This window comes from Atractosteus spatula, chromosome 5 (genome assembly GCF_055471065.1).
Source record: "Atractosteus spatula isolate fAtrSpa1 chromosome 5, fAtrSpa1.hap1, whole genome shotgun sequence".
NCBI lineage: Eukaryota > Metazoa > Chordata > Actinopteri > Semionotiformes > Lepisosteidae > Atractosteus > Atractosteus spatula.
In genome coordinates this window covers 12,137,039-12,271,136 of record NC_142710.1, presented here as the reverse complement: position 1 = coordinate 12,271,136, position 134,098 = coordinate 12,137,039, and the positions used below count along the sequence as shown (strand labels likewise).

Below are 134,098 nucleotides of genomic sequence, written 5' to 3'. Positions count from 1 at the left end.
ACTACTGCTCTACTGTTACACACACGGCTCCCACTGCACGTTCAGATACAGCTGCTCCACTACTGCTCTACTGTTACACACACGGCTCCCACTGCACGTTCAGATACAGCTGCTCCACTACTGCTCTACTGTTACACACACGGCTCCCACTGCACGTTCAGATACAGCTGCTCCACTACTGCTCTACTGTTACACACGCGGCTCCCACTGCACGTTCAGATACAGCTGCTCCAGCTGCTCCACTACTGCTCTACTGTTACACACACGGCTCCCACTGCACGTTCAGATACAGCTGCTCCACTACTGCTCTACTGTTACACACGCGGCTCCCACTGCGCGTTCAGATACAGCTGCTCAACTACTGCTCTACTGTTACACACGCGGCTCCCACTGCGCGTCCAGATACAGCTGCTCCACTACTGCTCTACTGTTACACACACGGCTCCCACTGCGCGTTCAGATACAGCTGCTCCACTACTGCTCTACTGTTACACACACGGCTCCCACTGCGCGTTCAGATACAGCTGCTCCACTACTGCTCTACTGTTACACACACGGCTCCCACTGCACGTTCAGATACAGCTGCTCCACTACTGCTCTACTGTTACACACGCGGCTCCCACTGCACGTTCAGATACAGCTGCTCCAGCTGCTCCACTACTGCTCTACTGTTACACACACGGCTCCCACTGCGCGTTCAGATACAGCTGCTCCACTACTGCTCTACTGTTACACACACGGCTCCCACTGCGCGTTCAGATACAGCTGCTCCACTACTGCTCTACTGTTACACACACGGCTCCCACTGCGCGTTCAGATACAGCTGCTCCAGCTGCTCCACTACTGCTCTACTGTTACACACACGGCTCCCACTGCGCGTTCAGATACAGCTGCTCCAGCTGCTCCACTACTGCTCTACTGTTACACACGGGGCTCCCACTGCACGTTCAGATACAGCTGCTCCACTACTGCTCTACTGTTACACACACGGCTCCCACTGCGCGTTCAGATACAGCTGCTCCACTACTGCTCTACTGTTACACACACGGCTCCCACTGCGCGTTCAGATACAGCTGCTCCAGCTGCTCCACTACTGCTCTACTGTTACACACACGGCTCCCACTGCGCGTTCAGATACAGCTGCTCCAGCTGCTCCACTACTGCTCTACTGTTACACACACGGCTCCCACTGCGCGTTCAGATACAGCTGCTCCAGCTGCTCCACTACTGCTCTACTGTTACACACGGGGCTCCCACTGCACGTTCAGATACAGCTGCTCCAGCTGCTCCACTACTGCTCTACTGTTACACACACGGCTCCCACTGCGCGTTCAGATACAGCTGCTCCACTACTGCTCTACTGTTACACACACGGCTCCCACTGCACGTTCAGATACAGCTGCTCCAGCTACTCCACTACTGCTCTACTGTTACACACACGGCTCCCACTGCACGTTCAGATACAGCTGCTCCACTACTGCTCTACTGTTACACACCCGGCTCCCACTGCACGTTCAGATACAGCTGCTCCAGCTACTCCACTACTGCTCTACTGTTACACACACGGCTCCCACTGCGCGTTCAGATACAGCTGCTCCACTACTGCTCTACTGTTACACACACGGCTCCCACTGCGCGTTCAGATACAGCTGCTCCACTACTGCTCTACTGTTACACACACGGCTCCCACTGCGCCTTCAGATACAGCTGCTCCACTACTGCTCTACTGTTACACACACGGCTCCCACTGCGCGTTCAGATACAGCTGCTCCAGCTGCTCCACTACTGCTCTACTGTTACACACACGGCTCCCACTGCGCGTTCAGATACAGCTGCTCCACTACTGCTCTACTGTTACACACGGGGCTCCCACTGCACGTTCAGATACAGCTGCTCCAGCTGCTCAACTACTGCTCTACTGTTACACACACGGCTCCCACTGCACGTTCAGATACAGCTGCTCCACTACTGCTCTACTGTTACACACGCGGCTCCCACTGCACGTTCAGATACAGCTGCTCCACTACTGCTCTACTGTTACACACGGGGCTCCCACTGCACGTTCAGATACAGCTGCTCCAGCTGCTCCACTACTGCTCTACTGTTACACACACGGCTCCCACTGCACGTTCAGATACAGCTGCTCCAGCTGCTCCACTACTGCTCTACTGTTACACACACGGCTCCCACTGCACGTTCAGATACAGCTGCTCCAGCTGCTCCACTACTGCTCTACTGTTACACACACGGCTCCCACTGCGCGTTCAGATACAGCTGCTCCACTACTGCTCTACTGTTACACACGGGGCTCCCACTGCACGTTCAGATACAGCTGCTCCAGCTGCTCCACTACTGCTCTACTGTTACACACACGGCTCCCACTGCGCGTTCAGATACAGCTGCTCCACTACTGCTCTACTGTTACACACACGGCTCCCACTGCGCGTTCAGATACAGCTGCTCCACTACTGCTCTACTGTTACACACACGGCTCCCACTGCGCGTTCAGATACAGCTGCTCCAGCTGCTCCACTACTGCTCTACTGTTACACACACGGCTCCCACTGCGCGTTCAGATACAGCTGCTCCAGCTGCTCCACTACTGCTCTACTGTTACACACGGGGCTCCCACTGCGCGTTCAGATACAGCTGCTCCACTACTGCTCTACTGTTACACACGCGGCTCCCACTGCGCGTCCAGATACAGCTGCTCCACTACTGCTCTACTGTTACACACGCGGCTCCCACTGCGCGTTCAGATACAGCTGCTCCACTACTGCTCTACTGTTACACACGCGGCTCCCACTGCGCGTTCAGATACAGCTGCTCCACTACTGCTCTACTGTTACACACGCGGCTCCCACTGCGCGTTCAGATACAGCTGCTCCACTACTGCTCTACTGTTACACACGCGGCTCCCACTGCACGTTCAGATACAGCTGCTCCACTACTGCTCTACTGTTACACACACGGCTCCCACTGCGCGTTCAGATACAGCTGCTCCACTACTGCTCTACTGTTACACACGGGGCTCCCACTGCGCGTTCAGATACAGCTGCTCCACTACTGCTCTACTGTTACACACACGGCTCCCACTGCACGTTCAGATACAGCTGCTCCACTACTGCTCTACTGTTACACACGCGGCTCCCACTGCGCGTTCAGATACAGCTGCTCCACTACTGCTCTACTGTTACACACACGGCTCCCACTGCGCGTTCAGATACAGCTGCTCCACTACTGCTCTACTGTTACACACACGGCTCCCACTGCGCGTTCAGATACAGCTGCTCCACTACTGCTCTACTGTTACACACGGGGCTCCCACTGCACGTTCAGATACAGCTGCTCAACTACTGCTCTACTGTTACACACGGGGCTCCCACTGCACGTTCAGATACAGCTGCTCCACTACTGCTCTACTGTTACACACACGGCTCCCACTGCACGTTCAGATACAGCTGCTCCACTACTGCTCTACTGTTACACACACGGCTCCCACTGCACGTTCAGATACAGCTGCTCCACTACTGCTCTACTGTTACACACGGGGCTCCCACTGCGCGTTCAGTAGGAATCAAATCTCTGAGCTACAACTACTGCTCCTGCTGCAGCTCTCACAGCTACCCCTAGAGGAGTTAATAGCACGGCTACTTCTGTTGACACTCCTGTTCCTGTTACTGCACGCACAACTACTGCAACCCCTGTTACCGCCAGCACTGCTTCTGCAGCTACTGCGCCGATCACCACTGCTGTTACTCATAGTGCAGTTACTGCTGTTACCACTGCATCTCCTAATACTACAGCTACATCAACTACAGCAGCCACTCCTATATCTGCTACACCTACATCTCATACAACTACTATTAGCACTACCGCTGTTAATAATGTTAGCACTACATCCACTACTACAACCTCATCTGTTACAGCTACATCCACTAGTACAGCCTCCTCTAGTACAACTTCATCAGCTACAACTACTACTACAACCACTTCAACTACTACTACTACAAATACAACTACTACTACAACAACTACTACATCCATTACTACAACCTCATCTGTTACAACTACATCCACTACTACAACCTCATCTGTTACAACTACATCCACTAGTACAACCTCCTCTACTACAACTACATCAGCTACAAGTACTACTACAACCACTTCAACTACAAATACAACTACTACAACAACTACCGCCACTACAACCACCACAACTACAACTACAGCCACCACTACTACAACTACAACTACCAATACTACAACCACAACTACAACTACCAATACTACAGCCACCACTACTACAACTACAATCACCACTACTACAACTACAGCCACTACTACTGCAACTTCAACCGCTACTACCACCGCTACTACAACTACAAGGCCAAGTACTGCTGTCCAAGTCTGTCCTCCAGCTGCCCCTGCGGTGGTTTGGCCCGGGAAGCCCGATCCGGACATCACCGCCAGGGCGGGAAGGACACTCCGGAGCACGGGCCGACCGCCGATCCTGAAAGACGGGCCCGGCCGACCCGGCAGACTTCTTCAGAGTCGGCCGCAGGGCAGGACCCGGGGGGCACAGGCGGAAAAGCAGCGGAAATGCTTCTAGAACTGCGAGCGAGAGGCAGGTCTTTACGCAGAGGGCTGTGGGGGCGTGGAGCAAGTTAGTGAGCCACGCTGCTCGTGTAATTAAAGGAAGCGTCAGGCATGAAACTGCAGGAAGTGTGTGTGTGTTTTGTAAAAGAGCTTTGTTTTCCCAGGGTGTCAGGACACACACAGACACACACAGACACGCACTCTCACACACACTGGACAGGACACACACAGACATGCACTCTCACACACCCTGGACAGGACATACAGACACGCACTCTCACACACACTGGACAGGACACACACAGACACGCACTCTCACACACCCTGGACAGGACACACAGACACGCACTCTCACACACACACTGGACAGGACACACAGACACGCACTCTCACACACACACTGGACAGGACACACAGACACGCACTCTCACACACACACTGGACAGGACACACACAGACACGCACTCTCACACACACTGGACAGGACACACACAGACACTCACACACACACACCCTGGACAGGGTGAGAATCGGAAGAAGCATTTGGAGTTCACAGACTACAGAGCCCAGACAGCGGTGGCCTGGGGTTCGACACAGCTGAACCCAATGTGGGCAACCGGCTATTCCCCGACTCTCACAAAGTATCCACCACCAGGGGGCGCTCATCGTGAGAGGACATCTCCCTGCTGACAGGTGACCGATGAGGCTCTGTAGTCTGAAGGGGGTGTCCCACACTGACAGGCTGGAGGAACCGAGTCTCTTTAGTCTGAAGGGGGTGTCCCACACTGACAGGCTGGAGAAACTGAGTCTCTTTAGTCTGAAGGGAGTGTCCCACACTGACAGGCTGGAGGAACTGAGTCTCTTTAGTCTGAAGGGAGTGTCCCACACTAACAGGTTGGAGGAACTGAGTCTCTTTAGTCTGAAGGGAGTGTCCCACACTGACAGGGTGGAGGAACACAGTCTCTTTAGTCTGAAGGGGGTGCCCCATACTGACAGGCTGAAGGAACTGAGTCTCTATAGTCTTGAAAACTGAAGACAACTTGAGCAGCCAGAGTTGGTATTTGATGAATTTAACTCAGATTATGCTGTGGCAGCAGCCAGGGACATGCTGACAAGAGTTCAAAGGTCACCCTCCGTCACCAGCTCGTAGCTGACTCGTTCATCCGAGCGTTAATCAGTGTTGATCAACGCTCCTCGGACCTGAAGTTCAGATTCGAGCGAGGATCAGAGTTCAGATAAACAGCCCCACGAACACGCAGCCTGGCACCGACCCGCGCGTGCGTGACCGGCGCCAGCTCTTCCTCTCTAGTCCTGGGGTCTCTCTCTCTCGGGGTTTGGTCTCTGTGCGTGAACGGTGAGTGGGGGATTGGGGTGTCTCTCTCTCGGGGTTCAGTCTGTGTGTGTGAAGGGTGACGGGGTGATTGGGGTGTCTCTCTCTCTCGGGGTTCGGTCTGTGTGTATGAAGGGTGATGGGGGGATTGGGGTGTCTCTCTCTCTCTCGGGGTTCGGTCTGTGTGTGTGAAGGGGGTTGGGGAGTTGGGGTGTCACTCTCTCTCTCTCGGGGTTCAGTCTGTGTGTGTGAAGGGGGTTGGGGAGTTGGGGTGTCACTCTCTCTCTCTCGGGGTTCAGTCTGTGTGTGTGAAGGGGGTTGGGGAGTTGGGGTGTCTCTCTCTCTCGGGGTTCAGTCTGTGTGTGTGAAGGGTTATGGGGCAATTGGGGTGTCACTCTCTCTCTCTCGGGGTTCAGTCTGTGTGTGTGAACAGTCTGGAGACATGACCCATCAGTGACATGGTGTCCTGGGGTCGTCTGTGTTGTCGATATGTGTGTTGTAGTGTTGTTTTTGTGTATTTTGGATATGTGTGTTATAGTGCTACCGTATGTGTTGTTGTGTGTGTTTGGCATATGTGTGTTAAAGTGTGTGTTGTTGTATGTGGTAAATGTGTGTTTTAGTGATACAGTGTGTGTTGTTTGTGCTGATCTAAGCTCTGTAGCAATCTCAGGGCTGAAGTCTAACTGGAGCTATCAGCCTGTTTACCTCTTGTGAAACTTACAGGAGTCGGACCAGCTCAGTGTGGCCACTCACTCTCACTGGAAGAGAGAGTATGTGTGTCAGTGTGAGTGTATCAGTGTGTGCATTAGTGTGATTATGTCACTATGTGTGTATCGTGTGTATGTGCCAGTGTGTGTGTCAGTATGTGTGCATTAGTGTGTGTGTCAGTGTGTATGTCGGTATGTGTGCATTAGTGTGTGTGTCAGTTTGTGTCAGTATGTGGGTATCGGTGTGTATGTCAGTATGTGTGCATTAGTGTGTGTCAGTGTTTATCAGTGTTTATGTGTCAGTATGTGTGCATTAGTGTGTGTGTCAGTGTGTATCAGTGAGTACGTCAGTATGTGTGCATTAGTGTGTGTGTCAGTGTTTATCAGTATGTATGTACCAGTATGTGTGTATCAGTGTATATCAGTGTGTATGTCAGTATGTGTGTATCAGTCTGTGTCACTATGTGTGTATCAATGTGTGTCAGTATGTACACAGTGCCCTAGAAAACACATCCTGGGACAAGAGATCCAATAAGCCCTTTGTAGCTGTAGGCTCAGGAAATCTGGATTTCAAATCACAAGATGAACATGAGACACAAACAGAAAGTATCCTCTTTCACCTGTGGGTATTGTTATGCATAAATGTTTTACCATAATACAACAACAGCACTCTTCTGGTTCGACCGCAAGTACTGGGACAAACGAGTCCACGGGTGTTTCTGATTAACCAGGAGTTCCACATCGCCTACATTTCACACCCATAGAAGAGCTGGGAAGGTGGAGGCATGGACCTGCTCCTGAAGTCTTTCCCTTGCACTAGTCTGCAAAATCCAGGATGGAGACAAGAGAAGAGAGAGAGAGATCTCTTTATTGGCCCTATACAATGTCTTGTATTAGGAATTTGTCTTTTCACAGACCCCAGCTTGCTCTCCATGAGACACACAGACAGGGAGAGCAGCTGGGGGTCAGAGCGCAGGGTCAGCCATTTATACAGCACCCCTGGAGCAGCTGGGGTGAAGGGCCTTGCTCAGGGGCCCAACGGAGTAGGATTCCAGCTGCAGGATTCGAACCGGCAACCTTCCAGCCACAGGTGCAGATCCTGAGCCACAGCCCCCCGTCGCCAAAAGTGGAGCTTTGGGGTCTCCTGTACTAACTGGACTGGTGCTCTGCAGGACTTACTGGATTCGGGCTCTCAAGATCATTTGCCCAAGATTCCTGATCAATTATTTACTATTGATCGATAAAAAGAGAGGAGTGAATGATCTCCTCAACCTTTGGAGCCGTTCCCTACCGAGCGACTGTAAAGCCATGCTTGATAAAACCCCCAGTTCGGTGAGAGGACAATGAGATCTCTGAGCTATTGAGCAACAGCTGTGAGTGAGTGGAGCCCGGGACTGCGTCAGCCCAGAGACTGAGCGGATAAGGTTACATTCTGCTTGCAGAGTCGTGACAGACTGTAGTGAATTCTCTCACTAGAGGGACTAAAGAGAATCCTGTTCACTAAAGGGACTGAAGTAAATCCTTTTCACTAGATAGTGTAGTTAATCCTCTCCAGTAGCCGACATGGAAAAGGCGTGTTGGTGCCAAAGAGTGGAGAGTCTGTTAACTGGGGTCATTTAAAACGAATATTTTAGTTGATCATTTCAGGTGATAAACTGAGCAAAGCCAAAATCAGAATAATAAGTTCAAATAATAGAAGCAGAAATTCTTTATTTTGTGAAAGACAATTATCTGATTCTGCAGTCTTGACCTAATTCAGCATCAGTTGCAACGTGTTATCTCCAGATCACTCCGCTTCAGCCACGTCCGGTCGCTCGGTGTCCCGGAACGACGAGGCCGGGTGACGCCTCTGCCACCTGGTGGCCAACCCGGCGAACTACAGCTCGGTCCCGGAGCGCACCGCAGCCTGTGAAGACGTGACGCGCGGCACGGAGCGCGCCCTGCCGCTCTGCGGTTGAGACACGGCGTCGCGGGCCACCGGCTTCTCTTCCAGCTGTGGCCGTGTGCTCGGTGTGCAGCGGCCGCCGCAGGTGCTAGGGTCCGAAACAGGGTCACTCACAAGGTCAGGGGTTCCAGTTCTGGTCTTGGGGAGCCCCAGTCCCCAGTCTTGTAGGTCAGGGGTTCCAGTCCTGGTCCTGGGGAGATAATTACAAATCTGGGGTGAGTTTCCCCGAAAACGATGAATCTTAGAGACTAGCGAGCAACATTACGATGTACGTGCTACTTTTTCGCGCGTTTCCCAAAACCCCTCTTAATCGGTCATTTTACGAGCGAGTATAAAGTCCTTCTTTGCTCACCCCGCCCCTGAAGTCGCTTAGCAAAATTGCTGAAAAACAATCGATTGACAATACTTTCATTATATGGTGTCGGTTTTGGTCCTTCAGTGGGATGAAATAAAGTTGTGAAAAGGAATATGAAGTAAACACGATATTAATTATTAATTTAACAACCATTTCAGCAAAAGCGTATCGATAGGCACAAAATGGGACACTTATTGTTTCTAAGAGAAAAGAAAATAAATGACTGGCGTACCGTAAAAGAAAACCAGGTTTAACTGCGTGGACAGTGACGCGTCCTGCACGGCGTCTTTGATTTAAAGCAAGATTTTCTGTCACGCTGCCGTCGTTAAGAATCACAGTGTTTCATGAGAAAATACTGTTGTTATTTAAGGTTGTTGGGTGTGTTGGAACTCCATTTTAATCGGTCTTATTAACACGACATCTGGAAAAATGAACTACCAAGCTTGGCACGTGTCACTCAACAAATACAGGACCTATAATCAAATTTGAAAAGAAGCAGGTCTAAGCTTTACCGTCATCGATCACGACAGAACTGGAACTTTAAATATGGCATCGACCGCGGGTTTCTTTACGGAATGGAGCAGGCGTGGGACTCAGGGAATGGGGTTGAACAACACATTTAATAACCAGAACCGGAGAAAGGTACACACGCAGGGACAGGGGTCACAGCGCTGCACCTGCACTGACACACACACGCACGAAGGGAAGAGAGTGTCTCTCAGCCTCCGCCCCGCTGTACACAGCCCCGCAGTCCCGCCCCCAGGCGCTGTTCTCAGCCCGCCCTGCGTGCGCCTGCTAACGCGCCCTGCGTGGCGCTGCAGTACAGATACGTGTGAGGCCCAATGATTTAACTTAAATAAGGCATTACTGCATTTCATCATGGAAATCATATCATCTAGTCAAGTATAAAACTTAGCCTTTTTTATTTTTTAATTAAGTGTATTGTAACGGATTGGGGTTCTCTGGGCATGTGCCCTCGCCGCTCCCGAACAAACACAGGTAGAGGAGAAATACAGATGACAGCCAGACAACATAAGCAGAACAAAAACACAATTAAGTGCCAGCGGGAATGAGGTGAATATTTATGTAACCAAGCTATATGTTTACAAATATCAAATGTTTTCCTTGCTTTAGCATTTTTCACGTTCTTTATGGAATTTAAATGCAGTTTAAACTCCACCTCAAAGATACTAAAAGAGGGAGTATTATTGGACCATTTGACTTATGAATATGAAATTTACCCAAGATGACTAATAAATTCATCACTGTATAAATAAATGTTCTTTTTCCAAATTTTCTCTTACATGGTACAGCAAAATATCAAAATCCTTCATATAAACTCTTAGTATCCTCTATTTCCAGAGAATTCCCATGACGTGAATTGACTGTCCTCTGTCTGGCGATCTCTGTCGCTAAGGTTGGCGCAAGAGGTAGCCAGTTTAAGAAGCACATAATGATGAACGAGTGGGTCGGGGAGCACGTAGAGTACGAAGGATTTAACGTGCTACTTTAGTTACGATGGATTTTGGGAAACACTCGTCAATTAACGATCGATCTTAAGAGCGAGTTTACGATGTTCTTAGCGTCTTTATAGTGTATGGTTTAAGCAATATCTCATCTCCAGCGTGCAAGCGTTAGAAGCGGGGAGTAGCATCGGAGCCGTTTTTTATTATTTTTTTTTATTAAACATATAAAGAATTTACAAATACAACTACAACCAGAGGATCAGAAACATACAGGTACGAGAGGAAAAAAACACAAACAGAAAAAAACATTTTACCGCCAGAGGTAGTGAAGTAAATGATGTGATCAAATTGTATTTTTATATATATCATGTGTTTTCCTTGCTTTATTATTTCTCAGATTTATTATAGAATTTTAAAAAGTGTTTCAGCTCCACCTCAAAAGCACTAAAAAGGGGAGTACTATTAGACCATTTTGATTTATGAACGTGAAATTTACCCAGAATGACTAATAAATTTACTTTAAATAAATGTTTTTTCCCCCAAATTTTCTATTCAACAGTACAATAAGTGTCGGAGCCGTCCGAGCTGCGCTTGTGGGGACAGGGACGTCACAAGGTGCCTAGGTCGCCGTGACGTCACGACAGCAGCGAGCCGCCGAGACGCTCTCGGGTACCGGAGCGAGTTCAGAGAATCTCCCCCCCGCACGTAACACGAAAAGTGATGATTCAGCCTCTTATAAAAAAATAGTGCTCCTGAATCAATGCGGGTTGGCATAACATCACAAAAGACTATTACTGAAGAAATAAATACCTGTATAATATGCACATGATTTAGAAAGTTAAAGATACGGACGAAGCTAGGCATGGGAGTTGTAGTTCCTTTGCGCTGCTTTCGACGCTTCAGTGCACCGGTGCGGCCGGGGCTAGAAGACTACAAGTCCCTTCGTGCCTTGCGCGAAGAGGGCGATGCTCAGAGTCGAAGTCGGAAATCCCCATGAGTGAAGTTGAGTTTTTTGTTCTGTTAGTTCGTTTGTTCGGGTTTCTCCATAACTTTCGGTTTCACTTCGACAGTGCTGACTAACCGTGTCTGTCGAGGCCTGCAGCAGCGCACATCTTCAGATAACAGTCGCCTTCGACGGGGGTACAATCGCACGGTAAATTGCACGATAGCCAATTGTAACGCAGGTGAACTTGCTGTCGTGATAATAGCGATAGTCGTGACAGTAATCGGTGTTTCCAGCAGCAAAGCCCGGACGAGACCTTACTCAAGTACCGCACCGCGATGAATTCGCTGGAAATGAAGCCAGAGACGAAGAAACAGGTTAATATTATTATTATTATTATTATTATTATTATTATTATTATTGCGAGATGAGGGGGCAGTAGTCTAGGAGAGAGAGACGGGCAGATCTCGGAGTGTGCGAGTGTAATCCGACTCTCTGTGTTTGCACCTCCTGACCTACACCTGTCAAAACACTGACTCCCAGACAGGGAGAGAGGAGAGAGAGAGGGGTCTGGAGAAGAGAGAGAGAGTGATTGGAGAGAGAGAGGGGTCTGGAGAGGAGAGAGGGAGAGGGGTCTGGAGAGGAGAGAGAGGGGTCTGGAGAGAGAGAGGAGGAGAGAGGGGTCTGGAGAGGAGAGAGAGAGGGGTGGAGAGAGAGAGGAGGAGAGAGGGGTCTGGAGAGGGGTGAAGAGAGGGGTCTGGAGAGGAGAGAGAGGGGTGAAGGGAGGGGTCTGGAGAGGAGAGAGAGAGGGGTGGAGAGAGAGAGGAGGAGAGAGGGGTCTGGAGAGGAGAGAGAGAGTGATTGGAGAGAGGGGTCTGGAGAGGAGGAGGGGGTTGTGAGGGGTCTGAAGAGAGAGAGGGGTGGAGAGGAGGAGAGATGGGGTTGTGAGGGGTCTGGAGAGGAGAGAGGGGTGGAGAGGGGGTTGTGACGGGGTGTGGAGAGGAGAGAGAGGGGTGGGGAGGAGGAGAGAGGGGTCTGGAGACCCTCTGAAGAGGGATTAGAGAGGAGAGGGGAGAGACTGGGGATAGAGGAGAGGGGAGAGGAGAGAGACTGGGGAGAGGAGAGAGGAGAGAGACTGGGGAGAGGGGAGAGGGATTGGAGAGGAGAGAGTGAACTATCTCTTGCCGCCTGTGGACGATGATGTGTCTCGCTGTGTTTTGCAGGTCGATGGATTCTGTGCACAGCTGTCCAAAGAGGTGAGCCCACCCAGACCACATGGCAGGTCACAGGTCACAGGAGTCCCTGCTTTCTGCTCTGCTGCTGTGTATCAGCTGTGTGTCGCGTGTTAAATATGTGTGCTGTGTGCATTTACGCTGTGTTGTGTTAACTGTGTGTCACGTGGACTTGTGCAGTAGCTGTGTGCAGTGTTCGTGGTGTGTTAATTGTGTGTTGTGTGTTGTCTCTGTCTTGTGTTAACTGTGTATCACTTGTAGACTTGTGCATTAGCTGTCTCCAGGCGTCGGGGGCCGTCGTGTGGTCGAGCTCCTGCGGTTCAGAGAGGGGCAGCGTGGGGCCGTCGTGTGGTCGAGCTCCTGCGGTTCAGAGAGGGGCAGCGTGGGGCCGTCGTGTGGTCGAGCTCCTGCGGTTCAGAGAGGGGCAGCGTGGGGCCGTCGTGTGGTCGAACTCCTGCGGTTCAGAGAGGGGCAGCGTGGGGCCGTCGTGTGGTCGAGCTCCTGCGGTTCAGAGAGGGGCAGCGTGGGGCCGTCGTGTGGTCGAGCTCCTGCGGTTCAGAGAGGGGCAGCGTGGGGCCGTCGTGTGGTCGAGCTCCTGCGGTTCAGAGAGGGGCGGCGTGGGGCCGTCGTGTGGTCGAGCTCCTGCGGTTCAGAGAGGGGCGGCGTGGGGCCGTCGTGTGGTCGAGCTCCTGCGGTTCAGAGAGGGGCGGCGTGGGGCCGTCGTGTGGTCGAGCTCCTGCGGTTCAGAGAGGGGCGGCGTGGGGCCGTCGTGTGGTCGAGCTCCTGCGGTTCAGAGAGGGGCGGCGTGGGGCCGTCGTGTGGTCGAGCTCCTGCGGTTCAGAGAGGGGCGGCGTGGGGCCGTCGTGTGGTCGAGCTCCTGCGGTTCAGAGAGGGGCGGCGTGGGGCCGTCGTGTGGTCGAGCTCCTGCGGTTCAGAGAGGGGCGGCGTGGGGCCGTCGTGTGGTCGAGCTCCTGCGGTTCAGAGAGGGGCGGCGTGGGGCCGTCGTGTGGTCGAGCTCCTGCGGTTCAGAGAGGGGCGGCGTGGGGCCGTCGTGTGGTCGAGCTCCTGCGGTTCAGAGAGGGGCGGCGTGGGGCCGTCGTGTGGTCGAGCTCCTGCGGTTCAGAGAGGGGCGGCGTGACGCTGTCGTGTGGTCGAGCTCCTGCGGTTCAGAGAGGGGCGGCGTGGGGCCGTCGTGTGGTCGAGCTCCTGCGGTTCAGAGAGGGGCGGCGTGGGGCCGTCGTGTGGTCGAGCTCCTGCGGTTCAGAGAGGGGCGGCGTGGGGCCGTCGTGTGGTCGAGCTCCTGCGGTTCAGAGAGGGGCAGCGTGGGGCTGTCGTGTGGTCGAGCTCCTGCGGTTCAGAGAGGGGCAGCGTGGGGCTGTCGTGTGGTCGAGCTCCTGCGGTTCAGAGAGGGGCAGCGTGGGTCTGTTGTGTGGTCAAGCTCTCCGGTGGTGTGGTCACGCTCTCCGGTGGTGTGATCACGCTCTCCGGTGGTGTGGTCAAGCTCTCCGGTGGTGTGGTCAGGCTCTCTGGTGGTGTGGTCAAGCTCTCCGGTGGTGTGGTCAGGCTCTCCGGTGGTGTGGTCAAGCTCTCCGGTGGTGTGGTCAAGCTCTCCGGTGGTGTGGTTAGGCTCTCTGGTGGTGTGGTCAAGCTCTCCGGTGGTGTGGTTAGGCTCTCTGGTGGTGTGATCACACTCTCCGGTGGTGTGGTCAGGCTCTCCGGTGGTGTGGTCACGCTCTCCGGTGGTGTGATCACACTCTCCGGTGGTGTGGTCAAGCTCTCCGGTGGTGTGGTCAGGCTCTCTGGTGGTGTGGTCAGGCTCTCCGGTGGTGTGGTCAGGCTCTCCGGTGGTGTGGTCAAGCTCTCCGGTGGTGTGGTCAGGCTCTCCGGTGGTGTGGTCAAGCTCTCCGGTGGTGTGGTTAGGCTCTCCGGTGGTGTGGTCAGGCTCTCCGGTGGTGTGGTCAAGCTCTCCGGTGGTGTGGTCAGGCTCTCCGGTGGTGTGGTCAAGCTCTCCGGTGGTGTGGTCAGGCTCTCTGGTGGTGTGGTCAAGCTCTCCGGTGGTGTGGTCAAGCTCTCCGGTGGTGTGGTCAGGCTCTCCGGTGGTGTGGTCAGGCTCTCCGGTGGTGTGGTCAGGCTCTCCGGTGGTGTGGTTAGGCTCTCTGGTGGTGTGGTTAGGCTCTCTGGTGGTGTGGTTAGGCTCTCCGGTGGTGTGGTTAGGCTCTCTGGTGGTGTGGTCAAGCTCTCCGGTGGTGTGGTTAGGCTCTCCGGTGGTGTGGTCAGGCTCTCCGGTGGTGTGGTTAGGCTCTCCGGTGGTGTGGTCAAGCTCTCCGGTGGTGTGGTCAGGCTCTCCGGTGGTGTGGTCACGCTCTCCGGTGGTGTGGTCAGGCTCTCTGGTGGTGTGGTCAAGCTCTCCGGTGGTGTGGTTAGGCTCTCCGGTGGTGTGGTCAGGCTCTCCGGTGGTGTGGTTAGGCTCTCCGGTGGTGTGGTCAGGCTCTCTGGTGGTGTGGTCAAGCTCTCCGGTGGTGTGGTTAGGCTCTCCGGTGGTGTGGTCAAGCTCTCCGGTGGTGTGGTCAGGCTCTCTGGTGGTGTGGTCAAGCTCTCCGGTGGTGTGGTTAGGCTCTCCGGTGGTGTGGTCAAGCTCTCCGGTGGTGTGGTTAGGCTCTCTGGTGGTGTGGTCAAGCTCTCCGGTGGTGTGGTCAGGCTCTCCGGTGGTGTGGTCACGCTCTCTGGGAAGGGAAGCCAGGCTGTGGTGCAGTCAGGCTACTCATGACAGGGTGTCCCGGGGGAGGAAGAGCCAGGGCTTGGGGGCGCCCTGGAGCTGGAGCACCGAGCGCATGTGACTGGCCTGGGGTCCGAGCAGGCCCCTCCGTGACCGGCCGGTCGGGTGACGCGCTGCTGTACGGGATCTGCCTGCAGGAGCGTGCTCACGGCCTGCCCTGACGTGTGTTTCCTCACAGGCAGAGAATCTGGTCACCTCCTTCTTCCCCCAGAAGATCGCGGAGATGGAGGCCCTGCTGCTGGTACGGACTGTGTGACTGTGTGACTGTGCGACTGTGCGACTGTGTGTCTGTGTGACTGTGTGTCTGTGTGACTGTGCGTCTGTGCGACTGTGCGTCTGTGCGACTGTGCGTCTGTGCGTCTGTGCGTCTGTGTGTCTGTGTGTCTGTGTGACTGTGTGTCTGTGTGTCTGTGTGTCTGTGTGACTGTGTGTCTGTGTGTCTGTGTGACTGTGTGACTGTGTGTCTGTGTGACTGTGTGACTGTGTGTCTGTGTGTCTGTGTGACTGTGTGTCTGTGTGTCTGTGTGACTGTGTGTCTGTGTGACTGTGACTGTGTGACTGTGTGTCTGTGTGTCTGTGTGACTGTGTGTCTGTGTGACTGTGTGTCTGTGTGACTGTGTGACTGTGTGTCTGTGTGACTGTGTGACTGTGTGTCTGTGTGTCTGTGTGACTGTGTGACTGTGTGTCTGTGTGACTGTGTCTGTGTGACTGTGTGTCTGTGTGTCTGTGTGACTGTGTGTCTGTGTGTCTGTGTGTCTGTGTGACTGTGTGTCTGTGTGTCTGTGTGACTGTGTCTGTGTGTCTGTGTGACTGTGTGTCTGTGTGTCTGTGTGACTGTGTGTCTGTGTGTCTGTGTGACTGTGTGACTGTGTGACTGTGTGTCTGTGTGACTGTGTGTCTGTGTGTCTGTGTGACTGTGACTGTGTGACTGTGTGTCTGTGTGACTGTGTGTCTGTGTGTCTGTGTGTCTGTGTGTCTGTGTGACTGTGTGTCTGTGTGTCTGTGTGACTGTGTGACTGTGTGTCTGTGTGACTGTGTGTCTGTGTGTCTGTGTGACTGTGTGTCTGTGTGACTGTGTGACTGTGTGCTGTATCTGTCTGTGTGTCTGTGTGTCTGTGTGACTGTGTGTCTGTGTGACTGTGTGTCTGTGTGTCTGTGTGTCTGTGTGACTGTGTGACTGTGTGTCTGTGTGTCTGTGTGACTGTGTGTCTGTGTGTCTGTGTGACTGTGTGTCTGTGTGACTGTGTGACTGTGTGACTGTGTCTGTGTGACTGTGTGTCTGTGTGTCTGTGTGTCTGTGTGTCTGTGTGACTGTGTGTCTGTGTGACTGTGTGACTGTGTGTCTGTGTGACTGTGACTGTGTGACTGTGTGTCTGTGACTGTGTGTCTGTGTGACTGTGTGACTGTGTGACTGTGTGTCTGTGTGACTGTGTGTCTGTGTGTCTGTGTGTCTGTGTGACTGTGTGTCTGTGTGTCTGTGTGTCTGTGTGTCTGTGTGACTGTGTGACTGTGTGTCTGTGTGTCTGTGTGTCTGTGTGTCTGTGTGACTGTGTGTCTGTGTGTCTGTGTGTCTGTGTGACTGTGTGTCTGTGTGTCTGTGTGACTGTGTGACTGTGTGTCTGTGTGTCTGTGTGACTGTGTGACTGTGTGTCTGTGTGACTGTGTGACTGTGTGTCTGTGTGTCTGTGTGACTGTGTGTCTGTGTGTCTGTGTGACTGTGTGTCTGTGTGACTGTGACTGTGTGTCTGTGTGACTGTGTGTCTGTGTGACTGTGTGTCTGTGTGACTGTGTGACTGTGTGTCTGTGTGACTGTGTGACTGTGTGTCTGTGTGTCTGTGTGACTGTGTGACTGTGTGTCTGTGTGACTGTGTCTGTGTGACTGTGTGTCTGTGTGTCTGTGTGACTGTGTGTCTGTGTGTCTGTGTGACTGTGTCTGTGTGTCTGTGTGACTGTGTGTCTGTGTGTCTGTGTGACTGTGTGTCTGTGTGTCTGTGTGACTGTGTGACTGTGTGACTGTGTGTCTGTGTGACTGTGTGTCTGTGTGTCTGTGTGACTGTGACTGTGTGACTGTGTGTCTGTGTGACTGTGTGTCTGTGTGTCTGTGTGTCTGTGTGTCTGTGTGACTGTGTGTCTGTGTGTCTGTGTGACTGTGTGACTGTGTGTCTGTGTGACTGTGTGTCTGTGTGTCTGTGTGACTGTGTGTCTGTGTGACTGTGTGCTGTATCTGTCTGTGTGACTGTGTGTCTGTGTGACTGTGTGTCTGTGTGACTGTGTGTCTGTGTGTCTGTGTGTCTGTGTGACTGTGTGACTGTGTGTCTGTGTGTCTGTGTGACTGTGTGTCTGTGTGTCTGTGTGACTGTGTGTCTGTGTGACTGTGTGACTGTGTGACTGTGTCTGTGTGACTGTGTGTCTGTGTGTCTGTGTGTCTGTGTGTCTGTGTGACTGTGTGTCTGTGTGACTGTGTGACTGTGTGTCTGTGTGACTGTGACTGTGTGACTGTGTGTCTGTGACTGTGTGTCTGTGTGACTGTGTGACTGTGTGACTGTGTGTCTGTGTGACTGTGTGTCTGTGTGTCTGTGTGTCTGTGTGACTGTGTGTCTGTGTGACTGTGTGTCTGTGTGTCTGTGTGACTGTGACTGTGTGTCTGTGTGACTGTGTGTCTGTGTGACTGTGTGTCTGTGTGTCTGTGTGTCTGTGTGACTGTGTGTCTGTGTGACTGTGACTGTGTGTCTGTGTGACTGTGTGACTGTGTGTCTGTGTGACTGTGTGACTGTGTGTCTGTGTGTCTGTGTGACTGTGTGTCTGTGTGACTGTGTGACTGTGTGTCTGTGTGACTGTGTGTCTGTGTGTCTGTGTGTCCTAGTGCAGTTCAGTGTGTGGTACAGCGAGTGGATTTCCCTGCCCACTGTCAGTATGCAGCACAGTGTAGTGCGTTATACTGCAGTACAGTGTGTACAGTGCACTGTAGTGTAGTATACTGCAGTTCAGTGTGTGGTATAGCGCAATGGATTTCCCTGCCCACTGCTGTGCTCTGTGCGGCTGCACAGTATAGTGTGTTATACTGCAGTACAGTACAGTGTAGTACAGTGCAGTTTAGTGTAGTATACTACAGTGTAGTGTAGTAAGATGCAGTACAGTATAGTGTGTTATACTGCAGTACAGTGTGTAGTGTCATACTGCAGTACAGTGTGTACAGTGCAGTGTAGTGTGTTATACTACAGTACAATGTGTACAGTACAGTGTGTACAGTGAGGTGTGCAGTGTAGTATATTGAAGTACAGTGTACAGTAAAGTATATACAGTACAGTGTAGTGTGTTATACTCCAGTGCAGTGTGTACAGTACAGTGTGTACAGTGAGGTGTGCAGTGTAGTATATTGAATTACAGTATACAGTACAGTATATACAGTGCAGTGTAGTGTATTGTAGTACAGTGTACAGTACAGTGAGGTGTGCAGTGTAGTGTATTGCAGTACAATGTGTACAGTGAGGTGTGTACAGTACAGTGAGGTGTGCAGTGTAGTGTATTGTAGTACAGTGTACAGTACAGTGAGGTGTGCAGTGTAGTGTATTGCAGTACAATGTGTACAGTGAGGTGTGTACAGTACAGTGAGGTGTGCAGTGTAGTATATTGCAGTACAGTGTAGTGTATTGCAGTACAGTGTACAGTAGTGAGGTGTGCAGTGTAGTGTATTGCAGTACAGTGAGGTGTGTACAGTACAGTGAGGTGTGCAGTGTAGTATATTGCAGTACAGTGTAGTGTATTGCAGTACAGTGTACAGTACAGTGTGGTGTGCAGTGTAGAGTATTGCAGTACAGTGAGGTGTGTACAGTACAGTGAGGTGTGCAGTGTAGTGTATTGCAGTACAGTGTACAGTACAGTGAGGTGTGCAGTGTAGTGTATTGCAGTACAATGTGTACAGTGAGGTGTGTACAGTACAGTGAGGTGTGCAGTGTAGTATATTGCAGTACAGTGAGGTGTGTACAGTACAGTGAGGTGTGCAGTGTAGTATATTGCAGTACAGTGTAGTGTATTGCAGTACAGTGTACAGTACAGTGAGGTGTGCAGTGTAGTGTATTGCAGTACAGTGAGGTGTGTACAGTACAGTGAGGTGTGCAGTGTAGTGTATTGCAGTACAGTGTACAGTACAGTGAGGTGTGCAGTGTAGTGTATTGCAGTACAGTGAGGTGTGTACAGTACAGTGAGGTGTGCAGTGTAGTGTATTGCAGTACAGTGTGTACAGTGAGGTGTGTACAGTACAGTGAGGTGTGCAGTGTAGTGTATTGCAGTACAGTGTGTACAGTACAGTGAGGTGTGTGCAGTACAGTGAGGTGTGCAGTGTGTTATACCGCCCCGATCAGCTGGGCTCTGTGCTCTGTGCACCAGGAGGCGGTGCTCAATGTAGCAGACCTGTCCACCCTGAGGGCCGAGCTAGACATCCCCATCCCTGACCCGGCCAAGGAGGAGCTGAAGAAGAAGAAGAAGGAGGAGGTGGGCCAGCCTGTTTCTCCTGTCCCTTTCCTCTCTCCTCCATCTTCTCTCCTGTCCCTCTCTCCCCTCTCTCCCCTCTCTCCTCTTTCCTCTCTCTGTCTCCCCTCTTTCCTCTCTCCTCCCTGTCTCCTCTTTCCTCTCTCTGTCTCCTCTCTCCCCCCTCCCTCTCTCTCCTCTCTCTCCTCTCCCTCTTCCCTCTCTCCTCTCCCCCCTCTCTCTCCTCTCTCTCTCTCCTCTCTCCTCTCTCTCTGTCCTCCCTGTCCTCCCTGTGATGTCTAGCTCTATGTCCTCACAGAAAGCAGAGAAGGAGGGGAAGGACGGCAAGAAGGACAAGGACAAGGACAAGGATGAGGAAGACGAAGGTGAGGGATGAAGCTGTGCAGTGGCTTTTACACTGGGGCCTGTCTGCAGTGTTACTGTACTGTAACAAACTCCACCCGCCTTTCCTGTACAGTACTGGAGATACTGGACTGGAGTGCACTGCACTGAACTAGCTGTGAGGTGGTGCTGTGCTCTTACTGCACTGCCCTGTGCTGTAGTATAGCCCACTGGCCTGTGTTGTAGTATAGCCCACTGCCCTGTGCTGTAGTATAGCCCACTGCCCTGTGCTGTAGTATAGCCCACTGTCCTGTGCTGTAGTATAGCCCTCTGGCCAGTGCTGTAGTATAGCCCACTGGCCTGTGCTGTAGTATAGTCCTCTGGCCTGTGCTGTAGTATAGCCCTCTGGCCTGTGCTGTAGTATAGCCCACTGGCCTGTGCTGTAGTATAGCCCACTGCCCTCTGCCCTGTGCTGTAGTAGAGGCCACTGCCCTGTGCTGTAGTATAGCCCACTGCCCTGTGCTGTAGTATAGCCCACTGTCCTGTGCTGTAGTATAGCCCTCTGGCCAGTGCTGTAGTATAGCCCTCTGCCCTGTGCTGTAGTATAGCCCTCTGGCCTGTGCTGTAGTATAGCCCACTGGCCTGTGCTGTAGTATAGCCCTCTGCCCTGTGCTGTAGTATAGCCCTCTGGCCTGTGCTGTAGTATAGCCCTCTGGCCTGTGCTGTAGTATAGCCCACTGCCCTGTGCTGTAGTATAGCCCACTGGCCCGTGCTGTAGTATAGCCCACTGGCCCGTGCTGTAGTATAGCCCACTGGCCTGTGCTGTAGTATAGCCCTTTGCCCTCTGCTGTTGTATAGCTCTCTGGCCTGTGCTGTAGTATAGCTCACTGGCCTGTGCTGTAGTATAGCCCACTGGCCTGTGCTGTAGTATAGCCCTCTGCCCTGTGCTGTAGTATAGCCCACTGGCCTGTGCAGCGCAGGTCATACAGTACACTGTACTGAAGTTGTATTGTTCTCTCAGCAGCGCCCCCTTGTGGTCCTGTCAGCTCTAACGAGAAAGTGGAGTCTCTGCTGAAACGAGTCAAACCTGAGATCCAGACACTGAAGGAGAAACTGAACGTGGTTTGTCTAATCTACACCTTTTACAGCATACGTGTTACTAACCCTCTCTCAGTGCAGTGTTAATGTACTGGAGTGTCCAGTCAGTCAGTGTGTCTGTATGAACCCCTCTCTCTCAGTGCAGTGTTAATGTACTGGAGTGTCTAGTCAGTCAGTGTGTCTGTATGAACCCCTCTCTCTCAGTGCAGTGTTAATGTACTGGGGTGTCCAGTCAGTCAGTGTGTCTGTATGAACCCCTCTCTCTCAGTGCAGTGTTAATGTACTGGAGTGTCCAGTCAGTCAGTGTGTCTGTATGAACCCCTCTCTCTCAGTGCAGTGTTAATGTACTGGAGTGTCCAGTCAGTCAGTGTGTCTGTATTAACCCCTCTCTCTCAGTGCAGTGTTAATGTACTGGAGTGTCCAGTCAGTGTGTCTGTATGAACCCCTCTCTCTCAGTGCAGTGTTAATGTACTGGAGTGTCCAGTCAGTCAGTGTGTCTGTATTAACCCCTCTCTCTCAGTGCAGTAATAATGTACTGGAGTGTCCAGTCAGTCAGTGTGTCTGTATGAACCCCCCTCTCTCAGTGCAGTGTTAATGTACTGGAGTGTCCAGTCAGTGTGTCTGTATGAACCCCTCTCTCTCAGTGCAGTGTTAATGTACTGGAGTGTCCAGTCAGTGTGTCTGTATGAACCCCTCTCTCTCAGTGCAGTGTTAATGTACTGGAGTGTCCAGTCAGTGTGTCTGTATTAACCCCTCTCTCTATCCAGGTATCCATGTGGGTTCAGCTTCAGGTTCCGAAGATTGAGGATGGGAACAATTTTGGAGTGGCAGTGCAGGTCAGCACAGAACCGGTCTCAGCAGTGTGTTTGGATGGACAGGTTTGGTCTGCTGATACTTTTTGTGTGCTGACACTGTGTTGTTGTGTTGCAGGAGAAGGTGTTTGAACTGATGACCAACATGCGCACTAAAATAGAGGGATTCCAGACCCAGATCTCAAAGTAAAATTACATTTATGATATTCCCAGTGTGCTGCTGTGTCAGTACAGGTGCTCAGTGTGGAGTGTGTGCTGTGTGTTGTGTGTTCCAGTTGTGTCAGGTGATTGTTATTATGATATTCCCAGTGTGCTGCTGTGTCAGTACAGGTGCTCAGTGCGGAGTGTGTGCTGTGTGTTGTGTGTTCCAGGTGTGAGGTGATTATTATGATATTCCCAGTGTGCTGCTGTGTCAGTACAGGTGCTCAGTGTGGAGTGTGTGCTGTGTGTTGTGTGTTCCAGGTGTGTCAGGTGATTATTATGATATTCCCAGTGTGCTGCTGTGTCAGTACAGGTGCTCAGTGTGGAGTGTGTGCTGTGTGTTGTGTGTTCCAGGTGTGAGGTGATTATTATGATATTCCCAGTGTGCTGCTGTGTCAGTACAGGTGCTCAGTGTGGAGTGTGTGCTGTGTGTTGTGTGTTCCAGGTGTGTCAGGTGATTATTATGATATTCCCAGTGTGCTGCTGTGTCAGTACAGGTGCTCAGTGTGGAGTGTGTGCTGTGTGTTGTGTGTTCCAGGTGTGTCAGGTGATTATTATGATATTCCCAGTGTGCTGCTGTGTCAGTACAGGTGCTCAGTGTGGAGTGTGTGCTGTGTGTTGTGTGTTCCAGGTGTGAGGTGATTATTATGATATTCCCAGTGTGCTGCTGTGTCAGTACAGGTGCTCAGTGTGGAGTGTGTGCTGTGTGTTGTGTGTTCCAGGTGTGTCAGGTGATTATTATGATATTCCCAGTGTGCTGCTGTGTCAGTACAGGTGCTCAGTGTGGAGTGTGTGCTGTGTGTTGTGTGTTCCAGGTGTGTCAGGTGATTATTATGATATTCCCAGTGTGCTGCTGTGTCAGTACAGGTGCTCAGTGTGGAGTGTGTGCTGTGTGTTGTGTGTTCCAGGTGTGAGGTGATTATTATGATATTCCCAGTGTGCTGCTGTGTCAGTACAGGTGCTCAGTGTGGAGTGTGTGCTGTGTGTTGTGTGTTCCAGGTGTGTGAGGTGATTATTATGATATTCCCAGTGTGCTGCTGTGTCAGTACAGGTGCTCAGTGTGGAGTGTGTGCTGTGTGTTGTGTGTTCCAGGTGTGTCAGGTGATTATTATGATATTCCCAGTGTGCTGCTGTGTCAGTACAGGTGCTCAGTGTGGAGTGTGTGCTGTGTGTTGCAGGTATTTCAGTGAGAGGGGAGATGCTGTAGCTAAGGCCTCAAAACAGCCGCATGTGGTAAGTTGTGTGTCGTCTTGTTAACCTGCTATGTGCCACTCTCAGTTTTCTGTTAAGTCTGTGTTGTTGTTTCGCTTAGTGTTGTGTTGAGTTTGGATTGAGGCAACAGTCCCATGTTGTGTTAACTCTGTTTTTGTACTGTGCTCAGTGTTTTTAACTCTGTGCTGTGTGCTGCGCTCAGTGTTGTGTTAATTGTGTTGTGTGCTATGCTCAGTGTCGTATTAACTCTTTGTTGTGTGCAGTGCTCAGTGTTGTGTTAACTCTGTGTTGTGTGCAGTGCTCAGTGTTGTGTTAACTCTGTGTTGTGTGCTGGGCTCAGTGTTGTGTTAATTGTGTTGTGTGCTGGGCTCAGTGTTGTTAACTCTGTTTGTGTTACAGGGGGATTACAGACAGCTGGTGCACGAGCTGGATCAGAACCAGTACTGTGAGATCCGGATCATGGTCCTGGAGGTTCGGAACACCTATGTGAGTGTGACTCTCATTCAGAAGTTCTTGTCTGATTTCTAGATGAATCCATCAGCCTCTTGGAGATCTGCAGTTTGACTTCTTTTCCTGGGAGCTGCATTTTTCCCCCTGAGCCACTGTGGGGCGCTGTGCCTCAGTGACTCACTGTAATGACGATTAGTGCCAGGACTGTCGGCTCTGACCCTGGGTCCTGTCTGCATCTGATGCAGTACTTGGTTGCCATTAACATCAGCAGTCCTATCACAGGGGAAATGGTCAAAACAAAACATGAACTCTGGAAAATATCTATTACAGCGTCTGTAAGTATTCCTGCTGTTCTACTGAGGACTGATCACACAGTTACTGGAGATACACAGGCTACTGAACACAGCTCTGATACAGCGTTCGGTAACTACACACCCACACCTACTGAAACCAGAGACTGCACACAGTCTGAGACGAATTAACAGATCTCATGAAGAATAACGTCGTATTTCGGTGATGTGGCGGCTGTGGTGATGTAATAGTGATGCCACGATGTCCCTCTTGCCTCACTCCCTGCAGGCAGTGCTCTATGACATCATCAGCAAGAACTTCGACAAGATCAAGAAGCCCAGAGGAGACGGAAAGGCCCTCATATACTGAGACCCAGCCGAAACACACAACCCCACTCTCGCCGACTCGCACTGACGCTTGAGAAGGAGCCCACTGTCCATGCAGTTCCAGAATAAAGCAGAAACCTTTGATTAAACCCCTGCCTGTGTCTGTGTTTGTGACCGTCTGTGTGTATGTGTGTGTGACTGTGTGTAACCATGTGTGTGTGTGACCTTCTGTCTGTCTGTGTGTATGTGTGTGTGTGACCTTCTGTCTGTCTGTGTGTGTGACCTTCTGTCTGTCTGTGTGTCTGTGACTGTGTGTAACCATGTGTGTGTGACCTTCTGTCTGTCTGTGTGTATGTGTGTGTGTGACCTTCTGTCTGTCTATATGTGTGTGTGTGACCTTCTGTCTGTCTGTGTGTATGTGTGTGTGTGACCTTCTGTCTGTCTGTCTGTCTGTCTGTGTGTGTGACCTTCTGTCTGTCTGTGTGTCTGTGACTGTGTGTAACCATGTGTGTGTGACCTTCTGTCTGTCTGTGTGTATGTGTGTGTGTGACCTTCTGTCTGTCTATATGTGTGTGTGTGACCTTCTGTCTGTCTGTGTGTATGTGTGTGTGACTGTGTGTAACCATGTGTGTGTGTCACCTTCTGTCTGTCTGTGTACAGTATGTGTGTGTGTGACCTTCTGTCTGTCTGTGTGTCTGTGACTGTGTGTAACCATGTGTGTGTGACCTTCTGTCTGTCTGTGTGTATGTGTGTGTGTGACTTTCTGTCTGTCTGTGTGTATGTGTGTGTGACCTTCTGTCTGTCTGTTTGTATGTGTGTGTGTGACCTTCTGTCTGTCTGTGTATATGTGTGTGTGTGACCTTCTGTCTCTCTGTGTGTATGTGTGTGTGACTGTGTGTAACCATGTATGTGTGTGACCTTCTGTCTGTCTGTGTGTATGTGTGTGTGACTGTGTGTGTGTGTGTGTGACCTTCTGTCTGTCTGTGTATGTGTTTGTGTATCTGTGTGTATGTATTTCTCTCCGTGCACATATACACGTGTGTGTGATAGTGTGCTGTGTGCGGGTCACGCACTGTGTCTGTAAGCGTCAGGCTCTCAGGAAGCTGATCAGTCCATCACACTCATGAGGTGCCTCATGGGGAATCTCAGCACCACATGTGGATCTTGAGGGATCAAGTTTCCCAGTGTGTGCGGATGAGCCTCCACACTTTGTGTCTGCTTTCCCAGTGTGTGTGGATGAGCCTCCACACTTTGTGTCTGCTTTCACAGTGTGTGTGTGTGGATGAGCCTCCACACTTTGTGTCGTAAGTGCCTGTGGACCTCCGTCTGTCCTCACTTCAGGAAGAGCTTATCTCCTGAGTCTGAGGAGGATGATTCTTGTCTTATTTTGAGGGGGTGAATCTCTCATTGCTCGCTGGTCATTTCTCTTCCTCAGATGAAGCTTGGGTCAGCATGGCTGATAATATTGATCAGTCTGATCTCTCATTCTGACTGATCACGCTGTGGAAAAATAAAGCTTGCAGACCGCATTGCTGTATTAGATCCTCTTTAATTCAATCATTGTCATCATTGCACATTATTCTGTTTGGTATTGGGGGGACCTCATTTTCCATAACAGTCATACAAGACACGGGACAGTCAGTAATGCCCTCCGAGTGGGTCTGCCAGTCTGAGTCACTGACGGGTCGGATATCACAGCTATGCACTCTCACAGTGTTGTCTGAGCCCTGATTGGACCATATTCACTCCTCCCTGAAGTGAGCTCAGGTCTCACAGCTCTGTCTGAGTCCTATACTGACAGTTCCAATTCAGCACAGATTCACTCTTCTCTCAGCCCTGTACTGTACTCAGCACTGTCTGATCCCTAGTTCTGCACTAATTCACTCCTCACACCCTTGAACTGAACTCATCACAATCTGATCCCAAATTCAGCACAGATTCACTCCTCTCTCAGCCCTGAACTGAACTCAGCACTGTCTGATCTCCAGTTCTGCACTGATTCACTCCTCACAGCCCTGAACTGAACTCAGCACGGTCTGATCCCCAGTTCTGCACTGATTCACTCCTCACAACCCTGAACTGAACTCAGCACTGTCTGATCTCCCAGTTCTGCACTGATTCACTTGTCTCTCAACCCTGAACTGAACTCAGCACTGTCTGATTTCCAGTTCTGCACTGATTCACTTGTCTCTCAACCCTGAACTGAACTCAGCACTGTCTGATCCCCCAGTTCTGCACTGATTCACTTGTATCTCAACCCTGAACTGAACTCAGCACTGTCTGATCTCCAGTTCTCCACTGATTCACTTGTCTCTCAACCCTGAACTGAACTCAGCACTGTCTGATCTCCAGTTCTGCACGTATTCACTCCTCACAGCCCTGAACTGTACTCAGCACTGTCTGATCTCCAGTTCTGCACGTATTCACTCCTCACAGCCCTGAACTGAACTCAGCACTGTCTGATCCCCAGGTCTGCACTGATTCACTCTGAATTGATATTAGTTTTCACGCAGTGTCAAGGAATTATTCAGTTGTCAGTAGCGCCGATCAGGGGGATGAGCCTCCCTGCTCGCTCTATATATATATATCTAGTGAGAGGGCAATGCAGTGGCCCAGTTCTGGACAGCTGCGGTCTGGAGGATCAGCTCCCAGGAAAGGGCACCGGAGTCAGTGTTTGTCCGCATCACCTTCGAGTCCCTGTCTCCCAAGTCCAGCGTGACCCGTTAGGATCAGAAGTGCTGGGGGGGGGGGGGGCAGTTGTGGGAGGGGAGGGGGAGGTCTGCTGTGAACCTGTGTTTGCCCTGTCCCCCCCACCCCTCCTGCCCCTCCACGCTCAGTCCGCGGTGAAGAGCCCCACGCCGGGCCGGCCCGGGCACAGCCAGCCTGGCGGCCAGCGGTACCAGCCCTGGTACAGCACCCTCCAGCCCAGGCAGCCTAGAGCGCCCCCTAGCAGCTGGGTGGGGAAGCGCGGGAAGTGTGCCAGGAGGCAGAGGAGGAGGAAGAGCCAGAGGCCGAGCAGAGCCACGCAGAAGAGGAAGAGCAGGCGCAGGGGGGCCCCTCCGGAGCCGCCCAGGGCCAGGTAGGGCCCGAACACGGCGGTCTCCTCGGCGATCAGCAGTGCGCACAGGCAGAGCAGGAAGGCGTCCTCGGAGACCTCGTATCCGCGCCACACCAGCCCCGCCACCTGGCAGCTGGCCTTGTTCTCCCCCTCCCGGAGCAGCAGCAGGGGCAGCTCCGGGTCGCTGGGGGCGCCGCCCGAGCCGAGCCCCAGGGTGGCGCCGGCGGACAGGGGCTCATAGCAACTGCCCGTGGCATTCTCCAACGCTGCCATCCCCCGCCGGAAACCGGCCCACATGGCCGCGGCCACCGCCAGGCGGGACAGGTGGCGCAGCGTGACCGACAGGCTGCCCCGACTGCAGTAGGACAGCAGGAACACAAAGGAGCCGCAGAAAACACAGGTCCAGCCCCACCCTGAGCGCAGGAACGCACTGAGACGGAGAGAGAGAGAGAGAGAGAGAGAGAGAGAGAGAGAGAGAGAGAGAGAGAGAGAGATTGATTGATTGATTGATTGATTGATTGATTGATTGATTGATTGATTGATTGATTGATTGATACAGACACACTGACTGACTGGACACTCCAGTACATTAACACTGCACTGAGAGAGAGGGGTTCATACAGACACACTGACTGACTGGACACTCCAGTACATTAACACTGCACTGAGAGAGAGGGGTTCATACAGACACACTGACTGACTGGACACTCCAGTACATTAACACTGCACTGAGAGAGGGGGGTTCATACAGACACACTGACTGACTGGATACTCCAGTACATTAACACTGCACTGAGAGAGAGGGGTTCATACAGACACACTGACTGGACACTCCTGTACATTAACTCTGAAAGTGCCAATAGCAGGGATTAATGGATAAATACATCAGTTAAATAAGTCAACTTTAGCAATGCGAAAGAGCTAGAGTGCATGTTCTCACCGATAGAGGTACTGCCCCCTGTTGGCAAAGATGCTGTATTGCGAGACCCAGAGACTGAGTGCCGGGCCAAACAGAACCAGTCCTGACAGGAGCAGATGGAAGTGGCGCCGGAATGAGGCGTTGCTGAGGATACGAGCAGCGCAGTTCGTCACCAGCACCAGCAGCGTGTACAGGAACATAACTGGACCTCCACAGCACCGGGCCACGGTGTAGTCTTCCCTACTGGACTGTGGTTCCGTTCGAGGCCCTGTTCAGTGCGGTTCTGAATTGGAGTACTACTGGACTGCGTGGTGTTCCAGACCCAAACGGGCCTCTGTGTAGGTGGGCAGTAATCCAGTGATGGTAATCCAGGGACAGAGACTCTAGCCAGTCATGACACGGTGATCCAGTGAGCCTCAGTAATCCTGCAGCAGTCTCTGTGATCCCGGAGAAACCCTGTGAGGCAGGAACACACAGTGAGATCAGGATGGAACAATGTGGATTTGTCTTCGTGATCCAGTGACAGTGATCTTGTGGGTCACAGTGGCCCAGATTCTGTGATCAGGTAAATGCGATCCAGTCAGTGTCACCGAGCTACTCCCAGTGATCCGGTGAGTGTTGGTGATCTAGTCTCAGAGGTCCAGACTCAGTGCTTCTGTGACGAAGTGGAGTCTCAGGGATCCAAACTCAGTGATCTGCTCTAAGTAGTCCAGGGACAGTAATCCAGTCAGTGTTGGTGATCCAGTCTCAGAGGTCCAGACTCAGTGCCTCTGTGATGAAGTGGAGTCTCAGGGATCCAGTCTCAGTGATCTGCTCTAAGTAGTCCAGGGACAGTAATCCAGTCAGTGTTGGTGATCCAGTCTTAGCGGTCCAGACTCAGTGCCTCTGTGATGGAGTCTCAGGGATCCAATCTCAGTGATCTGCTCTAAGTAGTCCAGGGACAGTAATCCAGTGAGTGTTGGTGATCCAGTCTCAGAGTCTCTGTGATTAAGTGGAGTCTCAGGGATCCAGTCTCAGTGATCTGCGCTATGTAGTCCAGGGACAGTGTCCGTGTGAGCCTGGAGCAGTGATCTGTTAATCTAACTTGTTTCTTTTGCCGACACAGTTCTGAAACGGCGTCTCTGGCGATGATGAAGATAGTCCCTCGCAGTCTGTCTCCCTCCTCCTCTTCTGCTCTGTCTTCTCCTTCTCTGTGGAAGTTAGAAAGAGGACTCTCTGTCCTCCCCCTGTCCCTCTCTCTCCCCTCTCTGCCTCTCTCTCTCAGGGGAAGTACAAAAAAAGACACATGCCCTCTCCTCTCTCTCCACCCATCTGTCTTTCAGCGCAGAGGTCACAGCTGACTGGTGTGTGTGTGTGTGACCACAGTCTCAGACGAGGGAGACTGTACTGCACTGTAGCACTCCACAGTGCCTGTACAGAGTCCCACAATACTGCGTTCAACATGTACACTGTATAGTACTGTAATGATACTGAGAGATACTGAGATAATACTGTATTGTGCTGTGTGCGCTGTCGTGCACTGTACTGTACTGTGTTTGCTGTAGTGCACTGTATTGTACTATAGTACACTGTCAGTAATGATGCTGTAGTACACTGTCACTGATGATACTGTGTGTGTTGTAGTGCACTGTATTGTACTATAGTACACTGTCAGTAATGATGCTGTAGTGCACTGTATTTTACTGTAGTACACTGTCACTGATGATGCTGTGTGCTGTAGTGCACTGTCACTAATTATGCTGTGTGCTGTAGTGCACTGTACTGTAGTACACTGTCAGTAATGATGCTGTAGTGCACTGTATTGTACTGTAGTACACTGTCACTGATGATGCTGTGTGCTGTAGTGCACTGTACTGTACTATAGTACACTGTAACTGATGATGCTGTAGTGCACTGTACTGTACTGTAGTACACTGTCACTGATGATGCTGTGTGCTGTAGTGCACTGTACTGTAGTACACTGTCACTGATGATGCTGTGTGCTGTAGTGCACTGTACTGTACTGTAGTACACTGTCACTGATGATGCTGTAGTGCACTGTACTGTAGTACACTGTCACTGATGATGCTGTGTGCTGTAGTGCACTGTACTGTACTGTAGTACACTGTCACTGATGATGCTGTGTGCTGTAGTGCACTGTACTGTAGTACACTGTCACTGATGATGCTGTGTGCTGTAGTGCACTGTACTGTACTGTAGTACACTGTCACTGATGATGCTGTGTGCTGTAGTGCACTGTACTGTAGTACACTGTCACTGATGATGCTGTGTGCTGTAGTGCACTGTACTGTACTGTAGTACACTGTCACTGATGATGCTGTAGTGCACTGTACTGTACTGTAGTACACTGTCACTGATGATGCTGTGTGCTGTAGTGCACTGTACTGTACTGTAGTACACTGTCACTGATGATGCTGTGTGCTGTAGTGCACTGTACTGTACTGTAGTACACTGTCACTGATGATGCTGTAGTGCACTGTACTGTACTGTAGTACACTGTCACTGATGATGCTGTGTGCTGTAGTGCACTGTACTGTACTGTAGTACACTGTCACTGATGATGGTGTGTGCTGTAGTGCACTGTACTGTACTATAGTACACTGTAACTGATGATGCTGTAGTGCACTGTACTGTACTGTAGTACACTGTCACTGATGATGCTGTGTGCTGTAGTGCACTGTACTGTACTACACTCTGCTGTAATTGGTGCTGGCTTTATTGCACTTGAAAGCATTTTGCTGCCCTTCACATGGCCCTGCTCTGCGCTGTGCTGTAGCTCAGTGTGTGTTTTGTAAAACACTCAACACGGCTGCATTGCAATGCGAGCGCGGTACCCCACCTGCCCCCATCTCCATTCCCGGGCACAGAGCTCTCCATGTGTCCTGGACGTCTGTCTCCGTCAATCACCCCCCCCCCCCCCTGACACGAGCAGCTGGAGATGTCTGCCGCCCTCCCCCCCCCCCCCAAACCATTCATTCCCTCACTCCCACGTCCCACAACCCCAAACCGTCGCTGTATTTTTAGTCTAGAACCTGCTGTCCTCCCATTCCAACACTCTCTCCGTGTGGGAGCTCGCTGTTGTGCTTCTGTGTCTCTGCTGCGTTTCAGATTTCACCAGCTCCTTCTTCTGGGAGATTGTAACATCCACAGCCTCCCAGCTCAGCGAAGGACTTGAACGGCGCTTGTTCTCAATCCAGCTCACCGAAAAAAAAAGACAGCCCTTGGACTCAGTCATTGTCAACAACTCCTTTGTTTCCCCACTTCCGTGACTTCTGAGCTCTTGGCCGTTCTCTTTGATGTAGGATTTCCTGCCTCAGGGGATCAGCTGTCCAATAATCATCATCATCATCATCATCATATTTTATTTACAAAGTGCCTTTCCAAGCCCAATGATACTGTACATAATCAAAAGTAAAAAATAAAAAACACAACAAGAGTATCCAGGTTTATATAGATTGAACGGAGGATGGTCAGACACTGACCCTGGTTAAAAGGTGCGTTTCGGGTTTGGATTTGGACAGAGTCCAAGGCTTTGTGTCTCCCGTGGGGTCCGAGGAAGGGTCATTCCACTGCACACTGCAGCGGCGACAGAAAAAGGCTCGGTCTCTGAAAGTCCGAGAGCTGGTCCTGGGGACAGCGAGCAGAGCACCCGCCTGCGCTGAGCGGAGCCTACAGATAAGAGAAGATCAGATCTCTTTATTGGCCCTATACAATCTCTTGCATTAGGAATGTGTCTTTTCCCAGACCCCAGCTTGCTCTCCATGAGACACACAGACAGGGAGAGAAGCTGGGGGTCAGAGCGCAGGGTCAGCCATTTATACAGCACCCCTGGAGCAGCTGGGGTTAAGGGCCTCGCTCAGGGGCCCAACGGGGTAGGATTCCTCTGCCAGCTGTGGGATTTGAACCGGCAACCTTCCAGCCACAGGCGCAGATCCCGAGCCACAGTGCCGCTGCTACGTCCCATAAAGGGAGGGTGGAAGGGAGGGTAGACACGGAGGAGCTCAGAGATGAATGATTTAGACTAGAGCTATTAAATAAGATCTGTGGAAAAGATCAGATCTGACGTCTCTCTGTTAACTACAGAGATACTCGATACTTTGGCTGCTCTGAAATCTCAAGCCATCTCTTCTGATGTCAGAAGGTCACTGGGCCCTTGTTTAATCATTTCCAGTTAAACCCATCAGAACGCAGATACCGACTCCCCAGCCCCCAAACCAGCAGACTCAAGTCCTCATTCGTACCTGTAGCCATATCCTTACTTGACACTTGACCTTCTGTGGAAATACGTGTGTCTATTGCAAAGGAACAAGTAATAGACTTATTCCATTACTGAAAAAAGGCAGAAAGAAAACACAACGTTTCGGCTTCTTCAGGTGTGAGCAGGCTCCACGGCCGAAACGTTGTTTTCCTTCTTCTCTTCTCAGCAGGAATAAACCTATTACTTGTCCCTTTGCAGCCTATGCATGCTGACGCAGCTCCCCACCTGATGTGTGTATATTGTTGTTCCTGTCGTTTTTCTTCTTCTGTCCATCTGTACACCAACACTGCTGCTGTAAAACAACCCCCCCCCCCCAGGGATGATCAAGACTCTCTCTCTGTCTCTCTCTCGGCTTCGCTCGTCCTGCCGCAGGTACACTGACCAGCCGTGCTTGGTCTGTCGCACACCAGAACTTAGTCCTTCTGGCTGCAACGCACACCTACAATCCTGCCAGGAGCTCTTGACTGAATACAAGAGAGGCAGCAGAGTCTTCCAGATCCTGCTACTGTACTTCTCCCACATCATCGAGGACAACCTTAACAACCCCAGACAGGTCTTCTCCACCATCACCAGACTGCCCCACCTGCATTTCAGCACCTGGCTCACCCCAGCGTTCTTGCAGGGTTTCACAAGCCGGATCGCCCTCGAGCAGGGTCACGCGTGTCACTCCCACACCTCCTCCTGTTGTCTGTCTTCACGGGCTCTCTGCGTTCCTTCCAACGTCTCTCTGCTCGACACCACGTGCCTCAGGAAACCGCTGTCACGTATGAAAATCCACCAGCCGTCTGCTAGATCATGTTCCTACGGTCTGATTTCAGTCCTGTCTTCCTGCTCTCTGCCCTCTTGCACTGGGCATGATCACTGCGTCCTTAAGCACTGTTGTGGTACAGAAGGCCTTAATAATGGCTTCAGTTACAAACACGAGTTAACAAACACGGCTCTGGACAACCTCCACAATTCTCTTCCTATATCTAATGTGCCCCCTTTTTTTTTACAAACATTTAATAACGTGCTGTTGCAATTAAATTGAACAATCATTTTATTGCAAATAACCTCTCCTATCTGGTTTCTGGCAATCACACAGCACTGCCTCTGCCCTCGTTTAAGCTACCAACACTCTTCCTGTGGCTTCTGGGTCTGTCCTTCTTCCTCACCTCTGGGTTTCCTGGCTGGTGAGGATGTGGGCCTCTGGGACGACCTGATAGTACGCTCGCACTGTAAATAGTGTAGCGTGTGTGCGCTGGATGTTCACGCTGTGTGCAGTGTAGTGTGTTAGTACGCTCGCACTGTAAATAGTGTAGCCTGTGTGCGCTGGATGTTCACGCTGTGTGCAGTGTAGTGTGTTAGTACGCTTGCACTGTAAATAGTGTAGCGTGTGTGCGCTGGATGTTCACTCTGTGTGCAGTGTAGTGTGTTAGTACGTTCACACTGTAAATAGTGTAGTGTGTGCGCAGGATGTTCACGCTGTGTGCAGTGTAGTGTGTTAGTACGTTCGCACTGTAAATAGTGTAGCGTGTGTGCGCCGGATGTTCACGCTGTGTGCAGTGTAGTGTGTTAGTACGTTTGCACTGTAAATAGTGTAGCGTGTGTGCGCTGGATGTTCACGCTGTGTGCAGTGTAGTGTGTTAGTACGTTTGCACTGTAAATAGTGTAGCGTGTGTGCGCTGGATGTTCACGCTGTGTGCAGTGTAGTGTGTTAGTACGTTTGCACTGTAAATAGTGTAGCGTGTGTGCGCTGGATGTTCACGCTGTGTGCAGTGTAGTGTGTTAGTACGTTTGCACTGTAAATAGTGTAGCGTGTGTGCGCCGGATGTTCACGCTGTGTGCAGTGTAGTGTGTTAGTACGTTTGCACTGTAAATAGTGTAGCGTGTGTGCGCCGGATGTTCACGCTGTGTGCAGTGTAGTGTGTTAGTACGTTCACACTGTAAATAGTGTAGCGTGTGCGCAGGATGTTCACGCTGTGTGCAGTGTAGTGTGTTAGTACGTTCGCACTGTAAATAGTGTAGCGTGTGTGCGCCGGATGTTCACGCTGTGTGCAGTGTAGTGTGTTAGTACGTTTGCACTGTAAATAGTGTAGCGTGTGTGCGCTGGATGTTCACGCTGTGTGCAGTGTAGTGTGTTAGTACGTTTGCACTGTAAATAGTGTAGCGTGTGTGCGCTGGATGTTCACGCTGTGTGCAGTGTAGTGTGTTAGTACGTTTGCACTGTAAATAGTGTAGCGTGTGTGCGCTGGATGTTCACGCTGTGTGCAGTGTAGTGTGTTAGTACGTTCGCACTGTACATAGTGTAGCATGTGTGTGCTGGATGTTCACGTTGTGTGCAGTGTAGTGTGCGTCACCGTCACTGTTGATAAATGTCGGTTTTTAACAAAGTCTGCCTGAACGATTATTCTTTGCAGCAAAGCTGGGCCACAGGACAAATAATTCACGTGCCCACTGACTCTGCCAACCGCTCGGAAACATTCCTGGCAAAATCCTTGCAGGCTGGAGATTCCGATTATTTCATGGACTGATTGATGAGGCCGGCTGCTCGGTCAGTTTCTCGTACTCGCCGTTTTCGGGAACCCCTCCCCCCATCTGTAACGATACGAATGTGCGCGCGAATGGGATTGTCCAGTTTCTTCAGCCTCTGTTCTGTTTCAGAAATACCTCCATGACACCACACTGGTTTCCAACCCCACCCCTCCTTCTGCAGCTGGGGGCAGCTGGTCACAGCTCGGCTCCCCAGCTCCAGGGCAGACCCAGGCACGGGCTCCACGCCACTGACCGCTCGCACACCCCCCTCTCCCAGTGCCAGGGCAGACCAGGGCACGGGCTCCACGCCACTGACCGCTCGCACACCCCCTTCTCCCAGTGCCAGGGTACACCAGGGCACGGGCTCCACGCCACTGACCGCTCACACACCCCCCTCTCCCAGCGCCAGGGCAGGCCAGGGCACGGGCTCCACGCCACTGACCGCTCGCACACCCCCCTCTCCCAGCGCCAGGGCAGACCAGGGCACGGGCTCCACGCCACTGACCACATGCACACCCCCCTCTCCCAGTGCCAGGGTACACCAGGGCACGGGCTCCACGCCACTGACCGCTCGCACACCCCCCTTGGCCTTGGAAGAGTAGAGCGAACGTTTCTAGACCAGACCCACCACAGAGCAGCGCGGACAGCTGGGAGTCCTGGGCCGAACCAGATAGCAGAGGCGTGCCTCAAGGGACAGGCCTGGGGATCACAGTGCAGGACGCTGCACTGATCCACACACCTCCAGTGCCTGCCGCGTCTTTCTCACCACACAGACAACAGGGGATACGGGAAATATCTTGTGAATTTTATTATTAATGTACATTTTAAAGGTGAAACCCACACACACTGAAACCTGGTACCTCTTGCAGTGAAAATACACTGACACGCTGACACACACACACACACTGATCCACACAAATAGACCCACATTCACTCGCACAAACACAAACGCGGGTGTACTCTAACACTACACACAACCCGACAGAAACACTCAGATGCGCTCTCTACACACTCACAATGATTGATAGCATACAAACCTGCACACTCGCGCGCACCAACACATGGTCAAACACACTGGCACGGTCAAACGCACACCGATCAATAAGCTCAAACACACGCACTCACTCACACTGACCCTCGGTCAAACACACTGACCCACACTTTCACACAGACCTGAGCTCAAATACACTGACAAACACACTGACCCTCAATTACACACACTAACCCACACTTACACAGGCCTGTGCTCAAACACTGACCCACGCTTACACACACTGACCCACTTTCACACACACCTGTGCTCAAACACAATTACACTGACCTGTGCTCAAACACACTGACCCACACTTATACACAGACCTGTGCTCAAACACACTGACCCACACACTCACCCACACCTACACACAGACCTGTGCTCAAACACACTGACCCACACCTACACACAGACCTGTGCTCAAACACACTGACCCACACACTCACCCACACCTACACACAGACCTGTGCTCAAACACACTCACCCACAGACCTGTGCTCAAACACATTGACCCACACTGACCCACACCTACACACAGACCTGTGCTCAAACACACTGACCCACACCTACACACAGACCTGTGCTCAAACACATTGACCCACACCTACACACAGACCTGTGCTCAAACAGACTGACCCACAGACCTGTGCTCAAACACACTCACCCACACCTACACACAGACCTGTGCTCAAACACACTCACCCACACCTACACACAGACCTGTGCTCAAACACACTCACCCACAGACCTGTGCTCAAACACATTGACCCACACTGACCCACACCTACACACAGACCTGTGCTCAAACACACTGACCCACACCTACACACAGACCTGTGCTCAAACACATTGACCCACACCTACACACAGACCTGTGCTCAAACAGACTGACCCACAGACCTGTGCTCAAACACACTCACCCACACCTACACACAGACCTGTGCTCAAACACACTCACCCACACCTACACACAGACCTGTGTTCAAACACACTGACCCACACACACTATTGCCCACGTTTGCTGCCATCTATAGGCAGGAGAATTTTACAATAGTTTACAAAATATTGTGTTCAGCCCTGCAAATATTTTCTTTATAATAAAACACTGAACATGAAACCCATACATAAAAGATCAGAAGAGCATCTCTCCAGCTGCTCGTTAACTCCCCCTCCGTTCTCCGTCCTGCAGTTCTGTGTTCAGGGGTAGCGGTCCTGCACACCCCACGCTCACTCCGTCTCCCCCTCCTCCTCCTCCTCCATGTCAGGCGCTCTCTCCCTCTCCCGCTCCTCGTCAAACAGGTGGCTCTGCCTGTGCTCCCAGAGACGCACCCCCCCGTCCCACTGCGGGAGAGACAGACAGGGAGGCAGAGAGGTCAGGCGTGAAAACAGGCCACAACACCGGAACACACGGACAACAACAGGGCACACATACAGTCAGGCACACAGCCAGACATGCACACAGCCAGACATGCACACAGCCAGAAACACAATCAGGCATGCATACAGTCAGAAATGCTTACAGCCAGACACACAATCAGGCACGCATACAGCCAGACACACAATCAGGCACGCATATAGCCAGAAACACAATCAGGCACGCATACAGTCAGACATGCTTACAGCCAGACACAGTCAGACACACAATCAGGCATGCATACAGTCAGATGTACAATCGGGCAAGCATACAGACATGCAGGCATACAGTCAGAAACGCAATCAGGCACGCACACATTCGGACACGCATACAGCCAGACACACAAGCAGGCACTGATACAGCCAGACATGCATATAGTCGAATGCACAATCGGACAAGCATACAGTCAGACACACAATCGAGCAGGCATAAAGTCAGAAGCACACAGCCACACAATCAGGCATGCATACAGTCAGACACTTGCACAATCACACACACCTACGGTTAGACATGCACAACCAGACATGCATACATTTAGATACACACACAACCAGACACACTATTGGGCATGCGCAAGGACAGATTTACAATCGGACATGCACAGAGTCAGACACACACAGTCAGATGTGCTGTCAGGCACACAGGCGGAAAGGCATGAGGGCATGAGGAGAGAGAAGATATGAACAGTCAAACACATGATCAGCCACACACAGAACTCACAGAACTGCTTATGATGTTTGCCTCATAGGGGTGCCAGCTGACATCTCGAACACAGGCATCATGATCGGAGAGCCGGGATACTACGCAGCCAGTCAGCACATCGTAGACTGAGATTGAGAGAGGGGGGTTAATACAGACACACTGACTGAACACTCCAGTACATTAACACTGCACTGAGAGAGAGGGGTTAATACAGACACACTGACTGAACACTACAGTACATTAACACTGGACTGAGAGAGAGGGGTTAATACAGACACACTGACTGGACACTCCAGTACATTAACACTGCACTGAGAGAGAGGGGTTCATACAGACACACTGACTGGACACTCCAGTACATTAACACTGCACTGAGAGAGAGGGGTTCATACAGACACACTGACTGGACACTCCAGTACATGAACACTGCACTGAGAGAGAGGGGTTATACAGACACACTGACTGGACACTCCAGTGCATTAACACTGCACTGAGAGAGAGGGGTTCATACAGACACACTGACTGGACACTCCAGTACATTAACACTGCACTGAGAGAGAGGGGTTCATACAGACACACTGACTGACTGGACACTCCAGTACATTAACACTGCACTGAGAGAGAGGGGTTCATACAGACACACTGACTGACTGGACACTCCAGTACATTAACACTGCACTGAGAGAGAGGGGTTCATACAGACACACTGACTGACTGGACACTCCAGTACATTAACACTGCACTGAGAGAGAGGGGTTAATACAGACACACTGACTGGACACTCCAGTACATTAACACTGCACTGAGAGAGAGGGGTTCATACAGACACACTGACTGACTGGACACTCCAGTACATTAACACTGCACTGAGAGAGAGGGGTTCATACAGACACACTGACTGACTGGACACTCCAGTACATTAACACTGCACTGAGAGAGAGGGGTTAATACAGACACACTGACTGGACATTACAGAACACCTTTAGGACCTGAGACAGACAACAGAGAGACGGGGAGAGACGGGGAGAGACGGGGAGAGACGGGGAGAGACAGACTCACTGACGACTCTGCCAGTCGAGCAGCCTGTGTAGATGAAGCGCTGTCCAGTGCTGAACTCCGGAGAGAATCGGCAGCGAATGAGTGTGTGCAGGACCCCGTGACCCCGGTAGGTCATGACCGAGGTGTCACCCGTCAGCTTGTGTCTCTTCAGGGCTGAGGGAGGAGAGAGACAGGGCATGAGGAGAGAGGTCCTGCCTCTCGCGCCCACAGGCGGTCGCGCGGTCCTGCCTCTCGCGCCCACAGGCGGTCAGTAGGTCCTGCTGCTCGCGCCCACAGGCGGTCTCGCGGTCCTGCCTCTCGCGCCCACAGGCGGTCTCGCGGTCCTGCCTCTCGCGCCCACAGGCGGTCAGAAGGTCCTGCCTCTCGCGCCCACAGGCGGTCAGAAGGTCCTGCCTCTCGCGCCCACAGGCGGTTGTGCGGTCCTGCCGCTCGCACCTACAGGCGGTCAGAAGGTCCTGCTGCTCGCGCCCACAGGCGGTCAGAAGGTCCTGCCGCTCGCACCCACAGGCGGTCAGAAGGTCCTGCCTCTCGCGCCCACAGGCGGTCACAAGGTCCTGCTGCTCGCGCCTACAGGCGGTCAGAAGGTCCTGCCGCTCGCGCCTACAGGCGGTCAGAAGGTCCTGCCGCTCGTGCCTACAGGCGGTCAGAAGGTCCTGCTGCTCGCATCCACAGGCGGTCAGAAGGTCCTGCCGCTCGCGCCCACAGGCGGTCAGAAGGTCCTGCCGCTCGCGCCCACAGGCGGTCAGAAGGTCCTGCCTCTCGCGCCCACAGGCGGTCACAAGGTCCTGCTGCTCGCGCCTACAGGCGGTCAGAAGGTCCTGCCTCTCGCGCCCACAGGCGGTCAGAAGGTCCTGCCGCTCGCGCCTACAGGCGGTCAGAAGGTCCTGCCTCTCGCGCCCACAGGCGGTCAGAAGGTCCTGCCGCTCGCGCCTACAGGCGGTCAGAAGGTCCTGCCGCTCGCGCCTACAGGCGGTCAGAAGGTCCTGCCGCTCGCGCCTACAGGCGGTCAGAAGGTCCTGCCGCTCGCGCCCACAGGCGGTCAGAAGGTCCTGCTGCTCGCGCCTACAGGCGGTCAGAAGGTCCTGCCTCTCGCGCCTACAGGCGGTCAGAAGGTCCTGCTGCTCGCGCCCACAGGCGGTCAGAAGGTCCTGCCGCTCGCGCCCACAGGCGGTCAGAAGGTCCTGCCGCTCGCGCCCACAGGCGGTCAGAAGGTCCTGCCGCTCGCGCCCACAGGCGGTCAGAAGGTCCTGCCGCTCGCGCCTACAGGCGGTCAGAAGGTCCTGCCTCTCACGCCTACAGGCGGTCAGAAGGTCCTGCCTCTCGCGCCCACAGGCGGTCACAAGGTCCTGCCTCTCGCGCCCACAGGCGGTCAGAAGGTCCTGCCGCTCGCGCCTACAGGCGGTCAGAAGGTCCTGCTGCTCGCGCCCACAGGCGGTCAGAAGGTCCTGCCGCTCGCGCCTACAGGCGGTCAGAAGGTCCTGCCGCTCGCGCCCACAGGCGGTCACAAGGTCCTGCTGCTCGCGCCTACAGGCGGTCAGAAGGTCCTGCCGCTCGCGCCTACAGGCGGTCAGAAGGTCCTGCCGCTCGCGCCTACAGGCGGTCAGAAGGTCCTGCCTCTCGCGCCCACAGGCGGTCACAAGGTCCTGCTGCTCGCGCCCACAGGCGGTCAGAAGGTCCTGCCGCTCGCGCCTACAGGCGGTCAGAAGGTCCTGCTGCTCGCACCCACAGGCGGTCAGAAGGTCCTGCCTCTCGCGCCTACAGGCGGTCAGAAGGTCCTGCTGCTCGCGCCTACAGGCGGTTGTGCGGTCCTGCCGCTCGCGCCTACAGGCGGTCAGAAGGTCCTGCTGCTCGCGCCTACAGGCGGTCAGAAGGTCCTGCTGCTCGCACCCACAGGCGGTCAGAAGGTCCTGCCGCTCGCGCCTACAGGCGGTCAGAAGGTCCTGCCGCTCGCGCCTACAGGCGGTCAGAAGGTCCTGCCGCTCGCGCCTACAGGCAGTCAGAAGGTCCTGCCTCTCACGCCTACAGGCGGTCAGAAGGTCCTGCTGCTCGCGCCTACAGGCGGTCAGAAGGTCCTGCCTCTCGCGCCCACAGGCGGTCAGAAGGTCCTGCCTCTCGCGCCCACAGGCGGTTGTGCGGTCCTGCCGCTCGCACCTACAGGCGGTCAGAAGGTCCTGCTGCTCACGCCCACAGGCGGTCACAAGGTCCTGCTGCTCGCGCCTACAGGTGGTCAGAAGGTCCTGCTGCTCACGCCTACAGGCGGTTGTGCGGTCCTGCCGCTCGCACCTACAGGCGGTCACAAGGTCCTGCCGCTCGCGCCTACAGGCGGTCAGAAGGTCCTGCCGCTCGCGCCCACAGGCGGTCAGAAGGTCCTGCCGCTCGCGCCCACAGGCGGTCAGAAGGTCCTGCCGCTCGCGCCTACAGGCGGTCAGAAGGTCCTGCCGCTCGCGCCCACAGGCGGTCAGAAGGTCCTGCCGCTCGCGCCTACAGGCGGTCAGAAGGTCCTGCCTCTCGCGCCCACAGGCGGTCAGAAGGTCCTGCCGCTCGCGCCTACAGGCGGTCAGAAGGTCCTGCCGCTCGCGCCTACAGGCGGTCACAAGGTCCTGCCGCTCGCGCCTACAGGCGGTCAGAAGGTCCTGCCGCTCGCACCCACAGGCGGTCACAAGGTCCTGCCGCTCGCGCCTACAGGCGGTCAGAAGGTCCTGCCGCTCGCGCCTACAGGCGGTCAGAAGGTCCTGCCGCTCGCGCCTACAGGCGGTCAGAAGGTCCTGCCGCTCGCGCCTACAGGCGGTCAGAAGGTCCTGCCTCTCGCGCCCACAGGCGGTCAGAAGGTCCTGCCGCTCGCGCCTACAGGCGGTCAGAAGGTCCTGCTGCTCGCGCCCACAGGCGGTCAGAAGGTCCTGCCTCTCGCGCCTACAGGCGGTCACAAGGTCCTGCCGCTCGCGCCTACAGGCGGTCACAAGGTCCTGCCGCTCGCGCCTACAGGCGGTCAGAAGGTCCTGCCGCTCGCGCCCACAGGCGGTCAGAAGGTCCTGCCGCTCTCGCCTACAGGCGGTCAGAAGGTCCTGCTGCTCGCGCCTACAGGCGGTCAGAAGGTCCTGCCGCTCGCGCCTACAGGCGGTCACAAGGTCCTGCTGCTCGCGCCTACAGGCGGTCAGAAGGTCCTGCCGCTCGTGCCTACAGGCGGTCAGAAGGTCCTGCCGCTCGCGCCTACAGGCGGTCAGAAGGTCCTGCCGCTCGCGCCTACAGGCGGTCAGAAGGTCCTGCCGCTCGCGCCCACAGGCGGTCAGAAGGTCCTGCTGCTCGCGCCTACAGGCGGTCAGAAGGTCCTGCTGCTCGCGCCTACAGGCGGTCACAAGGTCCTGCCGCTCGCGCCTACAGGCGGTCAGAAGGTCCTGCCGCTCGCGCCTACAGGCGGTCACAAGGTCCTGCCTCTCGCGCCTACAGGCGGTCAGAAGGTCCTGCTGTTCGCGCCTACAGGCAGTCGCAGTGTCCTCTATGACCCAGAGCAGCACAACAACTGTACAAATCACGGCGATCTGACAAAATCACCCCCAGTCTGAGGGACACAGAGGTGCCGGTCTGTGAGAGGGTGCAAATCGGAGGAGAGACAGAGCACACACTGGCAGCCTGGTGTAGGACCGGCCCAGAGCCCTGCCGAACCCCAGCCCCCCGTCGCCCCCTCGGCCTACCTCTCTGGGGGACCTGCTGCCAGCGGTAGTCCCAGTTCTGCTGCGTGACGGCCAGGCGCGAGGCAGCCAGGCCCTCCTTGGGAGAGAAGCGCCGCACGTCCCACAGCTTGATGGACTGATCCTTAGAGTTACTGATCAGGTAGCGACCATCACCCTGACAGAGAGAGAGGGGTTCATACAGACACACTGACTGGACACTCCAGTACATTAACACTGCACTGAGAGAGAGGGGTTAATACAGACACACTGGACACTCCAGTACATTAACACTGCACTGAGAGAGAGGGGTTCATACAGACACACTGACTGGACACTCCAGTACATTAACACTGCACTGAGAGAGAGGGGTTCATACAGACACACTGACTGACTGGACACTCCAGTACATTAACACTGCACTGAGAGAGAGGGGTTCATACAGACACACTGACTGGACACTCCAGTACATTAACACTGCACTGAGAGAGAGGGGTTCATACAGACACACTGACTGACTGGACACTCCAGTACATTAACACTGCACTGAGAGAGAGGGGTTAATACAGACACACTGACTGACTGGACACTCCAGTACATTAACACTGCACTGAGAGAGAGGGGTTAATACAGACACACTGACTGGACACTCCAGTACATTAACACTGCACTGAGAGAGAGGGGTTCATACAGACACACTGACTGGACACTCCAGTACATTAACACTGCACTGAGAGAGAGGGGTTCATACAGACACACTGACTGACTGGACACTCCAGTACATTAACACTGCACTGAGAGAGAGGGGTTCATACAGACACACTGACTGACTGGACACTCCAGTACATTAACACTGCACTGAGAGAGAGGGGTTAATACAGACACACTGACTGACTGGACACTCCAGTACATGAACACTGCACTGAGAGAGAGGGGTCAATACAGACACACTGACTGACTGGACACTCCAGTACATGAACACTGCACTGAGAGAGAGGGGTCAATACAGACACACTGACTGGACACTCCAGTACATTAACACTGCACTGAGAGAGAGGGGTTCATACAGACACACTGACTGACTGGACACTCCAGTACATTAACACTGCACTGAGAGAGAGGGGTTCATACAGACACACTGACTGGACACTTCAGTACATTAACACTGCACTGAGAGAGAGGGGTTCATACAGACACACTGACTGGACACTCCAGTACATTAACACTGCACTGAGAGAGAGGGGTTCATACAGACACACTGACTGACTGGACACTCCAGTACATCAACACTGCACTGAGAGAGAGGGGTTCATACAGACACACTGACTGACTGGACACTCCAGTACATTAACACTGCACTGAGAGAGAGGGGTTCATACAGACACACTGACTGACTGGACACTCCAGTACATTAACACTGCACTGAGAGAGAGGGGTTCATACAGACACACTGACTGGACACTCCAGTACATTAACACTGCACTGAGAGAGAGGGGTTCATACAGACACACTGACTGGACACTCCAGTACATTAACACTGCACTGAGAGAGAGGGGTTAATACAGACACACTGACTGACTGGACACTCCAGTACATTAACACTGCACTGAGAGAGAGGGGTTCATACAGACACACTGACTGGACACTCCAGTACATTAACACTGCACTGAGAGAGAGGGGTTCATACAGACACACTGACTGGACACTCCAGTTCATTAACACTGCGCTGAGAGAGAGGGGTTAATACAGACACACTGACTGACTGGACACTCCAGTACATTAACACTGCACTGAGAGAGAGGGGTTCATACAGACACACTGACTGGACACTCCAGTACATTAACACTGCACTGAGAGAGAGGGGTTAATACAGACACACTGACTGGACACTCCTTATATATTAGTATATTAACCCCACCCTGGAGAGTACCTTGCTGTGTATGAAGGTGATACCATCACGGTGTCCGGCCAGCTGGCCCACAGGCTGTGGCCTGTCCTCTCTGAGTGTCCGCCTGTCCCAGACCTTGCACAGCGCGTCATCGCTGCCCGACAGCACGATCTGCGAGGAGCCGTCGGCGAACGCCACGGCGTTCACATCGTCCTCATGGGCGTCGATCTGGGGCGCAGAGAGGGAGAGCGGTCAGCGCCACGGCCACCCACAGCACCACTCACACTGATCACACTGACCCCAGGGACACTGCTGGACGTCACGGGCACCTTCAGTGTTCTCCTGTTCTGCTCCCGGTCATAGACGTACAGGCAGCCATCGTTGGCCCTGAAAGAGAGAGACAGGCGTCTGTCAGACTGCTCCAAGAGAGAGAGACAGGCGTCTGTCTGACTGCTCCGAGAGACAGAGACAGGCGTCTGTCTGACTGCTCCGAGAGACAGAGACAGGAATCCATCTGACTGCTCAGAGAGAGAGAGACAGGCGTCTGTCAGACTGCTCCAAGAGAGAGAGACAGGCATCCATCTGACTGCTCAGAGAGACAGAGACAGGCATCTGTCTGACTGCTCTGAGAGAGACAGGTGAATGTTAGACTTCTCTGAGAGAGAGAGACAGGCAGCTATCTGACTGCTCTGAGAGAGAGAGAGAGAGACAGGAATCCATCTGACTGCTCAGAGAGAGAGAGACAGGCGTCTGTCTGACTGCTCCGAGAGACAGAGACAGGCAGCTGACTGAGAGCCCTGAGAGAGAGACAGGTGAATGTTAGACTTCTCTGAGAGAGAGAGACAGGCAGCTATCTGACTGCTCTGAGAGAGAGAGACAGGTGAATGTTACACTGCTCTGAGAGAGAGACAGGCTGTCATCTGACTGCTCTGAGACAGAGACAGGCAGCTGTCTGAGTACCCTGAGAGAGAAAGACAAGCGACTGCTAGACTGCTCTGAGAGAGAGACAGGCAGTTATCTGACTGCTCTGAGAGAGAGAGACAGGTGAATGTTACACTGCTCTGAGAGAGAGACAGGCTGTCATCTGACTGCTCTGAGACAGAGACAGGCAGCTGTCTGAGTACCCTGAGAGAGAAAGACAAGCGACTGCTAGACTGCTCTGAGAGAGAGACAGGCAGTTATCTGACTGCTCTGAGAGAGAGACAGGCAGTTATCTGACTGCTCTGAGAGTGAGAGACAGGTGAATGTTACACTGCTCTGAGAGTGAGAGACAGGCAGTTATCTGACTGCTCTGAGAGAGAGAGACAGGTGAATGTTACACTGCTCTGAGAGAGAGACAGGCTGTTATCTGACTGCTCTGAGAGAGAGAGGCGGGCAGCTGTCTGAGTGCCCTGAGAGAGAGAGACAGGCAGACAGACAATAGAGGATAGACCAAAGGACTGTGAAAGCTGCCCAGCACACACAACACAGAGACAGTGACACTTGCACACACAAAAAACAGAAAGTGACACGCAAACGCCTACAACACAGAGACAGTGACACGCACATGCACAACACAAACGCAGATAGGAACACACACAACACATTCATGAGATTGTGAAAAGACACACACAACACACAAGCTCTGAGAAAATGACACACACAGTAACAGCAAGACAACACACAACACATACAAACAGAGATAGTGACACTCAAAGACAGAGTCAGTGATGTTCAAGACACACACAGCACAGAGACACAGTAACACAGACAGACACTGACAAACACAGAGAATTCACATAATGGCAGGAGAGCACACAAACACACACCCTTAGATAAGAGCTAGGCAAAGAGAAAGACATTCACAGAGACACAACAGACGCAGAGAGACAAGAACACACAGACCTACCCTCCCAGAATCTCTTTTCCATCCGACGACACGGTCAGAGAAAAAACGCAGAATCTTCTCTCATCGGGACTGAGACACAGAGAGACACAACTCCTTCAGCAGCAGCACACAACACCACACAACACCCCACAACTCCTTCAGCAGCAGCACACAACACCCCACAACTCCTTCAGCAGCAGCGTGCACAACACCACACAACACCCCACAACTCCTTCAGCAGCAGCAGACACCACCACACAACACCCCACAACTCCTTCAGCAGCAGCGCACACCACCACACAACACACCCCACAACTCCTTCAGCAGCAGCGCACACCACCACACAACACACCCCACAACTCCTTCAGCAGCAGCGCACACCACCACACAACACACCCCACAACTCCTTCAGCAGCAGCACACAACACCACACAACACCCCACAACTCCTTCAGCAGCAGCGCACAACACCACACAACACCCCACAACTCCTTCAGCAGCAGCGCACACCACCACACAACACAACTCCTTCAGCAGCAGCGCACAACACCACACAACACACCCCACAACTCCTTCAGCAGCAGCGCACACCACCACACAACACAACTCCTTCAGCAGCAGCGTGCACAACACCACACAACACCCCACAACTCCTTCAGCAGCAGCGCACACCACCACACAACACACCCCACAACTCCTTCAGCAGCAGCGCACAACACCACACAACACCCCACAACTCCTTCAGCAGCAGCGCACACCACCACACAACACCCCACAACTCCTTCAGCAGCAGCGCACAACACCACACAACACACCCCACAACTCCTTCAGCAGCAGCGCACAACACCACACAACACACCCCACAACTCCTTCAGCAGCAGCGCACAACACCACACAACACCCCACAACTCCTTCAGCAGCAGCGCACACCACCACACAACACACCCCACAACTCCTTCAGCAGCAGCGCACACCACCACACAACACACCCCACAACTCCTTCAGCAGCAGCGCACACCACCACACAACACCCCACAACTCCTTCAGCAGCAGCGCACAACACCACACAACACACCCCACAACTCCTTCAGCAGCAGCGCACACCACCACACAACACAACTCCTTCAGCAGCAGCGCACAACACCATGCAACACACCCCACAACTCCTTCAGCAGCAGCGCACAACACCACACAACACCCCACAACTCCTTCAGCAGCAGCGCACACCACCACACAACACAACTCCTTCAGCAGCAGCGCACAACACCACACAACACACCCCACAACTCCTTCAGCAGCAGCGCACACCACCACACAACACAACTCCTTCAGCAGCAGCGTGCACAACACCACACAACACCCCACAACTCCTTCAGCAGCAGCGTGCACAACACCACACAACACCCCACAACTCCATCAGCAGCAGCGCACAACACCACACAACACACCCCACAACTCCTTCAGCAGCAGCGCACACCACCACACAACACCCCACAACTCCTTCAGCAGCAGCGCACAACACCACACAACACCCCACAACTCCTTCAGCAGCAGCGCACACCACCACACAACACACCCCACAACTCCTTCAGCAGCAGCCCACACCACCACACAACACACCCCACAACTCCTTCAGCAGCAGCGCACACCACCACACAACACCCCACAACTCCTTCAGCAGCAGCGCACACCACCACACAACACAACTCCTTCAGCAGCAGCGCACAACACCACACAACACCCCACAACTCCTTCAGCAGCAGCGCACAACACCACACAACACCCCACAACTCCTTCAGCAGCAGCACACACCACCACACAACACACCCCACAACTCCTTCAGCAGCAGCGCACAACACCACACAACACCCCACAACTCCTTCAGCAGCAGCGCACAACACCACACAACACCCCACAACTCCTTCAGCAGCAGCGCAAAACACCACACAACACAACTCCTTCAGCAGCAGCGCACAACACCACACAACACAACTCCTTCAGCAGCAGCGCAAAACACCATGCAACACCCCACAACTCCTTCAGCAGCAGCGCACAACACCATGCAACACACCCCACAACTCCTTCAGCAGCAGCGTGCACAACACCACACAACACAACTCCTTCAGCAGCAGCGCACAACACCATGCAACACACCCCACAACTCCTTCAGCAGCAGCGTGCACAACACCACACACCACAACTCCATCAGCACCAGCGCACATCACCACACAACACAACTCCTTCAGCACCAGCACACACATCAGCACACAACACTTTCTTCAGCACCAGCACACACATCAGCACACAACACAACTCCTTCAGCACCAGCGCGCACATCACAACAAAACCCAACACATCACAACATACCACTACACAAAACAAGTACTTCAGCACATCACAAAACAACACACCACAACTTCTTCAGTACAGCACATCACAACACAACTACTTCAATACCAGCGTGGATGACCTCCATCACAACAGAACACAACTTCTTCAGTAAAAACATGCACACCAACCATCACAACACAACAGATCACAACGTAACTACTTCAGTACCAATGCACACAACCACCGAGTGTCAACACAAAACACCATACCACAGTCAGCACAGGACTACCACATAACACAACACACCCAGTAAAGGATTATTAATACAACACACAAAACCTAACAACACAACAGGCCATCGATCACTCACACAATACAGCTGACTCAGGATCACTCAGACAACAAAACTAGCCCAGGATGATTCTGCTGTAAGCAAATCACTCTTCCACACACAACACAACACACACTCCTGTTGTTCAACATGACACTGTACTCACTTGAGATCCAGCGCTGTGTGAGTCTCATTGTCACCATCCAGGCTGCACACATGAACTGCAATCAGAGACACAAAATCACCCAATGGGCTTCCTCCATTCCCAACCTGCACCTGCGATTCCAACCAATATCCCAACCTGGATCCGCGATTCCACAGACATCCCAACCTGTACCCGCGATTCCACAGACATCCCAACCTGGACCTGCGATTCCACAGACATCCCAACCTGTACCCGCGATTCCAACCGACATCCCAACCTGCACCTGCGATTCCAACCGACATCCCAACCTGTACCCGTGATTCCAACCGACATCCCAACCTGCACCTGCGATTCCAACCGACATCCCAACCTGCACCCGTGATTCCAACCGACATCCCAACCTGCACCTGCGATTCCAACCGACATCCCAACCTGGACCTGCGATTCCACAGACATCCCAACCTGCACCTGCGATTCCACAGACATCCCAACCTGGACCCGCACCAACCGAAACCCAAAGCTGGACCTGTAAATCCAACCTGGACACCCGATTCCAACCGAAAACCCAACCTGCACCTGCGATTCCACAGACATCCCAACCTGCACCTGCGATTCCAACCGAAATCCCAACCTGGATCTGCAATTCCAACCGACATCCCAACCTGGACCCGCGATTCCACAGATATCCCAACCTGGACCCGCGATTCCACAGACATCCCAACCTGGACCCGCGATTCCACAGACATCCCAACCTGGACCCGCGATTCCACAGACATCTCAACCTGCACCTGCGATTCCACAGACATCCCAACCTGGACCTGCGATTCCAACTGAAATCCCAACCTGGACCCACGAACCTACCCAGAATCCCAACCTGAACCCACGATTCCAACTCAAACTGTCCTTCGAAGCAGACTAAAACTTTATTAAATACCATGAACAAGGGGCTCTTATTTACAAAAGGGCCGTTCCAGACTCGATATTCGGGGATTCCACAAGGACAGGCTGATGGATCGCTATTGCTAACCCAACATGCTGGCGGTAATTGGGAGCCGAGCCCCCTCCCCCTCTCCCCATCGCAACTCACTGTAGTCAGACCAGCTGGAGTACAACAGGTTGTGTCCGTCTGGGGTGAAGGCTACATCCAGCACACTCCAGCCAACATCACGGGCCTTCACTGTACGGATCACTCGGAACCGGCCGGAGCTGGTGTCATACAGCCGCACGTTCTGATCTGAGAGAGACAGGAGGGTAAGACGAGAGGGGTTCATACAGACACACTGACTGACTGGACACTCCAGTCCATTAACACTGCACTGAGAGAGAGGGGTTAATACAGACACACTGACTGACTGGACACTCCAGTACATTAACACTGCACTGAGAGAGAGGGGTTCATACAGACACACTGACTGACTGGACACTCCAGTACATTAACACTGCACTGAGAGAGAGGGGTTCATACAGACACACTGACTGACTGGACACTCCAGTACATTAACACTGCACTGAGAGAGAGGGGTTCATACAGACACACTGACTGACTGGACACTCCAGTACATTAACACTGCACTGAGAGAGAGGGGTTCATACAGACACACTGACTGGACACTCCAGTACATTAACACTGCACTGAGAGAGAGGGGTTCATACAGACACACTGACTGACTGGACACTCCAGTACATTAACACTGCACTGAGAGAGAGGGGTTCATACAGACACACTGACTGACTGGACACTCCAGTACATTCACACTGCACTGAGAGAGAGGGGTTCATACAGACACACTGACTGACTGGACACTCCAGTACATTAACACTGCACTGAGAGAGAGGGGTTCATACAGACACACTGACTGGACACTCCAGTACATTAACACTGCACTGAGAGAGAGGGGTTCATACAGACACACTGACTGACTGGACACTCCAGTACATTAACACTGCACTGAGAGAGAGGGGTTCATACAGACACACTGACTGACTGGACACTCCAGTACATTAACACTGCACTGAGAGAGAGGGGTTAATACAGACACACTGACTGACTGGACACTCCAGTACATTAACACTGCACTGAGAGAGAGGGGTTAATACACACACTGACTGACTGGACACTCCAGTACATTAATACTGCACTGAGAGAGAGGGGTTCATACAGACACACTGACTGGACACTCCAGTACATTAACACTGCACTGAGAGAGAGGGGTTCATACAGACACACTGACTGACTGGACACTCCAGTACATTAACACTGCACTGAGAGAGAGGGGTTCATACAGACACACTGACTGACTGGACACTCCAGTACATTAACACTGCACTGAGAGAGAGGGGTTCATACAGACACACTGACTGACTGGACACTCCAGTACATTAACACTGCACTGAGAGAGAGGGGTTCATACAGACACACATTCAGAAGGAGAGAGACACTGACCCTGGCAGGCCGAGAGGAACAGTCTGCCATCCTCAGAGTAAACTCCACAGAACACCTTCTGCTGATAGATGTCCTTGTACGTCACATAGTTGGGCAGGAAACTGGAAGAAGAGCAGATGAGCAGACGTGACTCCTGGCCGCTCGCTGTGGGATCGGGTCACTGTGGGAGCGCAGGGGCAGGTCACAGGAGCGACACCAAGAGGACGAGCTCTACGGCCCAGGGCAACAGCAAACAGCGCCCCCTGCACCCAGGAGCTTCCTGCGCAGGCTTGTCAGGCAGTGTGCGCTGTACAGTGCTGTGTGCTGCGCAGAGATGTGTAGCAGTGTGTGTTGTGTAGCAGTGCTGTGTAGCAGTGTGTGTTGTGTATCAGTGTGCATTGTGCAGTGTTCTGTGCTGTGCAGAGCTGTGTATCAGTGTGTGTTGTGTATCAGTGTGCGCTGTGCAGTGTTGTGTGCTGTGCAGAGCTGTGTATCAGTGTGTGTTGTGTATCAGTGTGCGCTGTGCAGTGTTGTGTGCTGTGCAGAGCTGTGTATCAGTGTGCGCTGTGCAGTGTTGTGTGCTGTGCAGAGCTGTGTATTACTGTGTGTTGTGTATCAGTGTGTGTTGTACAGTGTTGTGTGCTGTGTAGAGCTGTGTATCAGTGTGTGTTGTGTATCAGTGTGTGTTGTAGTGTTGTGTGCTGTGCAGAGCTGTGTATCAGTGTGTGTTGTGTATCAGTGTGTGCTGTACAGTGTTGTGTGCTGTGCAGAGCTGTGTAGCAGTGTGTGTTGTGTATCAGTATGCGCTGTACAGTGTTGTGTGCTGTGCAGAACTGTGTAGCAGTGTGTGTTGTACAGCAATGCTGTGTAGCAGTGTGTGTTGTGTAGCAGTGTGCGCTGTACAGTGTTGTGTGCTGGGCATCAGTGTGTGTTGTGTATCAGTGCTGTGTATCAGTGTGTGTTGTGTATCAGTGTGCGCTGTAAAGTGTTGTATGCTGTGCAGAGCTGTGTATCAGTGTGTGCTGTGCATCAGTGTGTGTTGTGTATTAATGCTGTGTAGCAGTGTGTGTTGTGTATCAGTTTGTGCTGTACAGTGTTGTGTGCTGTGCAGAGCTGTGTATCAGTGTGTGTTGTGTTTCAGTGCTGTGTAACAGTGTGTGTTGTGTATCAGTGTGTGCTGTACAGTGTTGTGTGCTGTGCAGAGCTGTGTAGCAGTCTGTGTTGTACTGTATAACAGTGTGTGTTGTACAGTGTTGTGTGCTGTGCAGAGTTGTGTACCAGTCTGTGTTGTATTGTATATCAGTGTGTGCTGTACAGTGTTGTGTGCTGTGCAGAGCTGTGTAGTAGGGTGTGTTGTACTGTATATCAGTGTGTGCTGTGCAGTGCTGTGCAGCAGCATGTGTAGTGCAGGGCTGTGTAGCAGTGTGTGCTGTACAGCAGTGTGTGCTGTGCAGTGTTGTGTGCGTACTGTGTAGCAGCATGTGTTGTGTATGCTGTGCAGGTTGTGTACTCACTGTGAGCGGATGTGGCTGCACTCTCCGTGAGAGAAACTGGAGCCCAGGCAGCGACCCTGCTCCCTCTGAAACAACAACACAACGGTCACACAACACAACCATCACACAGAGAGGTCACTGAGCCACAGCACAACAAATAACCGCACAACTGAAGGAAAACAACCACCACACAACGCTGCCCTGAAACTGCCGGCACACACAAACACACAATTACACCAGTACCCCCCCCGTCCCCGAGCTCTCACCTCTCTGAGCATCTGAGTGAAGCTGCGGGGACTCCGGGACCCTGAGGAGGCCGTGGCCAAGAGGATCCGGGTCCTGATCTCACTGCAGTCCACCTCCTGAGTGTCAGGGTGAGCGTCCACTGACACAGACAGAGGGGTCAATACACACCGCACTGACAGAGGGCTTCATACACACACCCTGACTGACTGGACACTCCAGTACATTAACACTGCACTGAGAGAGAGGGGTTAATACAGACACACTGACTGACTGGACACTCCAGTACATTAACACTGCACTGAGAGAGAGGGGTTAATACAGACACACTGACTGACTGGACACTCCAGTACATTAACACTGCACTGAGAGAGAGGGGTTAATACAGACACACTGACTGACTGGACACTCCAGTACATTAACACTGCACTGAGAGAGAGGGGTTCATACAGACACACTGACTGACTGGACACTCCAGTACATTAACACTGCACTGAGAGAGAGGGGTTCATACAGACACACTGACTGACTGGACACTCCAGTTCATTAACACTGCACTGAGAGAGAGGGGTTCATACAGACACACTGACTGACTGGACACTCCAGTACATTAACACTGCACTGAGAGAGAGGGGTTCATACAGACACACTGACTGGACACTCCAGTACATTAACACTGCACTGAGAGAGAGGGGTTCATACAGACACACTGACTGGACACTCCAGTACATTAACACTGCACTGAGAGAGAGGGGTTAATACAGACACACTGACTGGACACTCCAGTACATTAACACTGCACTGAGAGAGAGGGGTTCATACAGACACACTGACTGACTGGACACTCCAGTACATTAACACTGCACTGAGAGAGAGGGGTTCATACAGACACACTGACTGACTGGACACTCCAGTACATTAACACTGCACTGAGAGAGAGGGGTTCATACAGACACACTGACTGACTGGACACTCCAGTACATTAACCCTGCACTGAGAGAGAGGGGTTCATACAGACACACTGACTGGACACTCCAGTACATTAACACTGCACTGAGAGAGAGGGGTTCATACAGACACACTGACTGACAGGACACTCCAGTACATTAACACTGCACTGAGAGAGAGGGGTTCATACAGACACACTGACTGGACACTCCAGTACATTAACACTGCACTGAGAGAGAGGGGTTCATACAGACACACTGACTGACAGGACACTCCAGTACATTAACACTGCACTGAGAGAGAGGGGTTCATACAGACACACTGACTGGACACTCCAGTACATTAACACTGCACTGAGAGAGAGGGGTTCATACAGACACACTGACTGACTGGACACTCCAGTTCATTAACACTGCACTGAGAGAGAGGGGTTCATACAGACACACTGACTGACTGGACACTCCAGTACATTAACACTGCACTGAGAGAGAGGGGTTCATACAGACACACTGACTGACTGGACACTCCAGTACATTAACACTGCACTGAGAGAGAGGGGTTCATACAGACACACTGACTGACTGGACACTCCAGTACATTAACACTGCACTGAGAGAGAGGGGTTCATACAGACACACTGACTGGACACTCCAGTACATTAACACTGCACTGAGAGAGAGGGGTTAATACAGACACACTGACTGGACACTCCAGTACATTAACACTGCACTGAGAGAGAGGGGTTCATACAGACACACTGACTGGACACTCCAGTACATTAACACTGCACTGAGAGAGAGGGGTTCATACAGACACACTGACTGACTGGACACTCCAGTTCATTAACACTGCACTGAGAGAGAGGGGTTCATACAGACACACTGACTGACAGGACACTCCAGTACATTAACACTGCACTGAGAGAGAGGGGTTCATACAGACACACTGACTGGACACTCCAGTACATTAACACTGCACTGAGAGAGAGGGGTTCATACAGACACACTGACTGACTGGACACTCCAGTTCATTAACACTGCACTGAGAGAGAGGGGTTCATACAGACACACTGACTGACTGGACACTCCAGTACATTAACACTGCACTGAGAGAGAGGGGTTCATACAGACACACTGACTGACTGGACACTCCAGTACATTAACACTGCACTGAGAGAGAGGGGTTCATACAGACACACTGACTGACTGGACACTCCAGTACATTAACACTGCACTGAGAGAGAGGGGTTCATACAGACACACTGACTGGACACTCCAGTACATTAACACTGCACTGAGAGAGAGGGGTTAATACAGACACACTGACTGACTGGACACTCCAGTACATTAACACTGCACTGAGAGAGAGGGGTTCATACAGACACACTGAATGACTGGACACTCCAGTACATTAACACTACACTGAGGGAGAGGGGTTCATACAGACACACTGACTGACTGGACACTCCAGTACATTAACACTACACTGAGGGAGAGGGGTTCATACAGACACACTGACTGACTGGACACTCCAGTACATTAACACTGCACTGAGAGAGAGGGGTTCATACAGACACACTGACTGGACACTCCAGTACATTAACACTGCACTGAGAGAGAGGGGTTCATACAGACACACTGACTGACTGGACACTCCAGTACATTAACACTGCACTGAGAGAGAGGGGTTCATACAGACACACTGACTGGACACTCCAGTACATTAACACTGCACTGAGAGAGAGGGGTTCATACAGACACACTGACTGGACACTCCAGTACATTAACACTGCACTGAGAGAGAGGGGTTCATACAGACACACTGACTGACTGGACACTCCAGTACATTAACACTGCACTGAGAGAGAGGGGTTCATACAGACACACTAACTGACTGGACACTCCAGTACATTAACACTGCACTGAGAGAGGGGGGTTAATACAGACGCAGTACATGAGCACTGTGTGTGTCAGTATCATTTTACAAGGCACTTAAGGTCAGAGGTGAAAGGACACAGCAGTGTGAGCGCAATCACAGCACAGAAGGAATACCTGAGCTCTGTGCGGTATAGGTCAGAGGTGAAAGGTCACAGCAGTGCCAGCACAGTCTAAACACACGAGTCGTGAAGCACGTGAGGGGGCAGGGCAGAGGGAAAACAGCGCTCTGCTCTACTGGACAGAGGAACCAGAGGCAGCGGTGGGAACGGCCTGTGGACAGGAGCACGCTGCCGTACTGCGTCTGTGTGCGCGCGCGGGTGTGAGATCAGGTCGCGGTCGGCGAGCTACCGGGCGGGTTGTAGCGGTCTCCGAGGCGGCCCTCCCACGCCCCCTCGCTGTCATCGTCGGAGTCGGAGTACGATTGGACGAGCTGCAGCCCCGTGGCCCCGCTCCCATGGACCAGCCGCACCTGTCCCCTCCAATCAGGAAGAGGGGCGGAGACAGAGGGAGCAAGGGAAGACACCCACTAAACACCACGGAGACAACCGGGTGTCAGGGTGCCAGTGTGTCTGGACAGTGTGTCAGTGTGTTCTCCTAGACTCGGTGTCTGCACAGTGTGACAGTGTGTCAGTACAGTGTGTCAGTGTGTTCTCCTAGACTGCGTGTCAGTACAGTGTGTCTGTACAGTGTGTCACTGTGTCAGTACAGTGTGTCTGGACAGTGTATCACTGTGTCAGTGTGTCTGGACAGTGTGGCAGTGTGTTCTCCTAGACTCAGTGTCTGTACAGTGTGTCAGTGTGTCAGTACAGTGTGTCTGGACAGTGTGTCAGTGTGTCTGTACAGTGTGGCAGTACAGTGTGGCAGTGTGTTCTCCTAGACTCAGTGTCTGGACAATGTGTCAGTGTGTCTGCACAGTGTGTCAGTGTGTCAGTACAGTGTGTCTGGACAGTGTCAGTGTGTCTGCACAGTGTGGCAGGACAGTGTGTCAGTGTGTTCTCCTAGACTCAGTGTCTGTACATTTTGTCAGTACAGTGTGTCAGTGTGTTCTCCTAGACTCAGTGTCTGGACAATGTGTCAGTGTGTCTGCACAGTGTGTCAGTGTGTTCTCCTAGACTCTACAGTACAGTGTGTCAGTGTCTCTGTACAGTGTGTCAGTGTGTCAGCATGTCTGGACAGTGTGTCAGCATGTTCTCCTAGACTCTGTGTCTGTACAGTGTGTCAGTTTGTCTGTACAGTGTGTCAGTGTGTCAGCATGTCTGGACAGTGTGTCAGCATGTTCTCCTTGACTCTGTGTCTTTACAGTGTGTCAGTGTGTCAGCATGTCTGCACAGTGTGTCAGCATGTTCTCCTTGACTCTGTGTCTGTACAGTGTGTCAGTGTGTCTGTACAGTGTGTCAGTGTGTCAGCATGTCTGGACAGTGTGTCAGCATGTTCTCCTAGACTCTGTGTCTGTACAGTGTGTCAGTGTGTCAGCATGTCTGCACAGTGTGTCAGCATGTTCTCCTAGACTCTGTGTCTGTACAGTGTGTCAGTGTGTCAGCATGTCTGCACAGTGTGTCAGTGTGTTCTCCTAGACTCTGTGTCTGTACAGTGCGTCAGTGTGTCTGGACAGTGTGTCAGTGTGTCAGTGTGTTCTCCTAGACTCAGTGTCCCTGCAGGAAGCCCGTGAGAGAGACAGTGCTGCACTCTTACCTCCTCAGTAGGTACGCCAGCACTTGCGCTAAGTCGACGTCCTCCTCTGCTGCGGACCCTCTGTCGCTCTGCTCCTCTGCCCCTCTGTCCAACTGTCTCCTCGCCTGTCTGCGGCTTTGCTGGCCCCGGTTCTGGCTGCGTTCTGGCTCTGTCTCGTCTGGGTCACCACTGGAGGCCCGACCGGACATCCCAGAACTGGACTGAGAGCCCATAGACCGACACTTTGAGAAAGGTAAAGACAGGAATTAACACAGACACACTGACTGACTGGACACTCCAGTACATTAACACTGCACTGAGAGAGAGGGGTTCATACAGACACACTGACTGACTGGACACTCCAGTACATTAACACTGCACTGAGAGAGAGGGGTTCATACAGACACACTGACTGACTGGACACTCCAGTACATTAACACTGCACTGAGAGAGAGGGGTTCATACAGACACACTGACTGGACACTCCAGTACATTAACACTGCACTGAGAGAGGGGGGTTCATACAGACACACTGACTGTACATTCCAGTACATTAACACTGCACTGAGAGAGAGGGGTTAATACAGACACACTGACTGGACACTCCAGTACATTAACACTGCACTGAGAGAGAGGGGTCAATACAGACACACTGACTGACTGGACACTCCAGTACATTAACACTGCACTGAGAGAGAGGGGTTCATACAGACACACTGACTGACTGGACACTCCAGTACATTAACACTGGACTGAGAGAGAGGGGTTCATACAGACACACTAACTGACTGGACACTCCAGTACATTAACACTGCACTGAGAGAGAGGGGTTAATACAGACACACTGACTGGACACTCCAGTACATTAACACTGCACTGAGAGAGAGGGGTTCATACAGACACACTGACTGACTGGACACTCCAGTACATTAACACTGCACTGAGAGAGAGGGGTTCATACAGACACACTGACTGACTGGACACTCCAGTACATTAACACTGCACTGAGAGAGAGGGGTTCATACAGACACACTGACTGACTGGACACTCCAGTACATTAACACTGCACTGAGAGAGAGGGGTTCATACAGACACACTGACTGACTGGACACTCCAGTACATTAACACTGCACTGAGAGAGAGGGGTTCATACAGACACACTGACTGGACACTCCAGTACATTAACACTGCACTGAGAGAGGGGGGTTCATACAGACACACTGACTGTACATTCCAGTACATTAACACTGCACTGAGAGAGAGGGGTTAATACAGACACACTGACTGGACACTCCAGTACATTAACACTGCACTGAGAGAGAGGGGTCAATACAGACACACTGACTGACTGGACACTCCAGTACATTAACACTGCACTGAGAGAGAGGGGTTCATACAGACACACTGACTGACTGGACACTCCAGTACATTAACACTGGACTGAGAGAGAGGGGTTCATACAGACACACTAACTGACTGGACACTCCAGTACATTAACACTGCACTGAGAGAGAGGGGTTAATACAGACACACTGACTGGACACTCCAGTACATTAACACTGCACTGAGAGAGAGGGGTTCATACAGACACACTGACTGACTGGACACTCCAGTACATTAACACTGCACTGAGAGAGAGGGGTTCATACAGACACACTGACTGACTGGACACTCCAGTACATTAACACTGCACTGAGAGAGAGGGGTTCATACAGACACACTGACTGGACACTCCAGTACATTAACACTGCACTGAGAGAGAGGGGTTCATACAGACACACTGACTGGACACTCCAGTACATTAACACTGCACTGAGAGAGAGGGGTTCATACAGACACACTGACTGACTGGACACTCCAGTACATTAACACTGCACTGAGAGAGAGGGGTTCATACAGACACACTGACTGACTGGACACTCCAGTACATTAACACTGCACTGAGAGAGAGGGGTTCATACAGACACACTGACTGACTGGACACTCCAGTACATTAACACTGCACTGAGAGAGAGGGGTTCATACAGACACACTGACTGGACACTCCAGTACATTAACACTGCACTGAGAGAGAGGGGTTCATACAGACACACTGACTGGACACTCCAGTACATTAACACTGCACTGAGAGAGAGGGGTTCATACAGACACACTGACTGACTGGACACTCCAGTACATTAACACTGCACTGAGAGAGAGGGGTTCATACAGACACACTGACTGACTGGACACTCCAGTACATTAACACTGCACTGAGAGAGAGGGGTTCATACAGACACACTGACTGACTGGACACTCCAGTACATTAACACTGCACTGAGAGAGAGGGGTTCATACAGACACACTGACTGGACACTCCAGTACATTAACACTGCACTGAGAGAGAGGGGTTCATACAGACACACTGACTGACTGGACACTCCAGTACATTAACACTGCACTGAGAGAGAGGGGTTCATACAGACACACTGACTGGACACTCCAGTACATTAACACTGCACTGAGAGAGAGGGGTTCATACAGACACACTGACTGGACACTCCAGTACATTAACACTGCACTGAGAGAGAGGGGTTCATACAGACACACTGACTGGACACTCCAGTACATTAACACTGCACTGAGAGAGAGGGGTTCATACAGACACACTGACTGACTGGACACTCCAGTACATTAACACTGCACTGAGAGAGAGGGGTTAATCAGTAATTCGTCTAAATAGTTTCCTCACTCGCCAGAATCCAAGCGGCAGTTGTTCAGTGTCGAAATGCGTTCCTTATGCTCCTCGACTAATTAACCAAGCCAATTATCTAATCAAATTAAATGTATCGTTATGTAACACCGACGAAACGGGAAGACTCGCGTCTATTTCAGTGAATTAATCCCCTTCCGAAAATGACAATCATAAAAAGGCTCAATGAACACTTAACAACAAAGTCAACAGATAAATAAAAAACACAGTACCTGGTAAAATTTGTATTTAGGGCTTCGTTCGCGGATCGCGTTGTTGTCTTGCACGTTCTTCCTTTAACAATCAAAAGGCTTATCAATACTAGCGAATCGATACTGCTTGGTTTTTTTTTTTATTGTCACTGCTTGAGTTTACGTTAAGGAATAGTCCCCAGGTAGGCCCCGGTCTTTTCTCTCCGAGTCGCCATGTTGTTTACATCGACGAGCTTTGCCCCCGCCGCGGTCACATGACCGGCCCATCGCCAAGGACACCCAGCCACCCACGGGCGCCATTTTGCATCCCCGTTGACATGGATTGCCAGCGCGCAGTTGGAAACTGGAGCCAAAATGGCCGCCCGAGGAGTGGAAGCGGAGCACCACAACTGTCACTCTCTGAAGTGACATCAATCCGTCTGTCTCCGTATCCTACGCGGTGATTGGCTGATCCTGACGTCACCTCGCAGTGGAAGTGGAAGGATATGGTCCAGTTCTTTTATTTTTCCTCTTTTCTGGGTACAAATTCAAGAGTTAACTGAAATGTGATACATACGTGCAATTAATTTAAATTAATCAGACACTGTGCAATAGAAGTTGCAACCTGATACATTCTGGGGTTTGACAGTTTCGTACACTGACAAATAGAGTAGCCTATGAGTTTTCCCTTCTTTACACAGAGAGTGGTGGGAGTGTGTAACAGGCTGCCCAGCCATGTTCCTGAAGCCGATACCCTGGTTGCTCTCAAGAAACAGCTGGATGAGATCCTGGGGTTAATTAGCCACTAATTACAAAATGGACCATGGACAGGACCCCGGTCCATCACAGGACACACACAGACACACACTCTCACACACCCTGGACAGGACCCCGGTCCATCACAGGACACACACAGACACACACTCTCACACACCCTGGACAGGACACCAGTCCATCACAGGAGACACACAGACACACACCCTGGACAGGACACCAGTCCATCACAGGACACACAATCACACACACCCTGGACAGGACACCAGTTCAGCTCGGGTGTGTGGGAGCCCCTGCAGTAGACACTGGTCTACAGTAATAACAGACTTTTATTATTATTAATGATAATAATAATAATTGACTGGGAGCCCCTGCTGTAGACCTTGGTCTAGCTGCTGTCTCATCATCGAGGTGCACATTGTCCCATATAAGTGTAAGGAATTATTATTTATTATTATTATACCAGGACTGGGAGCCCCTGCTGTAGACACTGGTGCTGTCTGGTGGGCAGTGGGCTGTTCGGAAGCTCTCCACACCTGTACCTGTTCCTAAGAGGACTAGACTTGACTTGAGGCCAACAGCTCTGGCTCCATTAGCAAGCAGGACTCTTGAAGAAGCAGTCCAGTCCCATACCGTGGCCGCAGTAGAGTCAGGTCCCGACCCCCTCCAGTTGGCCTGCCATCCTGGAAGGGGAGCCCATGATGCTAAGATTTTTCTTTTAGAAGTCCAGGTCCATTCTCGAGGACCCCAGTCATCCAGGTCACAAACTGTGTTCTCTCCTACCGTCCAATAAACGGTACCAAAGCATTCGGTCAAAGTCCAACAGATCAGGGAACAGCTTCTACCTCCAGGCAGTAAGACTGCTAAACAGCCAAGCTGCAGCTCCTTCAGCAAATCACCTGTACTGGCTACAGGGACACAGTTCTCACTGTATTCAGCACACTGCACTACTGGGACACACTGTACTGCACACACCCTGGACACAGAGCAGCTCCATTTATATCTATACTGAGCTCTGTCTGACTTTATCTCATTCAATTTCTACCGCACTATTATCTATCATTATGTCACCTTATTTTCTAACTTTAATTTTGTGATATTTATATCTCCCAGGTGAGCTCGTAGAAAAGACATTTCTACTGCTGCAGGCGGTATTGTTGTGCTTTTGATAAATAAACTCTGACTGATTGATCGAACCTTTGATTGATTCTGTATAAGCACTTAGAGCGGAATAAATCAGCAGCCAGACTTGTGTCTGCTGCATCCTCATCAGCCTTTCACACAATGCAGCCACACATTTGGGTTGAAAACCTAATCACAGGTTTCAAATGAGATCATCAGCTGATCATGTGCATCGCTAGTTTTCTGGTCAATAGAACACAAAATGTATCTGTTAATGGTTTGGCCTCTGACTCCGTTTGTAGTTCTGCTGGATCACCACAAGGAGGTGCTATCCCCCCCCCCCTTCTCTTCCTCTTATATACCGATGGCTGTCGAAGCAACTGTGAAGATCATTACATCACCAAGCCTGCTGGTGACAGTGTACTACTGTCCCTCCTCTCAGAGCCTGGATGAGCACACAGACCCAGTCCGCACGAATTCGGCAACTGGTCTGATACTTCTTACCAGGAGAGGAAGGGTGGGGCGGCGGCTCTGGATCTGCGCCTGTGGCTGGAAGGTTGCTGGTTCGAATCCCATGGCTGGCAGAGGAATCCTACTCCGCTGGGCCCCTGAGCGAGGCCCTTCACCCCAGCTGCTCCAGGGGTGCTGTATAAATGGCTGACCCTGCGCTCTGACCCCCAGCTTCTCTCCCTCTCTGTGTGTCTCATGGAGAGCAAGCTGGGGTCTGGGAAAAGACACATTCCTAATGCAAGAGATTGTATAGGGCCAATAAAGTGATATTATCTTATGAAGGTGTCAGAAACAAAAGAAATGACTGCTGATTTGAAAAACATCATTCCCACAGCGATCCATGGTGGGGGGTCTGGTGGTGTAGTCCACTGCGTTGGACGATGAACTCAAGTTTCTTGTGGAGTAATCGCATACAGCGCTGGTGTGGTCTGAGACACCCGAGCTCCTTCGGAGCCCACAAAAGACTTCTCTCACCATTCTCTCACTACTTTTATCCAAAAGTATTTTAGATCAGATCAGATCACATCAGATCAGATCTAACGTCTGCCGGTTCACATCACTCGCCCACCATTGACCAACTCGGCCTTCAGAATGTTGTGGCCCTCAGCTGTCGAGTCCCCGGAGAGCCTTTCAGACCCCTGTGGCAGCTGGGAGCCCAGCAGGGCGCCACCACTGAGCGCCCACCTCGATCCCACAGCCCTCTGCAGCCTCCCAGGCCTCGGCCTCCGGGAAGAGCTTTCCTCTGTCCACAGGGCAGGACGACCAGTGTGCAGCCCCACCTGGATGATGTGACGGCAGCCATAGTGCACCAGTACTCTCACCACACATCAGCTATCAGTGGGGAGGAGTGCAGAGCTGATCAGACTGCAAAGAGAGTCTGGGATTCTCCCCACTGTGATAGATGACAGAAGTCACAAGCACATTCATGACAGGAATCTACATCAACATCATCAGAATTCCTTAGAGTTATACAGCGCTTTTCTGGACACTCCCCTCAAAGCTCTTGACAGGTAATGGGGATCCCCTCCAGCACCACCAGTGTGCAGCCCCACCTGGATGATGCTCCAGTCTGCTCACACACACCAGCTCTCAGTGGGGAGGAGAGCAGAGTGATGAGGCCAGTTCAGAGAGGGGGGTTATCAGGAGGCCATGACTGGTAAAGGCCAGGAGGAAATTTGGGCAGCATGCTGGGGTAACACCCCTACTCTCTTCGAGAAACACCCTGGGGTTTTTACTGACCACAGAGAGTCAGGACCTCCGTTTTACGTCTCATCTAAAGGACAGCGCCTTTTTAGATACTACTGTCCCCATCACTGTACTGGGGCGTTAGGACCCACACAGACCGCAGGGTGAGCGCCCCCCAACCAAATGTACACGTACTTTTATACTTTCTTAAATATCTAATGATCTGATTATTATTTATCTTGTAGTATAGGACAGAGTCCTCACCATGCACACAACTGCTTTCATGATCACTTTATGGTCTGTTTGCTGTTTGTGTTATTTTCTCTCTCTGTGTATTTTTTCTATTATGCGTTTTTATGTCTCATGTCTTTTTCACGTCTTCTTTTTCTTCAAAGTGTTGTGTTACTGTGTTCCTCAGCAGCTGTATCTGGACTGTGTTGTACAGTACAGCATGTTGCACTGCTTGCTGTGTAAGTCACCCCCGGGCACGACTGAAGTAGTTTGAATTGAATTGGAAAAAAAAAATGGAGAAGTGGAGGGGGAGGAGCCGTGTGCCGAGGAGGCGGGGGAAACGCCGGTTGGCACGATCTGACTGGATGGTGAGAGCACACGGGGGCGGGGCATGGCAGCCCCGGGGACAAAGGGGGCGTGTCTTAGAGACGCAGCTGTATCTGGCGTCACAGGGTTTCTCCTCGTTAAGCTTCTAACTAACTCGCTTTCTGTCTGCAGGTGCTCTGGAAATGCGAGATACTGGCACACGGCACATACACACGTGCTGTTTTCTCTCCTGTTTTTTTGGGGGGGGATGTGTACACCCCGGTCCTTTGAGTCACTTTAGTTTTGGGTCAAACCTGATATGTCGGTGAAAACACAAGACAAGTTTGTCGAGCCTGTCCCTGAGGTGCTCTCTCATCTTACTGACGTTTGCGCTGCAGCCCACTGTCCCGGGTCAATTTTCTCTCTGTAAAAACTGGTATGTACACTCCCACCGATAACAGCGGGCAGCTGCAGTAACGTGAGTTCAGTTCAGCCACAGGAGGACACTCGCTGCACACGCTGCCTGCACCTGGACACACACAGCGGTGGGGGGGTGTGAGGTTGTGAGTGTGTGTGTTGTATGGGTGCGAGTTTGAGGTTATGGGTCTGTGTATGTCACGTGTGAGGTTGTGAGCGTGGGTGAGGGTGTGAGTGTGTGTGTCATGTGTGAGGTTATGGGTGTGCGTGAGGTTGTGAGTGTGCATGAAGTTGTGAATGTGTGTGTTGTTCGGCTGTAAGTTTGAGGTTATGGGTGTGTGTGTCATGTGTGAGATTGTGAGTGTGTGTGAGGTTGTGGGTGCATGTGAAGTTGCAGGTGTGTGTCACGTGTGAGATTGTGAGTATGAGTGTCGCGTGTGCGGTTGTGGGTGTATGTGAAGTTGCAGGTGTGTGTCACGTGTGAGATTGTGAGTATGAGTGTCGCGTGTGCGGTTGTGGGTGTATGTGAAGTTGCAGGTGTGTGTCACGTGTGCAGAGTGATTGCAGTGGTTAAAGTGCAGAAGGGCAGGGAGCAGAAGTCACATTCGAGAGGAGACAGAGAGAAACATGAAAGAAGAGAAACAGAGCAGTAAGCAGAGACAACACAAAAACAGTAAGTGATTTTAACATCTCTTTGCTTGTGCATCTCTCAGCACATCACTAATTTACTGTAATATCCAATCAGTGTGTCTGTATGAACCCCTCTCTCTCAGTGCAGTGTTAATGTACTGGAGTGTTCAGTCAGTGTGTCTGTATTAACCCCTCTCTCTCAGTGCAGTGTTAATGTACTGGAGTGTCCAGTCAGTCAGTGTGTCTGTATTAACCCCTCTCTCTCAGTGCAGTGTTAATGTACTGGAGTGTCCAGTCAGTCAGTGTGTCTGTATGAACCCCTCTCTCAGTGCAGTGTTAATGTACTGGAGTGTCCAGTCAGTGTGTCTGTATGAACCCCTCTCTCTCAGTGCAGTGTTAATGTACTGGAGTGTCCAGTCAGTCAGTGTGTCTGTATGAACCCCTCTCTCTCAGTGCAGTGTTAATGTACTGGAGTGTCCAGTCAGTATGTCTGTATGAACCCCTCTCTCTCAGTGCAGTGTTAATGTACTGGAGTGTCCAGTCAGTGTGTCTGTATGAACCCCTCTCTCTCAGTGCAGTGTTAATGTACTGGAGTGTCCAGTCAGTCAGTGTGTCTGTATGAACCCCTCTCTCTCAGTGCAGTGTTAATGTACTGGAGTGTCCAGTCAGTCAGTGTGTCTGTATTAACCCCTCTCTCTCAGTGCAGTGTTAATGTACTGGAGTGTCCAGTCAGTCAGTGTGTCTGTATGAACCCCTCTCTCTCAGTGCAGTGTTAATGTACTGGAGTGTCCAGTCAGTGTGTCTGTATGAACCCCTCTCTCTCAGTGCAGTGTTCATGTACTGGAGTGTCCAGTCAGTCAGTGTGTCTGTATGAACCCCTCTCTCTCAGTGCAGTGTTAATGTACTGGAGTGTCCAGTCAGTCAGTGTGTCTGTATGAACCCCTCTCTCTCAGTGCAGTGTTAATGTACTGGAGTGTCCAGTCAGTCAGTGTGTCTGTATGAACCCCTCTCTCTCAGTGCAGTGTTAATGTACTGGAGTGTCCAGTCGGTGTGTCTGTATGAACCCCTCTCTCTCAGTGCAGTGTGTGATCAGGAAGTACCAGCCTTCAGACCACGATGCTGTTGTCACTCTATTCCGCTCCGGGATCACCGAGCACGTCCTCCCAGCGTTCCGGCAGGCGCTGCTCCACCCTGACAACGTGGGCTGGGCCCTGAGCCTGGCCGTGGCGGCTGCGGCGGTGTCCCGGGGCAGCCTGTGGCCGGCCGCGGCGGCTGTGGCGGCGTGGGCCGGCCTGCTGCTCCTCGTGTGCCGCGAGACGTTCCACGGCTACGTGCGGGCGAAGCTGCGCACGGACATGAGCGACATCCCGGCCCACTTCCTGTCCCACCCCGACCGCTGCTTCTGGGTGGCGGAGGCCGAAGAAGCGGGGGGGTCCAGGGTCGTCGCCGGGACGGTTGCCGTGGTGAGGCGGGGAGACGGGGCCGGGAGAGAGTGCGGGGAGGTGCTCCGGCTGAACGTGTCTCCCGCGTTTCGCCGCCGAGGCCTGGGGTCCCGCCTGACCCAGGTCGCCCTGGAGTTCTGCCGGGCCCGGGGGTTCTCGCGCGTCGCCCTGGAGACCTCCAGCGTCCAGACGGACGCCTGCCGCCTGTACCTCGCGCTGGGCTTCACGCACGTTCGCACTCAGCTCACCCCCACCCTCCCCCAGTGGGCGGCCAGACTGAGCCGTGTCACTGTCCTGAGCCTGGAGAAGCTGCTGTGACACACTCCCTGCACCACGTCTCCTGGGATAGGACTGTCCTGCTGTACTGGACTGTAGCTCCTATTGTAACAGGACTGTTCTCCTGTACTGGACTGTAGCTCCTATTGTAACAGACTGTTCTACTGTACTGGACTGTAGCTCCTATTGTAACAGACTGTTCTCCTGTACTGGACTGTAGCTCCTATTGTAACAGGACTGTTCTCCTGTACTGGACTGTAGCTCCTATTGTAACAGGACTGTTCTCCTGTACTGGAGCAGTATCCTTTATTTCAACTATACTTGTATCACTCCTCACTGCTGTTATATGACAGGCAGACGTCTCTGTGTTGGGGGTCTGGATGTCTAAAAGCACTAATAAAAAACAACTGAAGAGCAGTCTGAGCTGCAGCCGTGTGATCAGAGTGGAGCATCGCAGGAGGATGGACGCGCCGTGCTGGAGTACACTCTCAGTCTGTGTATGCTGGGACACTGACCTGTGGGCCTGTGTTGGCGTTCGCACGATCTGTCATGATCGTGCGACAGTGGAAATCGCAGGCTGGGAGACACACCACTCCGTGTCCACATGCTCTTTTATTTCATCCTCTGATGTCACTGCGCTTGACCTTGGCCAAGGAAAGCAGTCAGAACAGACAAGTGGAGAACTAGGAAATGTCCAACGAATAAGAATGATTAACATCTACGCTGCATGGAGTCCATGTTACTTCCGACTCCTGCTGTCAGAGCACGTGGGCAGAAAGCAGTTTCCCATAATGCTCTGGGCGGAACTTCTGTAAATAAGCGTCCATCTTCCCCGGAACCTTCCGATCCCCAGACAGACCTGCAGACACACGGTCAGCCAGACAGAGAGTTAATACAGACCTGAGACACGCAGTCAGCCAGACGGAGAGTTAATACAGACCCTCAGACACACAGTCAGCCAGACAGAGAGCTAATACAGACCTGAGACATGCAGTCAGCCAAACAGAGAGTTAATACAGACCCTCAGACACACAGTCAGCCAGACAGAGAGTTAATACAGACTTGAGACACGCAGTCAGCCAGACGGAGAGTTAATACAGACCCTCAGACACACAGTCAGCCAGACAGAGAGTTAATACAGACCCTCAGACACGCAGTCAGCCAGACAGAGAGTTAATACAGACCCTCAGACACACAGTCAGCCAGACAGAGAGTTAATACAGACCTGAGACATGCAGTCAACCAGACAGAGAGTTGATACAGACCCTCAGACACGCAGTCAGCCAGACAGAGTTAATACAGACCTGAGACACGCAGTCAGCCAGACAGAGAGTTAATACAGACCTGAGACACACAGTCAGCCAGACAGAGAGTTAATACATACCCTCAGACACACAGTCAGCCAGACAGAGAGTTAATACAGACCTGAGACACGCAGTCAGCCAGAGAGTTAATACAGACCTGAGACACGCAGTCAGCCAGACGGAGAGTTAATACAGAGCCTCAGACACACAGTCAGCCAGACAGAGAGTTGATACAGACCTGAGACACGCAGTCAGCCAGACAGAGAGTTAATACAGACCCTCAGACACACAGTCAGCCAGACAGAGAGTTAATACAGACCCTCAGACACGCAGTCAGCCAGACAGAGAGTTAATACAGACCCTCAGACACGCAGTCAGCCAGACAGAGAGTTAATACAGACCCTCAGACATGCAGTCAGCCAGACAGAGAGTTAATACAGACCCTCAGACACACAGTCAGCCAGACAGAGAGTTAATACAGACCCTCAGACACGCAGTCAGCCAGACAGAGAGTTAATACAGACCCTCAGACACGCAGTCAGCCAGACAGAGAGTTAATACAGACCCTCAGACACGCAGTCAGCCAGACAGAGAGTTAATACAGACCCTCAGACACACAGTCAGCCAGACAGAGAGTTGATACAGACCCTCAGACACGCAGTCAGCCAGACAGAGAGTTCATACAGACCCTCAGACACACAGTCAGCCAGACAGAGAGTTAATACAGACTTGAGATACACAGTCAGCCAGACAGAGAGTTGATACAGACCCTCAGACACACTGTCAGCCAGACGGAGAGTTAATACAGACCCTCAGACACACAGTCAGCCAGACAGAGAGTTAATACAGACCCTCAGACATGCAGTCAGCCAGACAGAGAGTTAATACAGACCCTCAGACACGCAGTCAGCCAGACAGAGAGTTGATACAGACCCTCAGACACGCAGTCAGCCAGACAGAGAGTTGATACAGACCCTCAGACACGCAGTCAGCCAGACAGAGAGTTGATACAGACCCTCAGACACGCAGTCAGCCAGACAGAGAGTTGATACAGACCCTCAGACACACAGTCAGCCAGACAGAGAGTTCATACATACCCTCAGACACGCAGTCAGCCAGACAGAGAGTTAATACAGACCCTCAGACACGCAGTCAGCCAGACAGAGAGTTAATACAGACCCTCAGACACGCAGTCAGCCAGACAGAGAGTTAATACAGACCCTCAGACACGCAGTCAGCCAGACAGAGAGTTAATACAGACCTGAGACACACAGTCAGCCAGACAGAGAGTTAATACAGACCCTCAGACACGCAGTCAGACAGACAGAGAGTTAATACATACCCTCAGACACGCAGTCAGCCAGACAGAGAGTTGATACAGGCCCTCAGACACACAGTCAGCCAGACAGAGTGTTGATACAGACCCTCAGACACACAGTCAGCCAGACAGAGAGTTAATACATACCCTCAGACACGCAGTCAGCCAGACAGAGAGTTAATACAGACCCTCAGACACGCAGTCAGCCAGACAGAGAGTTGATACAGACCCTCAGACACGCAGTCAGCCAGACAGAGAGTTAATACAGACCTGAGACACACAGTCAGCCAGACAGAGAGTTAATACAGACCCTCAGACATGCAGTCAGCCAGACAGAGAGTTAATACAGACCCTCAGACACGCAGTCAGACAGACAGAGAGTTAATACAGACCCTCAGACACGCAGTCAGACAGACAGAGAGTTAATACAGACCCTCAGACACACAGTCAGCCAGACAGAGAGTTAATACAGACCCTCAGACACACAGTCAGCCAGACAGAGAGTTGATACAGACCCTCAGACACACAGTCAGCCAGACAGAGAGTTAATACAGACCCTCAGACACGCAGTCAACCAGACAGAGAGTTAATACAGACCCTCAGACACACAGTCACCCAGACAGAGAGTTGATACAGACCCTCAGACACGCAGTCAGCCAGACAGAGAGTTAATACAGACCCTCAGACACGCAGTCAGCCAGACAGAGAGTTGATACAGACCCTCAGACACGCAGTCAGCCAGACAGAGAGTTGATACAGGCCCTCAGACACACAGTCAGCCAGACAGAGAGTTAATACAGACCTGAGACACACAGTCAGCCAGACGGAGAGTTGATACAGACCCTCAGACACACAGTCAGCCAGACAGAGAGTTAATACAGACCCTCAGACACGCAGTCAACCAGACAGAGTTAATACAGACCCTCAGACACACAGTCAGCCAGACAGAGAGTTGATACAGACTTGAGACACACAGTCAGCCAGATAGAGAGTTGATACAGACCCTCAGACACACAATCAGCCAGACAGAGAGTTGATACAGACCCTCAGACACACAGTCTGCCAGACGGAGAGTTAATACAGAACCTCAGACACACAGTCAGCCAGACGGAGAGTTAATACAGACCCTCAGACACGCAGTCAGCCAGACGGAGAGTTAATACAGACCCTCAGACACGCAGTCAGCCAGACGGAGAGTTAATACAGACCCTCAGACACACAGTCAGCCAGACAGAGAGTTAATACAGACCCTCAGACACGCAGTCAGCCAGACAGAGAGTTGATACAGACCCTCAGACACACAGTCAGCCAGACAGAGAGTTGATACAGACCCTCAGACACACAGTCAGCCAGACAGAGAGTTAATACAGACCCTCAGACACGCAGTCAACCAGACAGAGTTAATACAGACCCTCAGACACGCAGTCAGCCAGACAGAGTTAATACAGACCCTCAGACACGCAGTCAGCCAGACAGAGAGTTAATACAGACTCTCAGACACACAGTCAGCCAGACAGAGAGTTAATACAGACTTGAGATACACAGTCAGCCAGACAGAGAGTTAATACAGACCCTCAGACACACAGTCAGCCAGACAGAGAGCTAATACAGACTTGAGACACACAGTCAGCCAGACAGAGAGTTGATACAGACCCTCAGACACACAGTCAGCCAGACAGAGAGTTGATACAGACCCTCAGACACGCAGTCAGCCAGACAGAGAGTTGATACAGACCCTCAGACACACAGTCAGCCAGACAGAGAGTTAATACATACCCTCAGACACGCAGTCAGCCAGACAGAGAGTTAATACAGACCCTCAGACACGCAGTCAGCCAGACAGAGAGTTAATACAGACCCTCAGACACGCAGTCAGCCAGACAGAGAGTTAATACAGACCCTCAGACACGCAGTCAGCCAGACAGAGAGTTAATACAGACCTGAGACACACAGTCAGCCAGACAGAGAGTTAATACAGACCCTCAGACACGCAGTCAGACAGACAGAGAGTTAATACATACCCTCAGACACGCAGTCAGCCAGACAGAGAGTTAATACAGACCCTCAGACACGCAGTCAGCCAGACAGAGAGTTGATAGAGACCCTCAGACACGCAGTCAGCCAGACAGAGAGTTGATACAGGCCCTCAGACACACAGTCAGCCAGACAGAGTGTTGATACAGACCCTCAGACACACAGTCAGCCAGACAGAGAGTTAATACATACCCTCAGACACGCAGTCAGCCAGACAGAGAGTTAATACAGACCCTCAGACACGCAGTCAGCCAGACAGAGAGTTGATACAGACCCTCAGACACGCAGTCAGCCAGACAGAGAGTTAATACAGACCTGAGACACACAGTCAGCCAGACAGAGAGTTAATACAGACCCTCAGACATGCAGTCAGCCAGACAGAGAGTTAATACAGACCCTCAGACACGCAGTCAGCCAGACAGAGAGTTAATACAGACCCTCAGACACGCAGTCAGCCAGACAGAGAGTTGATACAGACCCTCAGACACACAGTCAGCCAGACAGAGAGTTAATACATACCCTCAGACACGCAGTCAGCCAGACAGAGAGTTAATACAGACCCTCAGACACGCAGTCAGCCAGACAGAGAGTTAATACAGACCCTCAGACACGCAGTCAGCCAGACAGAGAGTTAATACAGACCCTCAGACACGCAGTCAGCCAGACAGAGAGTTAATACAGACCTGAGACACACAGTCAGCCAGACAGAGAGTTAATACAGACCCTCAGACACGCAGTCAGACAGACAGAGAGTTAATACATACCCTCAGACACGCAGTCAGCCAGACAGAGAGTTAATACAGACCCTCAGACACGCAGTCAGCCAGACAGAGAGTTGATAGAGACCCTCAGACACGCAGTCAGCCAGACAGAGAGTTGATACAGGCCCTCAGACACACAGTCAGCCAGACAGAGTGTTGATACAGACCCTCAGACACACAGTCAGCCAGACAGAGAGTTAATACATACCCTCAGACACGCAGTCAGCCAGACAGAGAGTTAATACAGACCCTCAGACACGCAGTCAGCCAGACAGAGAGTTGATACAGACCCTCAGACACGCAGTCAGCCAGACAGAGAGTTAATACAGACCTGAGACACACAGTCAGCCAGACAGAGAGTTAATACAGACCCTCAGACATGCAGTCAGCCAGACAGAGAGTTAATACAGACCCTCAGACACGCAGTCAGACAGACAGAGAGTTAATACAGACCCTCAGACACGCAGTCAGACAGACAGAGAGTTAATACAGACCCTCAGACACACAGTCAGCCAGACAGAGAGTTAATACAGACCCTCAGACACACAGTCAGCCAGACAGAGAGTTGATACAGACCCTCAGACACACAGTCAGCCAGACAGAGAGTTAATACAGACCCTCAGACACGCAGTCAACCAGACAGAGAGTTAATACAGACCCTCAGACACACAGTCACCCAGACAGAGAGTTGATACAGACCCTCAGACACGCAGTCAGCCAGACAGAGAGTTAATACAGACCCTCAGACACGCAGTCAGCCAGACAGAGAGTTGATACAGACCCTCAGACACGCAGTCAGCCAGACAGAGAGTTGATACAGGCCCTCAGACACACAGTCAGCCAGACAGAGAGTTAATACAGACCTGAGACACACAGTCAGCCAGACGGAGAGTTGATACAGACCCTCAGACACACAGTCAGCCAGACAGAGAGTTAATACAGACCCTCAGACACGCAGTCAACCAGACAGAGTTAATACAGACCCTCAGACACACAGTCAGCCAGACAGAGAGTTGATACAGACTTGAGACACACAGTCAGCCAGATAGAGAGTTGATACAGACCCTCAGACACACAATCAGCCAGACAGAGAGTTGATACAGACCCTCAGACACACAGTCTGCCAGACGGAGAGTTAATACAGAACCTCAGACACACAGTCAGCCAGACGGAGAGTTAATACAGACCCTCAGACACGCAGTCAGCCAGACGGAGAGTTAATACAGACCCTCAGACACGCAGTCAGCCAGACGGAGAGTTAATACAGACCCTCAGACACACAGTCAGCCAGACAGAGAGTTAATACAGACCCTCAGACACGCAGTCAGCCAGACAGAGAGTTGATACAGACCCTCAGACACACAGTCAGCCAGACAGAGAGTTGATACAGACCCTCAGACACACAGTCAGCCAGACAGAGAGTTAATACAGACCCTCAGACACGCAGTCAACCAGACAGAGTTAATACAGACCCTCAGACACGCAGTCAGCCAGACAGAGTTAATACAGACCCTCAGACACGCAGTCAGCCAGACAGAGAGTTAATACAGACTCTCAGACACACAGTCAGCCAGACAGAGAGTTAATACAGACTTGAGATACACAGTCAGCCAGACAGAGAGTTAATACAGACCCTCAGACACACAGTCAGCCAGACAGAGAGCTAATACAGACTTGAGACACACAGTCAGCCAGACAGAGAGTTGATACAGACCCTCAGACACACAGTCAGCCAGACAGAGAGTTGATACAGACCCTCAGACACGCAGTCAGCCAGACAGAGAGTTGATACAGACCCTCAGACACACAGTCAGCCAGACAGAGAGTTAATACATACCCTCAGACACGCAGTCAGCCAGACAGAGAGTTAATACAGACCCTCAGACACGCAGTCAGCCAGACAGAGAGTTAATACAGACCCTCAGACACGCAGTCAGCCAGACAGAGAGTTAATACAGACCCTCAGACACGCAGTCAGCCAGACAGAGAGTTAATACAGACCTGAGACACACAGTCAGCCAGACAGAGAGTTAATACAGACCCTCAGACACGCAGTCAGACAGACAGAGAGTTAATACATACCCTCAGACACGCAGTCAGCCAGACAGAGAGTTAATACAGACCCTCAGACACGCAGTCAGCCAGACAGAGAGTTGATAGAGACCCTCAGACACGCAGTCAGCCAGACAGAGAGTTGATACAGGCCCTCAGACACACAGTCAGCCAGACAGAGTGTTGATACAGACCCTCAGACACACAGTCAGCCAGACAGAGAGTTAATACATACCCTCAGACACGCAGTCAGCCAGACAGAGAGTTAATACAGACCCTCAGACACGCAGTCAGCCAGACAGAGAGTTGATACAGACCCTCAGACACGCAGTCAGCCAGACAGAGAGTTAATACAGACCTGAGACACACAGTCAGCCAGACAGAGAGTTAATACAGACCCTCAGACATGCAGTCAGCCAGACAGAGAGTTAATACAGACCCTCAGACACGCAGTCAGACAGACAGAGAGTTAATACAGACCCTCAGACACGCAGTCAGACAGACAGAGAGTTAATACAGACCCTCAGACACACAGTCAGCCAGACAGAGAGTTAATACAGACCCTCAGACACACAGTCAGCCAGACAGAGAGTTGATACAGACCCTCAGACACACAGTCAGCCAGACAGAGAGTTAATACAGACCCTCAGACACGCAGTCAACCAGACAGAGAGTTAATACAGACCCTCAGACACACAGTCACCCAGACAGAGAGTTGATACAGACCCTCAGACACGCAGTCAGCCAGACAGAGAGTTAATACAGACCCTCAGACACGCAGTCAGCCAGACAGAGAGTTGATACAGACCCTCAGACACGCAGTCAGCCAGACAGAGAGTTGATACAGGCCCTCAGACACACAGTCAGCCAGACAGAGAGTTAATACAGACCTGAGACACACAGTCAGCCAGACGGAGAGTTGATACAGACCCTCAGACACACAGTCAGCCAGACAGAGAGTTAATACAGACCCTCAGACACGCAGTCAACCAGACAGAGTTAATACAGACCCTCAGACACACAGTCAGCCAGACAGAGAGTTGATACAGACTTGAGACACACAGTCAGCCAGATAGAGAGTTGATACAGACCCTCAGACACACAATCAGCCAGACAGAGAGTTGATACAGACCCTCAGACACACAGTCTGCCAGACGGAGAGTTAATACAGAACCTCAGACACACAGTCAGCCAGACGGAGAGTTAATACAGACCCTCAGACACGCAGTCAGCCAGACGGAGAGTTAATACAGACCCTCAGACACGCAGTCAGCCAGACGGAGAGTTAATACAGACCCTCAGACACACAGTCAGCCAGACAGAGAGTTAATACAGACCCTCAGACACGCAGTCAGCCAGACAGAGAGTTGATACAGACCCTCAGACACACAGTCAGCCAGACAGAGAGTTGATACAGACCCTCAGACACACAGTCAGCCAGACAGAGAGTTAATACAGACCCTCAGACACGCAGTCAACCAGACAGAGTTAATACAGACCCTCAGACACGCAGTCAGCCAGACAGAGTTAATACAGACCCTCAGACACGCAGTCAGCCAGACAGAGAGTTAATACAGACTCTCAGACACACAGTCAGCCAGACAGAGAGTTAATACAGACTTGAGATACACAGTCAGCCAGACAGAGAGTTAATACAGACCCTCAGACACACAGTCAGCCAGACAGAGAGCTAATACAGACTTGAGACACACAGTCAGCCAGACAGAGAGTTGATACAGACCCTCAGACACACAGTCAGCCAGACAGAGAGTTGATACAGACCCTCAGACACACAGTCAGCCAGACGGAGAGTTGATACAGACCCTCAGACACACAGTCAGCCAGACAGAGAGTTAATACAGACCTGAGACATGCAGTCAACCAGACAGAGAGTTGATACAGACCCTCAGACACACAGTCAGCCAGACAGAGAGTTGATACAGACCCTCAGACACGCAGTCAGCCAGACGGAGAGTTGATACAGACCCTCAGACACACAGTCAGCCAGACAGAGAGTTAATACAGACCCTCAGACACACAGTCAGCCAGACAGAGAGTTGATACAGACCCTCAGACACACAGTCAGCCAGACAGAGAGTTGATACAGACCCTCAGACACACAGTCAGCCAGACAGAGAGTTAATACAGACCCTCAGACACGCAGTCAACCAGACAGAGTTAATACAGACCCTCAGACACGCAGTCAACCAGACAGAGTTAATACAGACCCTCAGACACGCAGTCAGCCAGACAGAGAGTTAATACAGACTTGAGACACACAGTCAGCCAGACAGAGAGTTAATACAGACTTGAGATACACAGTCAGCCAGACAGAGAGTTAATACATACCCTCAGACACACAGTCAGCCAGACAGAGAGCTAATACAGACTTGAGACACACAGTCAGCCAGACAGAGAGTTGATACAGACCCTCAGACACACAGTCAGCCAGACAGAGAGTTGATACAGACCCTCAGACACACAGTCAGCCAGACGGAGAGTTGATACAGACCCTCAGACACACAGTCAGCCAGACAGAGAGTTGATACAGACCCTCAGACACGCAGTCAGCCAGACAGAGAGTTAATACAGACCCTCAGACACACAGTCACCCAGACAGAGAGTTGATACAGACCCTCAGACACGCAGTCAGCCAGACAGAGAGTTAATACAGACCTGAGACATGCAGTCAACCAGACAGAGAGTTGATACAGACCCTCAGACACACAGTCAGCCAGACAGAGAGTTGATACAGACCCTCAGACACGCAGTCAGCCAGACAGAGAGTTGATACAGACCCTCAGACACACAGTCAGCCAGACGGAGAGTTGATACAGACCCTCAGACACACAGTCAGCCAGACAGAGAGTTAATACAGACCCTCAGACACACAGTCAGCCAGACAGAGAGTTGATACAGACCCTCAGACACGCAGTCAGCCAGACAGAGAGTTAATACAGACCCTCAGACACACAGTCACCCAGACAGAGAGTTGATACAGACCCTCAGACACGCAGTCAGCCAGACAGAGAGTTAATACAGACCTGAGACATGCAGTCAACCAGACAGAGAGTTGATACAGACCCTCAGACACACAGTCAGCCAGACAGAGGGTTGATACAGACCCTCAGACACGCAGTCAGCCAGACAGAGAGTTCATACAGACCTGAGACATGCAGTCAACCAGACAGAGAGTTAATACAGACCCTCAGACACACAGTCAGCCAGACAGAGAGTTAATACAGACTTGAGATACACAGTCAGCCAGACAGAGAGTTGATACAGACCCTCAGACACACTGTCAGCCAGACGGAGAGTTAATACAGACCCTCAGACACACAGTCAGCCAGACAGAGAGTTAATACAGACCCTCAGACACACAGTCAGCCAGACAGAGAGTTAATACAGACCCTCAGACACGCAGTCAGCCAGACAGCCAGTCACACAGACTCATTCACAGTCACACAGACAGTCAGTTACCCAGTCTCTGGGCTGTCTTCTCAATCTTCCTGAGTGCAGAATCCATCTCCTCTGGGCTCTGGACCAGCACCTCGATCTCACCAACACAGAACCCAAAATCTGTCCGGTCCAGATCGACCCGCGTCCCCCCTCCCTCCACCTCTTCTTCCTCCCCCTCCATGGGCAGGATGTAAGAGCACCTCTCAGTGGTGAACTGAGCAAAGGGGAAGAGGCCGAGTTCTCGAACCCAGGAGGGGCTACTATTCTCCTCCTCTCCCCCTGACACCTGACTTCCTGTGGGAAGGTCTTCTGTATCACTTGTCTTGATGTCACTTCCTGTGGGTGGGATTTCTGCATGTCCTTGCCCGATGTCACTTCCTGTCCCAAGGCGGGCTCCAGTTCCAGTCACCGGTGTCTCTGTTGAAGCTGGGCTTTTTCCTTCTCCCCCTCCATCTTCCCTCATCTGTCCGTCTCGAACCCTCACTGCTTGCTCGTGGTCTCCCTCTCGCAGCTCCTCTCTCACCCTGGCGATGACCTCCGCCAGCTCTGTGATCTCCCGGTAGCGGGTGCAGAGTGAGTCCCCTCCTCTCTCCTGTTGGCGGCTCTCCGCAGCGCTCCGGCGCCGTGTCGCTCCGTCGCGACACTTCAGCTCCCAGCAGCCCTGGCGGCAGCGCAACCAGACGTCCCGGAGCGTGAGACGACAGTCAGGAGTGTCAAAATACTGGTCCAGGAACTGAGCGCGTCCCAGACACACTGCTACCGACAGAGAGGAGAGAGAGGGGAGAGAGAGGAGAGGGGAGAGAGGGGAGAGGGGAGAGATAGGAACGAGAGGAAAGAGAGGGGAGAGGGGAGAGAGGGGAGAGATAGGAACGAGAGGAAAGAGAGGGGAGAGGGGAGAGAGGGGAGAGAGGGGAGAGATAGGAACGAGAGGAGGGAGAGAGGAGAGGGGAGAGAGAGGGGGGAGATAGGAACGAGAGGAAAGAGAAAGGGGGGAGAGGGGAGAGATAGGAACGAGAGGAGGGAGAGAGGGGAGAGGGGAGAGGGGAGAGGGGAGAGAGGGGAGAGAGGGGAGAGATAGGAACGAGAGGAAAGAGAAAGGGGGGAGAGGGGAGAGATAGGAACGAGAGGAGGGAGAGGGGAGATAGGAACGAGGGGAGAGAGAGGGGAGAGATAGGAACGAGAGGAGAGGGAAGGGAGAGAGGGGCAGAGGGGAGATAGGAACGAGAGGAGAGAGAAAGGGGAGAGGGGGCAGAGGGGAGGAAGAGATTTAAATTACAGCTACTACCCTGTTCCTGTCTCCAGGATTTGTGATGTCATTTGTGATGTCATTTTCTATGTCAATGTTATGTCTCCTGTTAGGTCATTTGTCAGGTGAGGAAAACACGCAAGTAAGCACTTCATAGTACTCAGGTACATGTGACAACAAACTTGAACTTGAAAGGAGAGAGAGAGGAGTGACAGGGAGGGAGAGGAGAGAGCGGGAGAGTATTAACTACATGAGCATGACGCCTGGACACAACAGGCATTTTAACTGTGGCTCTGAGAGCCAGCGGGCGGTAACCTCCTCCTTTTCACTTTGTGAAACACTCTCCCCTGTCCCCGTGTCGGAGCTGACTTGGACCGGGGAATAGGGCAGAGCGGACGTCCAGCTCATCTTCCCACACTCTCGGGGCTCTGCCGGGGAGGAGCCCGCGCTAACCTGGTCACAGATCATCCGATTCATCCGCATTTGATTACATTTCCTGGCTAGACCCGCGGGAGCTCACCTGCCAAATCGTTCAGTCTGGTCTGGATATCCGGGCCGCACACAAACTTCCTCTCCACCTCCACACTCATCCTCCCAGTGCGCTCTCTCCTGCACAGCAACAGTGATATCTGACAGCCCAGAACAAGATAAGGACCAGTCCGGTCCAGCCTGGAGTGTCTCACACTGCTCTGTCAGTGTCAGTGGAGTCTGATTATAATCTCAGTTAATAACTGATCAAGATCACAGTAAAGTCAGTCCAGTCCAGCCTGGAGTGGCTCAGACTGCTCTGTCAGTGTCAGTGGAGGCTGATTATAATCTCAGTTAGTAACTAATCAAGATCACAGTCCAGTCAGTCCAGTCCAGCCTGGGAATCTCACACTGCTCTGTCAGTGTCAGTGGAGTCTGATTATAATCTCAGTTAATCACTAATCAAGATCACAGTCCAGTCAGTCCAGTCCAGCCTGGAGTGGCTCAGACTGCTCTGTCAGTGTCAGTGGAGGCTGATTATAATCTCAGTTAGTAACTAATCAAGATCACAGTCCAGTCAGTCCAGTCCAGCCTGGGAATCTCACACTGCTCTGTCAGTGTCAGTGGAGTCTGATTATAATCTCAGTTAATCACTAATCAAGATCACAGTCCAGTCAGTCCAGTCCAGCCTGGGAATCTCACACTGCTCTGTCAGTGTCAGTGGAGTCTGATTATAATCTCAGTTAATAACTAATTAAGATCACAGTAAAGTCAGTCCAGTCCAGCCTGGAGTGGCTCAGACTGCTCTGTCAGTGTCAGTGGAATCTGATTATAATCTCAATAAATAACTAATTAAGATCACAGTAAAGTCAGTCCAGTCCAGCCTGGAATGGATCAGACTGCTCTGTCAGTGACAGTGGAGTCTGATTATAATCTCAGTTAATAACTAATTAAGATCACAGTCCAGTCAGTCCAGTCCAGCCGGGAGTGTCTCACACTGCTCTGTCAGTGTCAGTGGAGTCTGATTATAATCTCAGTTAATCACTAATCAAGATCACAGTAAAGTCAGTCCAGTCCAGCCTGGAGTGTCTCAGACTGCTCCGTCAGTGTCAGTGGAATCTGATTATAATCTCAATTAATAACTAATCAAGATCAAAGTAAAGTCAGTCCAGCCTGGAGAGTCTCACACTGCTCTGTCAGTGTCAGTGGAATCTGATTATAATCTCAATTAATAACTAATTAAGATCACAGTAAAGTCAGTCCAGTCCAGCCTGGAGTGGCTCAGACTGCTCTGTCAGTGACAGTGGAGTCTGATTATAATCTCAGTTAGTAACTAATCAAGATCACAGTCCAGTCAGTCCAGTCCAGCCTGGAGTGTCTCACACTGCTCTGTCAGTGTCAGTGGAGTCTGATTAGAATCTCAGTTAATAACTAATTAAGATCACAGTAAAGTCAGTCCAGTCCAGCCTGGAGTGGCTCAGACTGCTCTGTCAGTGTCAGTGGAATCTGATTATAATCTCAATAAATAACTAATTAAGATCACAGTAAAGTCAGTCCAGTCCAGCCTGGAATGGATCAGACTGCTCTGTCAGTGACAGTGGAGTCTGATTATAATCTCAGTTAATAACTAATTAAGATCACAGTCCAGTCAGTCCAGTCCAGCCGGGAGTGGCTCAGACTGCTCTGTCAGTGTCAGTGGAATCTGATTATAATCTCAATTAATAACTAATTAAGATCACAGTAAAGTCAGTCCAGTCCAGCCTGGAATGGATCAGACTGCTCTGTCAGTGACAGTGGAGTCTGATTATAATCTCAGTTAATAACTAATTAAGATCACAGTCCAGTCAGTCCAGTCCAGCCTGGAGTGGCTCAGACTGCTCTGTCAGTGACAGTGGAATCTGATTATAATCTCAATTAATAACTAATTAAGATCACAGTAAAGTCAGTCCAGTCCAGCCTGGAATGGATCAGACTGCTCTGTCAGTGACAGTGGAGTCTGATTATAATCTCAGTTAATAACTAATTAAGATCACAGTCCAGTCAGTCCAGTCCAGCCTGGAGTGGCTCAGACTGCTCTGTCAGTGTCAGTGGAGTCTGATTATAATCTCAGTTAATCACTAATCAAGATCACAGTAAAGTCAGTCCAGTCCAGCCTGGAGTGTCTCAGACTGCTCCGTCAGTGTCAGTGGAATCTGATTATAATCTCAATTAATAACTAATCAAGATCAAAGTAAAGTCAGTCCAGCCTGGAGAGTCTCACACTGCTCTGTCAGTGTCAGTGGAATCTGATTATAATCTCAATTAATAACTAATTAAGATCACAGTAAAGTCAGTCCAGTCCAGCCTGGAGTGGCTCAGACTGCTCTGTCAGTGACAGTGGAGTCTGATTATAATCTCAGTTAGTAACTAATCAAGATCACAGTCCAGTCAGTCCAGTCCAGCCTGGAGTGTCTCACACTGCTCTGTCAGTGTCAGTGGAGTCTGATTAGAATCTCAGTTAATAACTAATCAAGATCACAGTCCAGTCAGTCCAGTCCAGCCTGGAGAGTCTCACACTGCTCTGTCAGTGTCAGTGGAGTCTGATTATAATCTCAATTAATAACTAATCAAGATCACAGTACAGTCAGTCCAGTCCAGCCTGGAGTGTCTCACACTGTACTGTCAGTGGAGTCTGATTATAATTTCAGTTAATAACTAATCAAGATCACAGTCCAGTCAGACCAGTCTAGTCTGGAGAGTCTCACACTGCTGTCAGTGTCAGTAATTATGATCTCAGTTACTAACTAATCAAGATCACAGTAAAATCAGTATCCGTTCTTAAAAAGAATTAATGCATTAAAAGAGTATACAGGTATTTGTACCTTTCTGAAGAGTTTAAATTGAACTCATCTGTTGTTTTACGGCGGTACGATTATTATTATTATTATTATTATTATTATTATTATTGAAGTAGCTGCATAATAGAATCGTTGTTTTTAATATAACTGCATGTCTATCATCGCAGTAACTTGGACTCGTCTCTTTAACAACCATAAGTAATATCAGTACATACCAAAATACACAGGCAAATACCGACACACCAGTGCAACTATTCAGGCAATAATCGGGCACCTCAGCTCGGGGCCTCACTGGCCGTTTCCATGTGCCTTGTGGGATTGTAGTGTATTTTAGATCGTAGACTAAACAAATAAATTGTGAATTCAGATCGCAGTTGCGCCTACAATCTCGGGGGCGTGTTGTTTCGCTCTTACAATATGCTTTGAAAAATAAAAAAGGCTTTACTGTTTTAATGCCGACCCTAAAACTACGCTTCCCAACAGGCATCGCGCCTCCAACATGTCTACTTCCGTCTCCCGGAGCCTCCGCATCGCGGGGCCTTCTGGTCAATGTAGTTTGCGCCGGTGGGATTAATGGAGCTTCACGGCGGAGAGGAATGGCTAAGAAATGTGTACGAAGCGATCGGGTTCATTGAGGCGTAGAGGCCAGTTATTCGAGCTATGGGTGCCGTCCACATCCCCCTGACACGTGAACCGCAAGGTGTCGGGAGAAAGGGGAACGGAAACAGTGTTATGGAGAGGAAAATGATATATATATACATGGGATGTTATCATAGGAACGTACATACTCTGTATGACTCAAGCGGCACACGGAGACTCGCTTTACCACCGCAGGCTTCGTTTAAATAAAACGTTTTCTCGTGCGTCTCCAAACGGAGGAGCTGGGGAAAAAAAAAACCAACCACTTGTGCCCACGATTTAATTCCCCCTCTCTCCATAGCCAGAGCAGATCCGCGTTCGCCTTTTCCGACAGCTCCCCGCCGGCAACGCGCAGAGCGGGGGGACGTACCTCGGTCTCTCCCGCTGTCCAGAGTCGCCCAGACTTGAGCCCAAGCGGGGTCTTTTGGGTTTTTTTTTTTATTCCGGCGTTTTTTTGCCTGCGCCTCGGGAGCTGGGGCACTTTAATGGGAGGTGTCGGGAGGGGGCGAGGGGGGTGTGAGGTGGGGAGGCGGCCGCACTGGGGAGCTGTCGTCTGTTTACTACGACAGAGAGGGGAAAGACGGGAGAAAGAGAGAGAGAGAGAAAAAAGTTTTCAGTAGGTTTTAAAGAGCAAGAGGAAGCGTGCGGGCTGAACCGCCGACCATGCAGGTAACTGGGCTGTCGTTGCGCTGCCGCTAATTAAACCAGAATAGCGCCGCTCCTCAAACCGGGGGAGTCCGACGGATCCTGCTTGCGCCGTGCAGCCGCCGGGAGACCATGAGCGCCGGACCCGAAAACGTACATTTGGACGTGTGTATTTCGGTGCGTTTCGTGCAATCGTGTGCCTGCCTGCCAGAAATTCCCCAAACTTTTTCTCCTCTTTTCCGTCTCTCCGAGCGGAGCTCCCCTCCTCCTCCTCCTCCTCTCCTCTCTCTTCCCTCCCCCGGGTCGCGCCGTGTCCGGGCGAGATCGGGCTCGACCTGGCGGTGCGTGTTTCTCCCCTCTTCCCCGACACGGTTGCTGGGACGGGGGGGGGCTCCGTGGGGTTGGGAAGCCGTCAAAAGTAAATGAACAGACCCGCACGGTCGCTTTTTTTTTCCCTCCGAGAGAGGTGGTAGTACCGGGAGCGGAGGGTATTCGGGGGGAGGGCGACAGTTGAAGAGGTGGGGGTGTTAATAAAAATACATTTATATGTTTTTGGAGGTGGTCGTAGGGTGGTGGGGGGGGGGGGGTGCGTGGATATATATATATGTGTGTGTTTGTGGAGGAGGGGTGAGGGGGGATCGAGAGTGTTTTCTTCGCGGCACATCTGCACGGAGTCAAATTTATTAATTACAGCAGGAGGCGAGCCGACGGTAGGCCTCCGCTGGTGTCGGCGCCCGGCCGGCGGTCGGTGAAGCGCCGCTCGCCGGCTGACAGCGCTCAGCCGCGGGGTGAGGGCACTACTCGAGGCCCAGGATGGGAGAGGGGTCCCCTTGCTGGTTAAGGAGAGGGGGGGGGACGTTGTGTTGTTTTTAATTTTGGAAGTCGTCCGTATTATATAACCCTGCTTGTGGTTTGGTGCCTTTTTCTGTGGTTATGTTTTCAATATGTGTGTTTAATCTGGGCTGGTTTTGATAACATTGGAAGGAGTTGTTGTTGTTGGGTTGTTAAGTCATAGAAGTGTGAATTTGGGGTTGTTGTTTTTTTTTTTTTTAATTTTTCCCATTTTTCATTAACGCGATGTGTTCACCGTTAAATTTTTTTTTTTAAAAAAAGATCGGCTTTCCTTACGCTAACCGAGGCTGCGGTCTCCCCGCTGATGGTGCGGTAATCCGGGTGTTCCGTCTCCGACCGAGACGGGTGCCGGGCGGGACTCGGGAGAGACTCTGACCCGGCCGGGTCTCCGCGTCTCGTCGGTCCCTGCCTGGTATGTGGAAATCGCGGTGAACCGGTTGGGTTGAAGATACGGGCGAGAAAAACCGGTATCCTTGTTGTATGATGGCCAGACCACCCGTCAGCTTTTCAAAAAGCATTCTTGTGACCTTTGGTGTTTTTTTTTTGTAGTGAGAAAAGAAAACGGTCGTAGGCGCCCTCGCAAGAAAATAAAGCTGAGGAAACATTAGGCAATTAGGCAAGGTGGGATGAATTAATTAAGCCCTGGTTTAATTAGCAGTGGGGCGCCTGTCGTTCGCAGGCTGTTGTGTTTGGGAGTCGGTGCCGTATTTTGAAGGGGTTAAGTGTCCTCAACTGGCAGATTGCGGTGCGATGGCGATTATATGATAATTTCTCTTTCAGCGGGACGTTATCACATTGCGAAATGTCCCTGCTGTTCAGTAAAAAATAACAGCGAGAGAGAGAGACAGCCACGCGTTTATGAGCCTGTTTTAATTTACTGGAGCACACCGGCGGCGAGTTTTTATGTAACACTTCCCACATTGAGTTATAATGCCCCACTCCAATTCTTAACTTGTAAAGTCGAGAGACTTGGGTGGTGGTGGTGGTGGTGGGGGGAATAATTAGGGACAGATTTGTCTTTTTTGTGTGTGTGCCGGAATCGTGACACTTCAACGTCGCCCCCGACGCGACTTCGTCTGGAGTGAAAATGCGAGTTCGGGATCAGTTGATTTTTTTTTTTAACATTTTCTTTTTCTTCTTTCTAGTTGTTGATCTGTGCGGTCGGGGCGCTCTGTGGTGTCTGCGGGCTCCTGGGCCGCTCTCTCGGATTGTGTTTGTGTTTGTTGTTGTTGTTGTTGTTGGGGTCGGCGGTTGCAGTTGCGGTGTTTGAAATCAGAGGCGGAGGGCAGTTCTGTTCACGCGGCCCGGCGCGTTCCCAGCCGATCCGGTCCCGCGCCGGGCTTTGATCTCCCCGGGCCGGCCGGGCTGGAGAGGGAGGGGAGGGGGGGGCGGCTGATGACGCGGTGACTGTAAGGAGACCCTTCCTCCCCCGGGGCTGGGCTCCCGTCACGGGCAGCTCGTCACCTGTCCCCCCCCCCCCCCCACCCCGCCTGTCGCGCGCGCGGTGGGCAGGGTGCGGGTGTACAGAGGTCATGAATGCACGCGCCGCGCCGGGGAGGCTGTTGGAGAGTCCGTGGGGGGGGGGCTCGGTTCCCAAACTTTCCCAGCTCTTGTGTCGGTGTGAAAACTCGGGATTTGAGGAAGACGACGTCGGCTCGGGGGGGGTGGGTGGAGTTCAACTCGAGCGCCCGGCTTGGGGGAATCAGAGTTGCAGCCCGCCCCTCCCGCCGGCTTAATGACTTAATTGGTTCAATTATGTGCGCAATTGGGTCTGTTTCAGTTGTGTTTGTGTTTCTCTCTCTCTCTCTCTCTCTCCGTGTGTGGGTGAGAGGGAGAGAGATGTGCCGGTTCAGGAGAAGCGGGAGAGATGCACCTGTCCGGTCTGGCGCGGTGATGAAGTATAACTGAGATCTCCGGATCTCTCCTCGCCGGAGAAGCTCCTCTTCCTCTGTGGGCTTCTGTGCCGGGTTCTGGTGTTTTTTAGAAGGGATAATCTGATAACAGTTTTCCGCGGAATGTGAGCTCTGAAAGAGAGCTTTTTTTTAAAAAAAGTTTGAATGCATTCCCTAACGTTATGCTTTTAGTATTCAGTAAAATAAAGAATTACAGCAGTGCTGTTTTTTTCAGCAGTTTTAAGGACAAGAATAGAGATTTAGACCTCTGTGTCCTGACCGCTGGTCAGTCCAGACCCCAGGACACTGTCAGTAAGAGTAGGAGTGTCCCGACTGGTCAGTCCAGATCCCAGGACACTGTCAGTAAGAGTAGGGGTGTCCTGACTGGTCAGTCCAGACCCCAGGACACTGTCAGTAAGAGTAGGAGTGTCCTGACTGGTCAGTCCAGACCCCAGGACACTCTCAGTAAGAGTAGGGGTGTCCTGACTGGTCAGTCCAGACCCCAGGACACTGTCAGTAAGAGTAGGAGTGTCCCGACTGGTCAGTCCAGATCCCAGGACACTCTCAGTAAGAGTAGGGGTGTCCTGACTGGTCAGTCCAGATCCCAGGACACTGTCAGTAAGAGTAGGGGTGTCCTGACTGCTGGTCAGTCCAGATCCCAGGACACTGTCAGTAAGAGTAGGGGTGTCCTGACTGGTCAGTACAGATCCCAGGACACTGTCAGTAAGAGTAGGGGTGTCCTGACCGCTGGTCAGTACAGATCCCAGGACACTATCAGTAAGAGTAGGGGTGTCCTGACTGCTGGTCAGTCCAGATCCCAGGACACTGTCAGTAAGAGTAGGGGTGTCCTGACTGGTCAGTCCAGATCCCAGGACACTGTCAGTAAGAGTAGGAGTGTCCTGACTGGTCAGTCCAGACCCCAGGACACTGTCAGTAAGAGTAGGAGTGTCCTGACTGGTCAGTCCAGACCCCAGGACACTCTCAGTAAGAGTAGGGGTGTCCTGACTGGTCAGTCCAGATCACAGGACACTGTCAGTAAGAGTAGGGGTGTCCTGACTGGTCAGTCCAGATCCCAGGACACTCTCAGTAAGAGTAGGGGTGTCCTGACTGGTCAGTCCAGATCACAGGACGCTGTCAGTAAGAGTAGGGGTGTCCTGACTGCTGGTCAGTCCAGATCCCAGGACACTGTCAGTAAGAGTAGGGGTGTCCTGACTGGTCAGTACAGATCCCAGGACACTGTCAGTAAGAGTAGGGGTGTCCTGACCGCTGGTCAGTACAGATCCCAGGACACTATCAGTAAGAGTAGGGGTGTCCTGACTGCTGGTCAGTCCAGATCCCAGGACACTGTCAGTAAGAGTAGGGGTGTCCTGACTGATCAGTCCAGATCCCAGGACACTGTCAGTAAGAGTAGGGGTGTCTTGACTGGTCAGTCCAGATCCCAGGACACTGTCAGTAAGAGTAGGGGTGTCCCGACTGGTCAGTCCAGATCCCAGGACGCTGTCAGTAAGAGTAGGGGTGTCCTGACTGGTCAGTCCAGATCCCAGGACACTGTCAGTAAGAGTAGGGGTGTCCTGACTGGTCAGTCCAGATCCCAGGACACTGTCAGTAAGAGTAGGGGTGTCCTGACTGGTCAGTCCAGATCCCAGGACACTGTCAGTAAGAGTAGGGGTGTTTTGAGATTTTGTGATGGGTGGACAGACAGAGCTGTCTGGAGGATAGATTCCCTGATTAGATCTGAAAGAAACCAGTATCCGCTTTCAGCAAAGTGTGGTCAGTCGGGGTGTTTGTATTAACCCCCCCTCTCTCTCTCAGGAGGTCTCGGGTGCGAGTGTGGACGGCCGTGCCGACGGGGCGACTGTGTGGATCTGCCCCCTGTGTCAGCGCAGTCTTGGGGACAGGCAAGCCCTCTCCGACCACCTGACTGTGGGACACAGCGTGCTGCCTGCCTGTCTGAACAGACTGCTGGAAACTGTGAGGCTCTGTCTGTCTGTCTGTCTGTCTGTCTGTCTGTCTGTCTGTCTGTCTGTCTGTCTGTCTGTCTGTCTGTCTGTCTGTCTGTCTGTCTGTCTGTGTCAGGGGCGTGTCAGTGGGGGGACAGTGTGTCAGGGGCGTGTCAGTGGGGGGACAGTGTGTGTTAGGGGCGTGTCAGTGGTATCTCAGTGGGGGGACAGTGTGTCCGGGGCGTGTCAGTGGTATCTCAGTGGGGGACAGTGTGTCAGTGGTATCTCAGTGGGGGACAGTGTGTGTCAGGGGCGTGTCAGTGGTATCTCAGTGGGGGGACAGTGTGTGTCAGGGGCGTGTCAGTGGGGGGACAGTGTGTGTCAGGGGCGTGTCAGTGCTATCTCAGTGTTGTGTGGTGATTTTACAGTCTTTCTCCCTCTGCAGGCAGCCCCAGTGTCCCGTGCCACTGGAGAGGAAGAGACCAGGGCAGCCAGCAGCGGAGGTGAGAGACTTCTTGGGGTCAGGTGTTACAAGGAGATGGCTACCTATGCTTGATTCTGCTGCATGTCTTCCACCTGTCCCTGTCCATCAGCTGTTTCTCTGTTCATGTCCAATTCTCTTCTTATCTCGGTCAGTATGTGGGTCAGTCTGCCCTCTCTCTCAGTGCAGTGTTAATGTACTGGAGTGTCCAGTCAGTCAGTGTGTCTGTATGAACCCCTCTCTCTCAGTGCAGTGTTAATGTACTGGAGTGTCCAGTCAGTCAGTGTGTCTGTATGAACCCCTCTCTCTCAGTGCAGTGTTAATGTACTGGAGTGTCCAGTCAGTCAGTGTGTCTGTATGAACCCCTCTCTCTCAGTGCAGTGTTAATGTACTGGAGTGTCCAGTCAGTGTGTCTGTATGAACCCCTCTCTCTCAGTGCAGTGTTAATGTACTGGAGTGTCCAGTCAGTCAGTGTGTCCGTATGAACCCCTTTCTCTCAGTGCAGTGTTAATGTACTGGAGTGTCCAGTCAGTGTGTCTGTATGAACCCCTCTCTCTCAGTGCAGTGTTAATGTACTGGAGTGTCCAGTCAGTGTGTCTGTATGAACCCCTCTCTCTCAGTGCAGTGTTAATGTACTGGAGTGTCCAGTCAGTCAGTGTGTCTGTATTAACCCCTCTCTCTCAGTGCAGTGTTCATGTACTGGAGTGTCCAGTCAGTCAGTGTGTCTGTATTAACCCCTCTCTCTCAGTGCAGTGTTCATGTACTGGAGTGTCCAGTCAGTGTGTCTGTATGAACCCCTCTCTCTCAGTGCAGTGTTAATGTACTGGAGTGTCCAGTCAGTGTGTCTGTATGAACCCCTCTCTCTCAGTGCAGTGTTAATGTACTGGAGTGTCCAGTCAGTCAGTGTGTCTATATGAACCCCTCTCTCTCAGTGCAGTGTTAATGTACTGGAGTGTCCAGTCAGTCAGTGTGTCTGTATGAACCCCTCTCTCTCAGTGCAGTGTTAATGTACTGGAGTGTCCAGTCAGTCAGTGTGTCTGTATGAACCCCTCTCTCTCAGTGCAGTGTTAATGTACTGGAGTGTCCAGTCAGTGTGTCTGCTACCAAATATCCATCTCTTTTAAGGAATGCCAATAAAGGCCAAGATAAGCTGCCTTCTAAACCAAACCTGTGGTTAAATCTTTCTCTGTCGACCCAGATGCCCTGCAGTGATATGGAACCCATCTCCCTTTTCTAAAAATACACTTGCAGACCGGGAGAGGCCATTTTTAACTGAAGGATTCTTCATACAGGAAATCCGACTTTCCTACAATCCCCAGAATAGCAAGCTCTCTTCACAGGGTTCAAAGTTCTTGGCTCCAGCCTGGTTTTGCCAGGTGATCTCTCTCTCGTCCCTTATCCTCCTTCACTTCATTCTTTCATTCCCCTCTTCCTGGGCTGTTGGTTGACACTTTGTCTTGTGCCCAGAGGTGAGTGACCCAAGGTGAAGCAAGGAGAGCTTCAGGAGTGCTGTGATCAGTGGGTCTGAGGCAGGTGGCATCTCTCATGCTTGAAGCTGGAGATGTTGACACCTGCCAGGTGTTACCTGTCATTTCGGGGTTCACTCCCTCACAGTGTTATAACGTCTCTCCCTGTCCCCCCCTCTCAGGTGCTCCCTCTTCCCAGACAGTCTCCGATCCTCCGCCCTCAGCCCCAGCGGCTCAGCCCTGCTCTCCCTCGCCCCCTGAGCCGCAGCAGAAGTCCCCGGGCCCCGGGGACGGGGGTCCCACCAGCCCGGACGGAGAGGGGTCCCGGGTCACAGTAGCTGCCCACCCAGACAGCCCCGCCGAGGAAGAGGAGAAGGTGGAGGAAGGCGCTGTGGCCCCCGCGGGAGTGGACGGGTCCCAGAGCGAGCCTTCGGGGCCCCAGGCAGGGGCCGCGTCCCCCGGCGCCCCCGACGGCGAGCCCCCAAAACCCGCGAGGACTGGGGCGCCCCCGGGGCCCCCGCAGGACGCCGCGCGCCCCTTCAAGTGCAACGCCTGCCTGGAGTCCTTCCCCTCCAAGAGCGCCCTGGGGGTCCACTACAGCTCCCCCGGCCACCTGCACCGCATGCACGCGGGGGAGGAGGGCGCCCCGGCGCCGCCCCGCCCCTTCCTGTCCAGCAAGCCCTACCAGTGCGCGCTCTGCCGCGTCTCCTACAACCACGCCTTCACGCTGGAGAGCCACCTGCGCTCCGTGCTGCACCAGACGCGCTGCCGCGACGCCGGGAATTCTGGGAGCGCCAAGGGCGCCGCCGGGGACCAGCACCAGCAGGCGGCGGCGGCGGCAGCGGCGGCGGCGCCCGTGACGACCAAAGAGGGGGACAGGCAGCGCTCCGCTGCGCTCCCGGCGCCCCTGCTGTCTTCCTCCCCGGCCCTCTCGCTCCTCTCCTCCCCCGTGGCCTCCGCCCAGGCCGTGTCCGCCTTCCTCACCCTCCTCACCTCCTCCTCCTCCTCCTCGCCCTCGCCCTCGCCCTCCCCCTCCTCCCCCGCCGCCGCCGCCCCCCCGCAGCAGCTGCTGCTGCCCCTCTTCCTGAACGGGCTGGCGGCCGGCGCCGGCCAGGACTCCCCCGCGGTCCTGGCCCAGTCCCTGCCCCTGCTGGGGCTCGGCCCGGCCCAGCAGGCCCTGCTGGCCCAGAGGCAGGCCTGCGCGGCGGCGGCGGCGGCGGCGGCGGCGGCGGGAACAGCAGCACCTCCCCGCTCGCCGGAGGAGAGGGGCGGGGCAGACGGGGCGGGGTCCACAGAGCCCGAAGGGGAGGGGCCGCCAGAGGGGCGGAGTCCCGAGCTCGGGGGCGAGGCCGAGGGAGAGGAGGAAGGAGCGGGAGCCGAGGCGGAGAGAGAAGAGGGCGAGGCGACCCCCGCGGGAGAGCAAAGGAGCGCGGCGCCCGGCGGGAAGGAGAGGGAGGAGGAGAGCAGCAGCAGCAGCAGCAGCAGCAGCAGCAGCAGCAGCAGGAGCAGGAGGAGGAGGAAGAAGAGGACCAGCAGCAGCAGCAGGAGGAAGGGGAGAGGTTGAAGGGAGAGGAAGATCGCGATCCTGACGCCAGCGGTGAGGGAGAGAGCAAGAGCGCGGCGGCGGCGGCGTGCCGGGAGGCGGAAGAGGGCCGTTCCGGGACCCGGCCCCGGCCCGAGCCCCCCGAGCCCGAGCTGTCGGAGTTCCAGTCGCAGGTGCTGTGGGCCTTCCTGGAGTCGCGGCGCGGGGCCGCCAGCCCCCTGCGCGACGAGGACTGCGAGGCCCTGGCCCGGGTCGCCGGCATGAGGCAGGGCGAGGTGAGGCAGTGGCTGGAGGCCGCCCGGAGCTGGGGGGGGGCCAGGGAGCAGAGCCCCGCCTGCGGGGGGAGGGCCCCGGCGGGAGGGGGCGGGGCCGACCCGGAGGGGGCGGGGGACCAGCTCGCCATGGACCTGTCGCGCGGCCGGGAGCGGGGCCGGGAGAGCCCGCCGGAGTCCTGCCTGACCTCGGACTCGGAGCTGGACGGCGTGTACACCTCGGTCATCGTCACGGACGACGAGGGCAGCTCGGACGGCTCGCTGAGGGAGGAGCCCCCCAGCCCCGGGGCCGAGGCGGAGGACAGGGGGCGGGGCCGGGGCATGGTGCTGCGCTCCTCCACCGTCTTCCTCTCGGACGCCGAGGAGGAGGAGGAGGAGGAGGAAGAGGGCGGGGGCGAGAGGGCGGCAGCCCCCCGGCGGGCGAGGAGGAAGAGGAAGGAGGAGGATGAGGAGGAGGCGGCCCTGAAGAGGGAGCGGATGGACTCGGACGTGGACCTGGAGCTGGACGCCGTGGCCGACCCCCCCGCGCCGCCGCCGCCGCCGCCGCCCCCCCCGCCGGGCGCCGTGGTCTTCGTCCCGCAGCGCAGGGTCCTGCAGCCCCTGCCCCTGCGGCTGCCCTTCCTCAGCCCCTACATCATCTCCGTGCCGCCGGGCGCCGTGGCGCTGGGGGGGCTGGCCGACGCCAAGCGGGACGGGGAGCGCGGCCGCAGGAGGCCTGGGGGGCCCCCCGCCTTCCCCACCCCCCCGGCCATCACCCGCTGCTCGGCGCCCTTCCCCGACCCCCTGAACGCGCCCCCGCCCGCCCCGCCGGGCCCCGCCACGCCGCCCCCGCTCCCGCCGCTGCCCAACGGCGCGGCCTGCGAGATGGCGCTGGACCTCAGCCTGGGCAAGAGCCACGGCTCCTCCTCTTCCTCCTCCTCCTCCTCCTCCTCCTCCTCCTCGGGCTCTGCCGGCGACCAGGCGGCATCGACGACGACGACGGCGGCGGCGGCGGCGAGGACGACGGCGGCGGCGGCGGCTCCGCCCCGCAGGGGGACGGGGGCGGCCGACGGCCCGACGCTGAGCGCCGCCGCGGCCGCGCGGCTCAAGCCGGAGCCGGCCGGCGGGAGCAGTAACGGCGCGGGAGGCGGCGGGAGGGCCGGCGCGCTCCTGCTCCGGGACGAGCGGGACAAGGAGCGGGAGCCCAGCCAGAGGCACCCACGGGCCCGCCGGTACCGGGACATGCGGCGCTCGCGGACCATCATCCAGAGCGAGCAGCTGGACGTGCTGTACGGCTGCTACTTCAAGGACCCGAACCCGGGCAAGCACGAGTTCGAGCGCATCTCCGAGTGGGTGCAGCTGCCCAAGAAGGTGGTCCAGATCTGGTTCCAGAACATGCGGGCCCGCGAGCGCAAGGGCGAGGTCCGCTTCATCAGCGACGGCACGCTGGCGGCCGTGGGCAAGCCGCTCATCAAGTTCACCTGGCCGCTCACGCTGCCCATCTTCACCAGCAGCCCCGGCGCCACCGCCGCGCTGGGCCCGCCCGCCCGCCGGGCCGAGCCCGGGGGCGCCGAGGGGGACGAGGCCTCGGGCAGCTCCGCGCGCGCCGGCGCCAGGGCCGCCAAGCCCGAGGGCGCCAGCCCCGGCCCCGTCGCCCTGGCGCCCAAGCCCCTGCCGGACGGCTCCTCCGTGCTGGTGGTGGCGCCCAAGCCGCTGGCCCGCCCCGCCGCGCCCCCGTGCCCCGCGCCCAAGCGGAAGAGGGGCGCCGGCGGGGGGCGGGGGCAGGAGGAGGGGGACGAGGACGAGAAGAGCGAGGAGGAGGAGGAAGGCGCCACCGAGAGACGAGGAGGGGGGAGCGGCCGGGCGGCGGCGAGGGCGCCCCCTGCTGCCGACCACCGCTCGGCGTGGCCCAGGAGGAACGGCTGGCCGGCGAGCGGCGGCGGCGGCGGCGGCGGGGACTGGGGCCGGACCTCCAGCTTCAAGATCAACACGCTGTCCCGCGAGCAGCTGGGCCTGTCGGCCGCCCGGGCCCCCGCCCCTGCCCCCACCCCCGCCAAGCCCCAGCCGGCGGCCCGCGCCGCGGCCAGCCCGCAGGGGGGGGGCCTGCTCGTGCAGCAGGCCGCGCCGCGCCGGCCCCGCACCCACCTCACCTCGCTGCAGCTCTCCATCCTGCAGTCCTGCTACGAGACCTGCCCCAACCCCAACGCGCTGGAGTGCGAGACGGTGGGCGGCGAGCTGGGCCTGCCGCTGAAGGTCGTGCAGATCTGGTTCCAGAACACGCGCGCCAAGGAGAAGCGCTGGCGGCTGCAGCAGCAGAAGCAGGTGAGTCCGCTCCGGCGCGCCGTGATCCGCTCCGGGTCTTACAGTGCTGTAGGTCAGACTCCAGTGTGCAGCTCCTCTCCACTCTGATCCACTCCGGGTCTTACAGTGTTGTAGGTCAGACTCCAGTGTGCAGCTCCTCTCCGCTCTGATCCGCTTCGGGTCTTACAGTGCTGTAGGTCAGACTCCAGTGTGCAGCTCCTCTCTGCTCTGATCCGCTCCGGGTCTTACAGTGCTGTAGGTCACACTCCAGTGTGCAGCTCCTCTCCGCTCTGATCCGCTCCGGGTCTTACAGTGCTGTAGGTCAGACTCCAGTGTGCAGCTCCTCTCTGCTCTGATCCGCTCCGGGTCTTACAGTGCTGTAGGTCACACTCCAGTGTGCAGCTCCTCTCCGCTCTGATCCGCTCCGGGTCTTACAGTGCTGTAGGTCAGACTCCAGTGTGCAGCTCCTCTCTGCTCTGGGTCTTACAGTGTTGTAGGTCAGACTCCAGTGTGCAGCTCCTCTCCGCTCTGATCCACTCCGGGTCTTACAGTGCTGTAGGTCAGACTCCAGTGTGTAGCTCCTCTCCGCTCTGATCCGCTCCGGGTCTTACAGTGCCGTAGGTCAGACTCCAGTGTGCAGCTCCTCTCCGCTCTGATCCGCTCCGGGTCTTACAGTGCTGTAGGTCAGACTCCAGTGTGCAGCTCCTCTCCGCTCTGATCCGCTCCGGGTCTTACAGTGCTGTAGGTCAGACTCCAGTGTGCAGCTCCTCTATGCTCTGATCCGCTCCGGGTCTTACAGTGCTGTAGGTCAGACTCCAGTGTGCAGCTCCGCTCTGATCCGCTCCGGGTCTTACAGTGCCGTAGGTCAGACTCCAGTGTGCAGCTCCTCTCCGCTCTGATCCACTCCGGGTCTTATAGTGCCGTAGGTCAGACTCCAGTGTGCAGCTCCTCTCCGCTCTGATCCACTCCGGGTCTTACAGTGCTGTAGCTCAGACTCCAGTGTACAGCTCCTCTCCGCTCTGATCCACTCCGGGTCTTACAGTGCTGTAGCTCAGACTCCAGTGTACAGCTCCTCTCCGCTCTGATCTGCTCCGGGTCTTACAGTGCTGTAGGTCAGACTCCAGTGTGCAGCTCCTCTCCGCTCTGATCCACTCCGGGTCTTACAGTGCTGTAGCTCAGACTCCAGTGTGCAGCTCCTCTCTGCTCTGGGTCTTACAGTGCTGTAGGTCAGACTCCAGTGTGCAGCTCCGCTCTGATCCGCTCCGGGTCTTACAGTGCCGTAGGTCAGACTCCAGTGTGCAGCTCCTCTCCGCTCTGATCCGCTCCGGGTCTTACAGTGCTGTAGCTCAGAACCAGTGTGCAGCTCCTCTCTGCTCTGGTTCTTACAGTGCTGTAGGTCAGACTCCAGTGTGCAGCTCCTCTCTGCTCTGGGTCTTACAGTGCTGTAGGTCAGACTCCAGTGTGCAGCTCCTCTCTGCTCTGGGTCTTACAGTGCTGTAGGTCAGACTCCAGTGTGCAGCTCCTCTCCGCTCTGATCCGCTCCGGGTCTTACAGTGCTGTAGGTCGGACTCCAGTGTGCAGCTCCTCTCCGCTCTGATCCGCTCCAGGTGTTACAGTGTTGTAGGTCACACTCCAGTGTGCAGCTCCTCTCCGCTCTGATCCGCTCCGGGTCTTACAGTGTTGTAGGTCACACTCCAGTGTGCAGCTCCTCTCCGCTCTGATCCGCTCCGGGTCTTACAGTGCCGTAGGTCAGACTCCAGTGTGCAGCTCCTCTCCGCTCTGATCCGCTCCGGGTCTTACAGTGCTGTAGGTCAGACTCCAGTGTGCAGCTCCTCTCCGCTCTGATCCGCTCCGGGTCTTACAGTGCTGTAGGTCAGACTCCAGTGTGCAGCTCCTCTATGCTCTGATCCGCTCCGGGTCTTACAGTGTTGTAGGTCAGACTCCAGTGTGCAGCTCCTCTCCGCTCTGATCCGCTCCGGGTCTTACAGTGCTGTAGGTCAGACTCCAGTGTGCAGCTCCTCTATGCTCTGATCCGCTCCGGGTCTTACAGTGCTGTAGGTCAGACTCCAGTGTGCAGCTCCTCTCCGCTCTGATCCGCTCCGGGTCTTACAGTGTTGTAGGTCACACTCCAGTGTGCAGCTCCTCTCCGCTCTGATCCGCTCCGGGTCTTACAGTGCCGTAGGTCAGACTCCAGTGTGCAGCTCCTCTCCGCTCTGATCCGCTCCGGGTCTTACAGTGCCGTAGGTCAGACTCCAGTGTGCAGCTCCTCTCCGCTGTGATCCGCTCCGGGTCTTACAGTGCCGTAGCTCAGACTCCAGTTTGCAGCTCCTCTCCGCTCTGATCCGCTCCGGGTCTTACAGTGCCGTAGGTCAGACTCCAGTGTGCAGCTCCTCTCCGCTCTGATCCGCTCCGGGTCTTACAGTGCCGTAGCTCAGACTCCAGTGTGCAGCTCCTCTCCGCTCTGATCTGCTCCGGGTCTTACAGTGCTGTAGCTCAGACTCCAGTGTGCAGCTCCTCTCCGCTCTGATCTGCTCCAGGTCTTACAGTGCTGTAGCTCAGACTCCAGTGTGCAGCTCCTCTCCGCTCTGATCTGCTCCGGGTCTTACAGTGCTGTAGGTCAGACTCCAGTGTGCAGCTCCTCTCCGCTCTGATCCGCTCCGGGTCTTACAGTGCTGTAGCTCAGACTCCAGTGTGCAGCTCCTCTCCGCTCTGATCCGCTCCGGGTCTTACAGTGCTGTAGCTCAGACTCCAGTGTGCAGCTCCTCTCCGCTCTGATCCGCTCCGGGTCTTACAGTGCTGTAGCTCAGACTCCAGTGTGCAGCTCCTCTCCGCTCTGATCCGCTCCGGGTCTTACAGTGCTGTAGGTCAGACGCTGGCCTGTGCTTGTGATGTAGAAAGTGACCTCTGACCTGTATCTCTCCCTCGCGCAGGGCTCGGGCTCCAGCCCGGGCGAGGCGGGCCGCAAGGTGGACACCAGCTCGGGCGGCTTCCTGCTCTACAACGCCCTGCGCGCCAACCGGCCCATCCTGCCCAAGCCCGTGCAGCTGACAGTGGTGGAGCCGGCTCAGCCGCCGGCGCTGGGCCAGCCCCCGGGCCGCGAGACGCTGCGGGGGCGCTGCGAGGCCTGCGGCGTGAGCTTCGAGTCGCGGGCGGCCGGCCGGGCCCACGTCTTCTCGCCCGAGCACCTGGCCACGCTGCGCAAGACCAACTTCGGCCAGCCGCCCGCCCTGCTGCCCGCCGGCGCCGGCGCTGGCGCCCTCTCGTCCTCCGCCTCCTCCTCCCCGGCCACCAGCGCCAGCTAGGGCCCCCGGCGCGGCCCCCTCCCAAGCGGTACTGACTCTGGTACTGGTCCGAGCCCGGGCCCGCGCGGCGGCTCACGGGCAGTGGCAGCGACGCCCCGGAGGTTTAAGAGGTACCTGCGCGGATCTGTTTTTAATCGTGTCGTGAACTGGCCTCCAGCTGACCTTCGACCCCTGCCTTTGAACACCCCCCCCCCCCCCACCCCACTCCCCTTGATTTTTGTATTTATTAACTATCGGCCGAATGTGGGGGTGATCACGTGACACCTGGGTTTGTTCTGGGGTCCCTCTTGGTGTTACCGGACCGGCCTGTGTTGGGTTCGAGCAGCCCCTTCCGGAACGCGAGACCGCCTGAGCCGACATCCCCGCCCCCCTGCGTTTTAGCGACGACTAACGGGATTAATATTTTTACGAGTTTCCTTCACGTTTCCACGCCCGCTTCCTGGACCTGGACTCGGTTCTTTTCTCTTGTTTTTAAAACCAGTTCTTCAGATGGGTCTCGTCTGTACACACTACCGGGCCCCAGCAGAACTGGACCGGGCCCCCAGCGGGCACCACGTCTCGCCCCGTGCAGAACCGACCCAGATGGGACTGGATGTGGACAATCTTGTCTTTTATAAGAAAGTATATATATAAAATGTGTATGTATGTTTAAATATTGATTCTAAAGTGGGGTTCAGACAGAACTTTTTGAAAAAAAAACTGGGTCAACTTGTCGCTGTCACCCCCACCCCCCTGCGCCCCCTCTCCTCTATCCCTGACCTCTGACCCCTCTGAGCCCCCCCTCTGGTGCGCTGGAGGGAACTCTTTTTTTAAAAGAAAAAACGGGTCGACCCCTTGTACCCCAAAAACAAACTAAAGAACTACCTGCACCTACCTGCTCCGAAACCAAACCCAGATGAGAACGAAGGAAAGTGAGGTAACAGAATGAGCAAGCACCCCCACTCTGTCTCCGTCTGCCTCAGATTAATGGGGTTCACAGATGCACCCCCACTCTGTCTCCGTCTGCCTCAAATTAATGGGGTTCACAGATGCACCCCCACTCTGTCTCCGTCTGGCTTAGATTAATGGGGTTCACAGATGCACCCCCACTCTGTCTACATCTGCCTCAGAATGATGGGGTTCACAGATGCACCCCCACTCTGTCTACATCTGCCTCAGAATGATGGGGTTCACAGATGCACCCCCACTCTGTCTCGATCTGGCTCAGACTAATGGGGTTCACAGATGCACCCCCCACTCTCTCTCTGTGTCTCCGTCTGGTTCGGTGTGAGGTGTGAGGAGTCCCCATTAGCTGGGTCTTGTGTGTCTCCTATGGACCTGCAGGCCAGGGAGAGGCCCGGTCGGGCAGGCCTGTCCACAAGCACACTGGCCTGTCCTCACACGGGCATGTCCACACTCGCGCGCTGGCCTGTCCACACACTGACATGTCCACACTCACACACGCGCCGGTCCAGCACAGCTGCGCTCCTCTGTGCTCTTGTACTCCTGCTGCGGCTCTGTTTATTTAAAATACTCCTCTCTGCTGTCCGGCGTGTCCTACTCCTGGGACACCTGTGACCGAGGTGGTCACATGACCCAGGCCCGGACTGCCCCCGGTGCGATGCAATTAAGTCAATTAAACAGTGGGGGCTGGTCACATGAGCCAGGCTCGAACCTGGGTCCGCTCGCGTGGGTGGCTCTGGATCTTGTCTGCTGCCCGTTAGGAACGCGTGTCCGCGCACACGGCCTGTCTCCCAGGAGCGGAGCCTGTGACCCACTTGCACTTGTACCATTTCCCAGCTCCTTCAGCCTGAGCGCGCCACTGCTCGTTCACCACTTTCATTACAGGAGGGCTCCCCTCACTGACACACAGCCCTGTCTGCTCAGCGTGGTCTCCCGTAGAGTCCACACACTACAGGACAGGGGACACGGTGAGAGAGAGAGGAGATCACAGAATCCTTCAGTAATAAAAAACACACAACAGGACAGGAGACACAGTGAGAGAGAGAGAGAGAAGATCACAGAGAATCCCTCAGTAATAAACACACAACAGGACAGGAGACACAGTGAGAGGGGAGATCACAGAGAATCCCTCAGTAATAAACACACAACAGGACAGGAGACAGTAAGAGAGAGGGGAGATCACAGAGAATCCCTCAGTAATAAACAGGCAATAGGACAGGAGACACTGAGGAGATCATAGGGAATCCCTCAGTAATAAACACACAACATTACAGGAGACACAGTGAGAGACGGAGATCACAGGGACTCCCTTAGTAATAAACATGCAACAGGACAGGATGTAAGGGAGATCGACACTAATGAAAATCCTTTAACACTTGATTCTCACACTACAGTATGTCACAGCTGGGCTGAGAGAGACACGGGTGGAGGAGAGATTCTTTGAAGGACACATCAATAAAAAATACTAAAGATAATTTTTGGTTTTAAGTTGTATATTATTGTTATTAATAATGTTGCTGTTAGTAATAAAACAGACAAACCATGTTTTCATTTTTTTTAAACTATAAAAGCCTGTTATTCCAAAGTTGTTATGTTCTTCTGCTGTTTTCTGTTGTTGAGAAAACCAAAAAAACCAATTGATGGTGATGAAGGGGAGGAAGATGTCTTCTGCACCGCGATGGCGGTCTGTGGTCCGCCCGGCCTGTGCATCAACTTTATACTCTAATCAATCTGTTTTCCATCGTTAGCTACACTATTCTAATGACTGCGACGATATCGCTGTCGCCGATGGGACTGGCATTGCAGCCTTGGACCTCAGAATAATTCGTCTTTCTTTTCCTCAACTTGTAACTTTTTTGTGTTCGATCTGTTTTGCTTTTGGTTTTCAAAGAAATGAAAAATAAAAAAAACTGTTCTGACTCTTTTTTTTTTGGAGAAAAGCAGTAGTGCTGCAGTGTGTTTTGTCTGTGGCAGCTGGTCTGCTCTCTCTGCAGGGACAGTGCTCTGTCTGTCTGGCCTGCTCCTGCCTCAGGTAGGTCACCTGTTTGTCTGAAGCCCTTGTGTTGCCTGCTGCAGCTGTGTTTGTACAAGGCTATTGTCTGTCTGCTTGTTCCCCCGGAGACACTGCCCCTCCACTCGGAGCTCACTCTGTCAGCGAGAGACACCCTGCTCCTCCACTCGGAGCTCACTCTGTCAGCGAGAGACACCCTGCTCCTCCAATCAGGGCTCACTCTGTCAGCGAGAGACACACTGCTCCTCCACTCGGAGCTCACTCTGTCAGCGAGAGACACACTGCTCCTCCACTCGGAGCTCACTCTGTCAGCGAGAGACACCCTGCTCCTCCAATCAGAGCTCACTCTGTCAGCGAGAGACACACTGCTCCTCCACTCGGAGCTCACTCTGTCAGCGAGAGACACCCTGCTCCTCCACTCGGAGCTCACTCTGTCAGCGAGAGACACCCTGCTCCTCCAGTCGGAGCTCACTCTGTCAGCGAGAGACACCCTGCTCCTCCAGTCAGAGCTCACTCTGTCAGCGAGAGACACCCTGCTCCTCCAATCAGAGCTCACTCTGTCAGCGAGAGACACACTGCTCCTCCACTCGGAGCTCACTCTGTCAGCGAGAGACACCCTGCTCCTCCACTCGGAGCTCACTCTGTCAGCGAGAGACACACTGCTCCTCCAATCGGAGCTCACTCTGTCAGCGAGAGACACACTGCTCCTCCACTCGGAGCTCACTCTGTCAGCGAGAGACACACTGCTCCTCCACTCGGAGCTCACTCTGTCAGCGAGAGACACCCTGCTCCTCCAATCAGAGCTCACTCTGTCAGCGAGAGACACACTGCTCCTCCACTCGGAGCTCACTCTGTCAGCGAGAGACACACTGCTCCTCCAATCAGAGCTCACTCTGTCAGCGAGAGACACCCTGCTCCTCCAGTCAGAGCTCACTCTGTCAGCGAGAGACACCCTGCTCCTCCAATCAGAGCTCACTCTGTCAGCGAGAGACACACTGCTCCTCCACTCGGAGCTCACTCTGTCAGCGAGAGACACACTGCTCCTCCAATCAGAGCTCACTCTGTCAGTGAGACGCACTGTTCCTCCAATCGGCTCACTGAGAGACACTGCTCCTCCAATCAGGACTCACTCTGTCAGTGAGACACCCTGCTCCTCCAATCAGGGCACACTCTGTCAGTGAGACGCACTGTTCCTCCAATCAGGGCTCACTCTGTCAGTGAGAGACACACTGCTCCTCCAATCAGGGCTCACTCCGTCAGTGAGACACTGCTCCTCCAATCAGGGCTCACTCTGTCAGTGAGACACACTGCTCCTCCAATCAGGGCTCACTCTGGGGTCATTGTGTCTGCAGCAGGGCTGTCCAGTCCTGGTCCTGGAGAGGTCAGTGTGTCTGCAGCAGGGCTGTCCAGTCCTGGTCCTGGAGGGGTCGGTCAGTGTGTCTGCAGCAGGGCTGTCCAGTCCTGGTCTTGGAGGGGTCAGTGTGTCTGCAGCAGGGCTGTCCAGTCCTGGTCCTGGAGAGGTCAGTTAGTGTGTCTGCAGCAGGGCTGTCCAGTCCTGGTCCTGGAGGGGTCAGTCAGTGTCTGCAGCAGGGCTGTCCAGTCCTGGTCCTGGAGGGGTCGGTTAGTGTGTCTGCAGCAGGGCTGTCCAGTCCTGGTCCTGGAGAGGTCGGTCAGTGTGTCTGCAGCAGGGCTGTCCAGTCCTGGTCCTGGAGGGGTCAGTCAGTGTGTCTGCAGCAGGGCTGTCCAGTCCTGGTCCTGGAGGGGTCAGTGTGTCTGTAGGGGTGTCCAGTCCTGGTCCTGGAGGGGTCGGTCAGTGTGTCTGCAGCAGGGCTGTCCAGTCCCGGTCCTGGAGGGGTCAGTGTGTCTGCAGCAGGGCTGTCCAGTCCTGGTCCTGGAGAGGTCAGTCAGTGTGTCTGCAGCAGGGCTGTCCAGTCCTGGTCCTGGAGGGGTCAGTCAGTGTGTCTGCAGCAGGGCTGTCCAGTCCTGGTCCTGGAGAGGTCAGTCAGTGTGTCTGCAGCAGGGCTGTCCAGTCCTGGTCCTGGAGGGGTCAGTGTGTCTGCAGCAGGGCTGTCCAGTCCTGGTCCTGGAGAGGTCAGTCAGTGCGTCTGCAGCAGGGCTGTCCACTCCTGGTCCTGGAGGGGTCAGTCAGTGTGTCTGCAGCAGGGCTGTCCACTCCTGGTCCTGGAGGGGTCAGTCAGTGTGTCTGCAGCACCTGTCAGACTGGGGGTTGGTTGGTTCCCCAGGATCAGGACCTGTTACAGTAAGTCAGCAGCCTTGTAAGTTTCAATAACTGTATGTTTACAGTAGTGTGTTTCTGTAACCAGGGACTGAGCATTGGAAGCAGTTAGCAAAAGGCCTAATTAAGAAAGCAGTTTAATTAAGGAGATCAATAAGCTTGCTCAGCTGGAATGCCAGAGGACACAGGGGTCCTTTATTTTCATGACTGCACTCCTCCAGAGTGGCCAGCAGGTGGCAGTAAAGCACAGCTTGAGTCCTCCTGGGTGTCTGTGACTGTAAGTTTATATACACTGGTGACATCTGTCCGGCAACACAAGCCCTCAGTCTCGACACCTGAATAGGCCAAGTCCTAAATGAGGACATATCAAAACTTGAACAGTATGGAAACACGAGCCCCGCACACACACAGAATCCGGCCTCTTGCACCTCCACAATGCAAAAGCTACAACGACAGCTCGACGTTCAGAGGAGCGCTCAGAAAGCGCAGCCCCGCCCTGCTCCAGCCCGCCCCGGCGCGACACTGGACAGGGTCAGTGTGGCCTTCTGGGGCACGGCCAGCAGCAGCCAGGGGCAGGACCAGGAGCAAGCTGATCTCCAGACGGGCTGGTGCAACATGGGGCTCTATCACTCTACATCGTGTTGTCCCATTGTAGGGGTGACAGGACCTTCTCCTGTGATGCCCCCAAGCTCTGGAACTCTCTCCCCAAGGATGTCAGAGAGTCACCTTCGCTAAACTCCTTCTAATCCAGACTCAAAACCCTCTTCTTCAGAAGAGCCTTTACTGAACTGGTTCCATTCTTCACCCCTCTGCTCTTCTTAGTACCACCATCCACGGTCTCCTCTGTGTATTGAAATTGTGTTTTATCTTGTGTATTCTCCTTATTTATTGTTGTTGTCATCCTGTAAAGCGTTTTGAGAAGCCACCTTTAAAGGCGCTATATAAAATACAGTTTCTTAGTATTATCATCACCCCCCTGCGGCCCTCGTCAGGTCAAGATCACGGCGTGCTCTCAGAGCCCACAGCCACTCTCGTCCTCACCGGAGCCCTGCTCTCCGCCCAGTCCTCCGGCTCCTCCCGACGATCCTGATGATCCCCCCTCCCCTGTGCTGCGAACAGAGAGAGAGATGGAAAGAGAGAGAGAGAGAGACAGTTTGAAAGAGGGAAGTGGGAGGGAGGCAGGCCCGGGGGTGGCCCGGGGCGTTTGAGGAAGTCCCGCGGGGAGGTTGAGTAAGGGGGGGCTGGCCTGATCGAGGGCTGCTGCTCTTATAGAGCGGAGTGCCGCCTGCGGCGGGACACAGAGAGACGGGACGGGCGCAGAGACGCTGGGAGCAGACGCACTAGGTGAGCCGCCGCCGCCGCCGTCGCACACGTAGGGGGGACACCCCCCCCCCTCTGCTCCCACACCACCAGGAGATTCAGGGTCCCCTCGGGGGTACAGTCCCCCAGGCAGCAGACACACGGGGGGCACAACAGCAGGATTGCTGCTGTCTTCACTACCAGCAGCGGGAGAAAGCCCTTAGTAACAGCAACAGTAACAAAGAGTCAAAGAGCTCAGAGTGCTGCTGCTGCAGTGTCTCTGTGCTCAGACTTGCAGTATAGCTCACCGCTGTCCTGCGCTGCTGCTGCAGAGTCTCTGTGCTCAGACTTGCAGTATAGCTCACCGCTGTCCTGCACTGCTGCTGCAGAGTCTCTGTGCTCAGACTTGCAGTATAGCTCACCGCTGTCCTGCACTGCTCCTGCAGAGTCTCTGTGCTCAGACTTGCAGTATAGCTCACCGCTGTCCTGCACTGCTGCTGCAGAGTCTCTGTGCTCAGACTTGCAGTATAGCTCACCGCTGTCCTGCACTGCTGCTGCTGCAGTGTCTCTGTGCTCAGACTTGCAGTATAGCTCACCGCTGTCCTGCACTGCTGCTGCAGTGTCTCTGTGCTCAGACTTGCAGTATAGCTCACCGCTGTCCTGCACTGCTGCTGCTGCAGTGTCTCTGTGCTCAGACTTGCAGTATAGCTCACCGCTGTCCTGCGCTGCTGCTGCAGAGTCTCTGTGCTCAGACTTGCAGTATAGCTCACCGCTGTCCTGCTCTGCTGCTGCAGAGTCTCTGTGCTCAGACTTGCAGTATAGCTCACCGCTGTCCTGCACTGCTGCTGCAGTGTCTCTGTGCTCAGACTTGCAGTATAGCTCACCGCTGTCCTGCACTGCTGCTGCTGCAGTGTCTCTGTGCTCAGACTTGCAGTATAGCTCACCGCTGTCCTGCGCTGCTGCTGCAGAGTCTCTGTGCTCAGACTTGCAGTATAGCTCACCGCTGTCCTGCACTGCTCCTGCAGAGTCTCTGTGCTCAGACTTGCAGTATAGCTCACCGCTGTCCTGCACTGCTGCTGCTGCAGAGTCTCTGTGCTCAGACTTGCAGTATAGCTCACCGCTGTCCTGCACTGCTGCTGCAGTGTCTCTGTGCTCAGACTTGCAGTATAGCTCACCGCTGTCCTGCACTGCTGCTGCAGAGTCTCTGTGCTCAGACTTGCAGTATAGCTCACCGCTGTCCTGCACTGCTGCTGCTGCAGAGTCTCTGTGCTCAGACTTGCAGTATAGCTCACCGCTGTCCTGCGCTGCTCCTGCAGAGTCTCTGTGCTCAGACTTGCAGTATAGCTCACCGCTGTCCTGCACTGCTGCTGCTGCAGAGTCTCTGTGCTCAGACTTGCAGTATAGCTCACCGCTGTCCTGCACTGCTGCTGCTGCAGAGTCTCTGTGCTCAGACTTGCAGTATAGCTCACCGCTGTCCTGCGCTGCTGCTGCAGAGTCTCTGTGCTCAGACTTGCAGTATAGCTCACCGCTGTCCTGCACTGCTGCTGCAGAGTCTCTGTGCTCAGACTTGCAGTATAGCTCACCGCTGTCCTGCGCTGCTGCTGCTGCAGTGTCTCTGTGCTCAGACTTGCACTATAGCTCACCGCTGTCCTGCACTGCTGCTGCTGCAGAGTCTCTGTGCTCAGACTTGCAGTATAGCTCACCGCTGTCCTGCACTGCTGCTGCTGCAGTGTCTCTGTGCTCAGACTTGCAGTATAGCTCACCGCTGTCCTGCACTGCTGCTGCAGAGTCTCTGTGCTCAGACTTGCAGTATAGCTCACCGGTGTCCTGCACGGCTGCTGCTGCAGAGTCTCTGTGCTCAGACTTGCAGTATAGCTCACCGCTGTCCTGCACTGCTCCTGCAGAGTCTCTGTGCTCAGACTTGCAGTATAGCTCACCGCTGTCCTGCACTGCTGCTGCTGCAGAGTCTCTGTGCTCAGACTTGCAGTATAGCTCACCGCTGTCCTGCGCTGCTGCTGCTGCAGTGTCTCTGTGCTCAGACTTGCAGTATAGCTCACCGCTGTCCTGCGCTGCTGCTGCTGCAGTGTCTCTGTGCTCAGACTCGCAGTATAGCTCACCGCTGTCCTGCACTGCTGCTGCTGCAGTGTCTCTGTGCTCAGACTTGCAGTATAGCTCACCGCTGTCCTGCACTGCTGCTGCTGCAGTGTCTCTGTGCTCAGACTTGCAGTATAGCTCACCGCTGTCCTGCACTGCTGCTGCAGAGTCTCTGTGCTCAGACTTGCAGTATAGCTCACCGCTGTCCTGCACTGCTGCTGCTGCAGAGTCTCTGTGCTCAGACTTGCAGTATAGCTCACCGCTGTCCTGCACTGCTCCTGCAGAGTCTCTGTGCTCAGACTTGCAGTATAGCTCACCGCTGTCCTGCACGGCTGCTGCTGCAGTGTCTCTGTGCTCAGACTTGCAGTATAGCTCACCGCTGTCCTGCACTGCTGCTGCAGAGTCTCTGTGCTCAGACTTGCAGTATAGCTCACCGCTGTCCTGCACTGCTGCTGCAGAGTCTCTGTGCTCAGACTTGCAGTATAGCTCACCGCTGTCCTGCGCTGCTGCTGCTGCAGTGTCTCTGTGCTCAGACTTGCAGTATAGCTCACCGCTGTCCTGCGCTGCTGCTGCTGCAGTGTCTCTGTGCTCAGACTCGCAGTATAGCTCACCGCTGTCCTGCACTGCTGCTGCTGCAGTGTCTCTGTGCTCAGACTTGCAGTATAGCTCACCGCTGTCCTGCACTGCTGCTGCAGAGTCTCTGTGCTCAGACTTGCAGTATAGCTCACCGCTGTCCTGCACTGCTGCTGCTGCAGTGTCTCTGTGCTCAGACTTGCAGTATAGCTCACCGCTGTCCTGCACTGCTGCTGCAGAGTCTCTGTGCTCAGACTTGCAGTATAGCTCACCGCTGTCCTGCACTGCTGCTGCTGCAGAGTCTCTGTGCTCAGACTTGCAGTATAGCTCACCGCTGTCCTGCACTGCTGCTGCTGCAGAGTCTCTGTGCTCAGACTTGCAGTATAGCTCACCGCTGTCCTGCACTGCTGCTGCTGCAGTGTCTCTGTGCTCAGACTTGCAGTATAGCTCACCGCTGTCCTGCACTGCTGCTGCAGTGTCTCTGTGCTCAGACTTGCAGTATAGCTCACCGCTGTCCTGCACTGCTCCTGCAGAGTCTCTGTGCTCAGACTTGCAGTATAGCTCACCGCTGTCCTGCACTGCTGCTGCAGAGTCTCTGTGCTCAGACTTGCAGTATAGCTCACCGCTGTCCTGCACGGCTGCTGCTGCAGTGTCTCTGTGCTCAGACTTGCAGTATAGCTCACCGCTGTCCTGCACTGCTCCTGCAGAGTCTCTGTGCTCAGACTTGCAGTATAGCTCACCGCTGTCCTGCACTGCTGCTGCTGCAGAGTCTCTGTGCTCAGACTTGCAGTATAGCTCACCGCTGTCCTGCACTGCTGCTGCTGCAGAGTCTCTGTGCTCAGACTTGCAGTATAGCTCACCGCTGTCCTGCACTGCTCCTGCAGAGTCTCTGTGCTCAGACTTGCAGTATAGATCACCGCTGTCCTGCACTGCTGCTGCAGTGTCCCTGTGCTCAGACTTGCAGTATAGCTCACCGCTGTCCTGCACTGCTCCTGCAGAGTCTCTGTGCTCAGACTTGCAGTATAGCTCACCGCTGTCCTGCACTGCTGCTGCTGCAGAGTCTCTGTGCTCAGACTTGCAGTATAGCTCACCGCTGTCCTGCGCTGCTGCTGCAGAGTCTCTGTGCTCAGACTTGCAGTATAGCTCACCGCTGTCCTGCACTGCTGCTGCTGCAGAGTCTCTGTGCTCAGACTTGCAGTATAGCTCACCGCTGTCCTGCACTGCTGCTGCTGCAGAGTCTCTGTGCTCAGACTTGCAGTATAGCTCACCGCTGTCCTGCACTGCTGCTGCAGAGTCTCTGAGCTCAGACTTGCAGTATAGCTCACCGCTGTCCTGCACTGCTGCTGCTGCAGTGTCTCTGTGCTCAGACTTGCAGTATAGCTCACCGCTGTCCTGCGCTGCTGCTGCAGAGTCTCTGTGCTCAGACTTGCAGTATAGCTCACCGCTGTCCTGCACTGCTCCTGCAGAGTCTCTGTGCTCAGACTTGCAGTATAGCTCACCGCTGTCCTGCACTGCTCCTGCAGAGTCTCTGTGCTCAGACTTGCAGTATAGCTCACCGCTGTCCTGCACGGCTGCTGCTGCAGTGTCTCTGTGCTCAGACTTGCAGTATAGCTCACCGCTGTCCTGCACTGCTCCTGCAGAGTCTCTGTGCTCAGACTTGCAGTATAGCTCACCGCTGTCCTGCACTGCTGCTGCTGCAGAGTCTCTGTGCTCAGACTTGCAGTATAGCTCACCGCTGTCCTGCACTGCTGCTGCTGCAGAGTCTCTGTGCTCAGACTTGCAGTATAGCTCACCGCTGTCCTGCGCTGCTGCTGCTGCAGTGTCTCTGTGCTCAGACTTGCAGTATAGCTCACCGCTGTCCTGCACTGCTGCTGCTGCAGTGTCCCTGTGCTCAGACTTGCAGTATAGCTCACCGCTGTCCTGCACTGCTGCTGCAGAGTCTCTGTGCTCAGACTTGCAGTATAGCTCACCGCTGTCCTGCGCTGCTGCTGCTGCAGTGTCTCTGTGCTCAGACTCGCAGTATAGCTCACCGCTGTCCTGCACTGCTGCTGCTGCAGTGTCTCTGTGCTCAGACTTGCAGTATAGCTCACCGCTGTCCTGCACTGCTGCTGCAGAGTCTCTGTGCTCAGACTTGCAGTATAGCTCACCGCTGTCCTGCACTGCTGCTGCTGCAGTGTCTCTGTGCTCAGACTTGCAGTATAGCTCACCGCTGTCCTGCACTGCTGCTGCAGAGTCTCTGTGCTCAGACTTGCAGTATAGCTCACCGCTGTCCTGCACTGCTGCTGCTGCAGAGTCTCTGTGCTCAGACTTGCAGTATAGCTCACCGCTGTCCTGCACTGCTCCTGCAGAGTCTCTGTGCTCAGACTTGCAGTATAGCTCACCGCTGTCCTGCACTGCTGCTGCTGCAGAGTCTCTGTGCTCAGACTTGCAGTATAGCTCACCGCTGTCCTGCACTGCTGCTGCTGCAGAGTCTCTGTGCTCAGACTTGCAGTATAGCTCACCGCTGTCCTGCACTGCTCCTGCAGAGTCTCTGTGCTCAGACTTGCAGTATAGCTCACCGCTGTCCTGCACTGCTGCTGCTGCAGAGTCTCTGTGCTCAGACTTGCAGTATAGCTCACCGCTGTCCTGCGCTGCTGCTGCAGAGTCTCTGTGCTCAGACTTGCAGTATAGCTCACCGCTGTCCTGCACTGCTGCTGCTGCAGAGTCTCTGTGCTCAGACTTGCAGTATAGCTCACCGCTGTCCTGCACTGCTGCTGCTGCAGAGTCTCTGTGCTCAGACTTGCAGTATAGCTCACCGCTGTCCTGCACTGCTCCTGCAGAGTCTCTGTGCTCAGACTTGCAGTATAGCTCACCGCTGTCCTGCACTGCTGCTGCAGAGTCTCTGAGCTCAGACTTGCAGTATAGCTCACCGCTGTCCTGCACTGCTGCTGCTGCAGTGTCTCTGTGCTCAGACTTGCAGTATAGCTCACCGCTGTCCTGCGCTGCTGCTGCAGAGTCTCTGTGCTCAGACTTGCAGTATAGCTCACCGCTGTCCTGCACTGCTCCTGCAGAGTCTCTGTGCTCAGACTTGCAGTATAGCTCACCGCTGTCCTGCACTGCTGCTGCTGCAGAGTCTCTGTGCTCAGACTTGCAGTATAGCTCACCGCTGTCCTGCACTGCTGCTGCAGTGTCTCTGTGCTCAGACTTGCAGTATAGCTCACCGCTGTCCTGCACTGCTGCTGCAGAGTCTCTGTGCTCAGACTTGCAGTATAGCTCACCGCTGTCCTGCACTGCTGCTGCTGCAGAGTCTCTGTGCTCAGACTTGCAGTATAGCTCACCGCTGTCCTGCACTGCTGCTGCTGCAGTGTCTCTGTGCTCAGACTTGCAGTATAGCTCACCGCTGTCCTGCACTGCTGCTGCAGTGTCTCTGTGCTCAGACTTGCAGTATAGCTCACCGCTGTCCTGCACTGCTGCTGCAGAGTCTCTGTGCTCAGACTTGCAGTATAGCTCACCGCTGTCCTGCACTGCTGCTGCTGCAGAGTCTCTGTGCTCAGACTTGCAGTATAGCTCACCGCTGTCCTGCACTGCTCCTGCAGAGTCTCTGTGCTCAGACTTGCAGTATAGCTCACCGCTGTCCTGCACTGCTGCTGCTGCAGTGTCTCTGTGCTCAGACTTGCAGTATAGCTCACCGCTGTCCTGCACTGCTGCTGCTGCAGAGTCTCTGTGCTCAGACTTGCAGTATAGCTCACCGCTGCCCTGCACTTTAATTTTGGAATAACGTTGACTGAAATATGAATTCTGATGATTCTGATGTTTTGCAGGACTGGGAATCTCTGGAGAAGGATCACTTTTCACAACCCATTTCACTAGGACGACACGGACCGAGTGCTCGTCGTGCTCGGACTCACTCCGCATGTCCAGTGGGCAGAGCTCCTCCCCTGCCACCATGTTTGTCTCCTCGGGGCCTCTGCCCGCCTTCAGCGCCTCCAGGGCGCCGGCACGGTCCCTGGCGCAGGACGCCTCCGCTTTCGGGGACCACACGGCTCCGGCTCTCGAACCCTGCACCCTCGCCGAGCCCCCCTTCTCCGCCGCAGCCGCTCAGCCCTTCCGGATGGACAGGATGCCTCGCACCCAGGTCTCAGCAAGCGGCGTGACTCTGTCTGCCCCTGCTGTCTCCAGTGGGAACTGTGGGTGGGAGAGGGAGAGGGTATCTGAAGGGGCCGTGATGGGGGGCAGGGTTCTGGGGTACACCTCCCTGCCCTACTCACTGGGCTCCCCACCCTTTATCCCTCCCAACACTAAAGACAGAGCTGGGCAGCTAAGACAAGTGTTGCAGCAGGTCAGTCTAACTCACTACACCCTCAGTGCAGTGTTAATGTACTGGAGTGTCCAGTCAGTCAGTGTGTCTGTATGAACCCCTCTCTCTCAGTGCAGTGTTAATGTACTGGAGTGTCCAGTCAGTGTGTCTGTATGAACCCCTCTCTCTCAGTGCAGTGTTAATGTACTGGAGTGTCCAGTCAGTGTGTCTGTATGAACCCCTCTCTCTCAGTGCAGTGTTAATGTACTGGAGTGTCCAGTCAGTGTGTCTGTATTAACCCCTCTCTCTCAGTGCAGTGTTAATGTACTGGAGTGTCCAGTCAGTGTGTCTGTATTGACCCCTCTCTCTCAGTGCAGTGTTAATGTACTGGAGTGTCCAGTCAGTCAGTGTGTCTGTATTAACCCCTCTCTCTCAGTGCAGTGTTAATGTACTGGAGTGTCCAGTCAGTGTGTCTGTATGAACCCCTCTCTCTCAGTGCAGTGTTAATGTACTGGAGTGTCCAGTCAGTGTGTCTGTATGAACCCCTCTCTCTCAGTGCAGTGTTAATGTACTGGAGTGTCCAGTCAGTCAGTGTGTCTGTATGAACCCCTCTCTCTCAGTGCAGTGTTAATGTACTGGAGTGTCCAGTCAGTGTGTCTGTATGAACCCCTCTCTCTCAGTGCAGTGTTAATGTACTGGAGTGTCCAGTCAGTGTGTCTGTATGAACCCCTGTCTCTCAGTGAAGTGTTAATGTACTGGAGTGTCCAGTCAGTCAGTGTGTCTGTATTAACCCCTCTCTCTCAGTGCAGTGTTAATGTACTGGAGTGTCCAGTCAGTCAGTGTGTCTGTATTAACTCCTCTCTCTCAGTGCAGTGTTAATGTACTGGAGTGTCCAGTCAGTGTGTCTGTATGAACCCCTCTCTCTCAGTGCAGTGTTAATGTACTGGAGTGTCCAGTCAGTCAGTGTGTCTGTATGAACCCCTCTCTCTCAGTGCAGTGTTAATGTACAGGAGTGTCCAGTCAGTGTGTCTGTATGAACCCCTCTCTCTCAGTGCAGTGTTAATGTACTGGAGTGTCCAGTCAGTCAGTGTGTCTGTATGAACCCCTCTCTCTCAGTGCAGTATTAATGTACTGGAGTGTCCAGTCAGTGTGTCTGCATGAACCCCTCTCTCTCAGTGTAGTGTTAATGTACTGGAGTGTCCAGTCAGTGTGTCTGTATGAACCCCTCTCTCTCAGTGCAGTGTTAATGTACTGGAGTGTCCAGTCAGTGTGTCTGTATGAACCCCTCTCTCTCAGTGCAGTGTTAATGTACTGGAGTGTCCAGTCAGTCAGTGTGTCTGTATGAACCCCTCTCTCTCAGTGCAGTGTTAATGTACTGGAGTGTCCAGTCAGTCAGTGTGTCTGTATTAACCCCTCTCTCTCAGTGCAGTGTTAATGTACTGGAGTATCCAGTCAGTCAGTGTGTCTGTATTAACCCCTCTCTCTCAGTGCAGTGTTAATGTACTGGAGTGTCCAGTCAGTGTCTGTATTAACCCCTCTCTCTCAGTGCAGTGTTAATGTACTGGAGTGTCCAGTCAGTGTGTCTGTCTTAACCCCTCTCTCTCAGTGCAGTGTTAATTTACTGGAGTGTCCAGTCAGTCAGTGTGTCTGTATTAACCCCTCTCTCTCAGTGCAGTGTTAATGTACTGGAGTGTCCAGTCAGTGTTTCTGTATGAACCCCTCTCTCTCAGTGCAGTGTTAATGTACTGGAGTATCCAGTCAGTCAGTGTGTCTGTATTAACCCCTCTCTCTCAGTGCAGTGTTAATGTACTGGAGTGTCCAGTCAGTGTCTGTATTAACCCCTCTCTCTCAGTGCAGTGTTAATGTACTGGAGTGTCCAGTCAGTGTGTCTGTCTTAACCCCTCTCTCTCAGTGCAGTGTTAATGTACTGGAGTGTCCAGTCAGTCAGTGTGTCTGTATTAACCCCTCTCTCTCAGTGCAGTGTTAATGTACTGGAGTGTCCAGTCAGTCAGTGTGTCTGTATTAACCCCTCTCTCTCAGTGCAGTGTTAATGTACTGGAGTGTCCAGTCAGTCAGTGTGTCTGTATGAACCCTTCTCTCTCAGTGCAGTGTTAATGTACTGGAGTGTCCAGTCAGTGTGTCTGTATTAACCCCTCTCTCTCAGTGCAGTGTTAATGTACTGGAGTGTCCAGTCAGTCAGTGTGTCTGTATTAACCCCTCTCTCTCAGTGCTGTGTTAATGTACTGGAGTGTCCAGTCAGTCAGTGTGTCTGTATGAACCCCTCTCTCTCAGTGCAGTGTTAATGTACTGGAGTGTCCAGTCAGCCAGTGTGTCTATATTCACCCCTCTCTCTCAGTGCAGTGTTAATGTACTGGAGTGTCCAGTCAGTCAGTGTGTCTGTATTAACCCCTCTCTCTCAGTGCAGTGTTAATGTACTGGAGTGTCCAGTCAGCCAGTGTGTCTGTATTCACCCCTCTCTCTCAGTGCAGTGTTAATGTACTGGAGTGTCCAGTCAGTGTGTCTGTATGAACCCCTCTCTCTCAGTGCAGTGTTAATGTACTGGAGTGTCCAGTCAGTCAGTGTGTCTGTATGAACCCCTCTCTCTCAGTGCAGTGTTAATGTACTGGAGTGTCCAGTCAGTGTGTCTGTATGAACCCCTCTCTCTCAGTGCAGTGTTAATGTACTGGAGTGTCCAGTCAGTGTGTCTGTATGAACCCCTCTCTCTCAGTGCAGTGGTAATGTACTGGAGTGTCCAGTCAGTGTGTCTGTATGAACCCCTCTCTCTCAGTGCAGTGTTAATGTACTGGAGTGTCCAGTCAGTCAGTGTGTCTGTATGAACCCCTCTCTCTCAGTGCAGTGTTAATGTACTGGAGTGTCCAGTCAGTCAGTGTGTCTGTATTAACCCCTCTCTCTCTGTATTATCTCTCTGTCTTCTCAGAGTTCCATCAGAGTTGACTTCTCCAGCCCTTATTCCTCCCTCCTCCCTCCTCCTCCACCTGCTCCTCCTTCTCACCCCTCTGTCCTGCGGTCGCGGAGGGGCGTGGCGAAGGACAGCCCTGAGTACCGCCTGCGCCGCGAGCGGAACAACGCAGCCGTCAGGAAGAGCCGAGACAAGGCCAAGCGCAGGATTCTGCTCACCCAGCAGAGGGCGCTGGAGTTGCAGGTGGACAACCAGCGGCTGCAGGACCTGATCGAGAGGTTGTCCCGCGAGCTGGAAACTTTGAGGCAGCTGCTCCTGCAGCGCCCCCCGCAGCATGGGGACAGAACTGCGCACAAGCTGGACTCTGAAGACCACAGCTAGAGAAGTTCCTTTTGAAACTGGACAGTAGCTCCTATTGTAACAGGACTGTTCTCCTGTACTGGACTGTAGCTCCTATTGTAACAGACTGTTCTCCTGTACTGGACTGTAGCTCCTATTGTAACGGGACTGTTCTACTGTACTGGACTGTAGCTCATATTGTAACGGGACTGTTCTACTGTACTGGACTGTAGCTCCTATTGTAACAGACTGTTCTACTGTACTGGACTGTAGCTCCTATTGTAACGGGACTGTTCTACTGTACTGGACTGTAGCTCCTATTGTAACAGACTGTTCTCCTGTACTGGACTGTAGCTCCTATTGTAACAGGACTGTTCTCCTGTACTGGGACTGTAGCTCCTATTGTAACAGACTGTTCTCCTGTACTGGACTGTAGCTCCTATTGTAACAGACTGTTCTACTGTACTGGACTGTAGCTCCTATTGTAACAGACTGTTCTCCTGTATTGGGACTGTAGCTCCTATTGTAATGGGTCTGTTCTCCTGTACTGGACTGTAGCTCCTATTGTAACAGACTGTTCTACTGTACTGGACTGTAGCTCCTATTGTAACAGGACTGTTCTCCTGTACTGGACTGTAGCTCCTATTGTAACAGACTGTTCTCCTGTACTGGACTGTAGCTCCTATTGTAACGGGACTGTTCTCCTGTACTGGACTGTAGCTCCTATTGTAACAGACTGTTCTACTGTACTGGACTGTAGCTCCTATTGTAACAGACTGTTCTCCTGTACTGGACTGTAGCTCCTATTGTAACAGGACTGTTCTACTGTATTGGACTGTAGCTCCTATTGTAACAGACTGTTCTCCTGTACTGGACTGTAGCTCCTATTGTAATGGGACTGTTCTCCTGTATTGGGACTGTAGCTCCTATTGTAATGGGTCTGTTCTCCTGTACTGGACTGTAGCTCCTATTGTAACAGACTGTTCTACTGTACTGGACTGTAGCTCCTATTGTAACAGACTGTTCTCCTGTACTGGACTGTAGCTCCTATTGTAACAGGACTGTTCTACTGTATTGGACTGTAGCTCCTATTGTAACAGACTGTTCTCCTGTACTGGACTGTAGCTCCTATTGTAATGGGACTGTTCTCCTGTATTGGGACTGTAGCTCCTATTGTAATGGGTCTGTTCTCCTGTACTGGACTGTAGCTCCTATTGTAACAGACTGTTCTACTGTACTGGACTGTAGCTCCTATTGTAACAGGACTGTTCTCCTGTAATGGACTGTAGCTCCTATTGTAACGGGACTGTTCTCCTGTACTGGACTGTAGCTCCTATTGTAACAGACTGTTCTCCTGTACTGGACTGTAGCTCCTATTGTAACAGACTGTTCTACTGTACTGGACTGTAGCTCCTATTGTAACAGGACTGTTCTCCTGTACTGGACTGTAGCTCCTATTGTAACGGGACTGTTCTCCTGTACTGGACTGTAGCTCCTATTGTAACAGACTGTTCTCCTGTACTGGACTGTAGCTCCTATTGTAACAGACTGTTCTACTGTACTGGACTGTAGCTCCTATTGTAACAGGACTGTTCTCCTGTACTGGGACTGTAGCTCCTATTGTAACAGACTGTTCTACTGTACTGGGACTGTAGCTCCTATTGTAACGGGACTGTTCTACTGTACTGGACAGTAGCTCCTATTGTAACGGGACTGTTCTCCTGTACTGGACTGTAGCTCCTATTGTAACGGGACAGTTCTCCTGTACTGGACAGTAGCTCCTATTGTAACGGGACTGTTCTCCTGTACTGGACTGTAGCTCCTATTGTAACGGGACTGTTCTCCTGTACTGGACTGTAGCTCCTATTGTAACGGGACAGTTCTCCTGTACTGGACTGTAGCTCCTATTGTAACAGACTGTTCTCCTGTACTGGACTGTAGCTCCTATTGTAACGGGACTGTTCTACTGTACTGGACAGTAGCTCCTATTGTAACGGGACTGTTCTCCTGTACTGGACTGTAGCTCCTATTGTAACAGGACAGTTCTCCTGTACTGGACTGTAGCTCCTATTGTAACAGACTGTTCTCCTGTACTGGACTGTAGCTCCTATTGTAACGGGACTGTTCTACTGTACTGGACAGTAGCTCCTATTGTAACGGGACTGTTCTCCTGTACTGGACTGTAGCTCCTATTGTAACGGGACAGTTCTCCTGTACTGGACTGTAGCTCCTATTGTAACGGGACTGTTCTCCTGTACTGGACTGTAGCTCCTATTGTAACGGGACAGTTCTCCTGTACTGGACTGTAGCTCCTATTGTAACGGGACTGTTCTCCTGTACTGGACGGTAGCTCCTATTGTAATGGGACTGTTCTCCTGTACTGGACTGTAGCTCCTATTGTAACTGGACTGGTCTACTGTACTGGACTGTAGCTCCTATTGTAACAGGACTGTTCTACTGTACTGGACTGTAGCTCCTATTGTAACGGGAATGTTCTCCTGTACTGGGACTGTAGCTCCTATTGTAACTGGACTGTTCTACTGTACTGGACAGTAGCTCCTATTGTAACGGGACTGTTCTCCTGTACTGGACTGTAGCTCCTATTGTAACAGGACAGTTCTCCTGTACTGGACTGTAGCTCCTATTGTAACGGGACTGTTCTCCTGTACTGGACTGTAGCTCCTATTGTAACAGGACAGTTCTCCTGTACTGGACTGTAGCTCCTATTGTAACGGGACTGTTCTCCTGTACTGGACGGTAGCTCCTATTGTAATGGGACTGTTCTCCTGTACTGGACTGTAGCTCCTATTGTAACTGGACTGGTCTACTGTACTGGACTGTAGCTCCTATTGTAACTGGACTGTTCTACTGTAGTGGACTGTAGCTCCTACTGTAACAGGACTGTTCTACTGTACTGGACTGTAGCTCCTATTGTAACGGGAATGTTCTCCTGTACTGGGACTGTAGCTCCTATTGTAACTGGACTGTTCTACTGTACTGGACTGTAGCTCCTATTGTAACGGGACTGTTCTCCTGTACTGGATTGTAGCTCCTATTGTAACAGGACTGTTCTACTGTACTGGACTGTAGCTCCTATTGTAACGGGACTGTTCTCCTGTACTGGACTGTAGCTCCTATTGTAACAGGACTGTTCTACTGTACTGGACTGTAGCTCCTATTGTAATGGGACTGTTCTCCTGTACTGGACTGTAGCTCCTATTGTAACAGACTGGTCTACTGTACTGGACTGTAGCTCCTATTGTAACAGGACTGTTCTCCTGTACTGGACAGTAGCTCCTATTGTAACAGAACTGTTCTACTGTACTGGACTGTAGCTCCTATTCTAACAGGACTGTTCTCCTGTACTGGACTGTAGCTACTATTGTAACTGGACTGTTCTGTACTGGGACTGTAGCTCCTATTGTAACTGGACTGTTCTACTGTACTGGACTGTAGCTCCTATTGTAACGGGACTGTTCTCCTGTACTGGACTGTAGCTCCTACTGTAATGGGACTGTTCTACTGTACTGGACTGTAGCTCCTATTGTAATGGGACTGTTCTACTGTACTTTGACAGTATAATAATAATAATTCCTTGAAGCTACATAACGTTTTTCTGGACACTCCACTCAAACGTTTTATGGTAATGGGAACAGCTCTCCGCCATCAGCAATGTGCAGCCCCACCTGAAAGGTGCGCCAGTACTCTCACTACACACTCAGTGGGGAGGAGAGCAGAGTGATGAAGCCAGTTCAGAGAGGGGGGTTATTAGGAGGCTGTGATTGGTAAAGGCCAGGGGGAAATTTTTGCCAGGACGCTGGGGGTAACACCCCTACTCTCTTCGAGTAACACCCTGGGATGAGTCAGGACCACGGTTTTACGTCTCATTCAGAGGAAGGCGCCTTTTTACAGTATAGTGTTCAATCAGTATACTGGGGCATTAGGACCCCCACAGATCGCAGGGTGAGCGCCCCCTGCTGGCCCCACTAACATCTCATCCAGCAGCAACCTCAGATTTTCCCAGGTTTCTCCCCTCCAGGTACAGACCAGACTCACACCTGCTGAGCTTCAGGTGCTGAGAGGTGTGAGTTGCAGTATGATATGTATGATGGCAACCTGATGAAATAAGGCTCATTCTTTGAGGAATGGGAGGTAAAAATTTTAATTGATTTTGTGAAGTTGACTTGTTAATATTTCGTTGGTATCACACATGCAGTCATATGAAGTTTGTTTTAAATGTTTTTATTAAAATTTATGTATTAAAAATTTAGAGAGACTCTTTTTAGTGTAGAAGTATTTGAGTTAGTGCTGATGTGTGAGAATCAGTGTCTTAGTGAATGTCAGCACAGAAGTGTGAGAATCAGTGTATTAGTGAGTGTCAGCACAGAAGTGTGAGAATCAGTGTATTGGTGAGTGTCAGTGCTGAAGTGTGTGAATCAGTGCATTAATGAGTGTCATGTCAGCACAGAAGTGTGAGAATCAGTGCATTAATGAGTGTCAGCACAGAAGTGTGAGAATCAGTGTATTAGTGAATGTCAGTGCAGACGTATGTGAATCAGTGTATTAGTGAATGTCAGCACAGAAGTGTGAGAATCAGTGTATTAATGAGTGTCAGTGCAGAAGTGTGTGAATCAGTGTGTTAATGAGTTTCAGCGCAGATGTGATTGAATCAGTGTGTTAATGAGTGTCAGTGTATCACTGTGTTACTATTCTGCATCAGTGGGTCAGTGCCAGTGCATCAGTAGGTCACTGTATTGAATCAGTGCATCAGTGTGCCACAGTGCTGGATGAGTGTATCAGTGGGTCAGTGTGCCACAGTGCTGGATGAGTGTGTCAGTGGGTCAGTGTATCATTGTGTCACTGTGCTGGGTCAGTGTGTCAGTGTATGGGTGTATAACTGTGCTGGGTCACTGTATCAGTGCATCAGTGTGCTGGGTCAGTGTGTTAGTGCATCAGTGTGTCACCATGCTGGGTCAGTGTGTCAGTGCGTCACCATTCTGAGTCAGTGTGTCAGTGTGTCACTGTGTTGAGTCAGTGTGTCAGTGGGTCCTGTGCTGGATCAGTGTGTCACCATGCTGGGTCAGTGTGTCAGTGCATCAGTGTGTCAGCGCATCAGTGTGTCAGCATTCTGGGTCAGTGTGTCAGTGCGTCACTGTGCTGGGTCAGTGTGTCAGTGGGTCACTGTGCTGGGTCAATGTATTAGTGCATCAGTGTGCTCCATCAGTGTGTCAGTGCATCAATGTGTCACTGTGCTGGGTCAGTGTGTCAGTGCGTCACTGTGCTGGGTCAGTGTGTCAGTGGAGCACAGTGCTTTGTCAGTGCATCTGTGGGTCACTGTGCTGTACAGGGAATCTGTTACTTGTCTCGGCTGCCCCAGGTTGCTAACAGACATGATGACAGGGGAGTTTTTTGGTGGCAGAGCTGTTTGTGGGACGGGTAAGATTTCAACACCATGGGACAGAGAGAATGAGATAGCATCAGCACAGAGGAGTGCAAGAGCCTTCCTGTGGGTTTGCACTGTACTGACAGACCTACACACAGGGGGACAGACAAAACAGCACTGTACTCCTCACACATCAACAGGTGCAGACTGGTGTCTAACTCAAGAGAGTTATAATCCACAGATTCTGGTAGCGTCTGTACTGACTCTCATTGGACACACTCTGATGGTGTTTCTATTGTTGCAGGCGATTTTAATCAGGGAAACCTAAAATAAGTCCTGCCTAACTACCACCAACATGTTGACTGCCCCACCAGAGGAAACAACACACTAGACCACATTTCTACTAACGTTATACTAATGTACCCGGTGCCTACAAAGCTGTACTTCACCCCCCTCTTGGAAAATCGGACCACATCTCCCTGTTCCTACTCCCAGCCTACAGACAGCTTCTCAAACGCACCAAGGCTTCAGTTAGAACTGTAACAGCATGGACTGAAGAGGCAGAATCAATGCTCCAGGACTGTTTCGAGTGCACAGACTGGAGTGTGTTCAAAGATCCAGCCTCCCACGGATCCCACACTGATATCGACGTGTGCACCATCGGTCACCAGCTACATCAGCAAATGCGCAGATGATGTGGCGCGCGTTAAAAAGATATGCAAACTCCCAGATCAAAAACCCTGGATGAACACCGAGATCCCCTCCCTGCTCGAAGCCTGTGATGCAGCCTTAATATCTGGTAACGAGAAAGAACTGAGAGTGGCCAGTAAAATATTAAGGGCTGGTATAAAATGTGCCAAGAAAGCTGCTGGACCCGACGGTAACCCTGGCGTGGTACTCAGAACACACACACCTGTACAGACTCTCACTGGACACGCTGTACACACACACACCTGTACAGACTCTAACTGGAGACACTGTACACACACACACACACACCTGTACAGACTCTAACTGGACACACTGTATACACACACACACCTGTACAGACTCTCACTGGACACACTGTATACACACACACACACCTGTACAGACTCTTACTGGACACACTGTATACACACACACACACACCTGTACAGACTCTTACTGGACACGCTGTACATACACACACCTGTACAGACTCTAACTGGAGACACTGTACACACACACCTGTACAGACTCTAACTGGGGCCACTGTATACACACGCACCTGTACAGACTCTTACTGGACACACTGTATACACACACACACCTGTACAGACTCTAACTGGAGACACTGTACACACACACCTGTACAGACTCTAACTGGGGCCACTGTATACACACACACCTGTACAGACTCTTACTGGACACGCTGTACATACACACACCTGTACAGACTCTAACTGGACACACTGTATACACACACACACCTGTACAGACTCTTACTGGACACGCTGTACATACACACACCTGTACAGACTCTAACTGGGGCCACTGTATACACACGCACCTGTACAGACTCTTACTGGACACGCTGTACATACACACACCTGTACAGACTCTAACTGGAGACACTGTACACACACACCTGTACAGACTCTAACTGGGGCCACTGTATACACACGCACCTGTACAGACTCTAACTGGAGACACTGTACATACACACACACCTGTACAGACTCTTACTGGACACACTGTACATACACACACCTGTACAGACTCTAACTGGGGCCACTGTATACACACGCACACACACCTGTACAGACTCTTATTGGACACACTGTATATACACACCTGTATACACTCCTACTGGACACACTGTATATACACACACACACCTGTACAGACTTTTACTGGAGACACACACACCTGTACAGGATCTTACTGGACACACTGTATATATACACACTCTTGCACAGACTCCTACTGGACACTGTATATACACACACACCTGTGCAGACTCTTACTGGACACACTGTATACACACACACACACACCTGTACAGACTCTTACTGGACAGACTGTATACACACACACACATACCTGTACAGACTCTTACTGGACACACACACACACACACACACACACCTGTACAGACTCTTACTGGACAGACTGTATACACACACACACCTGTACAGACTCTTACTGGACACACACACACACACACACACACACACACACACACTCACCTGTACAGACTCTCACTGGACACACTGTATACACACACGTGTACACACTCTTACTGGAGACAGTGTTTATACACAGTACAACTCCAGGATACCTCTTACTGGAAAATGGAAACAGAGCTGTCTTCCTCTTGGCAATGAGATGTGTAGATTTCAGTAATATGGCTGCTGCAGATCAGTGTTTTGTGACACAAGGTTTGTGAGAGTGTTTTTAACGATCCTGTGTGGGGCAATCTGTGGTCCCGGGACTGAAATTTGTCCACAGAATTAGGAAAGACACTACTGCTCCCCTCAGGGTGTTGCATAACCCTGAAAGAGAGCACAGAGAGAGCAGACGGGGGGAGAGAGAAGAATCAGACTTCTCTCTGCCCCCGTACAGGAGAACAGTCCCATTACAGTAGGAGCTACAGTCCCAGTACACTAAAACAGTCCTGTTACAATAGGAGCTACAGTCCAGTACAGGAGAACAGTCCCATTACAGTAGGAGCTACAGTCCCAGTACAGAACAGTCTGTTACAATAGGAGCTACAGTCCAGTACAGGAGAATAGTCTGTTACAATAGGAGCTACTGTCCAGTACAGTAGAACAGTCCTGTTACAATAGGAGCTACAGTCCAGTACAGGAGAACAGTCCAGTTACAATAGGAGCTACAGTCCAGTACAGGAGAACAGTCTGTTACAATAGGAGCTACAGTCCAGTACAGGAGAACAGTCTGTTACAATAGGAGCTACAGTCCCAGTACAGTAGACCAGTCCTGTTACAATAGGAGCTACAGTCCAGTATAGTAGAACAGTCCAGTTACAACAGGAGCTACAGTCCAGTACAGTAGAACAGTCTGTTACAATAGGAGCTACAGTCCAGTACAGTAGAACAGTCCTGTTACAATAGGAGCTACAGTCCAGTACAGAACAGTCCTGTTACAATAGGGGCTACAGTCCAGTACAGAACAGTGTGTTACAATAGGAGCTACAGTCCCAGTACAGGAGAACAGTCCAGTTACAATAGGAGCTACAGTCCAGTACAGGAGAACAGTCTGTTACAATAGGAGCTACAGTCCAGTACAGGAGAACAGTCTGTTACAATAGGGGCTACAGTCCCAGTACAGTAGAACAGTCCTGTTACAATAGGAGCTACAGTCCAGTACAGATGAACAGTCCTGTTACAATAGGAGCTACAGTCCCAGTACAGTAGAACAGTCTGTTACAATAGGAGCTACAGTCCAGTACAGGAGAACAGTCCCATTACAATAGGATCTACTGTCCAGTAAAGGAGAACAGTCTGTTACAATAGTAGCTACAGTCCCAGTATGGTAGAACAGTCCCGTTACAATAGGAGCTACAGTCCAGTCCAGTAGAACAGTCCTGTTACAATAGGAGCTACAGTCCCAGTACAGGAGAACTGTCCCATTACAATAGGAGCTACAGTCCAGTACAGGAGAACAGTCTGTTACAATAGGAGCTACAGTCCCAGTACAGTAGAACAGTCCTGTTACAATAGGAGCTACAGTCCAGTCCAGGAGAACAGTCTGTTACAATAGGAGCTACAGTCCAGTACAGTAGAACAGTCCTGTTACAATAGGAGCTACAGTCCAGTACAGAACAGTCCTGTTACAATAGGGGCTACAGTCCAGTACAGAACAGTCTGTTACAATAGGAGCTACAGTCCCAGTACAGGAGAACAGTCCCGTTACAATAGGAGCTACAGTCCAGTACAGGAGAACAGTCTGTTACAATAGGAGCTACAGTCCCAGTACAGGAGAACAGTCTGTTACAATAGGAGCTACAGTCCAGTACAGTAGAACAGTCCCGTTACAATAGGAGCTACAGTCCAGTACAGTAGAACAGTCCTGTTACAATAGGAGCTACAGTCCAGTACAGGAGAACAGTCCTGTTACAATAGGAGCTACAGTCCAGTACAGGAGAACAGTCTGTTACAATAGGAGCTACAGTCCAGTACAGGAGAACAGTCCTGTTACAATAGGAGCTACAGTCCAGTCCAGGAGAACAGTCTGTTACAATAGGAGCTACAGTCCAGTACAGTAGAACAGTCCTGTTACAATAGGAGCTACAGTCCAGTACAGAACAGTCCTGTTACAATAGGGGCTACAGTCCAGTACAGAACAGTGTGTTACAATAGGAGCTACAGTCCCAGTACAGGAGAACAGTCCCGTTACAATAGGAGCTACAGTCCAGTACAGGAGAACAGTCTGTTACAATAGGAGCTACAGTCCAGTACAGGAGAACAGTCCCATTACAATAGGATCTACTGTCCAGTAAAGGAGAACAGTCTGTTACAATAGTAGCTACAGTCCCAGTATGGTAGAACAGTCCCGTTACAATAGGGGCTACAGTCCAGTCCAGTAGAACAGTCCTGTTACAATAGGAGCTACAGTCCCAGTACAGGAGAACTGTCCCATTACAATAGGAGCTACAGTCCAGTACAGGAGAACAGTCTGTTACAATAGGAGCTACAGTCCCAGTACAGTAGAACAGTCCTGTTACAATAGGAGCTACAGTCCAGTCCAGGAGAACAGTCTGTTACAATAGGAGCTACAGTCCAGTACAGAACAGTCCTGTTACAATAGGAGCTACAGTCCAGTACAGTAGAACAGTCCTGTTACAATAGGAGCTACAGTCCAGTACAGGAGAACAGTCCTGTTACAATAGGAGCTACAGTCCAGTACAGGAGAACAGTCTGTTACAATAGGAGCTACAGTCCAGTACAGGAGAACAGTCCTGTTACAATAGGAGCTACAGTCCAGTCCAGGAGAACAGTCTGTTACAATAGGAGCTACAGTCCAGTACAGTAGAACAGTCCTGTTACAATAGGAGCTACAGTCCAGTACAGAACAGTCCTGTTACAATAGGGGCTACAGTCCAGTACAGAACAGTGTGTTACAATAGGAGCTACAGTCCCAGTACAGGAGAACAGTCCCGTTACAATAGGAGCTACAGTCCAGTACAGGAGAACAGTCTGTTACAATAGGAGCTACAGTCCAGTACAGGAGAACAGTCCCATTACAATAGGATCTACTGTCCAGTAAAGGAGAACAGTCTGTTACAATAGTAGCTACAGTCCCAGTATGGTAGAACAGTCCCGTTACAATAGGGGCTACAGTCCAGTCCAGTAGAACAGTCCTGTTACAATAGGAGCTACAGTCCCAGTACAGGAGAACTGTCCCATTACAATAGGAGCTACAGTCCAGTACAGGAGAACAGTCTGTTACAATAGGAGCTACAGTCCCAGTACAGTAGAACAGTCCTGTTACAATAGGAGCTACAGTCCAGTCCAGGAGAACAGTCTGTTACAATAGGAGCTACAGTCCAGTACAGAACAGTCCTGTTACAATAGGGGCTACAGTCCAGTACAGAACAGTGTGTTACAATAGGAGCTACAGTCCCAGTACAGGAGAACAGTCCCGTTACAATAGGAGCTACAGTCCAGTACAGGAGAACAGTCCCGTTACAATAGGAGCTACAGTCCCAGTACAGGAGAACAGTCCCGTTACAATAGGAGCTACAGTCCAGTACAGTAGAACAGTCCCGTTACAATAGGAGCTACAGTCCAGTACAGGAGAACAGTCTGTTACAATAGGGGCTACAGTCCAGTACAGAACAGTCTGTTACAATAGGAGCTACAGTCCAGTACAGGAGAACAGTCCTGTTACAATAGGAGCTACAGTCCAGTACAGGAGAACAGTCCCGTTACAATAGGAGCTACAGTCCATTACAGGAGAACAGTCCTGTTACAATAGGAGCTACAGTCCAGTACAGTAGAACAGTCTGTTACAATAGGGGCTACAGTCCAGTACAGTAGAACAGTCTGTTACAATAGGAGCTACAGTCCCAGTACAGTAGACCAGTCCTGTTACAATAGGGGCTACAGTCCAGTACAGAACAGTGTGTTACAATAGGAGCTACAGTCCCAGTACAGTAGACCAGTCCTGTTACAATAGGAGCTACAGTCCAGTACAGGAGAACAGTCTGTTACAATAGGAGCTACAGTCCAGTACAGGAGAACAGTCCTGCTCCAGTAGGAGTTACAGTGCCTGCTTCAATCATTCTGATGTTTGTGTCGCCACTCTGTGGCAACAGAAAGTTCCTGTTGCTCTTAGTAAACTGGAAATGAATGTTGAGGCAGGTTTCCCTGAAAACCCACGCCTCCGAGAGTATTTCCCAGTGTTATTTCCTAGACTCACGTGTTCTTCATGAAGACGACAAGACGAACAGGCGCCTGTCCGGACAGCTTGATAAACAGGCGAAGCGCCGCAAACAAGGCGCCTTCTCTCTGAAGAAATTAAGAACACGACTCGGATTGACTGAAGTTTCTAAATTTATTTTTTTTTTTAAAGAATGACTACGCTTAAATTTGTTTTAAAATAATACCTCTGAAATAAGAACCAGAGGTTTTACGGGTTCCGGAAGCAAAAGGGTTTTCAAACTTTTCAGCCCCTCAGTACAGTTACAGACATTTAAAAACTGTAGGGCCCACCGCCGGGCCGTGACGTTGTCCCGAGCTAGAGCCGCCTCGCCTGCCCGGCGCCACACGGGGCTCTCGCGCCTGCGCCCTGCTTCCTCACCGCGCGTGCGCCGCCCTTCCCGCTCCGCGCCTGGCTCGCGCCTGAGGAGAGGACGCGCACAGCGACGCCTCGGCGGACCCGTTACTGTTTTCAAATCGCGTTTTATTCCGTTTATTTTATATATATATAGTTTTCTCCTCAGGCGACCTTTCGAAAACGCTGCAGGAGATACCGAGTCGTGACGGGAGCCACCCGCTGTGGAGAAGCTCAGACGGAGACACATCTCCAGAGCCCGATATTATTCTACCCGGCCTACTGGCGATGATGAGGGGGGAGTCGGTGTGTTAAACTCATCCAGCAGTCACTGAGGAAGGGGGAGAAATTACTCAAGAAGTCAGTTTTTCTGTTCCAGGTAGTTCCGGATACAAAGAGGCACCAGCGTCACAGTGTGACACCACCACCAGTCCCTGCTGTTGTCTTTAATCCAAGTGAATATTTCCTTACGCTGGTATCTGTCCTCCATCCCAGACCCATTTAGGATTTTGCCATCAGCCCTCTGTAACCGATGAGCCGAAGTTGTTACCCGATGTCCGGTCACCGGGGTGTGCGGCTGGACCTCTACAGCGAGACCCCTTCTCTCCGCGCAAGCTCATCCTCGGGGGTCTGTCCACAGCCTCACCACACACGATAGCTGCGAACACACAGGCTGCAAGAGGTGGATTTCAAAGCTTCTGTGTGAAATTTAATAACTCACCACAACACAGTGCTTAAGTTAAAAAAATAACTTTATCAACACTATTTCTCAATTCAGTTTCATCCAAAAAAAAGCCTAAAATGTTCTCCCCCTCCTGTTTTAATCAAGTCACAGAGACCTGTGTACATTTTTAAAGAGTACAAGATTTAAATGATACAAAACCCCACACAATTCCCCACGAAGTGCAAAATAAAAAAAATGGTATATCATTTTAAAAAGGAAAACATTAACAAGGCTTCGTCAGTTTCCGGAGAAGGTGTAAAACTGTGGTTCGCCATCTGCCCCCTGGGGGGCGCAGCAGAGGTCTGGGGCTGATCCCCCAGCAGTACCTGGGTAGTGTCACACTACAAGACAGACACTGTGGTTTTTGAACACAGAGGAGGAGAACTTTTCAACTACAACAGCCAGCATCACCCCAGCACCTGCAATTCCACCAGCGGGACTGCAAATAGTGAGCAGGTGCTCTAACTCTACTCCAAGACACGAAAGACACGTTGTTTTAAAGACTTCTCCTGGTTTGACATGTACAAGAAATAAGGGGCGACAAAAAAAGTTGTCTGCCACATAAAAAGTAGGTATATTTCACATAAAGGTTACAAAATACAATATCACAATGTGACTCGTTGCTGAAGTTAAAAAAATAAAAAAATTTAAGCTCAAGATTTCATCATCCAGTGTCATCCAAAAAAGCCTTACAAGTTCGCCGCCACTCCATGTACACACCCTTTAACTTGTTAAAAAAAAGTTACAACTATACCATAGACTACACCCACCCACCCACCCCCCAACACTTAAAGTCATAAAAATGGGTGTGTAATTAAAAAAAGGAAAAGACTTGACAAGTGCAGAATTCACTTCCTGAAGGAAGCCGGGATCTGCAGCTCCTCTTCTCCCCACTGGGGGAGCGCGGCAGAGGCCTGGGGCTGAAGAGGAGCAGCGCTGCTCCCAGGACAGGCGGGACCGACGCACTCGTAGCCGATGACTTTGCCGCTGTATCTAATGGGACCGTTCAGGCTGCCATACTTGAAGCGCCCAGCAGAGGGCAGCGCCCAGCTCTCCAGAGACCCGGCGGCCACATTCACACGGGAGGGATAACAGGGCTGAGTGGGGTAGTAGGGTGGTGGATTCTTCTTGAAATACCCCTGGTTCCCAAACTGGCTTGTGGAGTAAAAGCCCCGAAACTGAAAAAGATAAAGAACTGTTAATACAGACACACTGACTGGACACTCCAGTACATTAACACTGCACTGAGACAGAGGGGTTAATACAGACACACTGACTGACTGGACACTCCAGTACATTAACACTGCACTGAGAGAGAGGGGTTAATACAGACACAGACTGGACACTCCAGTACATTAACACTGCACTGAGAGAGAGGGGTTCATACAGACACACTGACTGGACACTCCAGTACATTAACACTGCACTGAGAGAGAGGGGTTAATACAGACACACTGACTGGACACTCCAGTACATTAACACTGCACTGAGAGAGAGGGGTTAATACAGACACAGACTGGACACTACAGTACAGACTCTCTCATCCAGACACAAAAGTCACACAGCCAGGCTGACTCATCAAGAAGCACAGAGCTGGGGCTTACCTGCGGTGGAATATAGGGATACGCAGAGCTGGGGCTTTCTGAGATACGAGGTGGAATACTGGGATAACAACAGCTGGGGTTTACCAAGACCTGAGGTGAAATATTGGGGTACACAGAACTGGAGCTTTCCAGGGGCTGATGTGGAATACTGGAGTAAGGACAGGTGGGATCTGTCAACATCTGAGGTGAAATATCAGGGTACACAGAGCTGAGGCTTTCTGAGGTCTGTGGAGAAATCTTAGGGTACACAGAGCTAGGCCCTTTTGATGCCTGAGCTTGAATACTGGGATAGACAGAACTGAGGACCAGCTCCCCCCCACTGGTCATTTTCTTCTGCAGCCTCTTTTCTCTCATCCTGCGGTTCTGAAACCAGGACTTAACCTGCAAACACACACACAGAGGGTGATAGGGTGCTCTGTACTGGTCTGTCACACACAGACACAGACAGACGGGGTGACAGGGTGCTCTGTACTGGTCTCACACACATACACACAGACAGGGGGTGATGGGGTGCCCTGTACTGGTCTGTCACAGACAGCCACAGACAGGGGGTGACGGGGTGCTCTGTACTGGTCTCACACATACACACAGACAGACAGGGGTGACGAGGTGCTCTGTACTGGTCTCACACACATACACACAGACAGACAGGGGTGACGGGGTGCTCTGTACTGGTCTCACACACATACACACAGACAGACAGGGGGTGACGGGGTGCTTTGTACTGGTCTCACACACATACACACAGACAGACAGGGGGTGACGGGGTGCTCTGTACTGGTCTCACACACATACACACAGACAGGGGGTGATGGGGTGCCCTGTACTGGTCTGTCACAGACAGCCACAGACAGGGGGTGACGGGGTGCTCTGTACTGGTCTCACACATACACACAGACAGACAGGGGTGACGAGGTGCTCTGTACTGGTCTTACACACATACACACAGACAGACAGGGGTGACGAGGTGCTCTGTACTGGTCTTACACACATACACACAGACAGACAGGGGTGACGGGGTGCTCTGTTCTGGTCTCACACACATACACACAGACAGACAGGGGGTGACGGGGTGCTCTGTACTGGTCTCACACACATACACACAGACAGACAGGGGGTGACGGGGTGCTCTGTACTGGTCTCACACACATACACACAGACAGACAGGGGGTGACAGGGTGCTCTGTACTGGGGGATGGAGTGACTCCGTTACCTGTTTGTAAGACAGTCCGATCTTGTCAGCCAGGCTCTTCATCTCTGCAGGAGTGAGGTACATCTTGATCATGTAGCACTCGCACAGCACCATGACCTGTCTCTCCGAGTAGGCCATGCGGAGTCTGTGGGCGCGTTTCCCGGCCGCCAGAGCCGGGCCTGGCTCTGGCTCCAGCAGAGCCCCCTGCTCCCCTACACCTTCAGCCTGGCTGCTGGACGCGGGCTCGGCCCAGGCAGTCTCAGCCGGGCTGCAGGGCCCGGGCTCTGCGCAGGCAGTCTCAGCCGGGCTGCAGGGCCCGGGCTCGGCGCAGGCAGTCTCAGCCGGGCTGCAGGGCGCAGGAGGGGGCCTCAGGGCGTAGCTCTCGTCGGCGCTGGGCGAGCTCCAGGAGTCTGGAACACAGAGAGCGGAGGAGAGCGTCACGGTCAGCGTCCACATGGAGCCTGCAGGGACCCTGTCCCCCGTCCCAGGGGGGCCCTGGACCAACTAGTCCTGGGGTCTCCAGCCCCATTCCTGGGGAGACCCATAATAAACAGCTGGATCAGGGATCCCCAGGACACATAAAAGCAACGTAAATAGACACACAATCGTCTAAAGCGACGGATTCATTCTAACTGGAGACGGAAGGTTATTGGCCCTCCCCATGTTCCCACCGAGTTCTCTTACTATCCTACTACGGTCTCGGAGAGTCACCTTCCCTAAACCCTTTCAAATCCAGGCTCAAAACCCTCTTCTTCAGAAGGGCTTTCGCTTGACTGGTTCTGTGTCTGTCCCTCGGCTTTCCCGCTGTATTCCAGATCCTTATTGTGATCGGGTAGTTCTGCCGTCTCTCTTCTCATTGTGCGTTTCTGATTGTAAAGCGCTTTGAGAAACCCCTTCTCAAGGATCGAAATGAAAGTTTTAAATTTGGGACTGTTGTGCTTCTCCCTGCGGCCACGGGGGGGCGCCAGACTCCACACTGTCCGCATCAAGGAGTGGCGGCAGCCGAGCCTCCGCGTAACGGAAGGAGACGGAGAAGAGAGGTTGATGGACGCAGAGATGGACTCATCGCCACCTGATCCCTCCGAGGACGGCGTGAGGCACCGCGGCGTGGAAAACGCACGCACCCCGTGTCCAGCAGGAGGACAGGCGCTGCAGGTGGGTGAATCCACGAACTGACCCACACAGCGGGGGCACAGTACTACATCCTCTCGCTCCGCTGTGGAAATGCGGGATCGCTTCCCGATAGAAAGCGACAACGGCGACCTGCAGTCTAGAGGCCGCAGCGCCTCTCTCCGAAACACGCAGCGCTTTCCACACGCACGGCCACATCGTGCGGCTTTTACGCGAAAGTCCGGCGCTTTCAAATACAAAACCAACTCGGGTAAGAAAGACACGCAGCCGGCGAAGGCGAACAAGTCAGAAAAACGCGTCTCCCTGCTTTTCCACGCCGCCGGCAGCGCGGATAAACAACCGTGTCTCCGGGAACCGCCGGAGTCCCAGACTCGGAAAATACGCGTGTACAGAAACACTCAGATGCGACTAAAAAGTGACAATAGGGGATATTAGAGAGAAGGGGCTCGCCGGGGACTCACCGGGGGTGCTGGGCTCCGTCTCGCTGGAGGAGTCGCCCGGGGATCCAGCCAGCGGGACCCCGGGAACACGGGTCGCGTCCTGAGGCAGGGCATTCTGGGGTGCCGTCGGCGGGACGTCTAGGAAGAGGCCGTCCGAGCCGGAGGGGGTGAAGCCGGAGCCGCTCCAGCCCAAGGACGGGTGATTCTGGACGGGCGGCGGCGGGTAGGTCATGCCGTAAGCGTAGGTGTGATAGGCGGAGCTGTAGTTCGGAAGCGAATTCCATTCCTCCATTTCTCCCGGTTCCGTCGAAAAACCGAAACTTGATTTTTTTTTTGTTTGTTTGTTTGTTTGTTTGTTTTACAAATTAGTCGAATCTGCCGTCATTAACCGCCTCTTCGTCTCGGTGTCCTCGGAAAGCAGAGACAGGCGGGGAGCGGCCGGGGTGTCAAAGGCGACTCCGAGCTCGTTCCGACAGCACTGCGGTGTCAGGCGGCGCCCCGGGTGTTTAAGGGCCGAGGCGACCTGCGGGGGAGGGGGGGTTGTCTGTGTGCGCGTTACCTGTCATCATTTTGGATTTGACCGAGGGTGGTAGATGACCACACCTCCAAACCACACCCACACTTGCGCCACGGCGTCGCTGGGTCCCAGCATTGAGCCTCAGTCAGATTAAAGAGCTCTGTATTGGTTCAGAAATTCGTGTTGCTTGGCACCAGTTAGTTTGAAGATGTGGAAAAGAGGTTGAAAGAAATATTGTTGCTTGTAAAAGCAAACTCCAGTTTGAAGCATAGGTATTAATACAAATAGAGCAGAATCAACAATGACTTACAGAAATATTATTAAGCAAAGTGTGTTATCAGATGCCTTTCTTGTTATCAGGTGCCTTTCAAATGGGCAATGTTTCACCGTTTCACAGCCTGGGGGTCACACAGTAGTATCTCTGCACAGAGACACAACTGGGGCTCACAGTCTTAGGGTGGGACGCTCCCTTCAGACTAAAGAGACTCAGTTCCTCCAGCCTGTCAGTGTGGGACACTCCCTTCATACAAAAGAGACTCAATTATTCCTGCCTGTCAGTGTGGGGAACCCACTTCAGACTAAAGATAAACTAAAGTTTTCTGA

At 52.8% G+C, this 134,098-nt stretch overlaps 8 protein-coding genes across 15 annotated transcripts; 4 read left to right on the top strand and 4 right to left on the bottom strand.

The window, feature by feature from the left end:
- Window positions 1-11,053: 11,053 nt before the first annotated feature.
- Window positions 11,054-24,701, top strand: psme1 (proteasome activator subunit 1). Of its 5 annotated transcripts, none has more exons than XM_088916727.1 (12): window positions 11,054-11,071; window positions 11,473-11,722; window positions 12,569-12,601; window positions 15,532-15,594; window positions 19,740-19,844; window positions 20,140-20,206; window positions 21,184-21,284; window positions 22,028-22,096; window positions 22,191-22,258; window positions 23,452-23,506; window positions 23,885-23,971; window positions 24,515-24,701. In XM_088916727.1, exons 2-12 carry the CDS (start codon window positions 11,684-11,686, stop codon window positions 24,593-24,595), a joined length of 768 nt encoding a protein of 255 aa, XP_088772853.1. In that variant the 5' UTR covers window positions 11,054-11,071; window positions 11,473-11,683; the 3' UTR covers window positions 24,596-24,701. The 5 variants fall into 5 exon arrangements, with proteins under 5 accessions (XP_088772853.1, XP_088772855.1, XP_088772854.1 ...); XM_088916729.1 differs by lacking the exon at window positions 11,054-11,071 and having other exon boundaries at window positions 11,366-11,555; window positions 11,642-11,722; XM_088916728.1 differs by lacking the exon at window positions 11,054-11,071 and having other exon boundaries at window positions 11,367-11,555; window positions 11,645-11,722.
- Window positions 24,702-26,083: 1,382 nt separating this feature from the next.
- fitm1 (fat storage inducing transmembrane protein 1) lies at window positions 26,084-29,821 on the bottom strand. The gene is made up of 2 exons (XM_088916719.1): window positions 28,551-29,821; window positions 26,084-28,040 (listed from the first exon to the last, which is right to left on the bottom strand). Exons 1-2 carry the CDS (start codon window positions 28,727-28,729, stop codon window positions 27,386-27,388), a joined length of 834 nt encoding a protein of 277 aa, XP_088772845.1. The 5' UTR covers window positions 28,730-29,821; the 3' UTR covers window positions 26,084-27,385.
- A 6,264-nt stretch (window positions 29,822-36,085) lies between these two features.
- Window positions 36,086-61,635, bottom strand: dcaf11 (ddb1 and cul4 associated factor 11). 3 transcript variants are annotated; one of them, XR_016091074.1, is made up of 16 exons: window positions 61,414-61,635; window positions 58,471-58,691; window positions 57,127-57,254; window positions 53,917-54,035; window positions 53,672-53,736; window positions 52,179-52,279; window positions 50,823-50,969; window positions 49,757-49,811; window positions 46,951-47,019; window positions 45,362-45,449; window positions 45,105-45,290; window positions 43,199-43,352; window positions 39,510-39,662; window positions 38,469-38,575; window positions 37,055-37,675; window positions 36,086-37,016 (listed from the first exon to the last, which is right to left on the bottom strand). XR_016091074.1 is itself a non-coding variant. In XM_088916696.1 (15 exons), the coding sequence occupies exons 2-15, from the start codon at window positions 58,680-58,682 to the stop codon at window positions 37,562-37,564; spliced, it is 1,698 nt and encodes a 565-aa protein (XP_088772822.1). In that variant the 5' UTR covers window positions 58,683-58,691; window positions 61,414-61,635; the 3' UTR covers window positions 36,086-37,561. The 3 variants fall into 3 exon arrangements, 2 of the variants coding, with proteins under 2 accessions (XP_088772822.1, XP_088772823.1); XM_088916696.1 differs by having other exon boundaries at window positions 36,086-37,675; XM_088916697.1 differs by having other exon boundaries at window positions 36,086-37,675; window positions 45,392-45,449.
- A 4,524-nt stretch (window positions 61,636-66,159) lies between these two features.
- LOC148834125 (N-acetyltransferase 8F1-like) lies at window positions 66,160-68,671 on the top strand. The gene is made up of 2 exons (XM_088916733.1): window positions 66,160-66,589; window positions 67,624-68,671. The coding sequence occupies exons 1-2, from the start codon at window positions 66,544-66,546 to the stop codon at window positions 68,304-68,306; spliced, it is 729 nt and encodes a 242-aa protein (XP_088772859.1). The 5' UTR covers window positions 66,160-66,543; the 3' UTR covers window positions 68,307-68,671.
- A 208-nt stretch (window positions 68,672-68,879) lies between these two features.
- On the bottom strand, window positions 68,880-81,120 carry thtpa (thiamine triphosphatase). Of its 2 annotated transcripts, none has more exons than XM_088916715.1 (3): window positions 80,959-81,120; window positions 79,214-79,948; window positions 68,880-69,123 (listed from the first exon to the last, which is right to left on the bottom strand). In XM_088916715.1, exons 1-3 carry the CDS (start codon window positions 81,026-81,028, stop codon window positions 69,023-69,025), a joined length of 906 nt encoding a protein of 301 aa, XP_088772841.1. In that variant the 5' UTR covers window positions 81,029-81,120; the 3' UTR covers window positions 68,880-69,022. The 2 variants fall into 2 exon arrangements, with proteins under 2 accessions (XP_088772841.1, XP_088772840.1); XM_088916714.1 differs by having other exon boundaries at window positions 79,214-79,945; window positions 80,959-81,104.
- Window positions 81,121-85,061: 3,941 nt separating this feature from the next.
- On the top strand, window positions 85,062-101,582 carry zfhx2 (zinc finger homeobox 2). Its single transcript, XM_088915745.1, has 6 exons — window positions 85,062-85,204; window positions 89,584-89,742; window positions 90,157-90,214; window positions 91,841-92,818; window positions 92,854-95,774; window positions 98,684-101,582. The coding sequence occupies exons 1-6, from the start codon at window positions 85,160-85,162 to the stop codon at window positions 99,053-99,055; spliced, it is 4,533 nt and encodes a 1,510-aa protein (XP_088771871.1). The 5' UTR covers window positions 85,062-85,159; the 3' UTR covers window positions 99,056-101,582.
- Window positions 101,583-112,014: 10,432 nt separating this feature from the next.
- On the top strand, window positions 112,015-120,020 carry LOC148834122 (CCAAT/enhancer-binding protein epsilon-like). The gene is made up of 2 exons (XM_088916724.1): window positions 112,015-112,528; window positions 115,425-120,020. Exons 1-2 carry the CDS (start codon window positions 112,103-112,105, stop codon window positions 115,785-115,787), a joined length of 789 nt encoding a protein of 262 aa, XP_088772850.1. The 5' UTR covers window positions 112,015-112,102; the 3' UTR covers window positions 115,788-120,020.
- A 9,439-nt stretch (window positions 120,021-129,459) lies between these two features.
- On the bottom strand, window positions 129,460-133,270 carry LOC148834121 (uncharacterized). The gene is made up of 4 exons (XM_088916706.1): window positions 133,000-133,270; window positions 131,429-131,817; window positions 130,216-130,596; window positions 129,460-129,789 (listed from the first exon to the last, which is right to left on the bottom strand). The coding sequence occupies exons 1-4, from the start codon at window positions 133,268-133,270 to the stop codon at window positions 129,460-129,462; spliced, it is 1,371 nt and encodes a 456-aa protein (XP_088772832.1).
- Between the last annotated feature and the right edge of the window lie 828 nt (window positions 133,271-134,098).

Excerpts from the sequence above, each read along its gene's own strand:
- LOC148834122 (XM_088916724.1), top strand. The coding sequence starts at position 112,103 with ATGTCCAGTGGGCAGAGCTCCTCCCCTGCCACCATGTTTGTCTCCTCG. Across the intron at positions 112,529-115,424 it reads TAAGACAAGTGTTGCAGCAG|AGTTCCATCAGAGTTGACTT; the intron begins GTCAGTCTAACT and ends CTGTCTTCTCAG.
- thtpa (XM_088916715.1), bottom strand. The coding sequence starts at position 81,028 with ATGAGTGTGGAGGTGGAGAGGAAGTTTGTGTGCGGCCCGGATATCCAG. Across the intron at positions 79,949-80,958 it reads CAGACTGAACGATTTGGCAG|CAGTGTGTCTGGGACGCGCT; the intron begins GTGAGCTCCCGC and ends CTCTGTCGGTAG. Across the intron at positions 69,124-79,213 it reads GAAGACAGCCCAGAGACTGG|GTCTGTCTGGGGATCGGAAG; the intron begins GTAACTGACTGT and ends GTGTGTCTGCAG.
- LOC148834125 (XM_088916733.1), top strand. The coding sequence starts at position 66,544 with ATGAAAGAAGAGAAACAGAGCAGTAAGCAGAGACAACACAAAAACA. Across the intron at positions 66,590-67,623 it reads GCAGAGACAACACAAAAACA|TGCAGTGTGTGATCAGGAAG; the intron begins GTAAGTGATTTT and ends CCTCTCTCTCAG.
- LOC148834121 (XM_088916706.1), bottom strand. The coding sequence starts at position 133,270 with ATGGAGGAATGGAATTCGCTTCCGAACTACAGCTCCGCCTATCACACC. Across the intron at positions 130,597-131,428 it reads TCGGACTGTCTTACAAACAG|GTTAAGTCCTGGTTTCAGAA; the intron begins GTAACGGAGTCA and ends GTGTGTTTGCAG. Across the intron at positions 129,790-130,215 it reads ATCCCTATATTCCACCGCAG|TTTCGGGGCTTTTACTCCAC; the intron begins GTAAGCCCCAGC and ends TATCTTTTTCAG.
- psme1 (XM_088916727.1), top strand. The coding sequence starts at position 11,684 with ATGAATTCGCTGGAAATGAAGCCAGAGACGAAGAAACAG. Across the intron at positions 12,602-15,531 it reads GTGCACAGCTGTCCAAAGAG|GCAGAGAATCTGGTCACCTC; the intron begins GTGAGCCCACCC and ends GTTTCCTCACAG. Across the intron at positions 23,507-23,884 it reads CCTCAAAACAGCCGCATGTG|GGGGATTACAGACAGCTGGT; the intron begins GTAAGTTGTGTG and ends TTTGTGTTACAG.
- dcaf11 (XM_088916696.1), bottom strand. The coding sequence starts at position 58,682 with ATGGGCTCTCAGTCCAGTTCTGGGATGTCCGGTCGGGCCTCCAGTGGT. Across the intron at positions 45,450-46,950 it reads GGAAAAGAGATTCTGGGAGG|GGCCAACGATGGCTGCCTGT; the intron begins GTAGGTCTGTGT and ends TCTCTCTTTCAG. Across the intron at positions 37,676-38,468 it reads CAAACATCATAAGCAGTTCT|TGGGACGGGGGGGTGCGTCT; the intron begins GTGAGTTCTGTG and ends TCTCTCCCGCAG.
- zfhx2 (XM_088915745.1), top strand. The coding sequence starts at position 85,160 with ATGAGCGCCGGACCCGAAAACGTACATTTGGACGTGTGTATTTCG. Across the intron at positions 85,205-89,583 it reads ATTTGGACGTGTGTATTTCG|GAGGTCTCGGGTGCGAGTGT; the intron begins GTGCGTTTCGTG and ends TCTCTCTCTCAG. Across the intron at positions 89,743-90,156 it reads TGAACAGACTGCTGGAAACT|GCAGCCCCAGTGTCCCGTGC; the intron begins GTGAGGCTCTGT and ends CTCCCTCTGCAG.
- fitm1 (XM_088916719.1), bottom strand. The coding sequence starts at position 28,729 with ATGTTCCTGTACACGCTGCTGGTGCTGGTGACGAACTGCGCTGCTCGT. Across the intron at positions 28,041-28,550 it reads AGGGGGCAGTACCTCTATCG|TGCGTTCCTGCGCTCAGGGT; the intron begins GTGAGAACATGC and ends TCTCCGTCTCAG.